The 128,868-nt window shown below is 37.3% G+C and overlaps 3 protein-coding genes across 3 annotated transcripts in view; 1 reads left to right on the top strand and 2 right to left on the bottom strand.

The window, feature by feature from the left end:
* Positions 1-11,758: 11,758 nt before the first annotated feature.
* LOC121382632 (tyrosine-protein kinase ABL1-like) lies at positions 11,759-55,646 on the bottom strand. Its single transcript, XM_041512161.1, has 12 exons — positions 55,343-55,646; positions 29,391-29,561; positions 27,771-28,072; positions 26,535-26,730; positions 24,799-24,875; positions 24,330-24,414; positions 23,684-23,861; positions 22,560-22,744; positions 21,312-21,464; positions 20,033-20,122; positions 18,963-19,082; positions 11,759-15,099 (listed from the first exon to the last, which is right to left on the bottom strand). The coding sequence occupies exons 1-12, from the start codon at positions 55,446-55,448 to the stop codon at positions 12,908-12,910; spliced, it is 3,855 nt and encodes a 1,284-aa protein (XP_041368095.1). The 5' UTR covers positions 55,449-55,646; the 3' UTR covers positions 11,759-12,907.
* Positions 55,647-65,720: 10,074 nt separating this feature from the next.
* On the top strand, positions 65,721-73,087 carry LOC121384067 (palmitoyltransferase ZDHHC12-A-like). The gene is made up of 5 exons (XM_041514289.1): positions 65,721-66,231; positions 68,024-68,178; positions 69,578-69,709; positions 70,551-70,717; positions 71,867-73,087. The coding sequence occupies exons 1-5, from the start codon at positions 66,135-66,137 to the stop codon at positions 72,198-72,200; spliced, it is 885 nt and encodes a 294-aa protein (XP_041370223.1). The 5' UTR covers positions 65,721-66,134; the 3' UTR covers positions 72,201-73,087.
* A 19,520-nt stretch (positions 73,088-92,607) lies between these two features.
* The window catches only part of LOC121384749 (signal transducer and activator of transcription 4-like), a 43,934-nt gene continuing 7,673 nt past the window's right edge, over positions 92,608-128,868 (bottom strand). Inside the window, exons 5-20 of the mRNA XM_041515289.1 lie at positions 127,680-127,769; positions 116,933-117,005; positions 113,248-113,357; positions 111,141-111,289; positions 108,720-108,914; positions 106,842-106,934; positions 105,997-106,282; positions 105,080-105,172; positions 104,341-104,476; positions 102,873-102,940; positions 100,030-100,139; positions 98,906-99,063; positions 98,215-98,379; positions 96,198-96,258; positions 94,717-94,955; positions 92,608-93,528 (exon numbers count right to left, since the gene is read on the bottom strand). Coding sequence (XP_041371223.1) covers positions 93,035-93,528; positions 94,717-94,955; positions 96,198-96,258; positions 98,215-98,379; positions 98,906-99,063; positions 100,030-100,139; positions 102,873-102,940; positions 104,341-104,476; positions 105,080-105,172; positions 105,997-106,282; positions 106,842-106,934; positions 108,720-108,914; positions 111,141-111,289; positions 113,248-113,357; positions 116,933-117,005; positions 127,680-127,769 — 2,520 coding nt within the window. The 3' untranslated portion in view covers positions 92,608-93,034. The remainder of the gene's footprint in view (positions 93,529-94,716; positions 94,956-96,197; positions 96,259-98,214; positions 98,380-98,905; positions 99,064-100,029; positions 100,140-102,872; positions 102,941-104,340; positions 104,477-105,079; positions 105,173-105,996; positions 106,283-106,841; positions 106,935-108,719; positions 108,915-111,140; positions 111,290-113,247; positions 113,358-116,932; positions 117,006-127,679; positions 127,770-128,868) is intronic.

The raw sequence follows: 128,868 nt of genomic DNA, 5'->3' as shown, positions 1-128,868 counted from the left end.
GATACTGAGATACACTATACCGGGCTGTCGGGTGTTAACACTACTGAGATACACTATACTGGGCTGTCGGGTGTTAACACTACTGAGATACACTACACGGAGATGCACTATGCTGGGTCATCCGGTTTTAACACTACTGAGATACACTACACCGAGATGCACTATGCTGGGTCATCTGGTGTTAACACTACTGAGATACACTACACCGAGATGCACTATGCTGGGTCATCTGGTGTTAACACTACTGAGATACACTACACCGAGATGCACTATGCTGGGTCATCTGGTGTTAACACTACTGAGATACACTATGCTGGGTCATCTGGTGTTAACACTACTGAGATACACTACACCGAGATGCACTATGCTGGGTCATCTGGTGTTATACACTATATTGAGATGCACTATGCTGGGTCATCTGGTGTAAACACTACTGAGATACACTATACTGGGCTGTCTGGTTTTAACACTACTGAGATACACTATACTGGGCTGTCAGGTTTTAACACTACTGAGATACACTATACTGGGCTGTCGGGTTTTAACACTACTGAGATACACTATACTGGGCTGTCGGGTGTTAACACTACTGAGATACACTACACGGAGATGCACTATGCTGGGTCATCCGGTTTTAACACTACTGAGATACACTACACCGAGATGCACTATGCTGGGTCATCTGGTGTTAACACTACTGAGATACACTACACCGAGATGCACTATGCTGGGTCATCTGGTGTTAACACTACTGAGATACACTACACCGAGATGCACTATGCTGGGTCATCTGGTGTTAACACTACTGAGATACACTACACCGAGATGCACTATGCTGGGTCATCTGGTGTTATACACTATATTGAGATGCACTATGCTGGGTCATCTGGTGTTAACACTACTGAGATATGAATGAAGGTCACTATAAACTCATACACAGATTTCTACAAGCTTTGTGGAAAGATCACTGGTTTTGTGTCAATAATAACTCTATCCACTGTGGGGGGAGGGGGGAATAGGGAGGGGAATGGAGGGCATACCAATACTTGTAACATAATACATAAAATAATGTTTAATATTTTGTAGACGTGACATATGGAAAAAAAATATGACAAGTGAGCGATATGATTTGAGTAATCTTGTATTAATAATCACATCACTAAGTAAATGTGTTAACATCTCTGTATAAATAGCAACTATTTACAACAAATACATAAAAAACCATAAACAGGCGCTCATGCTAGGACTAGATCTTGAGACATTTTCACTTCAGTCCAAGCTCATTTACGCGAGAACACATACCACTTACAAACCACAAACTATCACTTGCTGTCATACATTTTAAAACTACACTCAATTTAAAAACACAATGAGATTGAGGTTTTGTATAATCTAATGTAGAAATAAATATAAGCCGATGTGGCGAAATTTTTTATTTTAGTATTTATGTGTGTGTGTGTGTGTGTGTGTGTGTGTGTGTGTGTGTATTGTAATGTAGAAATATATTCACTTCAACAACACAAATTTACTGATGTACAATATAGTTAAATCTATACCAGATGGAACTTATGGCAAATATTACCTGCTACTAGTATTTATACAAATATATCTGTTCAGTCACACTAGACTAATATGTATACAGTTAGTTCATTACAAGGCTCTGAATTGACAGCAGACAGGAAGCTAATGCTGGCCAATAAAGTTAAAGTCTGTTTTGTTTAACGACACCACTAGAGCACATTGACTTATTAATCATTGGTTATTGGATATCAAACATATGATAATTTTGACACATAGTCATCAGAGGAAACCCGCTACATTTTTCAATCAGAAGCAAGGAATCTTTTATGTGCACTTTACCACAGACAGGAAAGCACATACCACGGTCTTTGACCAGTTGTAGTGCACCGGATGGAACAATAAAAAAAACAATCAATTGAATGAATCCACCGAGGTGGTTCCATCCTGTGACGCAAGCACCTCAGGTGAGCATAGCAGGAAACTAATGCTGGTCATAAAGTGCAATATGCTTTCTGATAATGAGTTTCACAAGTAGGTTTGCTTTCAATCTTATTTTTCACAGTATGCCAATATACAGAATTCCTCATTGTTAGGAGTGTTAATATATACCTGGAAATTAATTAAGCACCACTTGAATTGGATAGCAGCCAAAACCGCGCCTAGAAGTAGTTGTCTGTGCCAATGAGGTTTAAACCTCATATTAATAGTTTTACATATTCTGTATCTACTGGGCATCAGCGGTGTACCTAGGGTATAGCAGGTATGGCACATGCCTTGGCGCCACTAAGCAGTTTCTATTAAAAGTCAGACAAGCCATCCTCGGATAGTGAAAAGAGAATTTTCTTCAGCTGTATGATCTGTCTTTGATTATCATAATTATTAGTCTAAATAATAAATAATAATAAATAATTTTTTCAATCGTCAAATTTTTTTCTTCTAAAGATGGTTGTCAGATGTTTGGACAGGGGCGCAATTTCAGTGCTTGTCATAGATGCTATTTTCTGTAGATACACCACTGCTGGGCATTTACTGAGATGGCATGAATTAATTATTTTTGAGAAGCACATCAATGTGCTTCCAGCTCCATAGTTAATTACTATACATTTTCATGCATATTTACGATTTCTGTCTCTGTCCCTAGGATACATTAAATACTGATATAATGACAGTCTTACTCGCCGACGATCTTTTTCAATACCCTCTATACAAAGAACATTAATTTCAGTCATTGGTATCCATGAAATGGTCGCAATTACTTGCCAAGTAAAAATGACATGGACAAGGCTAGGTAGTGCTTAATTAATTTCCAGGTTTATATAAATCATAAGCTTTTATCTGTATTCATCTCAAGTTTTCACATTAAAAGAGTCACTCGATACATCTAATAACCTGTCTAATTTCCAGACTACTTTTCAGTTTCTAATCTTTGCTTCCAACTTAAAGGTTGACAAGCAAAGATTGTTTCCCACCACCCAAAATTAATTTTTAGCCTTGCATTAGTTGCTGTCTGATATTAATTTACCCCACTGCAAGATAATTTCTAAATAAAAAAAATTCTGATTAGTATCGAGAATCTAAAAAATGTATGTCCTTAATTTTACTTTAAAAAGGATCAAACATTATGTTGTAAAGTGAAACATTTCTGTTTTTCAATTAACTGCAATTATATGTTTAATGAAATGCACTGATGCAGTCAAGATTTATTGTAGTAAAAAGGATTTGAGAAGAAAGTCCAGAAAATTATATCAGAGACATGGATGGCCAGACAGACGGACAAAACCTACAGTCCACTCTGGTTGGTCAGGTAGGGGACTAATAACACATAGAACTAATTTTGTATAAGTGGGTGTATTCTAATAGTTAATAAATAACCAAAAAATTGCATACACGGGTTAAGGTTATTGTGTTTTGTAGCAACATGTAATAACAATAGCAAATGAAAATTGGGTGGTGCATTTTCAATGGAGGTCATTAAATTGGTTTTCTAATAAAAGTTCACTCATTTTTATTCTTATTTTTAAAACATAAATATGGCCACTATAAAATCGTAAAAGCTGTCAATGAGCATTTGACTTTTAGTATGACTGTGACCATTAAATATACATCATATTTTTGTTTTGAAATATATAACTGTATAAATTGTGTGTATTTCAACTGCTACTTTCTAATGAAAAGTCGATCATTATTTTCCCTTAAAACCCTTTTGGTCATGAAACACCTGCCCACCACCACCCCAAAAAATTAAACACACACACACACACACACACACACACACACATATACCCACCAATATATTTTCATCCATTTCAACATATTTTCGCACTTATATCCAATTAAGGTTCAAGCACACTGTCCTGGGCAAACATCTCATCTATCTGGGGTGTCTGTCCAGGACAGTGGATTAGGTATTAGTCGTTAGCGGTTAGTGAAAGAGGAGGGTGTAGTGGTCTTACACCTACCCATCGAGTCATTAAAACTTGCTCTGGTTGGGAGCCGGTACCGGGCTGCAAACCCAGTACCTTACCAGCTTTGTATCCGATGGCTTAACCACGACACCACCGAGGCCGGTTCCAATATATAAAACAGCTTCCACAAAAACATTCATAGCTCATATCAGTTATAAACATTATCTCCCATTATTTCAAGCAGCCTTACTAAAATCAAACTAAAAGTTTAAAAATGTATGAAGATAAAATGAGCATATTAGTTTATTCTATAAACTAAATCAACTGCATTGAAAATAGATTTCAAAACTGAACAAGTATATAATAAATATTTAAACACCATTTCATTATTGTAAGAAAAATATGCAGACAAAAACAAGTGTTTTAAAAAATGTAGAAAATTACCCAAGTATATCTTCCACATATATGTATTTATATAATTTCAATCTTTTGGCAAACTGTGTTGTCTTTAGGAATATTGTTCTAAATACACTACCAGAACCCTATTTTTGCCACTTTCTAAGTATGTTTGGGAGTACTATTTTCATGATATAAAAAACCTCAGAGCAACAGGTTGACCAATGAGCATATTCTAAAATTGTAATGAGCAATACAGACAAAACAATCATTTTTAAAAACAGTTGATACAAAATTTGAATTACAATACAATAGAATCTCATTGGGTTAAAATGATTGGGTCTCAATCATTTGTTTGAAACCGTGGCTAGTTTCAAACCAAGTATTCAGTCACCTTCGGGACTGTCCTTGACCTAATGCATTTTGAAAATATTGTACAACAATTTGAAACCAAAGTATATTTATTATACTTCAATATATACATAACCAATGATTGTTATAACTTGTTTTAATTTGATCAAGTTAACTGTAATTTGCACATGTCTAACATGAGGCAAAATTCTTGCCTTCCCTTGTCCAAACTTTACACCAGGTACTTTCATGTCAGCGTTATGCCAACATGAGGCGTTATAAATGGCTTTGCTGAAACAACATAAGGCGATCACTGTCATCTGCCTTTCAGTAAGTTGAATCAAGGTCCAAAGGTAATAATGATTGGTGAATGTTCATTGTTCAGGTGTGTATGTCATAAGAAAAGACCAAAATGGTGTATTAGATTACTGATTCAAGTGAAATATTGTTAATTACACTGACTTCCCATTAATGGGTCTGACGTAACTGTGTGAGAGAAAGCTAGTACTCTACCCAGGCTGTTTGACCCTTCAAGGCAAAATAAAAGGGTTTATGTAAACAAAAAATTATGGACTTTGTCTTTGGTTTGAAAATGGCAGTATACTTGATCATTCTGAGTACAAGACAATGAGAATCTACTGTAAATGTAATTACTGTTATTTTTTTTCAGTTCAATGGGGTATGAAAAAAACAAAACCCTACACAAATTGTGTGAATCGGTGAAGCCAATGACACAAAATACTGAAATGTTTGTTTTTTTGTTCATACCCAAATGAGCCTAAAACAAATAACAGACAATGCTTTTAAGTTAGTTTAAAACATACTTATTAATAAAACCACAAACAAAATCATATTTTGTTTGGAATTCATTTTTGGTTATAGAACAATGCTCAATAATACAAACTACCAATAAAAAATGATGTCACCTTATGTGACATTCCCTGACGATGATATTTTACATTCATCGACAAATAAACAAACTCTCCTTGCTACGACTGCATGGACTAACGAGATACCTTTAAACTGCAATTAATGTAACAGAAAATTAATTACAATGTTTATGCTTACAACCATTTCAAATTAAATGAGAGTATGTCATACTAAAAAGGTATGTACTACAATCCACTTCTGGTCTACATATCCATTACAGTTGCATACAGAGTCAAACTGAATATTAAATGTTTTAACATGAATACAAGCTAAAGTCTAGCTATTTTGTCACATATGTTGCTTATCTGGATATTTCACTGGGCAAAATGTTTCACTAATGTAACAATTTTCCTCATTCAAGCATTAAAAACTCATTTATCTTTGAAAGCATCTCAGTTTAGTTTATGTTGATACTCATAATGGAAATGGTTATGGGGAAAACAAAAACTGATTAAGGTTGGTGTGTAGACAAGATTTACCAGCAGCCAAGTGTTAACAGGAATGTTTATGTACTGATGGTGATGATACTAAGTTTTCAAAACCTCAACAGCTACATTGTAAATGTTTATCTATATTAAAATATATCTGACATCAGCTTTTCAAGACTATCTCCTTAAATACTGTTAATGTGTAGACGATTTAAACTGAGCTACATTTGTTAATGTCTGAAATTTAATAATCCAGATACTAAGAAAAAAACAGGGACAAAGTCATATCATACCATTAATGAATGGATATTTCAAAACTTGTAAATAAAAGAAAAATATAAGAGACATCTGCCAATAAAAGGGAGGCAATTCATAACCAATGTTATTTCCTTTGCAAAAATAAAATGAAATCCTGTACCAAATCTGTGGCAATATGTATTCTGAAAAAGAGTTGTAGCAATAACTATTCCTATTTATATTTAATTCATTTATATAAGATGAAAGTGAAACAAAAAGGTTACAGGTTGTGTGTGATTATACAAATGTTAAATTGAGCCGCCCATTATTAGTTAAACCTAGGAAGTACACTTGCAGAGAATGCTGGATGTAAAATTCAAACTTAGCAATGTATTTCAACACATACTCGTAGCACTGCACTGTATATACAAGGTCAGGTTGTTCATTAAAAATGCCCTTGATCGTATAAATATGTCTGAATACAAATAATGTATCACCCTTGAACTCAATTTTAGGATAGTCAGTCCCTTGCATAATACATAATTATCTGTATTTTTCACTTCAAAATAAGGCCACCTTGAAAACCTATTAATGTCCACCTTTTGAGCACCTGTCTTAAAGGACCACCTTATCATTATATTGAGTTGTTGCTCCAAACCGATTTTAATTATATTCCACTGTATGATTTTCTTCCAAGTCTAGATATGTAACTTAATGCAGATAACACAGCAATGAAAGTTGGGATGGGTTTTTTTTATAGCTAAAATCTCTAAAGATACCACTGCAGTAATTTTTATTCTTAATACTTTTACCATATAACAAAACTCAAAATAAATGAAAAATTACTGTACACAATATATTAAAACTGCTGACAGTCTTTCCAAAAAAGCATGAACACTTATAAAAACACTGGTTCAAACATACTAATGTCCTATTGAAAATTACATCCCATATTTTTGCTTATTCCTTATCATAGGCATACAGGCTCCCAATTTTATTGGTGGGGGAGTGGGGTGGTGATGGTGAGCACATTGATATTTACCTGAATTAAACGAAAAATGCCCGAATATGGTGTTTATTAATATTTGCATTATTACCAAACAGCTATATAGGGTTCCAAATAAATCACTATGCATTTTTAATTGATTAGCACCAATATTGTGAGTAGAATGATGGAAATACAAGGTGAAAATAATAGAGCAGCCCACCCCCACTTCCCCAACTCATATACTTATATTACATATGATTCACAAAAATACCTAGCATGAAAAGCCAAAAACTACATTAGCATTGTGATGGACTGTTGCTATAATATATAAATACAATGAAGGATAATAATTAAAAAGCGGCTTTTTAAAGATAAAAAATTATCTTTTTAACACAATCTGAAACGGGCAAGTTTGAATCAGAACTGTATTACACATGCTATTATTACACGTGTCAAATGTCATCACAACTTTCAGATACAACAATACAGTCAATTGCAATCAGTCGGGTTTTAAACTTCCAAGAGTTTTGATGCAAAAATATGGTTATCATTTTGAGGACTTTAGGTTATGTTTTATCGGCAGTATACAATTCAGACATCAAACATTTTACAATCAGGAGGCCAGATCCTTTAACTTTAGTGTGCTACAGGTTAAGTGATATTAAGTACAGATCTTTGTTAAGTACAAGCCATATTATACATAGCGGTGTCCAGCAATGCAAGTTTTACAGCAGTGTATATTAGTATTTAACAACAAACAGCACATTACCTGAAAATAAGGAAGATTTGTGAATTTTCATAGCATCTTGTATCTACCATAAAAACGAGACAGTACTTAAAATTTTCACACCAATACCAGTTTTTCTGTCATAAAAATGAGCTTGACACAAAAATCCGCATCCTAAAAAAAAAATGTTTAGACTTAATGTACAGCAGATCTAAAGCACATACTATGGCCATTACAAATAAAAGAATCAAGAGAGTAAAACTAAAGACAAACGGTGAAACAGTGCTGTACTGAATACAGAATACATTTGATAAATTAAACACAGGCAAAGACAAAGACAAAGGAAAAGCTGAAATGCTGGAGTAAGACGAAGATGAAGTGGAAAGCATGTTATGGGTGAGGGAGATTTTTAAAATCTACAATGAAATGAAATGTTTTAACACAGATCTGGATGATAAAAGTAAAATCAGCATATGAACAACGGAAACTGAATTGGACATGGACATCCCAGTCATTGCACGTAGGCCAGAGAATTACAGAACACACTCAGCCATCCTATTACACAAACAACACACAACAAACACACAGCACATTTCAATTACAACATATCCTAACATACTGTTAAACGCTTCATCTAAAAAGTCATTAAATCACTTTCCAGCAGTTTAATAACAAAAGTTTTATAATAAATTTGATTCAATTGGCTTTAGCATACAAATCTGACTTCTATTATATACTCGAGTGTTGAATATTAGTGGGGCTAAGCTTGTATATGATTCTTACTACCTGCCCTGACAAAAACAACAAAAGAAAGGTATCTGAACCTAAAGTGCGATCCTTTACCCTTCATTTGCACAATACACTGGGGAAAAAAAGAAGTTAGTCTAGTCAGTAAATATTTCACAACTATGTCATCCAAAAATTGTCCCAACAAAGTAAGAACTGTATTTTTGTGGGTTGCCCTGAACTAGAACAGGTAGCAAGTAAATGTTATTCTGTTTTGTTATTATTTTCAGCAGATAACTTGAATTCAGTATTGATCAAATGTTTACTTTTTTAACCGATAGCTTTTTTAAAAGCGGAATTTAGTGAAAACAGGTAAATGTTTAATTGTATAATCATTTATATCATATCTGAAATGCAAATTTAATATTTTCAACAATAATGAAATGACTTTTGGCTTTATTTTGACAACTTGAAATCTAGCAGTATTATCTTTCAAAACTGATTGTTTTAGAAATCGTTATTCCTGTGGCACTCACAAATATACAACACCCAGGAATATTAGATCTTAAACCATACATAATACTTATATATATTCATGTATTTAAGCAATTTTTTTTAATTAACCCTTCATTTTATATAAATATTTATCACTTGATATTAGAGATCTTAAAAGAGAAGTCAAACACTTCTGCATGGAATTGAAAATTAATTCATAAACCATGAAAAAAAGCATGTTTACACTGCAGCAATATACATTCAAAATAATACTGACACTCAATTTTTATGATTCTTTGAGTGATCACAAAGTTATGATTTAGTTAAGTTTCATAAGTGTTCAGTTTAGGACAATATTATGTTTATAATAGTAAGTACATGTATATGTAAATGTATGTATATGTACCAGTACATTGCAAATATTCAATTCACCGATTAAATGCTCAAGACTAATGTATTGCTAAAAGGTTGGGGTTTTTTAATGACGTATTTCAGATAAATGTCGATTACCTCATACATCTGCAAAGAAATACAAGTGCTATGACCTTTTCCTTTTGAAGATCAAATAAAATATGTGGATTTCGAGGTTTACACTATACTTATTTTATGTACATGAATCGCCATACTCCATTCTGAAATGGCAATTACTAGTATACATTTATATATTATTTTAGATTATACAAGCATTTCCATAATATCTAATAAGATTTTTAATGCAAGAGATAGCATTTGTCTCAACATTTTGATGATTTCATGAACAAAATAACTTTGGATTTGATAACAAAATCAATCTCAGTATATAGTCTAGCCCCTAACCTTAATCAAATTTGCACTACCAAACATAAATTTTATTTGCTAAAATAAAATTTCCAGTCTATTTTGAACTATGCACAAGGAACTTTTATTTAAAACTGCAGATGATAGATGTATGCTGGGCATGAAGACAATAAAACTACAGTGCCTCACAAAGATATCGGACCTAGAACATTCCACTAATTTTAAAACCAGGACCACCTGGCTGTCGACCTTCCAAAGTAGTACAACACAGTTTATGTGACTTCATATCTACTCTGGTGCATGTGCAGGGGAATGTTTGGGTGTTTTTTTAACGTGGTTACATATACTTTTTAAGGGAGCATGACTCTAGCCCCTACTAATCTCTTTATTGTCAAGTCCTGACCCATTCCCTTGGTTGTTCTTTGCTTTTTTACACATTAAACAACTAGTCAACAATATTAGTCAACAATAAACCATTTCTCCCCCCAGCAAGTTGGGATGTTGACTGTGTTGCTGGTTGAATGAAATATTAATCCACACACATTAGATGCAGACCTCAATGTGAAAAACATTGTGGGTAGTGATTAATTGCTCCCCATACTTAGATTATGGAAAGCCGTTGAAAATATTACCGTATTGATACCATATAAATTCACATACTAAGGGGAGCTAAATATTACTCTCGGTTGAGTGATGGGGGGCGACAGTGATAGCTCAACTTAAATGGTGAGGTCTGCAAATGTATGAATACTGATGCAATATTGTCAGGCCGTGTAGCAGATCAACAACTGTACAACTCGCCAGGATTAAAACTACATTTCACAATGCACCAATTCTCCAATATGTCCAGATTTGGCAAGCTTGAATTTTGATTATATTAGACTCACAATAGAAAATTACAGACAAGTGTTTTATATAACTCAATGATGCCAGAAATATGACATTTTTACCATCATAAATGTATATTTAAGGTAACCTTTCCAGAAGTTATTTTACTTTTTTTTTTTTTTTTATCCAAGAATATGAAATGTTTCATGTGTCAGATATCTTATATTTTCTAAGTTGTATCTGTATAACTTTGGATCAAACTGTTAAATAAAAAGCATGTCTATGATACATTTGAAACGCTCTAGTGTTTCACAGCCACAGATCTACATCTAGATGTTATATTCTAATCCTTGTCCAGAATGAAATTTCATTTTTGTATGCAATGAAAGAGCCAATATTTGTACGAGTTCATTTTGTTTAAACAAAAAATGGTAACCAAATGCGTTCTCAAACATAATGAAAATACATACCAATTTTTCACTTTGTTTGATTTTTAAACCTTTGAAATGATGAAGATGGAGCTTGATTATTGGATGGTACAGTGGAATACAAGGTCAGAATATCCATTGACCCCCTCCCCCCACTATTTCCACTTTCAGTGTTTCTGCCAGAAATAAATTTTTGGGTATGGCTCTATGGAATTGAATGCAACCACAATGGGGGATCTTCGCCAAAAAGAAAATGGGTTAAGTTTTGGATTAGGGTTAAGAAAATCATACAGTAATGATAAGAGTCATTAATTTTGTCAAAAGGTTAACTTAAAAAAATAAAATCTGCAAAATATTTGGGTATGGCGCCATACCCGTTATACCCCCTGGCAGAAACACCGACTTCGATTGTTAAAAAAATAATAAAAAACCTAAAAAAACCCATTCAACTCTGAATAAATTACATGTGATGAATGGATGGACTTTCACACCTACAAAGACCAAACAAAGTACACTGGACATAGATTTCACTTTTATAGTCACCATGATACAATTGCAAAAACATTATAAAATCCTTACACACCAATCTTTTTTTTAAATGTTCCATACCTAAAAAGTTTACTCATTGCAATTAAAAGACAAAAACAATCACACTTTCAATCCAAATTACAGAAATAATTATTTTGGGAAATGGTAAAGAAGAAATGTTATAGCTTCCAGAAACAAACCAAGTGAACAGTTATCTACAAATTACATTTACAGTGAATAGATATTTACTAAAAATTCAAAGCTGATTAAAAAGAAAATTAAATTAAAATTATGGTTGGCAGGCAATGAAAGTATAAATATAAAATAAAACATGAGAAACTCTATGTTAATGGTGTGGAAGTCTTCAAAGGTCAAATAAACTGTAAAATTAATTTGGAGTAAAATGCTACATGTCCTTTCTAACACAATTTTTGGTTTATTGGCATCATTTGGTTTGAAGTTTGTTGGTTTGGAATTGTGTGTCTAACTAGTCAATCTCGTGGTCAGAAATTAAAATCTATAAACAAACCAGCGTTAAATTTTAGTAATCTTTGTGTTATAATATTTACTTGTTCAAAGACTATTAAATTGTGACTGTTTTTATGTCGGACAGTCTTATGTACTGGTTCGGGAAAATCTGGCATGGTGTATCCACACCAAATGAAGATTTTTACTGTATTTTTAAAAAGAATCATTAATGAGGATGACGTTTGAAATAAACTTATTCAAAATCTTATTAAAAGAATTATGCATAAAAGCTGAATGTTTGTATTTCAGATCAAACGAAGATATATATCATCTCTTAAGATTAATTAAACATTTGCATTCAATGCATGGTTTTATTAAGGTATAATTATTAATGGATTCAATTTCCACACTAGATGATACACGTGAAGATACAAATGTTTTTATAAATAAAAAGAAAAGAAAAGAAGAACTAAGCATGGAAGCAATGACATTTTCCCTCACAATTCCTTGTAATAAAAATTTGAATCTAGCTGGCCATATTCACAAGCATACATGCTGATTCTATTATTTAAAAAAAAAAGTATTTCTTTTGTATAAAAGTGACACAATTTGGCCAAAAAGCCACCCAAAATGTTTGTATCAATACGTTTTCACACACAGGGCTGAATATAAACTTATCTATCGATTACGTGCATTATTTCCTTACTAGTACTCTGTATATCATCGAGCAGATGGCCACCACCAGATGGCGTGCTACTAGTGTATGTTTTCAGATTCTGACTATGCAACTGTAGCCTAGATAAGAGCTCCCGTGCGTGAAACTTGGCATGGGGCGGTAGTGAGTCTATGTATTGACAACACAGTGCATAGAAAGACTGAACTTCCTCCGACAAAAGCATAAAGTTTGTGCTCGACTTGTTCCCCGCCACAGCCAACTTATCAATACACGATTTCAACTTGGAAGAAGCCTGTAGAATTGAGTCTTTTGATACTGAAGCCGACTCTGAATCGGATGGCTGGTCACTGGGCTGCTCGGGTCCCAGCTCGACCAGTGACCTCTCCATCTGATCCAGACTGGCCTTAATGTTGCCCTGCATCAACCTCTGCAAAGGAATGACAGGTTTGTAAATACCATCGTCTATGTCATCAGTTTGTTTTTTAGACAAATCATTTATTCCGAGAATAGCATCGCTGTTCACCAGGTCAAGGTTGGTCTCCTTGACGCTGTTAACTTTACCAAATGTTTTAAACAACGACACAGCATTTGATGCGTCATCTTTAGCAGGCTTTTGTTGTGAACCTTGAAAGAACTTATTTTTACCGAAGCTACTACTATCATTTCCATCAGCATCCTTGGGACTGCCGTCAGCCTGCGAAGATTTGGATTTGACAGAGAAGGGCGGTCTTGGAGGAAGAGAGTTTTGATCGTGGACTCCATCAGAAGCCTGGCTGAGATCTGAGCCCTGTGGGTGATGGAAAGGCTTGTGAGGCACGCGAGGTCCCGGGCGGAGGTCATCTTGTGAGAAAGGCGCCATTGGCTGTTCAGTGTTTGCATCTCCGAAATTTCTCGAGAAACGCGGACTTGGTTTCGGTTTTTGTGTCACACTACTAATGTTATCCGTCTGCACATCGGAGGCTTTTGTCAGATCCGTCTCAGACTTATACGACGTCAGATCGGTCTTGCTACTACCCACACAGTTTGCTTTGCCAGATGTCAGGTCAGATTTATGCCTCTGCAGCACGCCTGCATAGTGGGCCTGGGGAGTTGTGTTTTCGGCTATAACGTGAGTAGACTGTGATTTCACGACAGCCGATGGTTTGACATTTGGTTCAGGCTTAATGCCTGGATCACTGTCGTCCTTCGTAGGCTTGCTGTTAGCACTGGAAAGTTGACCATTAAAGTTCATAGGTGGACATGAAATGACACTAGCCGTGTCGGTTCCTGAATCATGGTCTTCCACTGTGGGCAAGTCCCGATTATGATTGTTCTGTTCATGCTCCATCGATGCCAAATAGGCACCAATGCGGACACCTTTGGGAATTGTTCCATACCTATTGATTGCTTTTGCAACATTTGCTACATCTAATTTCCCTACTGCGACAGACCCCCCACTAGAATCGACACTGACAGAAGAATGTTTAAGCTCTGGCCTCGAAGAATCCAACACTTTTTTACGAACTGAGGGATTCTGCGGCAGTGGCAAGGCTTTTTTAGGGTATTGGCCCCCGATTTGAGGACTTGGTTCAACTGTTTGTGAAAATTGTTCTGGCTCTTCACCATCTTTAGTACGTTTGTCATACTTTTTGTCCAAATCAATACTTGCCAGTGAAGACTTCTTTCTACCACTACTTCTCTCAATATCAGCTTTATCAAATTTGCGAGCATTGGCCTCAGAAATTAAATACTTTGACTTATCAATTTGAGCCATTTTAAGTGTATCTTCACTTTTATTTTGAACGTCATCACCAACGAACTTGTCTTTAGCATCTGTTCTAGATATGAACTTAGGTGAGCCACTATTGTGTTTTGAGCGAGGGGCAAGGGCCGCAGTCCGAGAACTGGGATCAATTGTCAGCATTAAAGCACTGTTGTCCCATGGGCCATCATATGTGTTTTCGTTTTCAGCAATCGTTGAACTTTCAATTTTAGCTTTTTGTAGCTTCATTCGTGATTTGAGCTCAGTGTCGAGTTCGGACTTTTCCCCGCCCGCTTCTCGACACGAAGTAGTCCGGCGCGGGGGAGCTGGGGCTGGACCTCCTTTCTTACGAGATGATTTCCGGGAAAGAATTTCGGAAACTCTTCTTAACGTGATATCAGCATCATTCAATGGAGGTAACACTCGTCTTCCCGCTGGTGGAGTTGGACCTGAGGCAGAAAAAACTAAACATTTTAAACATGATTTTACGTTTGCATCAAGACAACTCGCACACATAAATATATATGCATGTAACTTTGGAACGTGCTACACCAAATACGATTCTCATGTAACAGGAGGGGTCTGCTGCTTTCATATGATGTCATTTACCTGTGTGTTGACATCATCCAGTTTTCCTTTACCTTTAAAGTACAATAGTAAACTGCAAAATGGAGGATGTGAATAGCCTGTATCACTTTTGTACGACGTTGACGTCATAAATAGAACCAAACTGAACTGGAATGGGTTCAAAGCACTTCGAAGCGCATTTGGTGTAGCAACAATAGAGTTTTTAATAAACATAAATAAGTATCATTTGTTATTATTCAACTTGTTTCATTTCACAAATGAAAAATTAACTGTTTAATTTGGAAAAAACCCTGAAGTAAACAATAAGATTTATTAATGTTCTTTCAGTTTTCACGAACACCTGTTAACATATTGCTATATTCAAAAGCTGTTATCTGTTTTGCATTTCAAATAACAAATTTTTTAAAAAATAAATGTTTTTTTAAATATCTTATACTTATAAAAGTTAATATTTTAAACCCCAAAAATTAAAAACAATTTGAATAAAAACCCTAATTAATAAATGAGGTTCATAAATGTTAGTCCAGGTTCCATAATAAATGATTAAAAACAAAGATTAATGTCAGGGAATTTCAAAACCAGATCCTTATATTACAGAATTTATTTTTTTACATTTTATTTATCTATTCAGAACCACAAAACAAAAAACATACTAAAAAATTAGTCTAAGTTAAAGGTGGGGACAATTAAGGCATTTGGCCTGGTATGCATATTCAACAATATATACTCTTCAAAAAAAGAAACGCAAAAGGGTACAAATGGGTTATAACTCCGATTTTATGTTTCCTACCGGTTCATGCTTTGTAAATATAAGGTCATTGCATGTCCCAAACACATTCCCACGGTTACATTCGATAAAACGCAGCTACTGTACAATAAAGTTCCAAAATGTGAATATTCGCAAAAACGCAGCCATGTGCAAACCATGTCACCACTGCACGTGCGTTGTCTGCACGTGCAACATGAACACCGACAGTATAAAAGTGCAGGGTGTTCGCTTGCCTGGCCTCTGTATCTGGCCGACAGTTGACAATCCAGGACATGCCACGTCTCAGTGAACCGCAGAGAAACAATGCCATCGGCCGACTAGACGCAGGCGAATCCAGAACGGCCGTTGCCAGGGCATTCCATGTGTCCCCAAGCACCATCTCCAGACTGTGGGACCGTTACCAGCAACATGGATCAACACGTGACCTCCCTAGATCCGGTCGACCACGGGTCACTACCCCCGGGCAGGACCGCTACATCCGGGTATGCCACCTTCGGGAACGATTGACTACTGCCACCTCCACAGCCGCAGCAATACCAGGTTTGCGCAGGATATCCGACCAGGCCGTACGGAACCGCCTACGTGAGGTAGGAATTCGTGCCAGACGTCCAGTTCGAGGTGTCATCTTAACACCACAACACCGTCGACTCCGACTGCAGTGGTGCCAGATTCATCGACAATGGCCTCAACTGCGATGGAGACAGGTGTGGTTCAGTGACGAGTCCCGATTTCTGCTCCGACGTCATGATGGAAGATGTCGCGTGTATAGGCGTCGTGGTGAATGTTATGCGGCAAACTGCGTGCAGTAAGTGGACAGATTCGGCGGGGGTAGTGTCATGGTGTGGGCAGCCATCTCACACACTGGCAGAACTGACCTGGTCCACGTGCAGGGCAACCTGAATGCACAGGGCTACATTGACCAGATCCTCCGGCCACACATCGTTCCAGTTATGGCCAACGCCAACGCAGTGTTCCAACATGACAACGCCAGGCCTCACACAGCACGTCTCACAACGGCTTTCCTACAGAACAACAACATTAATGTCCTTCCTTGCCATCGATATCACCAGATTTGAACCCAATTGAGCATCTATGGGACGAGTTGGACCGACGCCTCCGACAGCGACATCCACAGCCCCAGACCCTGCCCGAGCTGGCAGCAGCCTTGCAGGCCGAGTGGGCCACCATCCCCCGGGACGTCATCCGTACTCTGGTTGCTTCAATGGGCAGGCGGTGCCAGGCAGTTGTCAACAAACGCGGAGGCCATACCCGGTATTGACTCCAGATGACCTTGACCTTGGTGGTGTGTCCCTATCACTTACTCACAATGGACTAGAGTGAATTGTGAACAATCCTGCAACATTTGGTAATTATCGGACTCACCATTCAATAATTAAATCAATTCTCCAAATGTTACGACAATGTGGTTTTGCGTTTCTTCTTTTGAAGAGTATATAATGCACATTATTGCATAATATCAACAAGTATAATCGTATAGTTAATTAATAAAACGGTTAAATGTGACGGCTATTATATAGAATGGGCGCAGCCATTTTGTACTATCCCAGTGAATACGCCCTCTGGCGAGCTGGTGGTTACGTAATACCTAACGTGTCACATCAGGAATTAGTTATCGAACTGAAGAAACAAAACACCTGATTTTTGCAGATGCATCGCAATGTTCTATAACAATATCCATCCTAGTAAGCCAGCACCAATTTATATATTATTTTTCAATACAAAATAAACCACCATTGTCAAAGTGTTTAAATAACTGCATTATGTTTCGTACATAAATTAACCCACGTACTGAAACAATAATCGGAGCGTTTTCTTGGTTAATTGGGCTTTTCTTTCCGTGGCCTTTTTGTGGTTCCTGATTGGCAGGTGTATATTCAGATGGTCCCCAGACACTGTTTCTAGACACACTAAAAACACGTGCCTCTTTTATGAAGATCACAGGGTATTGTGTGATAACAGCACGGATACACCTCAAATCGTAATGGACATTACCAACCGCCCTGCTTTATTACTGTAAGTAATTCTGTAAAACCCTTGATTAAGTAGACTTTCCCATCTAAAATCACAAAACTGACCAATTACGTCGTCCCAAAGAAACGAAAAGTATCACTTGGGTATCGTAAGTGGTCGTTTTTGCTCGAACGTACCTTACCAATAGACCCAATAGTATTTTTTCTTTGGATTTAAAAAAAATAAATAAATACTATAACTCCATTACGTTCTATTGATGTAACCTGAAATATATTTAATTAAATAGTTTATTATACTATCAAGTCATTTATGTTGTTTTACAAGTCAGGTTGATGAAAGCGAAGCACCTTGTCGTAAATTAGAGCGTTTGGTTACACTGTGCATAAAGAAGATGGACGGAGCTGACATCACTTCGCCCCAAGCTATACCACCGGACGTCACAAAAATGAAACAAAATGGCTGCCCCCAGTTAGCAGAAATAATCATGGTTTTTCATTAACTCTAAAATTACGCGTTTTTCATTTGTTAAAGTGTCAGTATGTGTTGGTGGTCCGGGTATGCATCTTTCTAACACATAAGGCTCTTGTTTGAGTTTACCCTACCTTTAAACAAATTTCTGGATGTTCAATCATCAATCAATAGATGCTGGTTTATGAATCCACTGATTATTTACAAATGGTAATTCGTAAATACTTCACTATTTCCTTTTGTTTCCTGTTGACAAAATCTAGCCCCCTCCCCCATAAAAACCTTGAAAATTTAACCAAAATAATTAATAAAAGTAATAAACTTTCCCTTTAAATTTTAATTGAAGGATTGAGCAGTTTAATGCTAGAGGTAACCTCAATATATATCACAACACACATGGTTATCTGGCAAACTTTAATTAGAAAAATAACAGTTGCAGTTTATGAAGTTGAAGGTTAAACACCTTGAACAAATTACGTATGCAGGCAATATTACCTGCACTTGAACGTCCATCACCTAACATCTCAGAACTATCAAAATTTTGATTACGAGATTTCTTTGAAGGCAGACTTGGCACTTTTTTCTTCTCGCTCTTTTCCAATTCCTTTTCCACTTCTGCAAAAGCCATTGTTATTGGTTAATTATTAACACCATCTCCAAATTAACAATGGATAAATACTTTTAAAATATAAATGGATGTTAATGTATTATATATGGGATATACAAAAAAAAAATCAAAAAAATCAATCATACCTGGTTCTAGGAGTAGGAGGAGTTGCACATTTGTCGTCTATACGAATAGGGTAAAATATATTCAAACATAACATGTTAAAAAAGTAAAAAGCTGAAGCTGAAATCCAAGACATTTGCAATTTATAATTAAACACAAATACAAAACAAGCACACATTGGACGTCTTGCCTGTCATGTTATCTGTTATATAACGATAACTGATATACAAGTAATTGGTGATATTCTTTCATCCATAGCGTATGTGTATGTCCAAAACTAGAACTCAGTTTATAAGAATCAGACCTACATGAAAACGTTAATGATGACACATAAGTAACAAGTGCTTCACCTCTGTGACTTTCACAGTAGCTGAGAGATGATCAGAAAAATGTATAAATATTTTTCTTATACCTCTTAAAAGTAAAATCCAGAAACAAGAAGAGGCATAGACATCTGTTCACAGCTTGTATTAAAATTAACTCAATATAAATATTTTTAAGTGTCTTAATCTATTTTGGATGTTCATATTCATGAACATCTAGATAAACTAAACTGTAAATGACCGTGTGCTTAAGAAGCAGTTTTTTGTTGTTTTTGTTATTGAAATATTTCTGCTGTTACTCAACATTAAATGTTTTACTGTTTTCTATTTATAAACTCTTGCCAATATCTAAAGAAGTAGTGTAATAACTGGACTTGCTTATGTATGAACATGATGGTTAAAATCTTATTTGTTTAACAATCTGGTGTGACTGCAGACAAGGCATACAAATTAATGTTTAATAAACTGTTTTGAAACAGAAGTATTATTATTAAAAAGTAAAAGAAACTCACCTTCACTAATACTGGAAATATCAAACATATTTTCTAAACAGAAGTGGATGTCTTGGAACGTAGGTCGATCTTTTGGCTCCCACTGCCAGCCTGTTAAAATGCAGGACATTTTATTAGTGTATATATACTGAATTTATTGTCCGAACCAAATTGTTAACAACTACGAAAAATTACTCTCCTACCTTTAATTGCCTTTAGATTTCCTCCAAAGTTTGTCCAGACACAAATCGCAAAAAAACCACTACAAATATACAGATTCCCCACTCGAGACTGCACCAATGTCGCCGATATCGTCTTTTCTGAGATTGCATAGGGAAAAATACATGCAGTTTTCTGCCGTCTGCCATGTTGCTTTTTTATGGAATGCTCTTCAAGAGGGGTGAAAGCCTCCAAAGTATGTGACACAATTAATATGAAATCAATGATCTCTAGTGGTATCATTCAAAAAAAAAAATCAAAAAAAAAAAAATTAAAAATAATATGACGTCATCGCGTTTGCTTTTATATCATAACATGTTATGACGTTGTTAGATTAAGTCCTATCCTTTCACCCCTCTTGAAGAATATTCCATAAAAAGTCAAAATGGCAGCTGATACGAAATTACATGCGAAGTCGATATAGGTGACATAGTTATCATCTGGTATGTGGAATCTGTGTCATTGTAATGGTTTTTTCAAGATTTCTGTCTGGACAGACTTTGGAAGAAACCTAACGGCAATTAAAGGTAGGAGAGTAATTTTTCGTAGTTGTTAACAATTTGGTTCGGACAACAGATAGGCCACCATCCAGTTAATAACTTAAGTCTGATTATAAATGACAATACCACATGACAAGCAATTAACTTTACATATAGTCTACTGTGAAAAATACAAAAACAAATCTGATATTACCGAAACGACCTAACAATTAAGATATCCCTGAACTTATTTTTAATTAATTTTGAAATGACAAAAAAAAAAAAGAAAAAAAAAAGAAGAAGAAAAAACCCAGTAGTAGGCTCCACATCTAATGAAATATACTCATACAACAAGCCTAACATTTTTGTAACAACGTGCAACTGTTAACTGATATTGAAAACCACTTTGCCAGTAACCACAACCAGTACAACAAATGCAGTCATGTAAACTGATATCCCAGTCAACAAATGAAATACATGTAATACGACTATACCCCACAATCCGATTATGATGATTCTACTCTAAGATAACCGTTATCCAAGTTTGAAGCGATCTGAAGGTGACAGTTTTGTGATGTGTTTTCAGCATCATCATGACTTACACTTAAGCATGAGTTGATACACATTGGCAGGACAACCAGAAGGTCGCTCCATTCTGTAGCCTCGCTCCAACAGATGATACACGTCAGTCAGCTCCACACCGGGGTACGGGGACATTCCAAAAGTGGCCAGTTCCCATAGTAACACACCAAACGCTGAACAGAAGATAACACAGTGAATATTAGTAACATAAAAACAAAGTAAAATACATAATGTGTCCACAATAAAACCTCATAAATCCAGAGCTTATGGATTTAAAAAAATATCAGAATACTTTAAGGTTGTATTGGAGCGTCTGTGCAAAGTTGTCTCCCTTAAATAACCAGGCAAAAGAAATATAAAAAAAAAATATCAACACATAACACAAATTTTGTTGAATGAAAATAAAAATACAGGTCATCAGACTGAACAGTTCAATACAAATACAGGTCACCAGACTGAACAGTTCAATACAAATACAGGTCACCAGACTGAACAGGTCAATACAAATACAGGTCATCAGACTGAACAGTTCAATACAAATACAGGTCATCAGACTGAACAGTTCAATACAAATACAGGTCACCAGACTGAACAGTTCAATACAAATATGTTTAACTCTGCAGCAGGAAGTCGCCAATCTTTTATTTGACAACTTTATTATCAAAGCAGTTTCTAAAATAGTTGGCTTCTTCATTCTGTGTGGGGCTGGACGTAGCCCAGTGATAAAGCGTTCACTTGATGAGCGGTCGGTTTGGGATCGATCCCTGTCGGTGGACCCATTGGGCTATTTCTTGCTCCAGCCAGTGCACCACAACTGGTACATCAAAGGCCGTGGCATGTGCTATCCTGTCTGTGGTATGGTGTATATAAAAGATCCCTTGCTGCCAATCGAAAAAGAGTAGTGCATGAAGTGGCGACAGAGGGTTCCCCCTCTCAATATCTGTGTGGTCCTTAACCATATGTCCGATGCCATATAACCATAAATATAATGTGTTGAGTGTGTCGTTAAATAAAACATTTCCTTATTTCTTCATTCTGTAATTTGTACAGACATATTTCTCTCTTTTCCTTGACTGTAACTGCAGAACATGTTTGTGTTGTGGGTGATATTGATAGATATCCTTTGTCATATGTACACAAATATCATAAATGATAATTAAAAAAAACTGGTTTCAATTATTTGTTACTAAAAATTGGACACTGTTAAAAATATTTTTGGAAGCCACAACTGTCCAATCTTTGGAGATGTTTTTAAGAAACCAGCATACCCCAGACATCGGACTTGGTTGAGAATTTGTTGAAAGCTAATCCTTCTGGTGCCGTCCATTTAATAGGGAACTTGGCCCCAGCGTGGGCCGTGTAGGTATCGTCCTTCATCAGCCGCGCCAGACCAAAATCAGCGACCTTGACTAGATGGTTCTCACTCACAAGGCAGTTCCTAGCAGCTAGATCTCTGAAATACATGAAGCAGATCACACTGACTTTATGTCTGACATTTAAGAGTCGATCATTAATAACAGGGCTAGCTTTGGGTGATCACAATATTACACCAAATTATCTCAAAAATGCAAATCTATAGTTATTTTCCAACAAAATATCAATGATTACACCAATGTTTTTTTCCGTCAAATTAAAATAAATTTTACCAATTGTTTTTAAAATTCGCAATTGGTGAAGTTGACAAGTGGCAAAGCTAGCTCTGAATAAATCTATGTGCTGTGATAGTGTCACATGAACCCCCCCCCCCCCCCAAAAAAAAACCCTGTCACATAAAAATTTCTTCTTCTCTATTCTAACACTCAACAGAAGTGTGATTTTCTACTATTTGCAAAGATACATAGTATTAAAACACATGATAACAGACTGCTAATTTGCATTAAAACATTTGAATATAATCACTAATATTGATAATAAACAACTTTATTAAAACTGTAGGTGTTTGTCTTTGTGTTCATAAATGATGATATACTAAGGCGAGGCAAGATTGTAACGGTAATTAACACATCATGGGGGATGTTAAAAATAAATTGGACAGAATTATTTTATTAATTATATTTAATATTGGTCACTGATCTGAAAGTCTTATTTCTCTTTTGTCTTTTTAGTTATGATATAAATGTTCAGGTTTATGTAAATACAACATGGTAAATATACTTGGCCAAATAACATGTACACCTATTCACATTAAATCCAACCATTACAAACAAAATAAAGCATAATTGAAGATGCATCCATCACAATGAATAATACTAGACTGGTGAAACACCAGAAACGAATGGTGAAAATAAAAGAAATATTCAAATTTTAATACTCTCAGTAATAACTTAACTTTACCACAGCGATTTGTGAGTCTGATCTTTGAGTCTGATATGGCTAAAGTATTTTTTGTTACCTATGGATAAACATCCTGTCTTCTAGGTAGGCCATTGCTGATGCAATCTGCGTTGCCATGTACATGAGCACAGTGGGGCCAAGCTCATTTTTATTACTGCTCCGCAAGAAGTCCAGCAGGTTGCCCAGAGCCATGAACTCAGTTACGATATAAAATGGGGGTTCTCGTGTGCAGACACCTACAAAAAACATCATAAAATGTATTAAACTGTAAATAGCTAATGACATGAAACCAGTTCCTTGAAAACAGTTTTAGATTATGACTAATTGCCATCACAAAACATGTTAACAGTTATGGACAGAGAGACAGAATATGACAAAAACTAATATGTCAATTACCTCTGGGATTAATTGCAACTGGATATTAGTCAAAGTAGTTTTCATTCAATTCTGTTTATTTTTATAAGCCAAATTTGGTATTTGCTCATTAAACAAATATTTCAGTAAAATACTTGATGATTTTTTTTAATCTTCTACTAAAGTGATACTGAAGACACAGCTACTAAAAAAATTATCATTCAAGGAAGCAGGGTGTGTATAATAAAAAAATAAAAAACAAAAAAACAAGCCAAAAATAAAAATCAGGAAAAAAAAAACCCAAGCAAAAAAAACCCACTACATCATAAATAAACATTTCAAAATCTTACCCAGCAACTGAACAAGATTTGGATGTTTCATCTCTTTCATAATTGCAGCTTCTTCCAGAAAATCTTTCAGTGCCATAGTATCCTCCTAAAATTATTAGACAATTTGAGTATTAAGTATGTTGTTTGTAGGAACCACAGACAACACTATGACTTGGGCACAATCAATTGTAAATGTCTAGGTTCTTAAGATAAAATATTTCTTCTCCTAATACAAGAAAAGTAAGAAACAATTTTGCTCTCATATTTTATGCTATGTTTTATTGGTTCAATAACCATACAAGTATAATTTTGAAATTATTATAAACATTATTTGAACTCAACACATTATTTATTTAAACACAGCTACACTATAGAATGTTGTTAAACACCTGACTGTAAACAATTACATATATATACAATATCATTTTCTACACAACTTTTTTTTTAAATTTCATAAAAGATGGCACAACAGCAACGAGAGCCACATTACCTTGAGAGTCTTCACAGCCACGGTCTTGTTGTACCTCTTCCACACAGCCTCGTACACATCTCCATACTGGCCTCCTCCTACACCAGGCACAATGGAAAGTAATTAGAAAATCTAGCTGAAGACAGTTCGAAAAGCACAACTTACACTTAGCAAAAGCTTTGATATAGCTAATTTTTATAATGAAACATGTCATGACAGTTAATGTTTTAACAGTTTGAAAAGCACAACTTATACTTGGCAAAGGCTTTGATATAGCTAATTTTTATAATGAAACATGTCATGACAGTTAATGTTTTAACAGTTTGAAAAGCACAACTTATACTTAGCAAAAGCTTTGATATAGCTAATTTTTATAATGAAACATGTCATGACAGTTAATGTTTTAACAGTTTTAAAAGCACAACTTATACTTGGCAAAAGCTTTGATATAGCTAATTTTTATAATGAAACATGTCATGACAGTTAATGTTTTAACAGTTTGAAAAGCACAACTTATACTTAGCAAAAGCATTTTTATAATGAAACATGTCATGACAGTTCGGAAAGCACAACTTACACTTAGCAAAAGCTTTGATATAGCTAATTTTTATAATGAAACATGTCATGACAGTTCAAAAAGCTAAACTCACACTTAGCAAAAGCTTTGATGTAGCTAATTTTTATAATGAAACATGTCATGGCAGTTAAATGTTTAAACAGTTTGAAAAGCAGAACTTACACTTAGCAAAAGCTTTGATATAGCTAATTTTTATAGTGAAACGCGTCATGACAGTTCGAAAAGCACAACTTACACTTAGCAAAAGCTTTGATGTAGCTAATTTTATAATGAACCGTATCATGACAGTTAATGTTTTAACAGTCTGAAAAGCACAACTTATACTTAGCAAAAGCTTTGATATAGCTAATTTTTATAATGAAACGTGTCATGACAGTTAATGTTTTAACAGTTTGAAAAGCACAACTTATACTTGGCAAAAGCTTTGATATAGCTAATTTTTATAATGAAACGCGTCATGACAGTTCGAAAAGCACAACTTACACTTAGCAAAAGCTTTGATATAGCTAATTTTTATAATGAAACGTGTCATGACAGTTAATGTTTTAACAGTTTGAAAAGCACAACTTATACTTGGCAAAAGCTTTGATATAGCTAATTTTTATAATGAAACGCGTCATGACAGTTCGAAAAGCACAACTTACACTTAGCAAAAGCTTTGATATAGCTAATTTTTATAATGAAGTGTCATGACAGTTAATGTTTTAACAGTTTGAAAAGCACAACTTATACTTAGCAAAAGCTTTGATATAGCTAATTTTTATAATGAAACGTGTCATGACAGTTAATGTTTTTAAATATTATAGTTGACTCCTTCTAAATTGATATCCGTTTCATCTCAAAATCTGTCTGAAGCAGGTAAGTCTGCAATCTCCATCTGCAGTACATGCACAGTCTAAACCAATATAGTACAGTAATCAAACTCGGATTTGATTTAGAGAGGTCCCTGCAAAATGCACACAATTATTTCATTCATAAATGTAAAAAGATTAATCACACATCAGAACCAAAGTGAAACTTCTCCAAATAGAACATTTTATTGGGTTACCGAAGAGTTCAATTATGGAGACGTAACTCTTAAATAATCAAATGAACTGTTCAATTTGGAAGTTTTGAGTTTATAGGAATCAATATGTTTCACTTTGCTCCATGTAAAGAAAGGTAACTGTGGTCAGATTACCCAGCCTGTGCTTCATGGCGATCTCTGTCCGTTCTATTTCCCACTTGTCTGGCTCGGGGCTCACGCCAAACACGGTCGGTTTGTTTCTCTTTGGTGCAGGGTACAGAAGCGTTGTCACTAGCCCATCAGAATGGATGGAATGATGATGAACTAGCTCAGCCAGTGTGTTGAAGCGATGTTCTGATGTTACATAAACCTGCAAGAAAATTGAGAATTGAAGAAAAGGGGGAAAAAATTGTTTAACACTTTTAAAATATGGTAGCCTAACACCTGTTGCTAGTGTTTTTGGTGAATATCGCCCTATATTTTTTGAATTTGTATGCTTCTGAATAATGCTATAAAAGGCGAAGTGTAATTGGTCGATATTTAAATGGTTATTTATAGATGGAATGTCACCTGGACATGGGAGTCCACGCAATGCTGTTAGATCTACTGGTAGACCAGTAGAGCTAATTTTAATCAGATTGTCTTAGATTAGTATCTATCAACTGGTTTACCTTTATTAAAATTCAAGCTGAACAGACAAAAGTTATTCTTTCTAACAAATGCCACCATTTTTGTTAACACTGGTACCCAAAGATTCATTATTTATTACATAGTAGGTGTAATGTAAATGGTCACCAGCCAGTTTCATTACACCAAATCAATTTCCATCACCAATAAGTCCATAATAACATAAATGAAACAGAATCAAATGAATGGATATCATGTAATGCTTCAGTAATCAGCTGTTAAAGGCGCAGACCCTAATCTACAAACCTGCAACTCATTTGGATAAAAGTTACAACAGAGTGAAAGAAGAGTATGTGACGTTAAAAAGGGAAATAGCCTTAAAAATAGACTAGAACTCGAATCAATAAACTGCTACTTCTCAGACACACATGCATTTTTAAAAATATGAAACATTATTTTTTTGGTATTAGAAACACCAGGATGACCAGAAACACTTTGGTTCTACGGAAATGGATATCTAAAGAATAAAATATAAGTACTGTTTGATTTCAATGATCACAGACGGCTCTAATAGTGAAAAATATGCTGTAGTGTTTAAAAACTAGGGACTGTCCCTTTAAATCATTGACTGTTGTTTTGCTCATCCAGCTCTAAATATTCATGTGAAAATCTGTTCATAAAGGCAAGACAAAAGGTAACCCCCTCCAACCCACCCCCTAAAAAGAGAAAGAACAAGAAGCAAAAAACAAACCTGAATAAATGCCATCCAGTGACTTAACTCACCTTGCCACTATCCTGGTTTTCACTGATCCGATAGTGGTACACCCGACCTTCGAACCGTACAGAAATTGATCTTTGACCAGGACTACTTTCACTTTCACGCACAAGAAAACTCCCATTGATGCCACTGCTGAGTAAGTACTCCGAGGCATTCCTTGATATCTGTCCGTGGTACCAGGAGAACTTGTCGAGACTGTTCACGGGAGCGATGTAGTTGCTGGGGACCCAGCCGACCATGCCATTCCGGTTCTTCACTTCACACCACTCTCCGCCTTTGTTGTACCCCAGGATTGTCGTCTGCTCACCTGTGAACAAAAATTAATTAAAAAAAATATTAATACTTACAAGAAGTAACAAATTGTTTAACATATATGTTTTGTGTACCAGACCTCTATTTGACAGGTGAGCAATGGCTCGCGCCCGCTTATTTAACACAGTTCTGAAAAACGGAAATTGGTGAGTGTTTTTGTGCTGTCTGTCATTTTTTTCTAAGGCCATAAACAAAATAGATTCTATATTTCCATTCCCACCCACCTTGAGGATAGAGGCCCATGATTTTGTGAGAGGGGGGGAAAAAAAGAGAGAAAAAAAAGGTATAGGTGCCGTATTTCCAATGTGCTGAAGAAAAAAAAAATGAAAAAAAAATCATTTCACCTTTTTACTTTTATTTTGAAAAAAACATATTATTTATTATGGGCTAAAAGAAATTTACTTTGTTATATTTATAAGTTTGTGGAACTGCTTTCCATATTTAAAATTTCTTGCCTGGAATTATTATCATAGGAGCAACGCATTGTTTACAAATAGACAGGCCTGTAGGTTGTATAAAATGCTGTAAGTGCAAGGACAATGTTTTTGGTTGCCTGAAATGAAACTGCATTATAAATTTTTACTTGTTCACTGGACAACCATTGAGGTCCATTTTGCTTGTTGAAGCAGATTTTCCCTTGTCAGAACAAACGGACAAGTGCTTATTTTGAACACTGTCGGTTCGAAAGCATAAAATTATGAACTAGAATCCCAATATATCTAATTTAAACAATGTTTAGGATTCTGGCAAATCCTAAAAAGAATATCCCCAAATTTAATGCCTTCATATGTAAATATTGCTTGCTTTATTATAAGTTGATTATTTTACATACACCATACATTTGTCAAGTTTCAAGTAAACAATATGTAATGAAAACAAATTATTATAAATTACTGTCACTGCCAAACATTTAAAATACAACTGTATTTGTGTCAAAAAGAACCTTATTTATTTTTAACTTCAATAAATTAACGTGTTAAAAATTTCTAGAATACTTGTACCTAAACTCGAGCATGTATTCTTTGCAAGGACAGCATTTGTAAATATTTTGTTTTATTTTGAAGGGTTACCTTTAACAATACTGATTGGCTGTCTCCCCTAGCCTGAATGTCGTAAAGCCTAACAAACAAATTGGGTTTTGAAGGGTTACCTTTAAACAATGTTGATTTGGTTGTCTCCCCCAGCCTAAAAGTCGTAAAGCGCCACAAACAAATTGGGTTTTGAAGGGTTACCTTTAACAATGTTGATTTAATTGTCTCCCCCAGCCTGAAAGTCATAAAGTGCCACAAACAAATTGGGTTTTGAAGGATTACCTTTAATAATGTTGATTTGGTTGTCTCCCCCAGCCTGAAAGTCGTAAAGCGCCACAAACAAATTGGGGTCATCTTCATGTTGTCCTGTCAGCAGGTTTTCCTTTGACATCCACTTGGAGCCCAGGAGGTTGAGAGGTGCATCGGGGAGGGGGCGGTTTTGGAGGAGGGCTTCTGCAATAAAACATAATTAAATGTACTTTTACATTTTAACTCAAGTTCAAACTATGAATTTTTACCAATATCTAGGTTAATTTAGCCAAGTCATCTGTACTGAATATAAGATAATATGTGATTAACAAAAGAAGACAAAAACAAAAACAAAAAAATTAAAGAAAACAAGCCCTAATACAAAATACCAGTGTAAATTTATGTAACTGTACCATGCAACATTAAATATATATATTATCACTGATAACAATCTATAATGCTAAATACATGTATTGATCCAACGATAAATGACTGACATCCATCATTATATATGATGTTCGTATATGAACAAAGATGACAATATTCTTACTGGGTACAATGTACAGGGCCATAACTCTGCAAACCCATGATGCAACAGCACTGTAATAAACTATGTGTTTGACCTTCAAACTGCTCAAGAAGTCAACAGTGTAAGATAAGCTACTTTTACAACATTGTGCCGGACAGACACTAGGTGAACAAATATAAACTGGACAAAAGCTGCTGAGGGAGAATACAATGATCAGTACATTAACAGGTATACAGAAATAAATAAATAAGGGAACACTTGGTAAACTGTAGACACAAATTTCTGTTACTATTAGCGCCGCACTGTCTGTATAACGTACAAAGGTATAATGTCAGTAATCATTGTGCGAAATAAGTACTTGTCCATTTGTCATGACAACTGGAAATCTGCTCGGACAAACAAAATGTACCTCAATGCACTGAACAGTGGACAAGTAAAAATGTTCAATGCAGTTTCATTTTTTGAGCAATAAAAAACAGACAAGTGAAAATATTTGTAGGTTAGTAATATGTTAACTTCCAGACACTATGGATGAGGATTTTGGTTGCAGTCACTCTTTGCTGTTAGTATTCATGTGATTGATCCCTTATTTCTTTCACTCAGTATATTTACCACATGAAAAATAACAAGACAGGAAGTAGAAAAACAAAGTAAAGTACTGTCAGTCTGTCAAGCAGCTTTTCAAAACAAACATGGTCATCAGTCCCCTCCCCTCCCAGCAGTCAAGTAAAAATGAACTTTGTTGAAACTGTATGTAGGTTCATTAATTATGTCACCAGTCCCCTCCTCTCCCAGCAATCAAATAAAAATGAACTTTTTTGAAACTGTATGTAGATTCATTAATGTCATCAATCCCCTCCCCTCCCAGCTGTCAAATAAAACTTTTTTGAAACTGTATGTAGATTCATTAATGTCACCAATCCCCTCCCCTCCCAGCTGTCAAATAAAACTTTTCTGAAACTGTATGTAGATTCATTAATGTCATCAATCCCCTCCCCTCCCAGCTGTCAAATAAAACTTTTCTGAAACTGTATGTAGATTCATTAATGTCATCAATCCCCTCCCCTCCCAGCTGTCAAATAAAACTTTTCTGAAACTGTATGTAGATTCATTAATGTCATCAATCCCCTCCCCTCCCAGCTGTCAAATAAAACTTTTCTGAAACTGTATGTAGATTCATTAATGTCACCAATCCCCTCCCCTCCCAGCTGTCAAATAAAACTTTTCTGAAACTGTATGTAGATTCATTAATGTCACCAATCCCCTCCCCTCCCAGCTGTCAAATAAAACTTTTCTGAAACTGTATGTAGATTCATTAATGTCATCAATCCCCTCCCCTCCCAGCTGTCAAATAAAACTTTTCTGAAACTGTATGTAGATTTATTATGTCACCAATCCCCTCCCCTCCCAGCTGTCAAGTAAAACTTTTCTGAAACTGTATGTAGATTCATTAATGTCATCAATCCCCTCCCCTCCCAGCTGTCAAGTAAAACTTTTCTGAAACTGTATGTAGATTCATTAATGTCACCAATCCCCTCCCCTCCCAGCTGTCAAGTAAAACTTTTCTGAAACTGTATGTAGATTCATTAATGTCACCAATCCCCTCCCCTCCCAGCTGTCAAATAAAACTTTTCTGAAACTGTATGTAGATTCATTAATGTCACCAATCCCCTCCCCTCCCAGCTGTCAAATAAAACTTTTCTGAAACTGTATGTAGATTCATTAATGTCACCAATCCCCTCCCCTCCCAGCTGTCAAATAAAACTTTTCTGAAACTGTATGTAGATTTATTATGTCACCAATCCCCTCCCCTCCCAGCTGTCAAATAAAACTTTTCTGAAACTGTATGTAGATTCATTAATGTCATCAATCCCCTCCCCTCCCAGCTGTCAAATAAAACTTTTCTGAAACTGTATGTAGATTTATTATGTCACCAATCCCCTCCCCTCCCAGCTGTCAAATAAAACTTTTCTGAAACTGTATGTAGATTCATTAATGTCATCAATCCCCTCCCCTCCCAGCTGTCAAATAAAACTTTTCTGAAACTGTATGTAGATTCATTAATGTCATCAATCCCCTCCCCTCCCAGCTGTCAAATAAAACTTTTCTGAAACTGTATGTAGATTTATTATGTCACCAATCCCCTCCCCTCCCAGCTGTCAAATAAAACTTTTCTGAAACTGTATGTAGATTCATTAATGTCATCAATCCCCTCCCCTCCCAGCTGTCAAATAAAACTTTTCTGAAACTGTATGTAGATTCATTAATGTCACCAATCCCCTCCCCTCCCAGCTGTCAAATAAAACTTTTCTGAAACTGTATGTAGATTCATTAATGTCATCAATCCCCTCCCCTCCCAGCTGTCAAATAAAACTTTTCTGAAACTGTATGTAGATTCATTAATGTCATCAATCCCCTCCCCTCCCAGCTGTCAAATAAAACTTTTCTGAAACTGTATGTAGATTTATTATGTCATCAATCCCCTCCCCTCCCAGCTGTCAAATAAAACTTTTCTGAAACTGTATGTAGATTCATTAATCAATCCCCTCCCCTCCCAGCTGTCAAATAAAACTTTTCTGAAACTGTATGTAGATTCATTAATGTCATCAATCCCCTCCCCTCCCAGCTGTCAAATAAAACTTTTCTGAAACTGTATGTAGATTCATTAATGTCATCAATCCCCTCCCCTCCCAGCTGTCAAATAAAACTTTTCTGAAACTGTATGTAGATTCATTAATGTCATCAATCCCCTCCCCTCCCAGCTGTCAAATAAAACTTTTCTGAAACTGTATGTAGATTCATTAATGTCATCAATCCCCTCCCCTCCCAGCTGTCAAATAAAACTTTTTTGAAACTGTATGTAGATTCATTAATGTCATCAATCCCCTCCCCTCCCAGCTGTCAAATAAAACTTTTCTGAAACTGTATGTAGATTCATTAATGTCATCAATCCCCTCCCCTCCCAGCTGTCAAATAAAACTTTTCTGAAACTGTATGTAGATTTATTATGTCACCAATCCCCTCCCCTCCCAGCTGTCAAATAAAACTTTTCTGAAACTGTATGTAGATTCATTAATGTCACCAATCCCCTCCCCTCCCAGCTGTCAAATAAAACTTTTCTGAAACTGTATGTAGATTCATTAATGTCATCAATCCCCTCCCCTCCCAGCTGTCAAATAAAACTTTTCTGAAACTGTATGTAGATTTATTATGTCACCAATCCCCTCCCCTCCCAGCTGTCAAATAAAACTTTTCTGAAACTGTATGTAGATTCATTAATGTCATCAATCCCCTCCCCTCCCAGCTGTCAAATAAAACTTTTCTGAAACTGTATGTAGATTCATTAATGTCACCAATCCCCTCCCCTCCCAGCTGTCAAATAAAACTTTTCTGAAACTGTATGTAGATTCATTAATGTCATCAATCCCCTCCCCTCCCAGCTGTCAAATAAAACTTTTCTGAAACTTATTGTAGATTCATTAATGTCATCAATCCCCTCCCCTCCCAGCTGTCAAATAAAACTTTTCTGAAACTGTATGTAGATTTATTATGTCACCAATCCCCTCCCCTCCCAGCTGTCAAATAAAACTTTTCTGAAACTGTATGTAGATTCATTAATGTCATCAATCCCCTCCCCTCCCAGCTGTCAAATAAAACTTTTCTGAAACTGTATGTAGATTTATATGTCACCAATCCCCTCCCCTCCCAGCTGTCAAATAAAACTTTTCTGAAACTGTATGTAGATTCATTAATGTCATCAATCCCCTCCCCTCCCAGATGTCAAATAAAACTTTTCTGAAACTGTATGTAGATTCATTAATGTCATCAATCCCCTCCCCTCCCAGCTGTCAAATAAAACTTTTCTGAAACTGTATGTAGATTTATTATGTCATCAATCCCCTCCCCTCCCAGCTGTCAAATAAAACTTTTCTGAAACTGTATGTAGATTTATTATGTCACCAGTCCCTTCTCCTCCCACCAGTCAAGTAAAAATTAACTTTGTTGAAACTGTATATAGATTAATTAATTACCTATGCCATCAGTTCCCTCCCCTCCAAGCAATCAAATCAAAATGAACTTTGTTGAAACCGTATGTACCTAGATTCAATCATGATGTCAACATTAATATAAGTTATCCCTATTAATATCACAGAAAATTAAGTACCAAATTTAATACAGTGCATTATATCTATATATCACAACAAAGGGTGATCCAAATTTTAAAAGTTATTTTATTATTTAATTATTTTTTCTAATTCAAAGAATCTACCTCAAGAAGGGGCATGGTGATCCAAGTTAGTACTAACAGAGTCTATGTTTCAACATAGTATAGACATGGCACAACAACAAGTGAGTTTATGGTATGAGTGGGAAATACTCAATGTGCTACCTACATGTAACACTACTCCCTTTAGTGGCTACTTAACACGGGTTTAACTGTCTTAATATTCCTATGCATTCAGCAAGTCTTCAACACTCTATCATAAAGATATCAAATGTGAACTGACCCACACTTAAAAGCGAAACCTGCATAAACATAAGCACATTAATGAACACCACACTCTGGATATCCTGCACAAAGACAACACTCTGCATGTGCCGTGTACACAAAGATACATGTAGCATGCTGTACACAAAGTATGCAGCACAACAACACAGCACGTGGCAGGTGCTCTCTGTGGGGAAGTCTTCAGCATCACTCACCTGCATCCAGCGGATGGTAAGACATGAAGTAAGCCTGCTTCACAACTGTTACATACATGTAGCATGTATGTATGGAAATATCAATTCACTGAGATCGGCTAGCCATGTCGGGTCAACAATGACTAATTTGTTTCTAGTTTGGGATAATGATGCTAATTAATTCATGTTGTGCTGACCAGACCAATTATCATTATGCTCAGTTTCTGAAATCGTTCTGTTCTTACGCCTATAATTCATCATAAGTATGATTAGCCGCCATACATGTCATGTTTTAGCATTTACGGCTGGAGGCAAGAAGGAAATTAGTGTCACACCAAAGACTATACTGGGACTTGTTAACTAGTAAGTCAAGGGAGTACTGAAGAACTCATCCGGAACTTCATGTACAAGTCTGAAGCAGGAATTGAAATAATAACAAGAAGAATATCTGAAATTTTGTTTTAACAAAAACACCACCACCTAAATTTTAATCAACTGTTTGCTGTTTAAATATAAGTTACTACACACACAAGTATCACTATCAATAAAATGAAAATAGTTGTATGAATGAATAACAAAATTTCAATGTGTTTGATAATGGGAATTGTAAACTTCATAAAAGTGTGTGTACCGGCCTCAGTGGCGTCGTGGTTAGGCCATTGGTCTACAGGCTGGTAGGTACTGGGTTCGGATCCCAGTCGAGGCATGGAATTTTTAATCCAGATACCGACTCCAAACCCTGAGTGAGTGCTCCGCAAGGCTCAGTGGGTAGGTGTAAAACACTTGCACCGACCAGTGATCCATAACTGTTTCAACAAAGGCCATGGTTTGTGCTATCCTGCCTGTGGGAAGCGCAAATAAAAGATCCTTTGCTGCTAATCGGAAAGAGTAGCCCATGTAGTGACGACAGCGGGTTTCCTCTCAAAATCTTTGTGGTCCTTAACCATATGTCTGACGCCATATAACCGTAAATAAAATGTGTTGAGTGCATCGTTAAATAAGTCTTAACCTACAGGTTACCAGGCCTGCAATGTATGGTAACCTGCACATGGTTTACCAATACCAGACACTATGGTCACTACCGACTTCAATGCCTGCTGAAGCAACAAGTTTCTAATGAGAAATTCATTCAGAACCACACGTTACACAAAAATCAAAACTGAATATTATCCAGTATAATATTAATACTAATAGTTTATGTAGCTGGAATTATATAATGTTATTGTACATGTATGTATGAACCAACAATGTGGATTTCAGGCAGAACCATGGAAACTATCAAAACTGAAAGTTAAACAATCAAAACTAGGGAACATTTTTATTTCAAAATCTTGATTAGTGATATTTCTAGTCAAATGAAAATTGATTAGCAACTCCTGTTTAATCTTTTAAAATTGTATAGAGCTGCAACCTTTGAAACTTGTGAATTGTGATGCAATACTGAACAAAATGTTCCCTGAAAGGTAAATGTACATGTATGAAGCAACAATCTTCTCATGAAAAATTCATTTAGAACCATGAATTACTCAAGCATCAAAAGTGAATGTTATACAATCAGAACTAAATATGTACAATCGTCCACTGAAGATTTCATTCAGTACCATTGAATGCTACATAATCTTCAACTATAAAATGATGTAACTTTACTACACATGTACATAAATATGCATTTAAAATAAAATAAACTACCAAATATATCAAAATGTCTGCATGTGTGATGTTCAAAGATCAAGTATACATGTGCGTATACCTTCATATTATGTTATTTGTTATTATATTTTGTTTGTTTACATACATATACAATGTACCTACATTCTCTTTTGTCTATACATGTACTTAAACATTTTAATGTAGGTTTTGTGATCTGTCACATATAGTATATATGTATAGTAACATGTCAGTGTACGTGTAGGTTTTGTGATCTGTCCCATATAGTATATATGAAGAGTTTAGGCACAAAACACGATATATCCATTTTTCATTTTCAGTAAAAGTGACTTTTTTAATTGGCGTATATCGCGTTTTGATAAAAAAAAAAACGGAATTTACCCAATACAATTTCATAAGGATCAATCGCGTTTTGCAGCAAATCGGCGGGCCTACGATTAGCCCTTACTGACATACAATAATAGCTTTAACTATAAAAGAGAAAGAAAATGGTTTATATCGCGTTTTGCGCCTGAACTCTTCATATGTATAGTAACATTTCAGTGTACGTGTAGGTTTCGTGATCTGTCTCATATAGTATATATGTATAGTAACATTTCAGTATACATGTAGGTTTTGTGATCTGTCTAATATAGTATACATGTATAGTAACATTTTAGTATACGTGTAGGTTTTGTGATCTGTCCCATATAGTATATCAGACCTGTCAACCCTCCCGGATTCCGCGGGAGTCTCCCGGTATTTGATCAAATCTCCTTTCACCTGTGCGGGAGACAGTTTCTCCTGTTAAATGACATTTTTGTAAGCATAAAAAAAAAAATCGATACTCTCTTGTCAAAATAACATAAGGGCAGTAACTCTACCTTTTTTTTCTCATTCGGAAAATGTCGACTACTTTCGTTTTCTAAGAATGTAACAGGCCGAATTGTCCCGACTGTTTAACCTTTGCCGAAGTGAGAATTGTGGGATAGCCTATTTATATGGTTAAAAAAGCACATGGAGTTTATAAAATGACGTGTTATTATGTTTGTTGTCATCGTAATGTCTACGAAGCGTGTTGCCGCTAATTCAACAGGCTGTGTATTGACATTCAGTGTTGCATAAAAAAATTAAAAAAAACTATCCAATTTAGTTCTAATAACACCTCTGAATTGTAAAATGTCTTCCCACTGGATTACATAATGCAACTATGACGAATCTGAACTGCCAGACTCCGAGTTGACAGCGATACACACGATGCATGTTAAAATCACATGTTACAGCAAGACAACGAAAATACCAATTAGCTGTATAAACATACTTGTGTCAGTTAATTTTGTATGTTTGTGCAGTAAAATGTTGGTTATAAGGGTACTCTTCAAGAAATTATTTTTGTACAATTAAAAAATGTTGTGTTTGACATTGACATAAAGTTACTCACGGAAATGGGTATAATTCCGGTATATTTCACACGATGTCCGTAATGAGGTTTTACTTATGATTAATGAAAATACAATGTTTATTGCATCATTATAATGATTTTAAATAAGTACCACGCCACCGTTCCTCATTATAGTAAAAACTGAATATTAATTTATAAGATTTATATAAATTTGTCTTTGGTACACTAACCACAAATGATAATGTAACGCAACCTGTAACTTACAGTGTAAGGCTGTAAGTGTAATGCCGTAAATGTACTAATAAAAAATAAAAAATCTTGTTCATGTTCTTAACATTTTTGGATAAAATATTATTATTTTTTTAAATATGTATTAAATCATAATAATATTTAAACTAAAAAAAAACAAAAAAAAAAAAAACAAAAACAGTTTTTAATTTTTTTTTTATTTTTTTTTTAATGCCAAGATCTAAGGTTAAAAAGTATATATGACATTATATAGTATTCATATAACTTATTGTAATAATGTTTTTTTTAAATCTTGCGATTTTGGGTTAAATTGTGTGAATTTAAGAAATCTCCTGCTTTTTGACAAAATCTCCTGCTTTTTCAACACACACCTCCTGCTTTCTCTTGACTAAAGGTTGACAGGTCTGAGTATATATGTATAGTAACATTTCAGTGTACATGTAGGTTTTGTGATCCGTCTGATATACAATTATTTTAATGTATAGCTCCTAGAAAACGAAGGAAGGAAGGAAGGAATTGCTTTATTTAACGACGCACTCAACACATTTTATTTACGGTTATATGGCATTGAACATATGGTTAAGGACCACACATATTGAGAGAGGAAACCCGCTGTCGCCACTTCATGGGCTACTCTTTCCGATTAGCAGCAAGGGATCTTTTATATGCACCATCCCACAGACATGATAGTACATACCATGGCCTTTGTTACATCAGTTGTGGAGCACTGGCTGGAACGAGAAATAGCCCAATGGGCCCAACGACGGGAATCGATCCTAGATCGATCACGCATCAGGCGAGTGCTGTACCACTGAGCTACATCCCGCCCCCTCCTAAAAAATGAATGATTTTTGTTACACATGTGTACATCATACTTAAATGTTTACACAATGCGTCCACTTCATCATTTTTGTCAATGTTATTACAATGACACATAAATATCATGTTGTATGCACATAAATTAACATGTATGAATATATGTACCGGTAAGTATTTTTCATCACTAAACCATCAGAAGTTACAACTGACTAGGTGGTAATACAAAGCCTTGTTTACATTCACACAAAACTGGTCTAAAAACTATTTTATTAACTATGACTGGTGTAATCCAAGAGTGAAAAAATAAAAATAAACGTTTGACTTCCAATAGCCGATGAATAATAAATCAATGTGCTCTAGTGGTGTTATTAAACAAAACTAACTTTAAAAAAATAAATGATCATCATGATCATCATAATAATAATAATAATAATAAATCTATATATATATTTTTCATAAATCTTCTCAGGAATGTGACCACACCCAAAAGGCAGAAAAAAACAATGACTGCAAACTTTCAATAAACAACTTTAGGAAAGAGTTAAGTTGATTTTATTTGGAAACATCAACATGTTTAAAAGTGACCAGTTTCTGCCATTGCTCCATTGTTTGAAACCTCTGCTTTATAGTAACAGTTTCCTCAAAACTACCAAAGGACCCATCTTGGTATTATTTATGCCTGATTAAAAAGTGTAGCAAAGGTGGGGTTTTGCAGTGCCTCGTGAAAAACGCATTTCCCCAAAGAGGAAACTTATGTTTTTAACAGCACAACGCTGATGCAGTTTGACATTTGTTGCCAGCCTGTTATGAACACTAATTCCCCAGACTGCCGGTCTAAGCTACAGCTCTGATTGGTTTTATTGCATGAAAGGCCATAACTTGGCAACCATACTGCTTTTACTGTATTGCCCGTCTGCTTTCATAGTTTTAATAAAACACCAATCAGTTTAAAACTGAAACTTAATAGGATGACATCCTGTATCACAATGTATGATAATGTATGTATTGAATCTAGATTATTAAAAGATTTATAAGCACGAAGCCTGATTGATACTGATTTTAAGCCTCTCTTTTAGAACAAACTGTTTGTTGTCTTTGGTTATCTCTGATAATTTATGCAATCCATTAGAAGAAATTTACAATTAAAATGAATGAAAATGGCTACTACTGTTGAACAAGAGGAGAACTCCATATCCCCACCTCACAAACATATGATACCACCGAAGGTTTCTTTCCTCATAAAAACCTTAAAATTATCATTATTAGTAATATTACCTTTAAAAGAACTACTTTAACATGTTCTACAACTGATAAATTACTAACTGAACTTATATTTTTGTGTGGATTGGCACACTTTGTTACATATAAATATATTTATCTATACTGAATCTAAACTGTTAGATCTAAAAGAAGGAAGGAAATGTTTTATTTAACAATGCACTCGAACACATTTTATTTACAGTTATATGGCATCACACATATGGTTAAGGACCACACAGATATTGAGAGAGGAAACCCGCTGTCGCCACTTAATGGGCTACTCATTTTTATTAGCCTCAAGGGATCTTTTATATGCACCATCCCACAGACAGGATAGTACATACCACGGCCTTTGTTACACTAGTTGTGGAGCACTGGCTGGAACGAGAAATAGCCCAATGGGTTCACCAACGAGTATCGATCCTAGACCGACACAGCATCAAGCAAACACTTTACCACTGGGCTGCTTCCCGCCCCAGATCTAAAACAAGTGCTGGACTGCCTGAAATAAAATGTATTTTAAACATCAGAAGCTTATGAACCACCTCACCTAACAATGCCCAGCATGCAGACAAAACGAATCCAAATAATGTTTGAAATAAGAAAAGAAACAGCCATTCCTAGGAGCGCTCCAAAGGTGCTACATACCTGAAACTTGATTCAATCCAAACAACAACTTAAAGTAATACACATGTTCCCGTATTCTGCCCAGCATCCCAGTTGTGATTATTATGCTACAAGAAGAATGCTGATGATATGATTAGGTGGCAAAAGGGCTATTCTTTACTGAAGGAAGAACTTTACAGCAACTGTGAGTGGAGGTGCGGCTCAACAGCTGTGAGGTAAATGCACATGGATGAACCACATGCATCCCCAATATCACAAAGTTCCAATGTAACTCACTACATGTACAGTATGGCACAGCCTGTACAGTCGAGCTATATGTATTTAATGCATTCACACGGTGGGTTTGCAATGCTTTCAATGCTCTATTAAATTTGCGTTATAACAAATAATAAAAACAATAGCCCTTGTGGAAGTAGCAAACAACAAAAAGCCTTGTTGAAACAACAAGTTAAAAAATCAATAGTTCGTAGTTCAACATGTATTTAGTTTATCGTAAGAAATAATTAAAGAGAACTACTGAGATTTAGGAAAACAAGACATGTGCATGTGATTGCCATTTTGTGTAAAATCCACAATAAATTTACATAATAAAATGTTTGTACATGTATGTAAATGACCAATATTTACTACAAAAACCAAACAAGAGGTGTATTTTGATCCATTGTTTTAATGACTGAACACCTAGAATGTTCAGACTTTGTTATTAAACAGTGTCACCATAAATAACAATTGCTGACAGTTAAAACAGGTTTGGATTTTAAAATTATGCATGAGTAATAAACCACAGTGTATGTCCCACAGTGTATGTCAGGTCCTGACCAAGATATTGCTGTGACAGGAAGGTTTTATCTTTCAGACTACTGGGACTATTTTTTACATTTTAACATTTATTTCAACCACTATGTCTTTAGGACCACCTACATCAGGCCTAAACAACTCAAACCCTAATGATAATTAAGTACACAAATAACAATAATCAGTATTGTTAACAAGAAATGCCTACTAATAATAGTATGTGACTTAAAATCATGACAATTTATTGAGTTATTGCACTAACAAGTATATTAAGACAGAAAACAAAGAAAAATGAAGCCAGTGTACTATTTCTGTCAAGTAAATGACCTAGGTTACAGGAATTACCCTATTTCATGGTCAATCTCCAGGAATGGCATTATAGTAATAATACACTAACGTCATTGGCATATTTGCCTACTAAGAGAGATCAAGACATGACATCCATCTGAATACAGAACCATTCAGCATGTAGAGTTAAAGTGTTAACCAAGCTTCATATAAGTCAATCTAATTATATGTAGGTCTGCAGAAAAAGGAAAAAGAAAGGAATATTGTTTAACAACACCCCAGCACATTTTAAACTACAGCTACATGTATTTGGTGTCTAACAAATTGTTATTTCGACATTTGGTCTAGAAAGAAAGAGAAAAATCTGCTGGTGCCACAGACTACTCCTTCCAAAAAGATTCTTTTGTAAGAAAAAAAAAGAAAGAAAGAAATGTTTTATTTAATGATGAACTCAACACATTTTATTTAGTTATATGGCATCAGACATATGGTTAAGGACCACACAGATATTGAGAGAGGAAACCCACTGTTGCCACTTCATGGGCTATTCTTTTCGATTTGCAGCAAGGGATCTTTTATATGCACCATCCCACAGACAGGGTAGTTCATACCACGGCCTTTGATAAACCAGTCGTGGTGCACTGGCTGGAACGAGAAATAGCCCAATGGGCCCACTGACAGGGATCGATCCCACACCGACCATGCATTGAGCAAGCGCTGTACCACTGGGCTACGTCCCACCCCGAATCTTTTGTATGTACATTCTCAAAAAACAACACATTACATACAAGACGAATGTTCCATAAGGTCCCATTAAATTGGTTTTGGTGTTAACAATTACCCTAATTAGTAGAAAACAAGCCATAATTTTATTAAATGCTATTAAAATTAACTTGCAGATCTATATAGAAAAGCAATACCACTGAGAAATTTGTAAAGAAGAATAGCTTTTTGGTATTCAATATCTGTGTTCATTGTTAGACATTTAAAGAAGATTTAGGTATCTTACTGTGATTTATCCAAAATATTGTGTGCACTTTTACATATATTTTTGAGAATCTATCTAGATCTTGCTTGCAACAAAATTCCCCAAGTAGTGCTAATGCAGTTTTGAAGTGCATGCTGTATATTTATAAGCATTAAAGTAAAGTAATCTGGAAAGGGGCAAGTATTCATTCACATCTGTAAAAAGGATGAATATTATGCACTTAACGCTGTTTTATGGGCTCATGTAAATCTGGCATAAGATGAGATACAAATTACAATACAGGAAAGCTTATCGACAAGCCAACACTGATCAGACAATGGCTCAAGTGGAGAACCATCAGTCCATATAACTGGTCACAAACACCAAACTGGAAATACTGTACACAGCCTTATAACTGGCCACAAACACCAGACTGGAAATACTGTACACAGCCTTATTAATTATTCATCATGCCAATTAGACCACAATTACCAGTAAATACTACTGAACAAATTTGACGTCAATACCACTGAAATAGGATATCCATGTACACTACCGCAATTACCAATATTATGTTTACAACTGGATAACAAAAGATCACTGGTAAATTGTAAGTGCACTAAGTGACTGTAAAGAGGGACTGTGAACATACTGTCACCTGTTTGAACCAATTATTACAATTTCAGGGTTTTTGCCAGAGGGTAAAATGGTTATGGCGCCAAACCCAAATATTTTGGCAGATTTTATTTTTTAAAGTTAACTTTTTGATAAAATTAATTACTCTTATCATTACTATATCATTTTCTTAACCCTAACCATAAACTTAACATATTTGTTTCTAGGGGAGGCCCCCCATACCCCGTTGACTGTGGTTGCATTCAATTCCATAGCACCATACCCAAAATTTTCTTTTTGGCAGAAACACTGAATGTACGTGCATGAATTTATTAAAAAAACAAAACAAAAAAAAACACACCAAAAATAGAAGAAACTCTTGCTCAAATGAAAAGAAAATTTGACTATGTTAAACCTACTCGGGAAGATTATATTTGGTATAATCTTATATCCCACAAAGTATTACTTGAAAATATATATTCATGTATGTACTTTGATTTGTTCTTAACAGTGCTTACTGAGTTCCTGTATAGAGAAAGTCGTATTGACTGTTGACTGGCTGTACTGGCCCTTGATGTCGCCTCAAGCTAATACAGCCAGTGTTGGGTGCATGTGCGTTATACTTTAGCATGCTCATATACCACCATACCACTCAGTATGTAAAGCCAGGGGCTCAATCCAGGGCAGACCAGTGTTGGGTGGTGACTCAATTGGACCTATAACACAGCTGATATGAAAACACCCATTTAATAACATAATATTACAATAATAGTATTCTTTTTTTTCTATTCTAACCAGTAAATTCATGTCATATAATATGAATTATCATAAGTCACCGAGTGTAGCTGGTTCCATTTAAATGAAAAATGTGTTACTGTACTTGCCATTAAAATCAGCATGATTCTTATTGTGAGGAGCTAGTGTAGTAACAAATTTTTATCATATAATATCTTACATTTCCAGTGCAATCAAAGTATGTGATATTTTTCACATCACAGAGATTAAGAATTTGATAACTTTGCAAAATTAGATGTAAATTAATCGAGGTCATGACACTACGTTTATTGACATTTAAGTAAATGTACTAGGGTGACACTCCATAATTGACGACACTCCATAATTGACATATGTATTCATAGTCATAAACAAAACAAACAGTAACTGTACACTGAAAGTTCAGTGTTTAGAAAACAAAAAACATAAAGCACTAGTTTATTTTCATGTAACTTGTCAGGGTATCCATATCAACGTCATATCCATTCAAAAAGACCCTGCCATCTTACATCATTTGAATATTGCGTAATGGCTGACTGGAATTAAAGTTGCTCAAACAGTTTACAAAAACATTTTGTATACTGATGGAAAGAAATAAAGGATCACATAGATAGCAACAAGAAATAATGACTGCATCAAATATCAATTCATATTGTCAGAAATCGACTGGAAACATATAGGCAGCACATTCAACACTACAGACATTCAATCCCACATTACAACTTGGTATGAAATACAGCCATTACTACGCTAGTAGTGAATTAAATTTGGTCTACAAATTGATGTGTTCCCTTATTTCTTTTCATCAGTGTATTAAGCTTGAGATTATATGATAAAGAGATGACTACCCTCGTTTTTTCTCATATCATCAATATCATATATTAGGAATAACAATAATACAGTGACATTCAACCCACATTACTGACATTGTTTACAACTGTCGCAAATGAAAATAATGATAATGGATGATAAAAAGAATACCCCCCTCGTATCTTGTGATATAATTTATCAGCACTCAATGATAAAAGTATAAAAATCCTCGGCAAGCCTTGGATTTTATTCTTTTATCAACTTGTGCTAATAAATTATATCACAAGCCACTTGGGGAGTATCCTCTATGTCCTGTTTTGTCCAAATCAACCAATCAGCTGTCATTTTCCCCCCAATTTATTTTAAGTGTAAGGAGTTATTGTATTTACATGTACGTCTATAGTATACAAATACTGATTCAATGGTTGCTTGTAGCAACTTTAGCTATGGTAGTATATTTATATCATTGTTGTGTTCAAGGGTGATATGCACCATAAAGGTACACAGCCATTGTAAGATGTTTCCCACAAATAAAATATCTTAATGGCAAAAATTACATACTAAATAGTTCCGTTACATATTTAAATTCTTAATATAGTTTAGGATCTATCAGTGTCTATATATTCAATATGTTTCTGGTCATCCTAATGTAGTCCAAGCTGGATTTCGATCTTCCAATAATTTTGTATACATGTAAGAAAAAACAAAAACAATTAGGAAGTAAAATGAAGTAAGACCTATTGCAAACACTAGGATGATCAGAAACACATTTAATACACAGCTACTGATATTTTATGCAGAATTTTTTTTAGTCATTTAAATGTTTCTGAAAGATGGCAACCTCTTAACAAGAGCCATAAGCTCAGGACAGTCCCTTTAATCAGTGCCCATTTGGGGTCAGACAGACTTACAGTGATCCTGATATCTGGGCCCCCTTTTATGAAGCGATCTTCGCACTAAAATCATCTTTAGTGCCCATCTATCTTACACACTTCAGATGATTTTAGCACTTAGAAATACTTGCTTCGTAAAACAAAAGTGTGGTCTACATTAGTACCCAAATTACCATCAAACAAGTGATGAAAAACAACAAAATGTTACTTCTTGTTATCACTGGTTATGGTAATCAAATGCGATCAGATATTTTTCTAAAGCAGATTTAAAAAAAGAGTTAAAGTTTGTTTTGTTTAACGACACCACTGGAGCACATTGATTAATTAATCCTCGGCTATTGGATGTCAAACATTTGCTATTTGTGACTCGTATTCAACAGAGGAAACCCACAACATTTTTTTCTTACTGCAGCAAGGGATTTTTTTTAGATGCACTTTCCCACAAACAGGAAAGCACATACCATGGTTTTGACCAGTTGTGGTGCACTGGTTGGAATGGAGGTGGTTTAATCCTGCGACACATGCACCTCAAGTGAGCTCTCAACTGACTGAGCTAAATCTTGCCCCCTAAAGCAGACCAATTAAGACCATAAAGGGTTTTTTGTGGGGGGAAAAGTAGAATTTGGCTGACTACATGTATACATGTACAAGTCCTGGTGCAAGTACATCCATCATCCCCCATCAACTAACACCTTCGGGTCGTGTCATAACAGCTAGTATGTGTACACGTAACTCAAGTCAGCAGATCACCACCAACTGAACACATATACTAGTATTACAGGGCTTTTACAACCAACATGTACACACAGTGTATCACTGTATGTAACCAGAGGCAAACACACCACATGCTTAATCCATACCAGCTGCAATAACCAATAGGACTGCCTGGATAATTATCAACTCAAACAATTATCATAAAGCAACTCATTATTCTGTACTTCACATACATGTACATTCTTTTGTTGTCTAAACGTGCAGTCTGTTGATGGTACTTTTAATATAGGAAAAGAAAGAAGTGTTTTATTTAATGACGCACTCAACACATTTTATTTACGGTTATATGGCGTCAGACATATGGTTAAGGACCACACAGATTTTGAGAGGAAACCGGCTGTCGCCACTACATGGGCTACTCTTCCGATTAGCAGCAAGGGATCTTTTATTTGCGCTTCCCACAGGCAGGATAGCACAAACCATGGCCTTTGTTGAACCAGTTATGGATCACTGGTCGGTGCAAGTGGTTTACACCTACCCATTGAGCCTTGCGGAGCACTCACTCAGGGTTTGGAGTCGGTATCTGGATTAAAAATCCCATGCCTCGACTGGGATACGAACCCAGTACCTACCAGCTTATAGACCGATGGCCTGCCACGACGCCACCGAGGTGGGTCTTTTAATATAGGAATATACAAAGAAGAAAAACACATTGCGTTGTTTATACCATACAAATTGGTGATTTATGCAAATTGGCTGCTAAATGGTAAAACATTCAAACTAACTCATTGGAATTATGAAAAACAATGCTTCAGTGTTTCATGCATTCAGCAAAGGTTGTCATGAACATTGTCATCATTGAAAAACATAATTACATCAACATTTAACAAATTTAAGAAACTTAAGGAATTCCATGTTACAGTATCTCCATTCCCATTAAGTTATAATAGGATTTCAGATCATGATCCCATACAATATTTTTTTACAGCAATTTAAAACATTCTGAATACAGTTCTAAATATAGTTATTATAATTTTATATATGGTGACTGAGGTACACATCTATTATAATACACTGTTATGTATTTCACATAAATTGGTTCATTCAAAAGATAATGAAAATATTTAATTTTACCTGTCTTCTGTCAACATGTGAACATTAACTGCTTGAAAGCTTTATGATTCTGTGTATATTTCTCATGGATCTACATGTATATAAATATATATGTGAAATTGTAAACTCCACGATGAAGTAATAAAATATTAACACTACATGTATTTTATTCTGTAACATGCTACAACCATGTTGGAACGGCATTTATTTTAATATAATTACAAACTTTCCACCGTTATAAGACTTACCCTATTCTGATTGGGCAACATGACCAAAAAACTGAATCCTTTGACAAACCTCATTACATAAAATAGAACGTCATTACATAAAACAGGTTATGGAAAGAACGTTAGAAACTGATTTATCAGCGTTTCTGCCACAGGGTAAAACCCGTATGGCGCCATACCCAATTTTTTTTTTTTTTCAAGTTAACTTTTTCACAAAATTAATTACTCTTATCAGTACTGTATGATTTTCTTAACCCTAATCCTAAACTTAACCCATTTTCATTCTGGGGGAGGCCCTCCATACCCCCTATTGACTGTGGTTACATTCAGTTTCATAGCGACATACCCAAAACATTTCTTTCTGGCAGAAACACTGTTTATAACTAAATAAGTTGTGTTGTTTATAATTACATGTATAAAATGTTTTGATGGTTTTTTGTGAATTTATCGAAGTATAACAGACACAAATTTAGTATAAAATCACTTACCTATGCCATGTAATGTTATACAATTTATGACATCTATAAATTCACCAAAAAAATTACAAACAATTTTTATATAATATATATACATACACACACACACACAGAGAGAGAGAGAGAGAGAGAGAGAGAGAGAGAGAGAGAGAGAGAGAGAGAGAGAGAGAGAGAGAGAGAGAGAGAGAGAGAGAGAGAGAGAGAGAGAGAGAGAGAGAGAGAGAGAGAGAGAGAGAGAGAGAGCGAGAGAGAGAGAGAGAGAGAGAGAGAGAGAGAGAGAGAGAGAGAGAGAGAGAGAGAGAGAGAGAGAGGGAGAGAGAGAGAGATGATGGGAGAGAGAGAGAGAGAGAGAGCCGGGAGCGAGGAGAGGAGAGAGAGAGAGAGAGAGAGAGAGCGAGAGCGAGAGGAGCGAGAGAGAGAGAGAGCGAGAGCGAGAGCGAGAGCGAGAGAGAGAGAGAGAGAGAGAACTTTTACATGAGATTTTTATCAAATTAATAATTAGGAAGGAAGGAAATGTTTTATTTAACGACGCACTCAACACATTTTATTTACGGTTATATGGCGTCGGGCGTATGATTAAGGACCACACAGATATTGAGGGAGAAAACCCACTGTCGCCGCTTCATGGGCTACTCTTTTCGATTAGTAGCGAGGGATCTTTTATATGCACCATCCCATAGACAGGATAGCACATACAACGGCCTTTGTTACACCAGTTGTGGAGCACTGGCTGGAGCGAGAAATAGTCCAATGGGCCCACTGACGGGGATCGATCCCAAAACGACCGTGCATCAAGCGAGCGCTTTACCACTGGGCTCTGTCTCGCCCCTAATAATTAGGAATAAAAAGACATAGCCTTTGGGGACATCTAGACAGGATGATACATATAGCCTTTGATATACATGTTCCAGCCACAGGGTACTGTTTGGGACAGAGAAAACAAAAAGTTCTAGAATCCAGGGAGGGCAATTGATCCAGTGACCCATCACACCCCAGGCTCTACCAAATATCAGTCTAAACAAGGATTCAATTGCTTCTTGGAGAAACTGTGTAGTAGATGATTTACAAAATGTTTTTTATAATAATTATTATAATAACAAATTTAAAATAAATAAATTTTAAAATAAATAAAACAACTATGCATGGTTCTGTAAATCAGTAAACAAGCTTTTCATGTTAGGACATGAAGGTAAAACCAATTTGTATACACACTGGACACCCACCAACATAAAGTTCAGTACATATTGTTTTGTAACAAGGCTATGAATAAATGACAGTGATTGACTGTTGATTTTTTCCTAGTTCACCTCACCTAGTTTTGGGCACATACAATTACTTGTATTGTTATTGTTTGTAGTAACTAGTTAACCCCCTGCAGTTGATAGAAGGAAAAACTGTTTTATCACCCAGTACTTGTCCATTTGCTTAAAGGTTAACTCCAAAATAAAACACGTCAATTTTTTATTTTATATGTTTTGTTTTCTCAATAACACTAGCAAATGTTATTCATGTTTGTTTTCACCTAAGCACTGCAAAGTATTTTACAAAATATTATACCAATGAAAAACCTTTTGAATTTTCCCCACAAAGACGAATGGCTTATCATTCTTGATTGTGTCATCATTTCAGTCCTATTAATAATCTTGTATCTAGACTCTTACAAAAATTAATTCTAGATTTTCATCTCCACCCAAAGTTGAAACCAAGGATAAATGCCTCCTTCCCAGGGTTTTTTTCTGACAAACGAAAATTATAGAAACGATATAAACCACTTTATAAATATTGTTTTGAGAAGTGTTGTTTCTTTGTATTTTATTAACTTTCAGAGATAATTAAAAACAAAAAGTTCTATTTATTCTTTTCAAAAACACCATTGCTCTGCTGGGGTAATATTATTAATAAATATACATATATACATAATAATAATAATAATAAAATCTTTATTTATAGATAATAGAAGGTAGCTCAGTTAGTTCTACACACCAGTGTATGTATTCAACTATTTTTGCCATTTTAAACTAATTCATTGTAGTATAAAAGCTATCAGAGGCATTAAAAAAAAAAAACCTTAAGACTAACTGTTTCCATGTCATCAACTAACAGTACTTACCAATTATTCAATGGAGATATGACAAGTTCATAAATTATTAGACACCAGGTGTTGATTGTTAAATAGTAAAAAAAAACAATCATGGAAGAATGTTATTTAAGATCAAAGTGGTGAACAAATAGGTTGTCTGAAAGATATGACTACTGACCAAATAATGGACTTTATGAATGACCCTCATATAATACAACTTACATCTATGTAGAAATGTAAAGTTTGAAACAAAAAAACAGACAAAAAACCACTACAACAGGGGACGATATTTCAAAATCTTAAGTAATCGAAGTCAGTTCACGCAAGTTTTACTTAGGTAACCGATTGTTCGGTTACGTGAATATAGTTCTCATAACTGATGAGTTAGGCCTACCTAATCCTAAAACTACTTGAAATATAAACTGATTTTCACTTTCATTACTGATACTTTTGATATCATACTTTTAATTTTAGAATGTAATTGTTCACCGTGTAACCGATTGGCCGTTCTTGTGATTTTAAAGTTGCGTAACTGAGACGCGAACAGAACGGTTCCCGTGAAATATTGTGCATCATTCAATTTTCCATTAGCAGCCTTAGGGATTGAGCGATTTCTCATTCCAGCCAGTGCACTGCAACTGATATATCAAAGGCCATGGTATGTGCTATCCTGTCTGTGGGATGGTGCATATAAAAGATCTCTTGCTACTAATGGAAAAATATTGCAGGTTTCCTCTCTGAAACTTTATGTCAAAAATTACCATACATTTGACATCCAATAGTCGGTGATTAATAAATCAATGTACTCTAGTGGTGTCATTACACAAAACAAACACTTTGTTTTAAAGATCAAGATACATGTACTTTCTGCCAGACACAGAATAGCAAAGTGCAGCACAAGTCAACACAGAGACAAACACAAATGGGCCAAATCCAGCCTCAGTGCAGCAATGTAAGCAATAACATACTATGTTGTAGAACCTCCCTACTTTTTAGTATAGTATGACTATGAGTCAGCCAGTCTCACATTAAATACATTGATAACTATAATTAGTAGAACCCTGCTGGGCATAATGTATAGAGATTATTATATAACAACCATATTTCAAAACTTAATCAGTGTAAAATTACTTATCAGGGTTTTTTCCAGCTCTAACCAGTACTTCTATTACTGGAAAGTCAAAGAAAAAAATGTTTTATTTAACGATGCACTAAACACATTTTATTTACCCATGCCTTTGGCGTCAGACATATGGTTAAGGACCACACAGATTTTGAGAGGAAACCCGCTGTCGCCATTTCATGGGCTACTCTTTCCGATTAGCAGCAAGGGATCTTTTATTTGCGCTTCCCACAACAGGATAGCACAAACCATGGCCTTTGCTGAACCAGTTATGGATCACTGGTCGGTGCAAGTGGTTTACACCTACCCATTGAGCCTTGCGGAGCATTCACTCAGGGTTTGGAGTTGGTATCTGGATTTAAAATCCCATGCCTCAACTGGGATCCGAACCCAGTACCTACCAGCCTGTTGACTGATGGCCTAACCACGACGCCATCGAGGCCGGTCTACTGGAATGTCAAAGACAGTAAGTGGTATATATTGGCCTTCTTGTAAAAAAAAAAATACAGTGTGTCTCTACCCACTAACCCATAAAAACTGCCTATGAGAACATCAGCTAACTTTATCAAATTAACAGGGCTCACCTTGTCCATGGCCAAAATAGCCATTTGTTAATTTTCATACAAAGTGGCTGCAACATTCTAGCATTTGGCTGATAAAATGTAAAAAGTATTGACTTGAAACAAAATTGTTGCCAGTGTGCAGTTTCTGCCAGAGGGTAAAACGGATATGGTACCATACCCCCATTTTTTGGCACATTATTTTTTAAACTTATTGCTTAATTTTCAAAGGACATGAAATGCAGTCCAAATTTAAAGATTTCAAACCCAAACCACCTAGTAGGGGTTTTAATGATCAGGGCTCGAAACGGCATGTGGCCACGTCACCAAATTTGGCACGAATGATTTTGTTGTTTGTCTGTCAGTTATGCAAAACCAATATCAACATAAACAACGGATCGTTTGTGCAAAAGCTGTAATCGTTCATCAGAAAATATTTACAAAAAATTATCAGGTTTTTTGGAAGAAAATAAGCCTACATTGCCGGTGTTAGAAAGATACAATATATCTGTGTTACTGTACTACTACTTTTATTATAAAATGCTACCTGCGTTAGCATGCCACTGATATTATTTACAATTTACAGTAGTTTTCTGAAATACTCAGTCCTGATGTAATGATAATCGGTGCTTGAAGCATATCACAGAATCTTTATGGGTAGTTTCTTAGAATATTACATTATATACCGATGCAATTTAATGATACTGATGAAAACAAAATATCGCTCACTGCTATTCCAAAGTAATCGGAATAAGTCGGCCGATTACTGATTCTACGCGGAGTGCGACATTTGTATAGCTTCTTTTGGACTGAATCAGATCTATTAATAGCAAAATCAATGTCATTCTAGCGACAGTATCTAGTGATGGACAAAATCAATGTCATTCTAGCGACAGTACCTAGTGATGGACAAAATCAATGTCATTCTAGCGACAGTACCTAGTGATGGACAAAATGACCGCTAATATTAACTTTGTGATTGTCAAAGCATATCCGTACATAGCCTCATCTGGCTCACACGAAGGTACCTGTGCAGTTACCGTTAGATTGATTTAGTTTAACACCCATTTTGCCTGTCACAAGAGCATGTACCAAGTATTACAAATGTGCACCGCAGTGGCGAGATCGCGTACCACCATTGAGGGAAAATTGTGTTCTCTTTACTATGAATAGCATTTTACAGAATTTCTAATCTCTAACGATCGAAACTGACGTTAATAAAATTTGGTTAAATTATATCGAGGTTTCAAAATGTTAGACAAATATCATCTACAGATCAATATTGTACTTGTTTAAGCTTAAACTGAAATTGGTTAAAAAAAAAAATTAAATCTTTCCCAAAAGAGGTCAAAAAAGATTTTGACACCAGTCGATTTCCGTGGGTCAGTCGGGTTAGGACAAACAAACCAATGTTTTCGCGGCTCCATTTAAGAAGGGTGGCCTGCCCCGCTACTGAACCTCTGATTGGTTCAGCAAAACCAGAACTGCCCGTGACTGTCAGATCAACAACATATTCAGTTCAATTAAAAGACGAGACAGCTTGTATTTCATATAAACTTTTTTGTAGGCAAAATAAGGAGTATGTCTTTCCACAAACTCGACCAACAACAATATGGTTAATAAGCTGCCCCCGCCCCCACTCCTCTTTTTTTTTTTTTTCAGTGGGTTTTTTTGTTTTTGTTTTTGAAGGGTATGGTGCCGTGCAAACACCCTTCTTTAATTTTCACCCAGCGAGAACACTGATTACCAATAGTTAAGACAGACTCGGATAATAAAATATACTATAAAACTGTACAAACCAATAATCATTATCAATAATAATATAATATGATTATTGTTAATCAGTCAGTTTACCAGTAATATTAATATATTTATAAATGACACACCAAAGTTGTTGATCAATTGAGTTGACCAGACACTGGGGTGAGTTAGTAATTATTTTTTTCGGGGGGGGGGGGGGGGGGGGGGGGGGGGGGCGGCGGGCGGCAAGTTGATTAAACAGTTTGGAGTGAGTTGACCAACTGCTAAAGTGAGTTAGTTTTGGGGCCAATTGACCAACATTCATTCTAAGCTGTATGGCCAATCTGGCATCTTGCTTCATAATTAATATGACCACATTAATTGCTCCTTTTTTAAAAATATATGTACACATGCATGCATACATATAAACATGTATATGAATGCATACATGTGTATGCTAAAACCACTATCAAATGATATGTGGCAAGTCACTGTAGCACTAAACATATAACTAAATTGTTTTATTTTGTTTAAAGTATATATATTTAGTTGTTCATTATTCTTATCATTAGCTTTATTACTGTGTTTATATGTATAATTAAATGTATATACACCATATGTAAGTACAGAAATTAAGCATTTTGTATTGTATTATATTAAATTATATTGTATTGAATACATATGCATGGATACTTAATTTGACAATATGACTACATCTCAACTACCATTACTGCACACAAATCAAAAGAAAAAAAAGAATGAAATGTTTTATTTAAAAATACACTCACCACATTTTATTTACGGTTATATGCCGTCAGACATGTCACATATGGTTAAGAACCACACAGATATTGAGAGGAAACATGTTGTCGCCACTTCATGAGCTACTCTTTTCGATTAGCAGCAAGGATCTTTTATATGCACCATCCCACAGACAGGATAGTGCATACCACGGCCTTTGATATACCAGTCATGGTGCACTGGCTGGAACGAGAAATAGCCCAATGGGCCCACCAATGGGGGTTGATCCCAGACCGACCGTGCATTGAGGGAGTGCTTTACCACTGGGCTATGTCCCGCCCCCAAATCTAGAACCGTTTTACTGTTGCCTTTAAACCAAGCAGTTAAGTTATGGGTTTTTTTTTTTTTTAAATCTGTTATTATCAAATAAATATGATTAAAGTTATTATAACATTAATCTAAATTGGGGAGCAAGGCCAATCTCACAAATGTTTGGGGTAAAGTGATCAATCATCAATATAAATTGGATTTGGGGCAAGATGACCTAATCCAAATCATACCAATTACTCATAGCATGATTTACATTGTATGGAAAATTAATGTACATCCAAAATTTCATCAACAATAAATCTTTATACTGTAAAAAAAAATTAAAAAGAAAGAAAAGTGTTCAGATGACTGTATTACATACTCGTTCAATGACAGCTTCCTCGATTCCTTCACTATCAAATCAATCCACCTGTCTTCAGCTTGGTGTTGACAGCAGACTTGGGTACAACTGTCATTAAACACCGATCATCAGCAATATCTTCACACGAAAAAATCATTTACACAAAAACTACAAAGCACTTACCATTATGTTCTGCAAATATATTTCCAGAAGAAATTCGAGGATCTTTTGTCTTTGCCTTCAATTTCCCGGAACTAGGTTTGCTTTCTTTCCCCTGCGCACCCCCCATTCTTTTTCAAAGCGGACGAAGCCGCAGGTTTAGCCTTCCGTAGAGCACCTGCAGACATTAATCCACATATTTAGTATTGACTCTTACATGAACATGTGTTATACTTATAACATACACTACATGTATCATATTAATCAAGCCGTTTGACACCAAAATCAGTATTTTACATTGTACTTCCTCCCTTATTCGGTGGCAGCCATCTTGTTGAGTTCAGTTTATGAAACCGAGGCTGGTACCAACTGACCTTTGACCTGACTCGTCTAATCCTAAAACAATACATATTTTTGGTATGACACTTTTATTCCACTACACGAGCTCGATTAAGATCGCAATAAAATTTATGCATAGCATAACTGGCCGATTAATTAATTAAGTAGGCGTATTACAATTATTATGCTGATTTGTTGAATTATTGATATATAATGTTTATTTATTAATTTAGTGCTGCCACATCGACTAAACCATATTTATAAACTCCAAAAAAGTCGCCCACCTCTCTATTTGACAAGTCATATTTACTATTATTTATATAACCTACATTTCATGTGTGAATTTTTTTTTTGACTTTATAAATGTAGCCTAATATTTAACAATACGAATTAAATTAAAACTTTAAATGAAGACACTGACAAAGCTAAATAATACGAAGCCATCTTTTATTTCCGCCATAAACGAATTCTGGTAGCATTATTTAAAAATGGGAATAATCCGTCATTCAATTTATTATTATTATTTTTTAAAATAATTAATTAATTAATTCTTTTAATGTAAATTGTAAGGGAAGTAACTCTTACATAAATATGCACCGCAAGTCACAACCGATTATTCCCCTTAAAACATTGACCAGATTGCTATGGGGAAAAAAAAAAAACGAGGGGAAAAAAATGCCTGCATTTTTGTTGGTACATTTAGACCTGTTACATATTGGTTTGGGCCGAGACGTAGAACAGTGGGAAAACACCCATCGCCTGATGCGTTCAGTCTAGGATCAATCCCCGTCAGTACGCCCATTGGGCTATTTTTCGTCCCAGCCAGTACTCTACAACTGGTGCAACAAAGACTGTGGTGTGTACTATCCTGGCTGTGAGATGGAAATATCCCTTATGTAGCTGCTAATCGAAAAGAGTAGCCTATGGAGAGGCGGCAGCGGAATTCATCTCTAATTATTTCTATGGTCCTTAAACGTATGTCCGACATAACCATAAATGAAATGTGTTGAGTGCGTTGTTATAAACATTTCTTTCTTTTTTTAATATTGGTTTTGTAATGTGTTGTATGTATGTATGGATGAATGGATGGATGGATGGATAGATGGATGGATGGATGGATGGGTGGATGGATCATGGATGGATGAATGAATGAATGAATGAATGAATGAAGAGATGAATGGATAGATGGATGGGTGGATTGGTGGATGGAAAGAAAAAAGATTTTTATTTATTTATTTAACGACGCACTCAACACATTGTATTTACGGTTATATGGCGTCAGACATATGGTTAAGGACCACACAGATATTGAAGGAGGAAATCCGCTGTCGCCACTTCATGGGCTACTCTTTTCGATTAGCAGCAAGGGATCTTTTATATGCGCCATCCCACAGACAGGGTAGTACATACCACGGCCTTTGATGTACCAGTCGTGGTGGGACTGGTGGATGGATGCACGAATGAATGAATATATGGATGGATGGATGGATGGATGGATGGATGGATGGATGCCATATTCACCTTCTACTCTGCGGAAACAGAAACGTGAACAGTGTGAGCTGGCACATTGTCAAGCAGTGGGGTGTAGGAGGCAGAGCACTCGCGAACAATTTGACTGGTACCACTGTTTTCTATCACATCACATTCATGTAATATTCGGCACAAAACACAGTCTAGCTAGCACCAGCGATCGCTCGTCCTGAGAATGCTTCTGGTGTATGACGTCTGTCTATACACAACCACCAGCAAACAAAACAAACCCTAACAACAACAAAAAACAAAAAACAATAAATAAATAAAATGAAAAAGTCATAATCTTGCCCACAAACGAAACCCTTTGACGAGGTGAGCAAGAATTCTTCAAAATCACATTTAAAAATTAGTGGAAATGTCCAATATTATCCTCTTTTGATGTAATCTTCTTTCTAGAGACCCATCGTCCTGGGGGAAAATGTTTCATGCTTAAGATGTTGATATTAATTGAATGCACTTATTTTCATTGTATTTGCAATGTGTCGGCAGTAATTTACCAATAAAAAAGTAAAATGTTTTCATAATACCCAGTAACCGTGAGGTATCGTCAATATTCGCCCACCTTATCTTAAATCTGCAAGATATCATTCAAATATTACATAACGCTATTCCTTGTTGTTAAAATTAGATAGCCCTACCCCCTGTAGCGTCCCGTAATGCTAGAACATACACCGCCAAACATTACGTTGAAATACTACTCAAAAGAATTTAAGGGTCAAAAATGTATAACCAAATAAGTTTCAGAGTGTATTAGATTGATGATGTAAACTACACCAAATTTTTTATTTATTGTTCCATATTTACAAAAAAACACAAATAAACGTCACTGTATACAAGAAAGTCACATGACATGCTGTCAAAGTTGAAGGTTGTCAAACATGGATTTTACACATTAGAACATTCGTTTAATAGTGTGTGAATCCACCCCTGGCGCGAATACACTCGACACATCGTTGCCTCATGCTGTTGATCAGACGTCTGAAGAACTCTTGGGGAATGGCCTGCCACTCTGCCATAAGAAGTTGACCCAGATCATGAAGGTTGGCCGGAGGGGCATGGTTATCCCGAACTCTCCTGCCTAATTCGTCCCAGTTTCTCTATTGGGGCCAAGTCAGGCGAATATGCTGGCCAATCCATCCTGGCGATACCTTGTTGTCTGAGAAAGTCCGTTACCACCCTGGCGCGGTGGGGTCTGGCATTGTCATCCTGCAGAACTGCCCCGCCGCCAATCTGCTGAAGGCCTGGGAGAACCAACGGCCGGATAATCTCATTCAGATAAAGGATTCCATTCAGATTGCCATCCACCACATAGAGGGGGGTCCTGTGGTGGATAGAGATGCCGCCCCACACCATGACGCTGCCACCACCGAACCGGTGACGTTGTCTAACGTTAACGTCAGCGAAGCGCTCCCCAGGACGTCTGTAGACACGAACCCGACCGTCGTTGAACTGGAGACTAAACCTGGACTCATCAGTGAACATCACTCGACCCTACTGAACACGTTGCCACCGCAGATGAAGCGTGCACCAGTGACGTCTGGCCGTTCTGTGACGTGGTAGGAGTGGTGGTCGAACAGCCTGGCGACGGCAGCGTAGATTATTGGCTCTCAGATGATTGCGTATGGTTTGATCAGACACTCGAGTTCCAGTCGCAGTCCGCAGATTGTCACGTAATCGGCGTGCAGTGGTTGTGCGTTGACGTAGAGCCTTATTGGTGATGTAGCGGTCCTCTCTATTTGTAGTGTTTCGGGGTCTTCCCGAACGTGGACGATTTCGAACAGAATTCGTTGCTTGGTATCGTTGCCACAGTCGGCCAACGACACTCTGACTGACACCAAGTCTCAGAGCAACATTTCTTTGCGTGTTGCCATCCTGAAGCCAAGCAATAGCCCTTCCTCGATCTTCGATAGTCAGTTGAAGTCGTACCATTGTCGAATTTGGAGTGTGCACCGTACACGAACGCAAGCTCCAATTATACGGAAATTCAGCATTGGGAACATGGAATACACGTGCAAAGCGTGCAAATGAAGCGCTTTGTGAAAAAGCAAGTTATGGGCACTTAGCAGACCTTTCGCTTTCGCCCTAATTTACGTGCAAATGTAAGCATGTTTTCGCCATTAGAACTAGTCGACAGTGTCAATGACAGTGGATTTTAATTCATTTATGGGTTGCTTAGACCCACTTTCGTCAAAATGGAACAATACCATGCGTGACATTATGGTCTAGCTAATATAATTGACATTCAGAAAATAATGTCGAAAATATCATCTGACCCTTAAATTCTTTTGAGTAGTATATATATAAAAGCCTTTTTCCCCTTCACAAACAAGCCACGTGATAAATACGTCAATCAGGCGCGTTTGCATAAAACTGAACAAAAGTGGGCCTAGACGGTGGCAAGCTCCCCCGATTTATTTATTTTTTGTAATCGCTTGGACCCCAGAAATCCCATCTGCACACACAATGTCCCTAGTGTATGGGTGGGCGTGTGGGGTGGGGGGGGGGTGCGCGCGCGTGCCAAGTATTGTTATGTATTATAGCCTATCTTTAAAAAAAATCTCTGTAATTCCATTTTATTACCGTTTAGTTTATTTGCACCCATCATAAGCAGCGTACAACATAATATGCTGGTGGACAATAGAAACGCCACATGTCTAAAATACTACATAGAGATTAGTTAAAATTACATGGTAAATAAAAAATGCACACACTAGTTAAATGCAAGGTGATTTCATGATCGTTATATATCCAAATGAGTTCACTTGGGAGGCACAGTCGAAATAATTAAAGTTAAAAGTTTGTTTTGTTTAACGAAACCACAAGAGCACATTGATTTAGTAATCAGGACCATCGTATGGGGCGGCAAAGAAGAAACCAGGCAATCAGAGGTATTGGTCTGAAAAACACAGCGGCATCGACAAAATATCCTGAGTAACTGATTCTTCACATGTTACCTTTCATGACAACCATCAGTGAAACATTTCCACATGATAACGATCACCCCAACGTCGCACATATCTATGTGGACTTTCTCCATCAAAAATGTGGATGTGTTACAAGGCAAGGCAACAATAGCTGTTCATTAACTAGATATATGAGTGTGTGAGCTTGCATTTGTGATATAATTATTTATATTATGTCACTGCATCAGCGTCAAATTCTGCAAAAAAAGAGAGCCTCTCCTTACATGATATATATATATATATATATATATATATATATATATATATATATATATATATATATGTTATAGTTACATAATCCTTTTTCGAGAGCTTCATCTAGTTAGATTTCATTTCAACTTATTTTCGTGCTTATACCCAATTAAGGTTCCAGCACGCTGTCCTGGGCACACACCTCAGCTATCTGGGCTGTCTGTCCAGGACAGTGGGTTAGTTGTTAGTTGGTTAGTGATTAGTGAGAGAAGAGGGTGTAGTGGCCTTACACCTACCCATTGAGCCCTTAAGAACTCGCTCTGGGTGGGAGCCGGTACCGGCCTGCGAATCCTGTACCTACCAGCATGTAGTCCGATGGCTTAACCACTGCGCCACCGAGGCTGGTGTCTAGTTAGACCACGGTTATTGCGGCCGTTGAGTGACAGGTGTAATGATCGAGGGCGTAGCCCGAGATCTATTACACCCGTCACTCAACGGCCGCAATAATCGTGGTCTAACTAGACGAAGCTCGAGTGATGGATGAGGTAACTAGCTTTTATTATCCATTAAAGGCTTTTGTAGGAGATATCGTTGGCACTATAAATTGCGATATCTCCTGCGATATCTCCGCATCGGACGTAGCAAATGTATGGGTTTTTGCAATTTATTGGGTCCCCCTTGGACTACTTGCTTAGATTAGCCTATACGGGGAAACATGTCAGAAATACTGATTCATCTGACATTACAGGCGCGGATAGGCCCACAAGGAGAGAGCGCTGCGTAACCCCTCCTAGAAATTTGAAGTGCCCCGGAAATGTTTAGCAGATGAATACAATGCATTTATTGTTTTTTTCATGGAGAACGTAATATCGCGCTCATCTTGATAATTACCATGTAAATAATATATATGTTAGTGAATTTTGGCACGGGGTTGGCCATGATTTTATATTGAGGGGTACCCATACGTGGGCAGGGCACCCACACTTCTTTGAGTCATGTATATAATTATAACAGACGAATATATATTTAACAAGTAATTGGGGGTGTGGGGTACTTTTCAACACTTAGGGGCCATTCAAATATTACGTAACGCTTAGGGGGTGGGGGTGTAAGTCCAAGCGTTATGTGGCGTTACAAGGGGTGGGGGTGTATTGAACAGCGTTACGTAACACAATTTTGTTTTCTCTTAAACGTGCCATGTCATGACAACAATATATAATACAATATTTGAACGGCCCCTTACACAGGGCCCGCGGAGTGTATTTGAAAATGGGGTCGGGGGTGGGGCGAATGTCTGTGGGTGAAAATACATGTATTTGTGGGCCCGGGCATGCTTTCCCGAGAAAATTTTGTATTTTAGGTGTTCAAATACATTTAAAGCCTTCTGAACAGTATAACATGGAAAAGTGGATGGTGTGCCATGACCTCTTGCTATAGGCGCCCTTTTTAACGCTGCTAACTCCCTCAGTACAGGTGTCCCTTTTGAATGTTGCAGCTGTTCAGTAATGTAATGGGAAATGAAGCTAAACTGTTTAATAATATTTAATTTTAGTTGTTTTTTGTTTTTGTTTTTTTAATAAAATAATTATTTAGTTTTTACATATTTATATTGAAACTTTATTGCTAATGTTAATGAAAGTTACTTTTTAAAACAATGTTCTAATTTAATTCTTGCTGATTTATATGTGACCTGTAGGCGTAACTTTCTTCAGCCATTCAGCAATCGCTAAAATGTTGGTTAGACACGCCCGTGGTCTAACTATGGGATACACCACAGGTAAAATCGAAGGGACCGACACCAAAGCGTGGTACAAATATATATACTCTTCAAAAGAAGAAACGCAAAACCACATTGTCGTAACATTTGGAGAATTGATTTAATTATTGAATGGTGAGTCCGATAATTACCAAATGTTGCAGGATTGTTCACAATTCACTCTAGTCCATTGTGAGTAAGTGATAGGACACACCACCAAGGTCAAGGTCATCTGGAGTCAATACCGGGTGTGGCCTCCGCGTGTGTTGACAACTACCTGGCACCGCCTGCCCATTGAAGCAACCAGAGTACGGATGACGTCCCGGTGGATGGTGGCCCACTCGGCCTGCAAGGCTGCTGCCAGCTCGGGCAGGGTCTGGGGCTGTGGTTGTCGCTGTCGGAGGCGTCGGTCCAACTCGTCCCATAGATGCTCAATTGGGTTCAAATCCGGTGATATCGATGGCCAAGGAAGGACATTAATGTTGTTGTTCTGTAGGAAAGCCGTTGTGAGACGTGCTGTGTGAGGCCTGGCGTTGTCATGTTGGAACACTGCGTTGGCGTTGGCCATAACTGGAACGATGTGTGGCCGGAGGATCTGGTCAATGTAGCCCTGTGCATTCAGGTTGCCCTGCACGTGGACCAGGTCAGTTCTGCCAGTGTGTGAGATGGCTGCCCACACCATGACACTACCCCCGCCGAATCTGTCCACTTCCTGCACGCAGTTTGCCGCATAACGTTCACCACGACGCCTATACACGCGACATCTTCCATCATGACGTCGGAGCAGAAATCGGGACTCGTCACTGAACCACACCTGTCTCCATCGCAGTTGAGGCCATTGTCGATGACTCTGGCACCACTGCAGTCGGAGTCGACGGTGTTGTGGTGTTAAGATGACACCTCGAACTGGACGTCTGGCACGAATTCCTACCTCACGTAGGCGGTTCCGTACGGTCTGGTCGGATATCCTGCGCAAACCTGGTATTGCTGCGGCTGTGGAGGTGGCAGTAGTCAATCGTTCCCGAAGGTGGCGTACCCGGATGTAGCGGTCCTGCCCGGGGGTAGTGACCCGTGGTCGACCGGATCTAGGGAGGTCACGTGTTGATCCATGTTGCTGGTAACGGTCCCACAGTCTGGAGATGGTGCTTGGGGACACATGGAATGCCCTGGCAACGGCCGTTCTGGATTCGCCTGCGTCTAGTCGGCCGATGGCATTGTTTCTCTGCGGTTCACTGAGACGTGGCATGTCCAGAATTGTCAACTGTCGGCCAGATACAGAGGCCAGGCAAGCGAACACCCTGCACTTTTATACTGTCGGTGTTCATGTTGCACGTGCAGACAACGCACGTGCAGTGGTGACATGGTTTGCACGTGGCTGCGTTTTTGCGAATATTCACATTTTGGAACTTTATTGTACAGTAGCTGCGTTTTATCGAATGTAACCGTGGGAATGTGTTTGGGACATGCAATGACCTTATATTCACAAAGCATGAACCGGTAGGAAACATAAACTCGGAGTTATAACCCATTTGTACCCTTTTGCGTTTCTTTTTTTGAAGAGTATATATACTGAACAAAAAAAAGAAACTTCCGATTTGTACATATAGTATTTGTTGTATTAAAGAATTCATTGTGTAAAGAAATTGTATAGGTAGTATTAGCCTTGAGCTGTATTATCAGGATTCATGAATTTTATCGATTATTTTTGCACTGTTAATTGTCGACAACGTGAAATCCAATTTGCACGTGCATGCATGGTTCGACATGTCCCGTGTAGTATTCGGTCAATTTGTTTTACTTGTCTTACTGACATTGTCGTCAAGTGAACGAAAACGCTTCAAAATTTGTAAACAAAATTAACGTTTTTTACATTGTAGCATTTTTAGTATGCCAAGAATACCCAATAATTTACACGAACGGGCGATTGGCATGCTTGATGCTGGCATGTCGACAGAAGGCGTTGCAAGGCATGTTGGGAGTTCTAGTCGAGCGATACGAAATCTTCGCGTAAGATTTCGAACGACAGGAAGCACAAACGACTTGCCACGTCGTGGACGTCCGCGTGTTATAACGCGTGGTCAAGACCGCTATATCATGAACACGCATTTGCGCAATCGATTCCAAACTGCCAATGCTACTGCTGCTAACACACCTGGGCTTCATAATAACCGAATCAGTGGGCAAACTGTTCGTAATCGTCTGCGGGAGAACGGTTTACATGCGTTACGTCCTTACGTCGGATGCGTTTTAGCGCAACGTCATCGTTTAAATCGTCTTAATTGGGCACATGTACACACTCGTTGGATACGGCGATGCTGGAATACCGTTGGGTTTTTTTCGGATGAATCCAGATTTTCTTTACAATGTGGTGATGGCAGGGTGCGCGTCTACCGTAGGAGAAATGAATGCTATGCTGACTGTTGTGTTCTTGAACGAGATCGTTTCGGGGGTGGGGGTTCTGTCATGGTCTGGGCAGCCATTGCCCATGGTTATCGTTCACCACTAGTCGTCACTGATGGCAATTTAAATGCTCAACGTTACCGCGATGACATTCTCGCTCATCGCGTCATTCCTCTGTTCCATAACAACGCCAACATCTCGATTTTTCAGCATGGTAATGCCACCTCTCATACAGCTAGAGACACTGTAAATTTTCTTAGGACAAATAACATTGATTTCATTGATGACTGGCCCGCTAAAAGTCCTGATCTCAACCCCATCGAGCATGTCTGGCATAGTCTGGACAGACGATTGAGGCGTCGTCCCAGCCCATCTGCTAACCTCAACGAACTTCGTCAAGCGCTCATTCAGGAATGGAACAATATTCCACAGGCAGAAATCAACACTTTAGTCAATTCTATGCGCCTGCGGTGCACTGCAGTGGTCAATTCAACAGGTGGTCGTACCCGTTATTAAGTGGGTGTTTTTATTTGTAACCCCTACCACACTTGGTAAAACTTTCTCCCAGTTTCTGTTAACCTATGGCCATGATTTTTGCACCAAACGATGCATCATGGAACACTCTTTAAACGCATATATAACAATTATTCCCCCGGTTTGTTTTCATCAAGTTATGTTCAAGCAAAGTTAGCGGAAGTTTCTTATTTTGTTCAGTATATATATATATATGAAGAGTTCAGGCGCAAAACGCGATATAAACCATTTTCTTTCTTGTTTTTAGTTAAAGCCATTATTGTATGTCAGTAAGGGCTAATCGTAGGCCCGCTAATTTGGCGCAAAACGCGATTTATCCTTATGAAATTGTATTGCGTAAATCCCGTGTTTTCTTATCAAAACGCGATATACGCCAATTAAAAAAATCACTTTTACTAAAAATGAAAAATGGATATATCGCGTTTTGCGCATAAACTCTTCATATATATCTTACTTCAGACATACGACTTTTGTTTTGTCCATCAGTATATATAAAAAATATGCAATATAACATTGAAAAAATATATACAGAATAAGATTGATTGAAATAGATAGGCCTATACATGTTACATGTTACTGTTAACTCGTTACTGTAATAGAAAAAGGGTCTCTAATTATGTGGGAGGGCAATACATACAACCAGTATAAAAGTCCACCAATATTTATTGCTTTGCTACGATGGAAATCGAGTCACCAATCTATTAAAATGGTGGCATGTTAAGATTTTTATTATTATTAAAATTCATGAATTAACAATATATGTTATATAACATGGAGTCATGTGACATTTATGTTTTTGTATCGTAGCAAATTATATAATTCTCTTTAAGATAATGTGCTTCACAGTCATTTTATTTTGGAATGTTAAATATATAGTTTACCGTTAAAAATGCGGAAGTGTTCATTTCAAAATTAAAAATATTTTTATATTTTTAGTTTTAAAATCTTGTAATGATTCAGTGAGTAGGCTGCAGAATTTTGACATCGACGGTGCTTTTCAACAAATTGTAATATTAACTGATTATGCATATCGCAGCATAGTATTTAAACTAACTTTTAATCTTGTCTTGGCCGGAATCTCAGAGTGAGAATCATCATCATGTGTCCAAATTGTGGATACGCAAAGTTTTTTGTCAGAACTATACACACAGTTTTGTGTTTGGGTGTGCCAGTTACACTACTGGTGAAGGATTCAGGTAATTTGATTGAGACATTTGGGTAATTGCAGACATATTTAGATTTAGAGGTTGGTTAAGTAACCCCAATTTGTTAAAAATACAACATTAAAATATTAATATTTATGTTCTTATTATTGTTGGTTCAGTAATATGGCTTGCGGTGAACTCGTATGGAAAACTTGCTCGTATGGGGGAAATGTTGTGAACTCGTATGGAAATCCACAAGTGAACTCGTATTGAAATTACAAACTGATATATCCAATACTGTATAGCAACTTGTGTGTAGTTTTTATGCAGAGGTTAACAAACCCTCTAGCTCGACGTATGTGGCTAGTGTTTTTTAAGTTCGGGCTAGCGAGAAACGCAAAACATGCATGCATTGTTTACGGTTTGGCCTCAGATTACAGTTATCTTCTCATTTGGTTGTCGAAAATCCGGGAATTTGACCGCGCAAGTAGTCTGCTGTTTTGACTGAAGTGACGGGGGATAGCATGTAGTTTGTAAACATGTGTAACTTGTTGACATTGAAGACTTGTTTGTGGTAATTCCGGCCCATGCAAAAGTAGTGCTTTTTGTATAAAATGGGTGTACTCCGGCCTGGTTTAGAGGGTGTGTCTGTTTAAACCAGTATGCTGGGAGAAAGAGCTGGACAACAGGGGTTGTCCTTTTCAGGGTATGTGTCCCCTATGCAGGCAAAGGTACATACAAAACCTCTCGGGCCTGCTGATATTAATAAAAATGTTATAGCCACTAAGGCTATATAGAAACATATAGCGAAATTAATTGTGGTCTGAGGCCTTTTCTGTCGCAGGAAATAAGTCTAATGACATGCATGATTTGATTGGTTGGGCAAGTCACGTGGTAGTTAATCTCGCACAATGTTTTAGGCTAAGAAACTCTAATTATATTTTTATTTTCTACATCAAATTATACATTTATTCAAAGTATATCTGCATATCCATACATCCCCATATGAGTTGACCGTCATTTCTTACATACGAGTTCGTTTTCCATACGATTTCACCGCACCCCAATAATATCATGTGACATTTATTATAATTATCTTGTCCTTGTTCTTTGATGAAAAGTTCACTATAACATGGCTTTCTTTTCAAGACTGCAAACCATTTTAGATTTTTGGTCCAGTATCATTTCATCCTTGTTATTCCTGATTTGTGATATATATAGTGGGCAAGATCAAGCGATAACGGATGGACATTTTAACTATTTTTACACATAAAATTGTTCATACTGAATTAAGTTTTTGTCATAAGAACTTACCTTTGGATTGGTTTTGTAGGTGATAGGTTCTTTTACACTGCTGCATAAAAATATTTAATGCAACTCTATTTTAAATGTCACTAATTTCAAGTACCTTGTCAATGTTGAATGTGTGAAGATCACTAATTTCTAGCATCTTGTCATTGTTGAATGTGTGAAGATCACTGATTTCCAATACCTTGTCATTGTTCAATATGTGAAGACCACTCATTTTCAACACCATGTCATTATTGCATGTAATAAATGTGTAAAACTAGACTTTCAAATTAGTTGTTAATACAGGTATTTTAGTGATTTGGAATCCAGATTAAGTGACCACTGGTCGTGTTTTTTTATTTAGGAAGTAGACAAGTGACAACCTAAGACAGTTTTAATTGTGTGAGTGTGTATGTTTGAGTATATCTACTGTAATTTAATTTTAACTAATTAATATATAATAATGATGTGCAGAATTTAACATTTATAATTGTTGGTGTTTGTATTAAAAAATGTTTATGCACTTTACACATAAAATCATGTTATTTTTCAGCTCTGCGAAGGTCTCTGCTGCCTGATAAAATGTTCGACCTAAAGCACTTGGTGTATGGATTCTGTTACATTTGTTTACTACTGTTCTCCCTCAGCACCTACTTCACAGCTTGCTGTATAAACCCAGGCTATCTACCTCTTCAGACACACAAAAAGGTATACATGTAATTATAGTCTAAAATATGTTTATGGCGGCTCAAAAAGTTTTTCCCCCCACATTCTGTATTGAAATGAAATGTCATTGTGAAACATATACAGTTAAAAACCTAGTTCAAAAAGTTGTATGTCAAGTGATACTCTGCTGGTAGCAGTTTATCATGTTTTTTCAATCAGTTGTCATACTTTTAGAATAATTTAAAAAATGGGATCACATGTACTTATATTTAAAGCTGTTTTGTGTATTAATATTTTTATTAAATGTTTTTACATGTATACTATTACTATGTAATAAATTTGAAGACACGCTATATAGTTCCTTCTTGATATTAATATTTACCAGTAAATTATATTAAAACCTTACCCACATTAGAGAAGACATGGTGCTTAACTACATACATGTATAGTGTGTATTCTTTTTAAAAAACCCAACTATTTCTTTTATAAACAAATACATGTAGCGTCATCCAAGAATGCTGACATATTATATCCATGCGATATTTTGAATATGATTTTTTCCTAGACCCATTGGTGTTTGACAGTTCTGTTGAATTATCTCCATTTATTAACAAACTGAAATGTTTTGCTGCCTCTATTTTGTTTTCATGTGATAACTAGTTTTCTTGGATTGCACCAAAATGGGAATATTATTTTAGTCTAAACCCATTAAAGAACTATAGATGTTTGGTTTATATTTTTTCATAATTTTTATATAAAGTTAGCAATCAGGTGATATAATTCCTGGGCAATCATTAACAGAGGTGTAGTGAATAGGATGATGAATAGTATACAAATCACAAATTTATCTAAGCTAAATATGAATATTTATGAAACAAGAAAAACACCTAACCCATTTGTAACAGGTAAATGAAAAAACTGAACACTTTTTCACAGGGGTGGAATTTAGCTCAAGTTGGTTGAGTACTTGCATGAGGTGCTTGCGCCACAGGGTCAAATCACCTTTGTTGATCCTTTTAACTGATTGGGTTTTTTTTTGTTCCAGCCAGTGCACCTCAACTGGTCAAAGGCCGGGGTATGTGTTTTTCTGTCTGTGGGAAAGTGTATATAAAAGATCCCTTTCTGCATTAGAAAAAATGTAGCGGGTTTCCTCTGATGATTACTTGTCAGAATTACCAAATGTTTTACATCCAATAGCTGATGATTAGTACTCTTGTGGTGTCTGTAAACAAAACAAACTTTAACTTTTTAACATCACTAAGTGTTTTATTCAGAACTTTGGGATTTTATCTTGTTTTTTACCCGTTATTAGTTTGCAAGATACATATTTTTAACTTCAATACATTTTAATTACAAACATATACCAGTATTTATTTGTGTATAAATGCAGATTTTAAAAATCTTGTAATAAAGTTTGCATGAATGTTTCATTTTTATTTAGCGTAAAGCTGGCATGAACAGTAGTGACTCGAGTGATGAAATGGAAGACAGTGATGATGGTGAAAACAGCAACATGATAAAATCAATGAAGAAGGCAACAAGATACCACACATGTGACATCTGTGAAACAGAGGTGAGTATGGTTTTAGTTTTCTGAGTTATCAGGCTGGGGAAATGCATTTCCTTGCAACAAGGGCGGGACATATGCTAATGGTAAAGCACTTGCCTGATGCACAGTTGGACTATAGGATCGATCCCCATCGGTGGGCCCATTAGGTTATTTCTCACTCTAGCCATTGAACCATGACTGGTATATCATAGGCTGTGGTATGTGCTGTCCTGTCTGTGGGATGGTGCATATAAAAGATCCCTTGCTACTAATGAAAAAATGTAGCAGGTTTCTTCTCTAAGAATATGTGTCAAAATTACCAGATGTTTGACATCCAGCAGCTGTTAGATAAAACAAACTAGTTTTCCTCACCACATTCTTGAACCTTCATGTAGTCTAAGACAGACAGGTTGGATAACAGTGTGTTAATATACTACTCAGGTTCAAGCATGCTGTCCTGGGCATATAGTTTGATATAGAATAACAGGATATATTGGCACATGTGCAGGAAATTGTACAGGGGCATTCTAGATTCTGGCAAAAAGGTGTTTTGGGGGGAGGGTCAGTCATGCTTCCCCGGAAAATACACTGAAAGAAATTTTGCTTGGAGTGGGGGTTGGGGTATTCAACCCCCTAACCGTCTTCCTTTGCACACACACCTGGGATATAACTTAGTGGTAGAGCAGTTGCCTTAGGTGCGATGGGTCACTGTCAGTCATTCCTTTTGTTAAGATAGTTTGTTGCTAATATGATGTACGAGGATGTCAATATTATCCATTTTCCCATCTAAGTTATATTAACAAAGCAAATTCTATCTTCATGCATTATCATCATGTTTTGACTTAAGATAAAACACTGATTGCAGCAACCAATGAGGTCAAAGCACTGTGAAGACTGTGGGCGGTGTGTTCGGAAGTATGACCACCACTGTCCCTGGCTGGAGACGTGCGTGGGCGAACGCAATCACAGGTTCTTCTGGCTCTTCCTTCTCTCAACAACAGCACTCGTTGTGTGGACTACTCTCATTGCATGGTGAGATTCGTATTGTAAAAATCACTTTAGCTGTGTAATTTAAATATCAGTCTTACTGTCAGAGTATTAACAAAATCCGATAATTCCTAGAAGATGGAAGTAAAACAACAGATATCAACATTTCCAAATAATATCAAAATAAACTAACATTGAATTAATATAGGTTTTAAAATCTGTTTGTAAATTGGAGGGTAGGTAGGAATAATAATGTGCAACAGTTTTAACGTAAGTGAGATAATAGAATATGACATTTGAATGCCATGCCAAAAATATCATCAAGGTGTTCGTGAAAGTGGGTCAGTTACATACTATTACTGATGGTTGCATTAAAATGTAAAAAGTTTACTTTACGTGTCTACAAAACAAAATGTACAATCAGGGTCATTCCCTATGTCAAAAATAGTCCAATCTAACCATATCAGTTAACACAAGAATCAAAACAAGGCAAAGAAAAAAGGTTTGTTTTGTTTAATGACACCACTAGAGCACATTGATTTATTAATCATTGGCTATTGGATGTAAAACATTTGGTAATTTTGACATACAACCTGCTACATTTTTCCATTAGTAGCAAGTGATCTTTTATATGCACCATCTCATAGACAGGATAGCAAATACCACAGCCTTTGATATACCAGTCGTGGTGCACTGGTTAGAACAAGAAATAGCCCTATGGGCCCACCAACGGAGATCGATCGCAAACTGGCCGTGCATCAGGCAGGCACTTTACCAATGGGCTATGTCCCGCCCCAGTATTAACTGAGAAGTGAATGTAAACAATTCCTTACTGCTAATCATAGAATGTACCGATCTGTATGTAGTCGGTGCTCCACAGCTGGTGTAACAAAGGCCATCACATGTACTATACTGTCTGTGGGATGCTGCGTATAAAATATCCCTTTCTGCTAATTGAAAAGAGTAGCCCGTTGTGTGGCGACAGTGGGGTTTTTCTCTCACTATCAGTGTGGTCCTTAACCATATGTCCAAATCCATATAACCTTAATTAAAATGTACCGAGTGTCTTGTTAAATAAAATATTCCTACCAACAGTGAATTTTATCTCTTACCATAGTTGGTGATTAATCATTGTGCCAAGGTGTCATTAAAACAGTTCTGTTTGCTAATTTTGAGGAAATTTTCTCTTTACAGGAATGCAATCGTTAACAAGGTTGGATGGGAGGAATGGATAAAGGTGAACGTCGTGATCTTCATTGACCTGGTCATTCTGATAATGGGTGGGATCATAGTGTTCGGTCTCTTTTGCTTCCACTCCTACCTGATGGTGAAGGGCATGACCACCTGGGAAGCCGTGTCGCGCGATCGCATCAGTCACCTCCGATACCTCGATGAGGAGTACAACCCATTTGACGAGGGCTGCTGTAGAAATATGTTCTACTTCTTGTGTGTCTGCGGTGTGAGAAACTGGGAGATGATATACTCAAGGAACGCCAATGTGAATCAAAATGCGGCTGGCGTTGTGTGACTGTTGAAGAGACCGTAACGGGTTGAGACCGACGATGGAAGTGTGAATTTGCTCAAAATTATAGAAAATGGACGAGAGCACCATAGCAGCATTAAGACATTTACTTTTATAAAAAGACTAATTTTGTAGAAAAAATATAGAATATTGGTATATTTTTAAAATAACATAATTAAATAAAATCCCTTTTCCCCGCCAAAAGCTACCTATAAACAATTTTCAAGCCTATGTTTTTGATTATATTATGACTTTTTATCTCTTATATCAATTTCTTTCATTTAATTTTACAGGGTTGCATAAAATAAGCAGTGAAAAAGAATCAGGGCTCAATAATTTAGTGTGTATTTGAAACTGTGTTTGCAAATGGCTGTGAGAACCTGTTCTCGTCACACCACCCAGGCCCTGTTTTACAATGCGATCTTGACGATTAGCTGTGAGGAGGTCAGAACTCCGACGCACAGGGAGAAATACTAGAAGAATTTATTAACGTACATAACCTAGTATGTCTCAATGAAGGTAGCACTATGTTCATTCATGATAACTTAGTGGGCTCCTCTACCATCGATCTAACCATAACATCAAACTGTATAGGTGCAAATACCCAATGGGAGGTGTTAGACGCTCTCAATAGCGACAACCTCCCTATTTTAACTAGCTACAAACTCACCTTAAGTGCGTACAGTAGCTAGGCACTTAAGGTGACTTCAGCGCCAAGATCCCATTGTATAATGAGGGGCAAGACATAACCCAGTAGTACAGTGCTCGTTTGATGCACAGTCGGTGTGGGATCGATCCTCGTCACAGGGTCCATTGGGCTATTTCTCATTCCAGCCAGTGCACCACGACTGGTATATCAAAGGCTGTGGTATGTACTACCCTGTCTGTGGGATGGTGCATATAAAACATCCCTTGCTGCTAATCGAAAAGAGTAGCCCATGAAGTGGTGACAGCGGGTACCCTGTCTCAATATCTGTGTGGTTCTTAACCATATGTCTGACTCCATATAACCGTAAATTCAATGTGTTGAGTGCGTCGTTAAATCAAACATTTCTTTCTTTCTTTGTTTACATTGTATAACAGGGACCTGTGAGGTAGTGTGGGATTTGAAAGCAGGAACAGGTTCACACACACACACATACTCATTCTGTTCGAAGTACAGTCACGGCAAAAGGACCGTTTCAAATACACCAATATGGTCTTCACCAGCTACATGAAATGGGAACATTTCCTCTTTATTTAGTTTTGTCTCTAGCTACATGTATGTATGGCCCTGATTTGTCTTCCAAATTGTGGGGTGGGGATTTTTTTAAAATATGAACTCTTATCAGTAACTGAAGTAACATTAGTGTGTAGGTGTTTTCAGAAAAGTATTGTTTGTGAAAGAACCAATATAATGTTTCAAAAAGCAGACGAATAACCAATATTTCTGTTGTTTAACACCATGTGTGAACTGAAAATTGTTATATTTTATATTTCAGAAGGAAATGAAGGATAGAACATCTTGTGATAAATATTAAATGATTTTGCTTTCTTTTTTGGAATAGAGATGATATTTTGTTGCATTTTTCTGTGTTTACTGGTCAGTCAACAGACAATCTTGTGATAAATATTTTTTGATTTGCAGAATAGAGATGATATTTTGTTGCATTTCTCTGTGTTTACTGGTCAGTTAACAGACAATCATTGAATCTGAATAGCACATGTGTAAGTTATATCTTGTAAAGTCAGCTTTTGTATTTGTTTATGTTAGTAGAAGATGATAAGATATTTTATTCAATACTTTAGATGGTTCATTCCCATTATACATTTTGTCATAAAGGAATGCTTAAGCAAGGCTTTTGGACTGGTAGGCATATTGAACGATATGTAATGCACATTATTGCTTAATATCAAATATATTGGTATATTTAATTAATAACATGGTTAAATGTGATGCCTATTATATACAACGGGCGCAGCCATTTTGTTAGATCCCAGTGAATATGCCCTCTGGCGAGCAGGTGGTAATACAGGAATTAATCTTTGAACTGAAGAAACAAACGTACCTGATTTTTGCGGGATAATGAAACGGGCATGCATCGCAATGTTCTGTAATAATATGCATCCCAGTAAGCCAGCAATAAGTATATATTATTTTTCAATACAAAATAAACCACCATTGTCAAAGTCGAAATAACTGTATCATGTTTTGTCCATGCAGTAACCTACATACTGAAATGATAAACAAGAGTGTTTTCTTAGTTAATTAATCTGTTCTTTTTAATTGTTTCCACCTGTGATTCCTGATTGGCAGGTGTTTATTTGGTAGGTAACCAGACATGGCAATTAATTACCACTGTCTAGACACAAAAATACATACCGGTGTTAACTCTTGATTAAGTAGACTTTCCAATCTGCAATCACAGTTCTGATCAATTACATAGTGTCTCTCCCCCTCCCTCCCCCCCCCCCCCCCCCCAAAAAAAAATTCACTTTCGTATATCGTGGGTAGTTGTTTTTGCTCCTATGTAGCCTACCAATAGGCCCAAAAGTATGCATTTTTTCTTTGGATTTTTTAAGAAAGAAAAATACTATAACCCCATTTTGTTCTGTTAATGCAAATTGAAATATGTGTATTCAGTGGCGTAGTGTGGGTTGGCAGCGCCCGGGGCAAGGCAAGTATTGCGCTCTCTAACCAGTGGACCGTTAGCACTCCCCGAGTCCCACCAGTCCAGAATTTTGCGCCCAGGACAACCGCCCTGGTGGCCCCACCCATGCTACGCCACTATTTAGTTAAATAGTTTATTATATTATCAAGTCATTTATGTTGTTTTACAAGTCAAGTTAATCAAAGCGATGCGCCTTGTCGTAAATTACTGCGTTTGTTTACACTGTGCATACAGGAGTTGGTAGGAGCTGACGTCACTTCGCCCCAAGCTAGAGTACCGGACACGATGAAAAAGAACAAAATGGCTGCCTCCAGTTAGCAGGAATAATCACGTTTTTTGTTTTTTTTTAATTCTGAAATTACGCTTCAGTATGTGTTGGTGGTCGAGTATGCATCTTTGCAACACATACGGCTCATATTTGACTGGTCCTCCCCTTTAAATAATATCTTTATTTCACTATTTGTACTTGTGATAACATTGACAATATTTAGAGTTATCATTGACAAGACGTAGTGTTTTTATTTATGTTTTCAGTACACCTTAATTTCCATGACAAAGTTTTAAAAAGGTTTTATTTTTTAACGACACTACTAGAGCACATTTATTTATTAATCATCGACTATTGGATGTCAGACATTAGATTTTTTTTTTTCACCTGTAGTCTTGGAGGAAACCCGATACATTTTTCCATTAACAGCAAGGTAATCTTTTATATGCACTTGCCCACAGATAGAACCTCACAAGAATGGGTCCACTGAGGTGATTCATTCCTATGACCGAGCTAGATCACCACTTCATTCCCAAGGCATGCTTCATGCAATAGAATGTTAGATCTGATCCGAAAAACTTTTACATGCTCATGTACCACGAAGGTTTCGAGCATGTCCACCCAGGGCCAGGGTCCCAACCCGGGGTAGAAATATTTGGGACAACTTTGACTTTATCCAAAATAAGGGAGGGGGCTTTAGAATTTATTTGCGTCTTTGCCAAACTAAATAAGTTTATTTGTAATTTATTTTATGTAATTTTTGGACGCATTTTAAGTCGGGCGGTTCTAAAAATAAAAAAGTTAAACAGAGCTCTCTAGTATTTAGCCCTAGGAGTTGGTAAGAAGGTTCTTCACTAGGATACTGGGGCACCCGCCACAGGAAGTTTATTTAGTAGGTGGGGAAGGGATATATAAGGGGTATCCGTCATATTGGGAACTTCAGTGTGACCGAAGCATGGGGGGGGGGGGCCCGAGGGGGAGAGGGGCAGGCCCTCGGACAGACCTAACTCCCCCAGAATGTTAGAGAAGTGGAATAAGGTACTAAGTTTTAAGCTTGTTTTTTTTTGCCATATACGAATTGAAGTTGAAGTTGGTGAGATTTGTTTATTTGCTTCTTTGGCTAAATGAAACTTTATAGTGTCAAAGTGCTGGTACTTCAGGGTCCAATTAAAACCCTAAAATGTTGCATATTTAGTACATAATTTTACTGTGGATGTTAATTTAAAGCATTATGTAAATCTGTGGTTAATGTTAGTGCATATATGTAAATGTATAACACAAATACAGTAAATATTTAGTACAGACACTTCTTGAAATTCTGTGTACTGTATACATGTATTATTACATAATTAGTCTTATTTTAGTAACATTAAAAACTAAATTCTCCTGCCAGGCAAGAGTCTGTATGTATGCTACACTATGAATCTCATCCTAGTGACAGCATAATTATAGCCCAGCCATACACATTCCTTATTACCACGATAGATGTTATTGGCTTAACACTACAGTATAATGAGGCTATATTTTAGGATGGGACAACACATGCATTATGATGCGAGTTTGTTAAATCAGGATGCATGTACTACCTGACACTGACATGCTACTATTGCCCGTGATGTAAGCTTTGGATGTTTTTGACTGAGCTTCAGTTCAGTACTTCATAAGATTCCACTATATAAATGTGATCTCATTTTCACTTTTTTGCTTATATTTTAAATGTACATATATAAAACATATTTTTTGTATGCACTTTTTTATTTAACATTTAGAAAATATATTGGTCTCTCATTTGATAATGGTCTCATGTTCAGTTTGCACATTTTGTTCCGGTGCAAGCCCCAACCCCACCCCCATCCTCCCCTCCCCTCCCCCAATTATAGTGTTTGTTTTGTTTAACAACACCACTAGAGCACATTGATTTGTTAATGATCGGCTATTGGATGTCAAACATTTGGTCATTTAAACATTTTATAAGCACAGTAACTGGTTTATACATGTGTCTACAGTTTCGATATTGTAACTTATTAATATATGACAAGTCACTTTATTTAAAATGCTTTTGATGTGATGGCACAAGTAGAGAGTAATGGAGATTTCCCTCAAGTTTTTGTTGTACTGAGTTTTGTAAATATATTTATTTAACTAGAATTCACTGTAAAGGCTGGCTGTAAACTTATTTATTCGTCTGTAATTCACAGCTTAGTGCCTGTGTTGTTGATTATAATAATATTATGTTTCTGTGACTTAAAATGTCAAACCTAAATGCTCATCATTGTGAAATGACAATACATGGTTTTAAAGAGTTTGTTGGTGGTTCATTTGTTCTTTGCTATATTATATTTCAACTTATTTTTGTGATTATATCCAATTAAGGTTCAAGCACATTGTCCTGGGCACACACCTCAGCTATCTGGTCTATCTGTCTAGAACAGTGGGTTAGTTGTTAGTGAGAGAAAAGAGGGTGTAGTGGTCTTACATGGAGTTGTTAAAACTTGCTCTGGGTGGGAGCCGGTACCAGGAGCTGCGAATCCTGTACCTTATGTCCGATGGCTTAATCGTGACACCACCGAGGCTGGTGCTATATTCTAAATATCCAGACATGTGAAGTCAACCAAGTTGAGGCTTTTATATGTCAATATTGTTTTACCCTTGCCACCTATTAAATACATTTAATCCATACCTCTGACATCACACTATTGTTCTAGGTGTAGATTATTTTTCAAGAATCAACACCTGTGAAACAATGCCTTTTGAACTTTTTATGCATGTAGGTAAGGGATTCGAACCCACTACTGACAGAACTTATTCATTGTAAACGAGTACAGTGCTTTAGCCCATGAGGCCAAACATCTGCATCATCAAATAGACACCGAATTTAAGCCTTACAAACCTGATACTAGTTACAGTAATATATTCTGGCAGAATACAGCAATGGTCATCGGAAACTAAATTGAAAATCAGAAATTACACATTTAGCATGTGCATCACGCTCAATGCAAGCCAGCCACTGCTGAGGATTTCCTGACTGAATCATTCGGGTTAGGTCTGAAAGCATCGTATCGTTTTGGGTTATTAGTTTTTTAAATATTCTTTGTCATTTTGATTTAAAAAGATAAAATAGAAGTTAATTTAGCAATCACGTAATTTGTTTTAATAAATAATGGACTACGTTGGAGAATGCACTCGGAAGTGTAGATTCATGAAACTTTAGAAAATTTGTTTCTAATTTTCAGTATTATTCATACTTACCTAGTACTAGCACAACAACAATGCTATACGACCCTGAGTTATAACCTCCACTGCAGAATTATCTCCCCTTGCCGGATGTATAACCTAGACCCGCGCATGGGTAGACCGTATATCCTCGTTATCGATTCAAAGTCCGGAATGACTGAATAAAAAAAGACCTCCCTCGGGGCGGGTGGGAGGTAACGGTTGTTGTTGTGCTAGTACTAGGTAAGTATGAATAATAATGAAAATTAGAAACAAATTTTCTAATAGTCTTATTCAACTTACCGTACTAGCACAACAACAATGCTATAACAGACGTGATATAACACCGTTAAAGCACGAGAATTTAACATTAAAGGGAGGAGGTAAGAAAACAAGGAGGTCTTACCCATTCAAGCAGTAGTGTTCGTCTCAAGTAATGATACAGTGAAAAAGCAACCCACATCATACCAGGTATAAAATGTCAAAGTGACTTTTAAATTGAAGAACTACCACCCCAATTAAAAATAAACCAAGTTAACAAGGTGAGGAAACCCGCACACCAAGTAATGGTAAAAGACACTCGACTGCCCCAGATAGTCAACCATCCACCCCCCCCCCCCCCACCCCCCACTCTCCAAACAGGAGGTGGAGAACTATCTCCCAGAAAGACTGCCGCTAGCGACCGGCCGAAATAAGGGTCGCCCCCTACTCGTGGCCCTGCGCACCGAAATGAGTTGCTGCCCTGCAATGACTGACTGAATCCGCCGAGTTCCGTCCGGACCAACAGCCATATCACGGAGATAAAACCGGTCAAACGTGTGTCGACCTTTCCAAAATCCCGCACTCGTGGCCTTGAAAATGTCTAAAGAATCATGGAAATTAAGGGAAGCAGAATTCGCCCGAATCTCATGAGGTCGAACGGAGAAATTCCGCAGAACATGATCACCCGCCTTCTCATATGCCAGTTTGATGGTTGCAGCAATCCATCTCGACAAAGCATTCTTCGTAATGTCTCCTGGTTGGCGTGTGAAAGAGATAAACAGTCTTCTAGTGTTTTGCCGGAGATTTCTAGTACGCTCCAAATAGAATTTCAAAGCCCGCACCGGACAAAGAAGTCTATCAGAATTATCCGCAGAAAGCGTACGAGATAAACACTGAATGATGGCCGGAGGAAACTTCCCCTGGCACCTGGTTCTTAGCCACGAAAACAGGATCAGTACGTAATGTAACTGACCCGTCCGTATTGTAATCCACCAAATCATGCAAAAAAGCATGAATCTTACTAATACGACGGCAAGCCGCTAGTGAGACCAGAAACAAAGTTTTCCACGTCAAATGACGAGAACTGGCGAATTTCAAAGGCTCGTAGGGCTTGCCTTTGAGTGCATGCAGAACCAGCAAAACATTCCATTTAGGCAAAATGGAAGGCTTCTCAACCGTGTTTTGCAACGACTTAAGCAAGTCATGCAACACGAGATTCGTTGAGAAGTCTTGACGTCCACACTGCCTCAGAGTAGTGAAAATGGACGACCGATGACTTCTCACTGTTTGAACCTTCAGCTGTCTTTCTTGGACAAGAGCCAGAAAGTACTCAGCTAAATCATTAACAGTAGGCGACAAGGGATCCACGTCCCTCTCAGTCGCCCAACGAACCCAAGCGCGCCAGTGACACTGGTAGACCCTCTTCGTAGACTGGCGCTTCGACGAGGAGACGAGCTCAGCAACCCGTTTAGAAAAGCCTCGGTTTCGGAGGGAAACCCCGACAACCGCCATGCGTGAAGTCGGAAAACCTCCGGTTTCGGATGCCACTCTGTCCGACGCAGTCTCTGACTGAGCAGATCGGGTATCAACGGCAACCGCACCGGTTCCTGCACTAAAAGTGACAGGAGCGGAGGAAACCAGGCTTGAGCTGCCCAACTCGGAGCTACGAGCGTGACACGACAAGGTTGCTGTCTGATCTTTGCCAGAACCTTGCCAAGCAGAACCGGAGGGGGAAAGGCGTAAAAATCCAGTCCCGTCCAGTCCATGCTCAACGCATCGTACTCCAGTGCCAGTGGGTCTGGTACCGGCGATACAAACACTGGCAACTGACTGTTCAGGCGAGTGGCAAACATATCGAGTTGAGGACTCCCCCACAACTGAAGAACTCGATAAGCCACCGTCCGGTGCAACATCCATTCCGTCTGAACCGAGGAACGACGACTCAAAGCGTCCACCAAGACGTTCACGGACGAAGGAATGTGTTTGGCCGATAACACCACTCTCCAATCGTCGCACCATTCCAGAATCTCCAAAGCCGCAAGACTCAATGACAGGGATTTGGTGCCTCCCCACCAATTGAGGTACGCAACAACCGACGTGTTGTCCGGCCTCAACAAAATTCGACGATGTCGAATAACAGTCCTGAAATGGAGACAAGCGCGACGCACTGCTTCCATCTCCAACAGGTTGATGTGACGACTCCTCTCTGAAGGAGTCCACACCCCTGACAGATGTTGATCCAAAAGGTGTGCACCGAACCCCTCGAGGGAAGCATCGGTAAACAGGACCAACTCTGGAGAAAGTGGGTGTAAAGGAACGGCCTGGGACATACACTTGTCCACTAGACACTCTTGGATCGGAAGAATGAACCAAGGCCCCAATGGTATCACCAAATCCCAGCTGAGACCATCCCACACTCGGGACAAATGCCATTGAAGCGGTCTCTTGAACCGGCATTCAGCGCCGCCAGCGATTCGAGATGGCCTATCAACACATGGAGCGTGCGCACCGACGCACTTTGCTCCACCAGAAGACGTTGCGCCAACGTCCTGAAATTGTGAAGTTGCAAATCCGTCGGAAGAACGGACGCCTCCACAAGGTTGAAAACCACCCCGAGATAAGTGAAAACCTGCGTTGGCACTAATTCCGACTTGACCCAATTGGGAATAAACCCCAGTCGGAGAATCATGTCGATCACGAACTCCACGCCCACGAGACATGCTGTCTGTGACGCCGCCGGAATTAACCAATGGTCCAGGTAATTGTGCATCCGTATACCCAACAGATGTACACGCCCCACCACTGCCGTAAGCAGATGTCGATTGTCCACGCACCCTCATCCCGGCCGCTTCCCACCCCTGGGCGCCTTGCCCCGAGCGGAACCACGAAAACGTGCCGGCTTCCCCCGAAAACGTGCCGGCTTCCCCCGAAAACGTCCCTGTTTCGATGAACCACGGGCATTACCAGACTGCATGCCCGAATCAGACACCACAGGGATCTGATAACTGTCAAGAAAAGTCGATTTCTTAACAGGTGGAGGCTTAAAAGTAGACGCCGCCTGGCGCAATCTAATTAAAATTAGCTCCACTATTACATGTGGATCTAAAGGCAGCCAGTTGGAGCTCATGTCCACCAATCAAAACCTTACTTGCAGAATCCTGCCAGCGATTTAAAAATAATTTGAAAACATTCCGAATTATCCTGAGGGTATACGACATGTTTCGTGTGAATTACGAATGCATTAAAACATGTTTTATTTTATAAAATAAATAATTTGTAATGTAAAACTGAAGACTGATTTAGTTTTTTTAAATGTTATAAATAAATAAATAATTTTTAATGTAAAATTGAAGACTGATAACCCACCCCGTACGTATTGGTATGGTTCGCTGTACTGCGGCCACTAAAATAGACTCGCCCGATATTTTTAGAATTTGTATGCTCCCAAATAACGTTATAAAAGGCGAAGTGTGATTGGTCAGTATTTAAATTATTATTTACAGACGAAATGTTACCTGGACATTGGGGACTACGCAGTGTTGTTAGTTTTAAGTCACTGGCAGGATTCTGCAAGTAAGGTTTTGATTGGTGGACATGAGCTCCAACTGGCTGTCTTTAGATCCACATGTAATAGTGGAGCTAATTTTAATTAGATTGCGCCTGGCGCTTACGAGCAGTTCGGGACGGAGCAGCAGGGACGAATTTCGCCGCTTCTTGGTCCATGACCAAGTTAAAATTGGTCCCAAAAAGTAAGGTTTCCCATACTGAGCGACTACGAAAGTAGGTTTTAACCACACCCGTCGCTCTCAGTCCCGCCAGGTAGTGATCCCGACGCAGAAGTAGACTGTTGGCAAAAACACGCCCAGCAAGCTGAGCGACGTGATGAGAGGCTTTAGAAGCCGCCAACAAACAACCCTTAGCCATCGGCGGAAGACCCGTGACTGCTTTATCTAACCAAAATAGGAACGTACCTAAATGGTTATTGACTTGAAAAAGAAATTTAGATAACCTCTCCAAAGTCTCTAAATCCGTGAGTGGCACACTGACATTAGAATATGGGTGGCAGTCTGCCTTCACCCTAGCGGAAACGACCGCTGGATGTGAAAGGAAGGAAGCTCCCAATATTGTCTTATACGAAGACGTGGACAAAACCTTCGCCGCAGACAAGAGTTTCCCGGTAACTAACGTTGCCGGAAACTCTTCCACCACCGCCCCCAAAATACGATCGCTACTTGCAATCAAAGCATCAATCTCCGCAAGAGATTCATGCGCCTTGTGCGCTAACGGCAAGCCGAAATCCTGCCGCGGAGCGTCCGTCGCTAAAGGCCAGTTTCCAAACGAAACACCCTTGTAAGACTGAACAGCCTCCTCCGACGGAATTGCATCCGCGCACACCAGTCGGACCTGTTCCCGTACAAAACCAAGAACCGCCTGGTAATCATAATCGCCGTCTGGCGTACCATCGGCCAAATTGGGAATCTCGTCAAGCACCGAACCTGGTGCCGACCCTTCCCCCGAACCACACACTGATTCGGAGGGAAAATCGTCTTTCGAAGAAGACATTTTTTCAAACGACGCGCCATGCGCTGACCGTGACGGAAACGAAACTGCATGGGCAGGACGATGCGGACCGGCCGAATCTGCAAACTGGTCCAAACCCGGTCTCGCTGGAAACCCCGGCGGTGGAGGGACCGGTGGAGGCGATTCCCCTAGCCAGGCCATGAAATTCTCAAAAAGAGAAACATAGTCCCCCCGAGTCCGCCCCTGAGGGCGACCCGAAACCATCGGACCCTGAACGAAAGGTTCCGCCCACGCAGTCGAGGGATAACGCCTGGAACCTTTACCCCGATCTGACAGGTCCGGGTTGACCATCGGTGTAGACACAGGCGCACCCAAGAAAGCTGCAGTTTCCCTGATCCCTGCCGAAACAGACAACGGGACTGGTGGTGTCGGTTGAACCGGACCGTCAAGAAATTCGTACACGTACGAATCCTGCGCCGAATTCTGAACCCAACCCAGTTGACGTAGCCACACGCGAACGATCTAAAAGTTGATGACGCTGTACAGGCGCCCCAACAGAAGGGACGCCCACTGGCGTCGCACCCGAAACAACGCCACCCGGCTCCGTGACCGAGACAACGTTGTAAGACTTCGCGATTTCGCCAAGTGGCTCGATCACCGAAGTAGCGCCGAAAGACGCGTTGGCCGAAACGGCTCCCTCGGACGCCACGACCAACCCTGCACCAGAAATCTGGTGAGCCAAACGGCGCCGCGAAGCGGACTTCATCCTAGAGCTAATCGACCCCTCCACAGAAGGACCGATAACCCTGCCCCCATTAGCAAGATGGGAGTCGGAACTGAGAGACACAGTCGTTCCTGCCCCGACTGCACTCCCTCCGACTGACGCCCCCGTTACAACCGTAACCGGCGCCGCCTCCACCGACGGAGGCAAAAGCAAATCCCCAGGTCGAACGGAGCCCGACCTGGAAGAAACCTTCCCTGCTTCAGCCCAAACAGGGAGCAACAGCGCCCCCTCCGCGCCAAGCGGCGCTTCGGGTTTACTGGTATCACCATGAGGATGGCGAACAGACGAGGAGGCGCCCTTGCGCCTACCACTTGTCCGCGAGCTCTTTGAACTGGACACCGACTTGCCGACCGCCGGCAAATCGGTATGGAGCACGACCCCGGAGGTTGCCACTGTGCTCCGCCCGTCCCGTTCACGTCTAATCATCCTCTTTCGCTCGGCGTTTTTTGACAGCTTCTTAGCCTTCCCCCACGTGGAGGGGGACCAATTTACACAGATATGACACTGGCGTTCAAAACAACAAGAACGACATGCCCGACATAACAAATGCTGATCAAACTGGGGCAGTCGTTTAAGACACCCCCCCCCCCCCCCCCCCCCCCTCGGCACACACAACCAACAGGTTGGAGCCCGAGGAAGCCGTGTCAGACATTAACCCCCTGTGTAAATTACCCAAAAGACCTCGCATGACAGAGTAAAACAAAATTACAAATTAATAAACAATTTGACAAAAATTTTACTACAGAACTCGAACACGACTGCAATGGAGGGTCAAAAAACGAGGATATACGGTCTACCCATGCGCGGGTGTAGGTTATACATCCGGCAAGGGGAGATAATTCTGCAGTGGAGGTTATAACTCAGGGTCGTATAGCATTGTTGTTGTGCTAGTACGGTAAGTTGAATAAGACTAATGGTTAACTCTTCCCTACGGGGCTTGTGAATTATTTTTCACGAATCTACACCCACTTGTACATTCTCCATTACTAAAAACCTCGTGTGATCTTTCATGGAATGGGACCCTGGATTATAAAATAATTATTGTGCTAGCTTTCAATGCTAGAATTTTTATGAAAGGTTTCATAATTTTGTTAAATAACATACTTTAAAGAAAAGGTTTGTCATCACATATTATTTCAAATTCATAACATAGTTTTAGTTAATCTCAATATGTAGACCAGTTAAAATATGACATTTTTACATTTATGTTTTTGGACAGATATGGATTAATATCTCACCGAGTGAACACCTATCATAAGCTAGCTAATAATGTGATGGGGGGAAAATGGAGTCCGGCGATTTCGCCACCGGTCGATCTCGCCCGGGTGATCTCGCCATGGGCGAGAAAGCCGTAAATTCCATATACTGCTGGGCGAAATCGTCGTACTCTATATACATATAAGCAGACGGGAATGTCACTGTTTATTACAATAAATTGGTTATTATAATAATATTTAATTAATGTTTTGGGTTTGATACTGTTCTTTATTCCCAAGCTTTTGTTTTTTCTGTCATTGCTTTTGTTCAGTTTACTCCATATCAGCAAGGTTAGGCGAGATCGCCGACGTTTTGTGTACCATTTCATTGTACACTTACTTATTGTTTGAGAACATATTAATGTAACAAATTAATAAAATTCAAACTGAAACTCCATCTGTCTGTTTTCTGTCTTCCATACTGTTTACAACAAAGTTGGCTCGACTGACAGTACTTTAAGCTTATTATTATTATTCAGTGCATGTTTTGGGTTTGATATTGGTTTCTCAAAAAGTTGTGTGTTCCATTTCATAGTACACTTATATATTACAAATTAATAAAATGTCAAACTAAAAGCTTGTGTATGTTTTCTTTTTTCTATATGTTCTTTACATCTACGGTTTTATAGAACTGATCACATTAAATTACCAGTAACAGAAAACTAACGAGATAAGATACAAGGACAGATATAAAGATATATTGCTTATTAGCATTTCACGATTTCAGTTTCATTACAGGGAAATTATAATTCATTATAACAGTTTATGTCTATATGTTGATTAGAGTTCACTATTATTAGTGTTAATCGTCTTTAAAACGGTATGCACAGTGGTCACTGCGAGAAAACTATACTCGCAAGAAACATTTTAACAGGCAAAGACAGAAAAAAAGGACACATCACATTTGATTTGAACATTGTTCGTATCATTTCATGCAGTAAATGATAGTAATATAAACATTTTAAATAATAAAATTCCTCTTTAGTTAGATACATATAGTACGGCGATTTCGCCCAGCAGTATATGGAATTTACGGTGGCGAGATCGCCCTACTTCGGAAAAATAACATAGTTAACAATTCGGGTTAATTTAGCTAGATTGAAACCTCTGGGGGCTATAATGTTTTAACATGTCACATTTTGGCCCCTAGAAGGAGACATATTATGGCCCACTTAGTAGGTATAGGTTACTAAAACTCTCTCTCCCCCCCCCCCCCCCCCCAGTCACCTACTTATAAATGTGGTTGCCACTGACGACTGGATGTCTATTATTTCAACCTCTGACGTGAATGATAAAATACTAAGAAATCTGTGAAATATTAGTTTATTTGCATTAACTAAACATGTTAATCAATCAACAAAAATAAAATGTGTAGAAATAGCAAGAGTAAGCAACATTTAACGTAAAGTAATTATTCAATAACACATTTAAAGATGCAATCTCAAGGTTGAATTATGGCAGCTTCCCATGAAAATTACTTATTGACTTATAATTTCAGATGTAAACATTATATACCTTTAACTATATGCCTGTAAAAAAAATTACAACCAAATTTTGTAGATTATTATTATTAAAGAAACTTTGGGCAAACGCTATAATGAGGAATGTTTCCAACAAATATGCTGTCTTTGTGTAACCGATCTGTTTCTGACAAATCTATTTAGATGCCAACAGTCAACTTGCCGGACAATGTGCATTTGCTGCGATTTTAGTAAAATTTGTTACATGACAAGACAGGAATATTGTTGCACTGAACTTTTTTTACACACAGCCATTACAATTTCAATATTTATGGAACGATTTTGTGTGGAACTGACTAAATTTGTAGTTATTTATCACAAATACATGTAAATGTAAAAAATAGCAAAATATAACACTTGTAACTCTGAAATTGCACCTTTAAGTTACACTTGTATGATACTACATTCATTTCCAACTATTGTCTGATATAGTTTGAGCAACATAACAATGCTAAATTATACTTGGCCAAAAAAGGAAACTCGTGTCTTACAAAATAAAATCAGACACTGGATTTAATTGAGGCATCATTTGTCAGTATAAGTAACAGGATATTTACAATACTAAATGTAATACTGGTAGTTCATAAAATAGAAGTAGTACTTTAAATCAGAAAATGTATAAAATATTAGCGAATTTAGCGATGCCATATAAAATGCTAATGTGTCGTGACGCTACATTTAAAGAGATATACAACAGACTGGGTTTTTTTTTACCAATGTCTCATTTCTACACACAAATTAATAAGAAACAAAAACAAAATGTAATACATGAATATTAATAATACCATCAAAACCAAAATCTGCATGTTAAAAAGTCCAGCTTTGCTGAACAGAAAGAAAGAAAACTAAAACATACAACATAAAGCAGTATAAAATCCAGCTTGGACCGATCCCATCTAATAACAATATGGAACACACTTAAAATACAAAATGACTACTTGGGACTGAATTTGTAAATAAATGTTTTTAAAAACTAGTTTTGGTTGCATCAAAATCTGTATTAAAAGAAATGTATTACTGGATGCCAACATTTAACAAATAAATTTCAAAGAACAACAAAGGCAGAACAGAAAAAACAGAATCCAAAGTAGTCAAAAGACTTTAGAAACATTTACTGTCACCGGGTAGCTCAAATTCAATATTACTACCCTACTGTACTGGTATGTTTTTAAAAATTTACAATTGACTGGGTACCTGTACCTCAAATTTAATATTACTACGGTACTGATATATTTTATACAATATTTGCTATAGAAGAATTTACAATAAATCAGCAGGTAGTTCAATTTCAATATTACTGCCGTACTGGTATTTTTAAAACAATATTTGCTTTAGAAGCATTGACAACAAATCACCAAGTACCGGTAGCTAAAATTTGAAAATACACTTCTATATTTTAAACAAAGAAGCATTTACAATGCAAAATATCACTGGGTATGTTTCAAACAATAATTATTTGCTATAGAAGCATTATATATAAAAATTGATGAAAAGAAATAAGGGATCACACACCAACATTAACAGCAAAGAGTGACTGCAGCCAAAAGCCTCATCCATAGTGTCAGGAAGTTAACCGTGTAACTGACATCCAATCTAACATTACTGTCGTTCAATGCCACATCACATCTGTGTACTTCATACAGACATTATCATACTATAATAGTGACTGGTCCCTTATTTCTTGTTCTCAGTATAATCTATATATTCCATGAAATAGGGGTGTAATAAAGGAAGGAAGGAAGGAATGTTTTATTTAACGACGCACTCAACACATTTTATTTACGGTTATATGGCGTCGGACATATGGTTAAGGACAACACAGATATTGAGAGAGGAAACCCGCTTTCACCACTTCATGAGCTACTCTTTTCGATTAGCAGCAAGGGATCTTTTATATGCACCATCCCACAGACAGGATAGCACATACCACAGCCTTTGATATACCAGTCGTGGTGCACTGGCTGGAGCGAGAAATACCCCAATGGGTCCACCGACGGGGATCGATCCCAGACCGACCGCGCATCAAGCGAGCACTTTATCACTGGGATATGTCCTGCCCCAGGGGTGTAATGATAACTTAACATGTCACAATATTTCTTCAGAGTTATAAAATGGCATGTGCTTTAAGTTCTCCAAATCCATCACAAATAAATCTGAAATTTTTCACAAGAATTGTGATTTTAAATCTAAACTGTAAGATAAGTATTTTTAATCCAAATATTAAAGAAAGATATGCAATATAAATTTACAAGGGTAAGGCTTTGAACTGATATTGAAAATCCTAGTCAGCCTTCCACTATATGTAGTCAAATGTCTTTATCTCAACCTCTTATTTGCTGAGCCAAAGATATTTTGAAATTGAGACATTGTCCCATTGCATAATGTTCACACAAAACTATTATGTCTATCTTGAACCATCAATATTTTGATTTTATTGGTTCAGTCCCTTCTGCTTCAAGCAGAGTCATGTACAGGAATTTTAGCAGGAAGCTGTGGCAAGAAAAGTTTAGGGGGTGAGGGGGGGGGGGGACGAGTTGTGATTTCCCCCACCCAAAATATATTAAACAAGCATTCTGAGAATACTGCTAAAGCAATACATGTCCCCTACCAAGCCCAATGTTTTTTTGTATCTCCTTATCATGAGGCATTCTGAAGCAGATGTGTGGAAAACTAATTTTTGTATCTCCTAAGTTCAAGGGCTATAACTCTGTCAAAAATAGGTAAATTGCAATGGAAGTCAATTGGCCTTGGTGGTATCGTGGTTAAGCCATCGGACATAAGGCTGGTAGGTACAGGGTTCGCAGCCCGGTACCAGCTCCAACCCAGAGCGAGTTTTAACAAATCAATGGGTAGGTGTAAGGCCACTACACCCTATTCTCTCTCACTAACCACTAACAATTAACAACTAACCAAGTGTCCTGGGCAGACAACCCAGTTAGCGGAGGTGTGTGCCCAGGACAGCATGCTTGAACCGTAATTGGATATAATTTGTAACAGTACTTGATAAAGATATACACAAAATTTGTTTTGAGCAAAGGGGGGGGGGGGGGGGGGGTTCGACTCCCAAAACCCTCACCCTCAAGATAACAAAGTTTATATGTGTTCATTTCAAAAACACTATATATCCCATTTACATCATTTTGAGAAAACCCCATTGTTTTACTGAAACATGATGTAGCGTACATCACACGAAGGGATCCCGTTCAGTGCACACAGATCGCATTTTGGCAGAAACTTTATCATCTGTTTGTATTACAGCAGTAGACCTAAACTTTCACTGCTAAATCCAAAATCTAGGAATTATCATGTTTTTGAAATGAACTCTTCATATATTATACACATTTCATCAGCATATTCAATTTTAAAATAAATGAAATCAGACTAAGTAGGCCCTACTATATAAATTGAATAAGAAGGCATTTTTTGTTTTGCTACTTCATAGAAGTAAAATGAATAATCAAGTATATTACAAGTATATGAGACAATGCTTTTTTCTGTCAAATTTTAAAATTGGTAATGTTGAATATATTAAAAACATTTTTTATGTAGCTATATACACACAACTTTATACCTGAACATGCATCCAATATTTCAAAATAAAACTAAAATTAAGCCAAAGCATTATCTTTTTAGATTTACATACTTTACTTAGTGCAAGCCTGTCCAGGGCACAGGTAAGTACACAGGAGCACCAGCAGCCTGATCAGAATCGGTAGTGGGCGGGGGCAATTTATTAGTTTTTGTGCAGGACAGGCGTGCGCTACAACAGCTTGTTCTGAATGTGCACATAAAACCCTATGACCTGACCTGACCTAACTATATTTTCCAATTACTTAAATATTGCAAATTTGCAAAATTATCACACAGAAAAAATTAAATCTGATATATACACATGTACCTTATAAGAAGGCCCCGTAAGTTGTATAACTTGTGCCCAATCTTTTTATATACATTGTGCATACATTATATGCAGTAAAATAGGTTTTCTAAAAAACAAAAACAAAACTCAAACCCAAGGCCCATAACTCTGCCACAGTACAAATGATATACGGTAATGTATTAAAATGCAATCATTGAAAGATGATGACAGTTCACTATAATTACAAACTGTCCTTTGTGATATATAGAGGATATTATATGACTGTCCATGACAGATGATGTTTACGACACGAGTGCCTAAATTATCATATTTCCCGAGCGAGTCGGTCATGGACACGAATTTAATATTCTGTTTATTACCGTAGAACTGTCTTGCTAAATGAACATTCCAGTCATTGTTTACAAACTAACGTTTTCTTAACGGCGGAGTAATGTTTGTTCATTGATGTCTTGAAAACCAAATCACAACCTGTTCTAAAGTTACGTGATATTTATACGCCCATAAGTAAAGAGTACACATGTATCAACAGCTGTAAATTGTAAAGCATGTGCATACTAAAAAGCAAACAATTACACAGTAATTGAAATAATTAGTCTTGAATTTGAATGTCGTCAGTATTCCAATGACGTCACTTTTGCATCTCCTTACAATAACTATAAATTGGGTACATGACGTTTCCGTTTTAAGAATGCTGGAAAAATTCCAGTGCAAAATTGCTATTATTAAACATTATTAACGCACCTGAATGTGTTTGAAGAAAATCTTGTGATTAAAACATTGTACCTTTTACTAAATATGACTTTCAAGTGAAATTACGGTAAGATATGCTACATTTATTATGTACGAAGCCAAAACAAGGGTGCGAAAAGTGACTCGTCGACCTTAGTATAGATTTATAACAGTTGTGAACGTTATATTCATAATTAAGTCTTTGATGTGTCACAACTACATCGTAATATAATACAAGTTATCATAAATTATCAATTAATGTTTTATTAAATTAATTAAAAACATGTATTTGTCATTACGGCATGTGATCAGCTTACACTCGAAATAAAAATGTATTAATGAAGAAAGTAGTATCTGTGGAATGTTGTGTCAGCCAATCAGAAAGAAATGTACTCTTACAACAGCCAATCATTAAACGACAATGTCAGGAGGACATACAATTTAATTATGACAAACGAGGGAAATCGTACGATAAATATGACCCTTGTTATGCTGTACCGTGTAGGTAATAAGATTATTTATTCTGATTGGACAATGTTGGTAAGAAGTGAATGTTATCCTTCGATAAAGTTCAAGAAATGATGTCATATGGGACATCATTATGTAAAACGCGTCACGAAAAAGACATTAGAAAGTGATTTACGGATACTTTGAACTAAATACATTATGTTGTTTGTAATTAAAACACTTTTTTTGTAATGTGTTGGGTTTAGTAATAAATAACAGTCACAAGGTTGGTATAAAATAATATAAAGGAAGCCAAGACAAATCTGTCAATATGTATCTTCTACTGGATATGTGAGTAATTAAACTAAATGCTATTAAATGTAAACAACATACATAACTATGACAATGAAGATAAACAAATATTTGTAATGTAGTGTGCATCAATATATGGGTTGTATTATACATGTAATAGGTAATGCTTGAAATAATGAAGCTGGGACTTCACATACTAGATTCTCAATACACAATAAGTAAGGATTCTTGTATGCTATGTAAATAAGTGTATCACTTGTAGTACATAGCACTATGCACCTTGGTCAATAAAAGTATTAACAAAAACAAACGGTAATTTCTCAAAATAATATTAAATAAAAAGTTTAACAACACCCGAGCATGAAAATATATGTTATTAGGTGTGAAAAAAACAGAAGAAAGTTTACAAATATATATATTCACAAACTAGGTTTCTTTTACATTGGGATCTTTCACATTGGATTTTTTTATTTTATTCTTTTTGTTGTTGTTTTTTTAGGGGGAGGGGGGAGGTGGTGGCAATACTGAACATTACTAAAAGAATTTAATGTATATACAACAATCAGTCTTGTTTCGCTCTAACTTTATTTTATATGCTGTCAATGTGTTGCTCAATTTGCAATTCTGACACCATGTCCAGCATTTAAATGTCGACCAAGATCAGTAGTAATTCTGTCGTAATTTCAGTTCAGGCATCCATATAGGGATCATTGTTTTGTGACAGACACAATTGAGTCACAGATGGATTAATTGTGTTCCATTCCCAGTTTTCATGCACCGGTTCTACAATCAGCTGTTGGGGAGATCCTTTCTCGGTGGTAAACACAGAGGACGTGTCACACAGAGAGCTGTTGGTTGAGGGGTTGCTCTCCATGGAAACCTGGTGCTGAATCTGTCGGCTTTGCAGCTGTGGTGGCGACATCGATTCTGTGCCATCGGATTGTGAGGAAACCTGGGATCTTGGCGAAACAGAATATTGGTTTGAGTCAGCAAAATTATCAGTGCCGGACAGTTGATTCTGCGTAAAGTAACAGGTCGGTGAAGGTCGTCGTGTGCTGGTTGTCTCCAACAATAGTAATGATCTCAGTGGTGACAGGCCACTGCTGCCCACTGCCACTTAACAGGCTAGACTGTGTTGTATTAGTGGGATCAAATGACAGACTCCCATAATCCCGATTTTGGGCAAACCGATTTGTTTCCGGACAAGAGGTATTGATTCCTGCAACTTGTGACTCTGGCAAGCTTTTTAGGATGTCTGATGAGATGGTAACTTTTGGCAGCTCTAACTTGGGAATAGACTGTGTGTTGAAGTTAGAACACACTCCAGGATTTTCTGAGACGATGCCGCCACTTGTTGAGCCATGTGATAACCGTGTTCTTTTCAGACTAGCTTTGGTTGGAACTCGCTGAAGATTAGACTGTCTAGCAATTAAAGCTGCATCAGATTTCATAATTTTTGTCAAATGTTGTCCATTTGTGTCAACACTGCACCCTGCAAGACAAATATAATGTATCAGTTGCACATTCTTGCTGTAGTAAAAAAAATTAAAAATTTAACTTTAAAAACCTCCACCTACAACTGAAATGTTTTTAAAAACATGTTGAAAATCTATTTTCATCAACCCTCGACAAGAACAAATTATAACAAGGCATTGGAAATGTTACAAATGCCTTTGAGATTACGCGATCCTATTCCTGTACGTAAAGTTTCATGAAAAATTCAGTCAGAAGAGTGGTGACGTTATAATCTCTATTTTTATTAACAGTGACCTTGACCTTTGACACAAAGAGGTGAAACATGAACGTGTTCATGATGTCCTGATCCTACTCCCTATATATGAAGTTTCATGAAAATTTACTAAGAAATGAAGTTGCTAGAGTAGTGGTGTCATAACTTCTATTTTTATTAACACTGACCTTGACTTTTGAAAATTTTCAAGATATCATGATCCTATTTCTGTGTGTGAAATTTCATGAAAATCGGATGTGAAATGAAGTGACATACTTGTATTTTTAGTAAGTGACAATGACATACTTGTATTTTTAGTAAGTGACCTTGACCTTTGACACACGAGCCGAAATAAAAATTCATTCAACATATCATGTTCCTCTTCCTGCATGTGAAGTTTTATGAAAATTGGATGAGAAATTAAGTCGTTAGAGCAATGATATATTTCTATCTTTAGTAAAAGTGTCCATGACCTTTGTTGCAGAGATGTGAAATGCAAACTCGTTCAATATATCATTATCCTATTCCTATGTGAAGTTACATGAAAACAAGAGCAATGATATCATACAGGCAAAACACCATATCCCCTCTTTGCAAGGAGATAACAATGTATCATTTTAATATTAATTGATGATGTAGGGTACTAAAATAATCATTCCAACTATAGTGTTCAAAATAAACACTTGTCCATTTGTCTTGGTAAGTCAAATTCTACTCAGACAAGCAAATTGTCCGGTGGACTAGAGAAAAATTCTGCTTATTTCTATCGCTGTACTATTTTAATGTTTAATCACATTAACTACCATTTTAATAGGATCATTTTAATATAATATTCAGTTATGATGTTGTATACCATTCCAGTGTCAATCATGACAAAGGCTACTGCAATAAGCATTCGGATGATTAATTGTCCCCAACTTATTTTCCAGTTTCAGTTAAAACAGGACCAACCCATTATTTCAAATCTTGGCAGAGTAGTGTTGTCGTCGTCTTGTAAAAAATTGGGGATAGTTGCAGTGGAAGGATCTCTCTGGGTAACGGCTGTTTTGTCCTTGACTCTTGAGACTCTGTTGGTCTGCTTCATTCTAGGATTGTTGGGGGTAACTAAAGTTGTTTCACTGTTGGCCAACATTTTAACAATGTCTGTTTCATGCTTAACTTCGGTACTGTGGTCCACCAACTGAAGTTTGCTGCAAAACAGGAAAGTTAATTTTAAACAACTGATACTTAAAGGATATAAAATGAGCTTCCATTTCGTATCATGTTTATGTCCGAAGTGAAATCAGAGTTCAACAAATCCGCTAGCCCAACGCCCGTGGCTAGTGGTTTTTAAGTTCGGGCTAGTAAGATTGTGTGGGTTTTTTCTTCTTTTTCTCTCGGCTGAAATTTTGTTTAATAAACTTAATTGTGACGTTTGTCATCGAATAATAACAACAACGCAATCAGTATATAATAATAATCCACTTGAACTAGGTCTGCAAACTGCAGCAACATGCTATCTCTACATCGTCACAGTTACAGCATGCATTGTTTACTTTTCCCTTTCAAGTTTCTGGCACAGAAAATAAATTTAATGACATGCGTGTTTTGATTGGTTGGACACGTCACATGGTAGTTAATCTCGCACATATGTTTTAGGCTAAGAACTTGAAAATCACCAATCGCGACGACAGGTTAATCTCAATCAAGTAAACCCCAGTCATGCTTTGAATTTCAGTGTTTGTTTTATTTACCTATTGTTTTCTAATTTAACACTTCGCTTACATATGGTTATCGGCAACCAGGAAAACAATATGTGGAACAATTTGAGGGGAAAAAGACATATATTCAGAACCATATACTAAAAGAATCCTTCATATGTGTCCATATGGGACATTGCTATTCCACCCAAAGCTACATAATTTGTTGTTAGGGATGAGGCTCGCCGAGTCCCTGACATCATATTATGTACCCAAGGGTGGAATAGCCCTGTCCCACATGGATACATAATGGAGGATTATTTTTCTCCCATCCAGTAGATGAAAAACAAGCATTTTGGGAAAACGTGAAAAACCTACTTTTTTTTTTTTTTTATCTTACAATAAAATAATCATTGAAAAGATCGTACCCAAAAATGGTTTATACTAAAAGTATAAACCCAAAATGATAATATAATTTCATTATGACAGCAGGTTTCCTTGTTTTTATGAAATATAAAAAGCATTTCTTGCATTACTTTGCCGTTTACGTGATGTCATCCAATGTTAATATCAGCTCAAACTATATAAGTCACGTGGTAATGCAAGACAAATTTATTCCGCATGGGCTGACGTCATGGAATATGCCTGTCTTGCATGGCTAGGGATGAGAGAAATATAATTATGTGAAAATGCTTCAGCAGTACTCTCAGAATGCTTGTTATTAACAGAAATATTAATGAATTAAAGCCATACCTTAAACTGAGACCCAAAAATTGCTCCCAGCCAGGATATTGAGAGGTTGTGCTTTTGTTATCTAAAAGAGAAAACATATTTATAAAATGTGAAGGCAAAATATTAAATTTGCGGGAAATTTGTCAACATCTGAAAACATACATCCTCCAAGTTTTCATTTCTATTGAATTTGTATTGCTGTCCAATGAAATACACAGCAAATGCTCTTTTCTAACCCTGTATAAACATTCGAAATAATATTTGAGTTTGATACCACTGTAAGATGTAGACTAGTGGAGCCTTTTCACATCTAAAATTACATACAAAAGACCCCAGAGTTTGCAACTGGTTACAATCAACACCTGTCAACACCTATGTACGGAGCTTTGTCGGGGTCGACTCTTCGAGTGTCCCAGTCCGAAGCAAGAGACTTTTGTGCAATACAAACTGCTTAAAATAGCATAAAATATACTGAAATAATCTATAAATGTATTTATTGTTGACTGTTCAATGTAGTCTATCCAATAATATAAAAGGATTTTAAATTAACAAAAGGTTTCCCACTTTTTTGTTAGCAAGTGGGAGTAAGCAGAACAGCTACATGTACTGGTTATCGCAAGAGCCAATAGAGGTCAAATTTCGTCCAATTTGATTACCACTGTAACATGATGTAGAAACGCTAACGTGCGATCTTTTATTATTTCAGGACCTTTTTCACATCTAAAATTATTCATAATACCATTTTCAAATTGTTTAAAATTTTTTCACTGATGTTATGTTTTTTTTATTCCTTTCTTTTTCTTTTTTCCCCCTCTCCCCCCCCCCTCCGTTAATGTCAAGCGGACCGTATTTTTCCCACCCCTGATATATATATATATATATATATATATATATATATATATATATATATATATATATATATATTACAGTGGACTCTGTCTAATCCGGATTCTGTGTAATCCGGATCTCTGCGTAAACCGGTCCATTTCTAAAGCCCTGTCCAGCTACCATTTATCTCTTAGGTATAAATCTCTGCCTAATCCATACTCTGTCTATTCCGGACTGCGGATCAAAAAACAAGAAGGAAAGAACCTTTCATGCATTAATTACCTCAGTCTACACCGGACTGAACGACGGGCTGCTTAATTAGTTGAACAATGATCATCAATTGCCAAGTAATCAGGATGCCGTCGCAATATCAAATACAAAATGTAATCACACTCGTGTGAAGTTTACTCTTTTCAAATAATTTCGTACATACGAATAAATAATGTTTTAGGAAATAAAATGAAATTTAATCTAGTACAAATATTAGAACGACCAGAAACACGTTTAATATGCAGCCACTAATATTTTATGCAGAAAAATATATTTGATATGTAATTACAATCGTTAAAAAGTCTCTGTTAGTGGATAACATCTTAAAAATTGCAGCAAACTCAGGAATGTCCCTTTAGGTATATTTTTTTTTATGTCTGTGAAATAATCGATTGCAAGTCTGGCTTATATGACTGTGTTTCCCAACCATCCATGGGTTCAAATGTCATTGTTGATTGCGAGTTGTCGAACCACAACTCAAGATGAACTCTGTTTAAACCGGTCCTCTATGTAAACCGGACTATTTCGACGGTACGAAGTGAGACCGGTTTAGACAGAGTCCACTGTGTATGTATATATGTATGTATGTATGTATGTATGTATCTATGTATCTATATATATATCTATATCTATCTATCTATATATATATATCTATCTATCTATCTATCTATCTATCTATATATATATATATATATAGACAATAACTTACGAGTTATGATGAATTATGGATTATCTGTCCCGAGTGAAATTAATGTTGTCAGTCACAAGCTTTAGCAAGTGACTGACAACATTAATTTCACTTGGGACAGATAATCCGTAATTCCGAGTATCAAGTGGGTTAAAAAACCCACACATATATTAATGGCAAAGTAACAGCCAAATAAAACAAAATTGTAGCTTTGAGTATGGAAGCAATCTGAGTATGTCAACATACACATACCTGGAACAGTGTCATACTTTTGAAACACATCTTCAAATGGTTTGTAAGTTGGATAGATCCATTTCATCATCTTTTCCCTCGTCTCATGACCAATGTACTGTCGCAGGTTTTCATACAGACTCCTTGTAGCAAACCTACTGGTTGATTCAGGTGGCGTCATACTGACTGGAAATATTCAATGATCAGAACATATAAACAAACCTTAAACTTCTTTTTAAATTTAATAATTTGATCCACCATTTTAGTAGTGGGCAGTCTTGTTGGTATTTAATTTTTTTTTTTTTTTTATTATTAATATTACTGTGCAAGAGTAAAAAGGCGAAAAGAATGCAATGAAGCATTTATTGATTACAGTATAACAATGTTTTCAAGGTAGATTTTTAACAGATTTTAAAATTAAATAAGCTGAAAACCTATGATGTCAATCTGATTGTTTACTAAGGGCAGATCAACTTTCACCACAAAATCCATCTACATTCCCATCCCAATTTGGAATTCTATGTACATGCGTGGTTTTGATTACTAAATTTAAAACCATAGAATGAAGTTAGTGAAATTATTTATTACTGTTGAACGGCTTAAAAATTTGAAGTAATGTGGAAATTTGTATGTTTTAAAGGCATCAGCTTTATTGCATATATAGTCACTGGGAAAAAAAGCCTGATTTGAAAAGGAAGAGAAGTGTAAACACCTTCATCTTGTAACTTGATCACTGCAACAATGCCACCAGTTACTCCTTGGTAGTCACCTTGGACATAGCTTTCGGAGAAGCGAAGGAAGAATGTTCCAGGTTTTTCATCTTTAAGAAGCATCTTCGCAGTGCTTCCACTGATAAAGCCTTCGATCACTCTGCAACGAATTGTAAAAGTTGGAAAGTTAACCACATTGACACATGCAGGGAAGGAAGGAAGGAAATGTTTTATTTAACGACGCATTTTATTTACAGTTATATAGCGTCAGACATATGGTTAAGGACCACACAGATATTGAGAGGAAACCCGCTGTCGTCACTTCATGGGCTACTCTTTTTGATTAGCAGCAAGGGATCTTTTATATGCACCATCCCACAGACAGGACAGTATATACCACAGCCTTATTACACCAGTTGTGGAGCACTGGCTGAAATGAGAAATCACATGCAGGGATGTAGCTCAGTGGTACAGTGATCACCTGAGGTACAATGTTAAAGTTTGTTTTGTTGAACACCACCACTAGTGCATAATGATTTATTAATCATTGGCTATTGGATGTCAAACATTTGGTAAATTTGACATTTAGTTTTAGACAGAAAACCCGCTACATTTTTCCAATAGGTCAGGTCAGGTCAGGTCAGGTCATAGGGTTTTATGTGTACATTCAGAACAAGCTATTGTAGCACATGCCTGTCATGGGCACAGGAGCCGGCCTTGGCTAGCTCCTTTGTACAGGACAGGGAAAAGGTAGGGGCAGGTGGGAGAGGGGACCGTCTGCACTGGCAAGTGAAAGGAAGCACCAGCAGTCCAACCGAGGTCGGTAGCAGGCGGGGGCAATTTTAGTGCTAGTAAATTTTGAATTTCCAATAGGACTAAGTCCAAAAAATATATATTGTGCAATTTCTTGAAGGAATTTTAGCACATTTATGAACAGTTCACCAAAAGGTAAAAGTGGTTTTCCAGTAGTAGCAAGGTATTTTGTATTTGCACCATAATATATCCCTACTTGCATGGCTTCACACCTGCAGCATGCACCCACCTGTCTACTCCCGCCCCCCACATAACTTCCTACACACATGGCTGTTTTGTCAGAGTTATAGTGTCCATGCTAAACCAAACTTACCCATCTTTCCAAGGTTGTAGCAGATATTTGAGCAGCAGGTTTCGAATGGCATGGAACCACTTGAAGAATGAAAACTCACTGCTTTTGTCTTTGCTGGTTTTCTCCTTTGACTGATTCGAAAAAATATATATAACATTTTAACAAATGATTGTAGAAACAAAGTTTAAACCTACAATATGAAGGTGGTGCTCTTAATTCTTTGAGATATGACATCTATGCTATTACAAAATGAAAGAAAGGAAAGGAATGTTTGTAATGACAGCCCAGCACATTTTAAACTAGGGCTATTGGCTGTGTGAGATACAAGATTAATAGACTCCATCATATGTGGTCATGTGGGATAAAAAAACAGAAGAGTACACCCAAGGTTGTGAAAAGTTCAATCTGCTTGCCGAGTCCCAGGGTCGTAATTTCCACCACCGAGGATGTATTTTTTCTATCCCACATGACCGCATATGATGGAGTCTTTTTCTCCCATCCATTCGATAAATAAATCATTTTTTTACACAAACAAAGATATCTGAAAAAGTAACTTCTTTATTTGACTACATCATCATATTTGTCATGTCTGTTTCATGTGTTAAATATAATTTAACACTACAAATTAACAAGATAGCTTTTATAATGAAGGTTTTAATAACAAAATATCAGTCTAAAACTAACCAACTTGCAGTGATATGATGTCATATATTACCAACGCCATAATACTCTCCATGTTAAATTCAATGACGTCATAGCCCATGCAAGACAGATTTATTCTGCATAGCTGACATCATGGAATGGGTCTGTCTTGCATGGCTAGGGATGGGAGATTATAAGACTAGGCCTACTTCATATGCGGTTATGTGGAACCGAAAACGTTCACCTGAGGAGGTGGTAATTTCCACGTGAGATGGAATTCCCATCACAATAGGTGTACTATTATGATGCCGTAAGTTTGAGGTCCGGTTAAATTGAAAAACAAATTTATATAAAATTTCCTGCTGCTATTTGGTGGCAACACAGAGTTTACTCTTTAAATCAAAATATTCACAACTGTACACCACAGTTTAAGATATGATCAGATGTCATTAAATAAATATTCCTCTTCTTTCCTCAAACACTCACTGTACGACTAACACAAACAACGTACAGCTATTTTAGATTAACTTAAACATATCTTGCAAATAAACATATAACATTACATAGCATTAACGGAAACCAGATCCAAGAAAAGGCAAAACAGCATAACTTGATGTGATGATGGTCTGCATTTTTGCTCACCACGGATCACAATAAACATGTAGGTTATGATGACATATAATGGCACCGCACCCAGAGAGAGACAGAATGTGATATCAATGTGATTACGATACTTGCTCAACACGGTAATTTACATGCATTTACGATCATGCCTGATGCTTAGTAATAACGGTGCTGTTACTGTTTTAATATTTATTTTTAACCTGTTTTCAGTTCACAAAGTATATTTTATTTTTAACAATAAGGAAAAAGTCCATCTTGAAAAAAAATCCAATATAGTCCACGGCAAAAGAAATGCTGCAGAGAATGAAAAACTGGGCAATAAATCTCCACAGCATTTGCAGGGGTTGTAGATATTCTTGAGACATCTTGCTACAGTGAAGTATGTCATCCATGCAATGGGTGGGTATTGCCGCGCAAGCTCTGTTCAGATCTACAACACAATGTTGTGAAACAGCCGCACTTCGGAACATGAGGTCGAGTCGGCTGCAGTTGGTCAGTCGACATTCCAACCAGATATTGAGAATCCAAACAATTTCCACCTTGTGTGGGGGATTCGGTGTTTGCCATGTATGGCAATGATTGATACATTGGTTAGGTTCTACAGACTGATCTAAATGATATGGATACACACATACCCATCACATCAAATCACAAAGTTTGGCGTCAGATCATCTTAAAATTGTCATCAAAGTCAGGTGAAATATGGATTGCATTTAAAGAGTTAATTATACCACTTTTAGGTAGATCATTCAGTTAAAATAATTTTGACAATTGGTTAAATTTTAGTTTGAATACAGATTTATTACCATGTGACAGCAGCTATGCAATCAACCACTGTTTGTCACTTGCAGAGAACATGTTACAGAAACATAGAAATGAGTTTGGACTAACGTTTGATAGAAAATGTTGGTCTTTTTTCCTTCTTTTTTTTTTACAATGAAATTATATTACAGTCATCACAATGTATCCCCAGAGCTTGTTATTGAGGGGTGTGTCTTGTGTTCAAACTTTCTGATGGTTCTCTTCCAGGTGTGGGCAGTTTTGTAGGATGTAATGTGTCACTGATATTATGGAAAATTTATCCAGATTAAGGTGGAAGAATTATCATTTCTCATATTAAACTCGTAATTAAGTTGATCTGTTTCAAATATGTATATTTATGTCCTAATTAGACGTATCTTTCAACAAAACAAACGCCTGTTTTGTACTGAAGGCATGAACCATGAATACTTCTTTATGTTACTGAAAAACAGTAGGTAATGTATATGTTGTTTACCGTAATGGGTGCTATCATATATAGTAAGATATTTACAAAATGTGGCTTCTAAGATGCAACCCTGTCAGATTCCATTCACTAAGACATGTATCTATCAAAATAACAAACAATGATCTACATTCTACAAACTTCTTTTTTACTCTTTTTTTTCTATTTTTGAAATGCACATTTAGTAAAGATTGGGCATATAGTAGCCACCAAAAAAATGGCCACCTATACCACCTGATAAAAAACACTGAAGGCTGAGGTCAGATTAATGGATGTACATGTAGATGACTTAGCCTATACAATCATGATTTGGACAGGCATACAAAAAACTTACTGCCATGTTCACTTCACAAAACTGGTTAAATGAAACTTTAACATCAGAATAGTTCTTTGTCCTTTGTCCTGTAAGAAATGAAAAAAAAACCATATCGTGAATATTAATGGAGGCATGACAGACTCCTTGGAAACTAATTGCTTGCTGCTAATCTGAAAGAGTAGCCCATGAAGTGTCGACAGTGGGTTTCCTCCTTCATTATCTGTGTGCTCCTTAACCATATGTCGGACATCATATAACCGTAAATAACAATGTGTTGAGTGCATTGTTAAATAAAACATTACTTCCTTCCTCGGAAACTATTTTTGGCAGAATTACAAGTTTATATAATAATGGACATCCCATGAAATGGTAAGGGGCGGTATTTAGCTTGGTGGTGGAAAGAAATGTTTTATTTAAAGACACACTCAACACATTTTATTTACAATTATATGGCATCAGACATATGGTTAAGGACCACACATATTGAGAGGAAACCCACTGTCACCACTTCAATGAATACTCTTTTTGATTAGCAGCAAGGGATGTTTTATATGCACCATTCGACAGACAGGGTAGTACATTTGATATACCAGTCGTGGTGCATTGGCCTGAACGAGAAATAGCCCAATGGGCCCACCGACGGAGATCGATTCCACACCGACCGTGCATCGAGCGAGCGCTGTACCACTGGGCTCTAGTGTTTCAGACTAGATTTTCAATAAACATATTCTTTAAATCATTTGTTTAAGTACAGTAAATACAAATAACTTTTAGTTTTGCAATAATAATACAAAACTTGAATATTTATTATGAATTAGAGTTTAGAAACACTTTTTTAATGTGACAGAATTAGCTAGCGTCTTACAAAAATGACGTCATGTATCTTGTATGACGTCATACGGCAAAAAGCCTTGCTAGGTTGATGATACTCTATTTGCTTACACAAAAATGGAATAAATAATGATTTTCCGACTATTCCCGTATGATTGCAGGATAAAAGAAATAACCAGTTACTGTCTTAAGATATCAGCTTTATTCTGCTCAGGTTGAATGGCAGAACATCGCTGCATTCACAATTCTAACCTTCACAGGATAAAGCCGATATCTTTAGACAGTAACCAGTTATTCCCTATATAATCTATAATGTAATACACAAGACCTTTTTAACAGTTTCCAATCATTCAAACTGCTTCACAACTTCTTTGTCACATTTTGCAAGGATCTTTTTGTGCTCAGGTCCAGTCGACTACTACACCCACACATCCGTACAAAGATGAATTCCATAAATACAACTGTAATGGATGCTGCCATCTTTGATACTTACCACAGAAGTGTACACAGCTAATGATGGCTGGCTATCTACATGATGGTCATATTTTGAAGGGAAAGGCCAGATCAAGACCACCACACACCATCTGATCTTTCCCGTGTGTAGCATAGGTTACATCTAGTTAATAAATAAAAAAACAGAGAGCTAAAAACAAACCGGTCATTTTATGTGCCAAGTATTCCTTTTCTTTGTCTTTCAGCTGCCTTCCTCCAAGACTTTTAATGCAGGAATTGAGCATCTCTAGGGCAGTGCTGCATGGAATCTCCAATGGAAAGTCTTTTGACAGATCATACTGCATAAGAAAGGATAAAAAAAAAAATTCCTTTAACAACCATGATGGTCACATTGACTTTCTCGGGTAGAACGAAATCCTTTTCTAAGCCACTTTTTGGAATCTGCCTCTAAAATATACGGCCTATTCAGAGTTATAATCATGCTTATGAGTGTAAACATCATACAGGTTGTTGTTGGGTGTTTTTTTTGGGGGGGGGGGGGGGGGGGGGTTTGGTACATGCCTAAAACATTGATTTTATAAGGAATATTTGACGAGTTCATTTCCAAAACGCAATATATGCCAATTTCCAAATTTTGGAGTTGGCGGTGAACGTATTCATATGTTAGTACTACAACTCAGCTATGTGACAAAATTTTCTGTCTAAGCCCATTGAACGGGATCTTAAATTTGTAGTTCCTGTGATATACGGTAGGATAAACTGTATCAGAGTCACATTTTTCTCAAAATGACAAAAATGGATACAATTTGTTTTTGGAAACACACTGTGACAATGATAGTGATAATTAACTTCAATCAGCAAAATTGTGACTGAGGTTTCAGTTAACCCTTGAAGAATGGACTACTACTGATTTTTATCTACAAACTATTATGAGTACTTACCGCATTATGGTTATAACAGTACCACGTCAAATGTCCAAGTGCAGAACATTCTTGATTGCTTCCAGTGTTCAGTATAACTGGCAAGGACATAGTCTTAAAAAGCAAATCATGAAATCAGTTCAATAGTATTAAAAAGCAAATCATGAAATCAGTTCAATAGTCTTAAAAAGCAAATCATGAAATCAGTTCAACACTGTTCAGGAAAAATAGCATCAAGGGTTCTTATCTGAACTTAGTACATAATTTTTGCTTTTTAAATACGGTATATAAAAACTAACTGTTTATAGAAGATTAATTTCTCATATATAATATATTACAGTATTTTGTCTGGATACATGAAGATTTTGTAAGGAAACGTTGTAAATTAGCTTCCACCTTCAAAAATTCTTCCTATGGGTTGGAGTGTAGACACTCTATATGCCTGTCATAATTAACATTTTCATGAACATTTTAATACAAATATAGTTAAAGCATCATCTTGAACTAGTATTTTAGTCATACCACTAAGCTACATCATCCCACCACATCCAAAGAAGATAACTACAGTAAAAAAAAAACCTATTTAAATTCGTCTCGGTGGCACAGTGGTTAAGCCATCAGACTACAGGCTGGTAGGTACAGGGTTCGCAACCCGGTACCAGCTCCAACCCAGAGCAAGTTCTTAAGGGCTCAGTGGGTAGGTGTAAGACCACTACACCTTCTTCTCTATCACTAACCATTAACCAACTAACAACTAACCCACTGTCCTGGACAGACAGCCCAGATAGCTGAGGTGTGTGCCCAGGCCAGCGTGCTTGAACCTTAATTGGATATAAGCACGGAAATAAGTTGAAATTAATTAATTAATTAATTAATTCAATTTAAAAAACTTCAAGTGTTTCACTTATGTCTCAGCCAAAGAAGACAAAGAGATTTACCTCCAGCTCAAAAACAAATTCTGTCCGAAAGGTAATTTTAACTCTGAAAACCAGTCGGTATCTCTGTTGCCACACCCGAGTTTCCTTCGACTTGCTGTCGTCGCGAGAGAATTCCTTCACTTTCAGCTCTCTGAACTCGGCCTCAGCTTCCGTTTGAAAATTAACAGAACTGCCCTTCAACTCATACTTTGTTTTTGTTCCTTTAGATATATCCGATTCCAGGCAGAAAGAGGCTTGAACCGTTGATGAAAACTGTTCAATGTTCTGATTCCTGGCTGCAAGGATACTGAAAATAATGGATCAAAGTTAATGAATAATAAAATGGTTCACCTCCACACCCATCGCCATTCTGACTAACGTTTAACAAAATACTGTTTGCTGTAAGCAGAAAAACATATCAATCAGTATAATTCAACCTTTTGTTCTATAATCTTCTGTTTTTATAATTACTATTATATTTATAAAAAAGTATATCAATGATTTAAAAAGTATTTAAACAAATAAAAGTTTGAACTAACTCACTACTGAAAAAGTTGATTAGATTATAGTATACGAGTTATTGAGTGTACAATTACTTATTGTTCAAACTATGAAATATATTTAACAAATATAAATGTACCAGTGAGCACAATTAAACTCAGGTAATTCTGTTTTTTAAAGAAAAATAATCAAACACCACTGTCTGCTAGAGGCTGGGAAATCCGAACCTTCGAAATACAATTTTTTTTTTTATTGCTCATTGCAGACAAACAGAACTTTGTATCTCTCAGGTGGGGACTTCTCCACCTCTAACAGCTACTCTTTTTATGAACTGAAAACTACTTTATTTTTTATGACATAATTACCAAACAGAAGCTTCAAATTCACGACTGCTCCCAGATTTTTTGGTACCTGACATCTTTATTAATTCTGGAGGCTGCTTGACAACAACAAATGTCCTGAAAAGTACAATGCAGATAGTGATTTCCCTAGAAATTAGGCAAGACATGGTAGACCAAACACTTTTGGGGCATTATCACCATTTTCAGGGCACTTGTTTTTCATTAAAAATACCATTTTTTTTTTTTTAAATAAACATTAATGTAATTTATGTGCTTGCTTTAATAAATGAATGGCAAAAGATATAAAAGGCATATTTTATTAATTAATAATACCGTTTTGGGTGTTTTATAAAGGCAATTTTAGAATTAATTACTGAAAAAGGCTTGTTTAATCTCAGGGCAGCATGGCACTGATTGAGGCAATATGGTGCTAGACTACTGAGGCATGGTGCTGAACCATGCTAAAACAAGCTAGGGAAAACACTAGCAGAAGATAAAAACTCCAGTACATATGTGACAGTACAGGGGGAGGAGGGATGGGGGAGGCAGTAAAAAAAATAGAAGAACCAGAGAACAGTAATACAGTAATTTCCATAAAGACACTTATGTTTATGGGGGACTGCCCCCACCCCCTACCCACCCACTGGGTATTCCCTTCAGTACATAAAAAAGCCTAGCTATGTTTCAAATTTCACTAACATTTGATACACCATATCCACTGGACAGCGTTTTCATATTATATATTTACCAACATGTTCAAGACTGCAAATGCTCACAGTGCCTAAGATGTGGTTTATATTTATTTGGTTAGTGACTGTCGGTCACCTTACAATCCCTGCAATTAAGAAAATGTCCACATCAAAAAACATGCAGTGAAAATGTTTTCTAATATAGTCCACTGCAAGAAAAGTGCTGTGGAGAATGAAAAACTCCACACCATTGCCGACTGCCACGGCAATTGCAGGGGTTGCCTTATGTCAGTGGATACACATGATATGTTGGTAATTTATTATGTAATTACTAAGATACATGACATTTAGATGTACATACCAAAGTTTCACTGGCCAGTTAGTGTGGCATACTGGTTATATGTCACATTCATTAATGCATTTATATAAGGAGCTCAATCCATACAGTGCTCGCTCGAGGTACTTGCATCACAGATTGCACTTTTCCCATCCCAACCAGTACACCACGACTGGTAAATCAAAGGTCATGGTATGTGCTGTCCTGTCTTCAGGAAAGTGCATATAAAAGATCCCTTGTTGCTAATGGAAAAATGTAGCTGGTTTCCTGTAAGACTGTGTTAGAAATTACCAAATATCAGCATATCTGGTGTCGTTAAACAAAAACAAACAAACAATCATAAAACATAGGGTTCTCACCTTTTAAGACCAGCCTCAGTGATTTAGTGGTTAAGCCACAAACTTATGGCTGGTAGGTACTGAGTTCACATCCCGGTACTGGCTCCCAACCAGAGTCAAGTGTATAAGACCACTACACCAACTTCTCTCTCACTAAACAACTAGCAAACTAATCACTAACCCACTGTTCTGGACAGACAGCCCACATAGCTGAGGTGTGTGCCCAGGAGAGTGGGCTTGAATCGTAATTGAATATAAGCATGGATATGAATATAAAAGGAACCAACCTATTAACAGTTAGAGTTACAGTTTGTTTTGTTACCGACACCACTAGAGCACATCAATTAATTAATCATCGGCTACTGGATGTCAAACATTTGGTAATTCTGACACGTAGTCATCAGAGGAAACCTGCTACATTTTTTTTCTAATGCAGCAAGGGATCTTTTATGTGCACTTTCCCACAGACAGGAAAACACATACCACGGCCTTTGTCCAGTTGTGGTGTACTGGTTGGAACAAGAAAAAAGAAACCAACCTTTTAAGACACTGTTCCAGCATATTCTTCACCTTCATTCCAATCTCCTTCACTGGTCCCTCGTTCACTGGCAGCGGGACTGCAGTGAAACCAGCTGGGTTAATTGATGCATGTGTTTTGGTGAGAATTTCATAAAAATCGGTATGTGTCACGAAGAAAAACACTCGGTCCATCAGACTTCCCAACCTGGCACAACTGAAAATCAAAATGTAAATGGTGATCAAAATGTAAAATAATTTGTCGGAAGCAAATACTGTAGATCCTGAAATTAACACGTCCCTAAAATAATGTGACGATGGGCAGATTAAAATGCGACATGAAATTAATGCGAGTGGCCTCCATATGAAATACTGTATTACTTTCCTAATAACACACGTCTGTATTTTTCGGTTAAATCAGAGCTGCAGGCGTCTTCAATGAGATCAACTCACTAACGTGTATGTACAGATCAATTAACCTGTTTAGTCCCTAGTGTTTTTCGTGAGATCAACTCAAAGCATATTTTTGCAGAAATCATTTAACTAACGTGTACAGTTAAATCTGGTTTAACATTAGCATACACGTACCATTACAACTGTATCTTCCTAAGATATGCAAAAAAGTTACAGCGAACTTGAACAGTAAACATAAAGAAATGGTCGACCTCAGGATTAGCGTGCTAAAACCCATTTATGCACGATGAATCGTATTTGCTTTTTGTGGACTATTGAACAATTAGTCTGTCTTGCCTATGATGAATTGTCCTCCAGTTGTCTTATAAATGTATTAAAATGTTAATCTTTGTTTGTTTTAATAGTGTGTGACACACAGCTTGCTGGACAAAACATAAATAAACGAAAAAGAAATAAATGAGTCATATTATTAATTATGAATAGGCTAACACAAACTCGCATTTTTCGCATTAATATTATGATTGAATAATTTCAGGATCTACAGTACACAGCGTCCAAAAGCATTTATTTTTACAGTAATAAAAATATGCTTAAACCATATGTATACATGGATAATATTAATAAAGAGGGTTTACGAAAGAAGTTTGTTATCAACTGTCAAAAGTCAAAGCAAAATACCACAAGATGACATTACTTATGTTTTCATTTCCAATAAAAGCTATTTCAATTTTATACAAATTATTGAAAATCAAATTATTTAAACTCCTGCATTAAAATTGCTTTTTGGCTGGAAGGAAAAAGGACCAATAGTTAACTCATCGGCTATTGGATGTCAAACATTTGGTAATTTTGACATATAATCTTAGAGAGAAAACCCGTTACATTTTTTTCCATTAGTAGCAAGGGATCTTTTATATGCACTATCCCACAGGCAGGATAGCACATATTACGACCTCTGATATATCAGGTAGTTATGGTACATTGGCTGGAACAAGAAATAGCCCAATGGACCCACCAACAGGAATCGATCCCAACAGCGTATGAAGCGAGCATTTTACCACTGAGCTACGTCCCACCCAAAACTCAGAGAGATGAAAGCAATTATTACCACTTCTATCGGCCTCAGTGGTGTCGTGGTTAAACCATCGGACATAAGGCTGTTAGGTACTGGGTTCGCATCCCGGTACCGGCTCCCACCAAGAACACGTTTTAACGACTCAAGACCAGTACACCCTCTTCTTTCTCACTAACCACTAATAACTAACCTGTACTGGGTTCTGGTTTAAGAAGCAGTATTAGCGCTAAGATCTTCTTCTTCTTCTTCTTCTTCTTCTGTGTTCAAGCTATAGTTGATCATGCTTTAGATTTGGAGTCCGGTTGTGGTGATAAAAAACGCTGTCTCTGTCAAGTCTTCTTTGGAACCCCAAAGCTTGACGGGCAGTGTTGCTCCGTTCGGCCAGTGCTTTATCCTGACTTCATCATAGAGGGGGCAGAATTGCAGGATGTCCTCTGGGGACTGTGGTCCCGTTTGACATGGACATTCATCCTTGTCTGCCAGTTTTAGGTGGAACATATGGGATCTGAGATGGCAGTGACCGGTTCATAGCCTGAAAATGGTTATCTCTTGATATTCTGTCTATCCCTGGCTTTAAAGCTGACAGAGCCGCCAGTTGCTTGAGTGGGCCCATTCGAGGTTGGAGGCCTGACACCGTACCCACCTGGCTTTGGTCCTCCATGGGGACAACACCACTTCGATATATCAATCTGTTTCATGATCATAGAGCTTGGTGCATGTACAGACATTTACTTTCAGTTTCCACGCTATTGCTTATGCATAGCTTCTGTACTCTGACTTCAACTTAAGTGTATACGATAACTATGCATTTTAGGTGATCTTAGCGCTAAGATCGCTTTGTAAAACGGGGCCCTGGACAGACAGCCCAGATAGCTGAGGTGTGTGCCCCGGATAGTGTCCTTCAACCTTAATTGGATATAAGCACGGAAATATGTTGAAATGAAATGAAATTACCACTTCCTCAACTGACTTATGTCAGGCTCCGTGGCTGCCTTTACATATGCCAGTTTCTGCTGGTGTCTCCACTCATCCACCATGTTCAGGACTGACACTGTCAACTTCTCCAGGTCCAAGATGTACTTGTTAGTCTCCTGCAGGATGCCCTACAACAAAAACGATATTCTAAATCAATCTGCATATAACATGATATAATATGCTCTACAACAAAACGATATTCTAAATCAATCTGCATATAACATGATATAATATGCTCTACAACAAAACGATATTCTAAATCAATCTGCATATAACATGATATCATATGCTCTACAACAAAACGATATTCTAAATCAATCTGCATATAACATGATATAATATGCTCTACAACAAAACGATATTCTAAATCAATCTGCATATAACATGATATCATATGCTCTACAACAAAACGATATTCTAAATCAATCTGCATATAACATGATATAATATGCTCTACAACAAACATATAGTCTAAATCAATCTGCATATAACATGTTATAATATGCTCTACAACAAAACATATAGTCTAAATCAATCTGCATATAACATGATATAATATGCTCTACAACAAACATATAGTCTAAATCAATCTGCATATAACATGTAATTTGGCCAATCACAGGCCTCTGAGAATTGAATATTTGCATAAACCATTTATCAGTTACGGAAAAATAAATTCAGGTAACCCATTTTCTTTTTGCGTAACACGCTGTTCATGTAAATAATGTCCTAAATTTAATGCACAAACGGAAAATAGGTTATGCTAACTTAGAATTGTGTGAACGACGCACGAATGAAACAATCGTTCTCGCAATTTTCAGAGAACTGCAATCAAATCCATTCGAGCATTAAAACAAGTATTTATGTGTGAAAAATTATAGGGATTCCCCAAGAACCTATTTACATATTCATATGCTACCTCTCGTTGTTTACCTGAAAATAATATAGATATATAATAAATAACAAAATATGCACTGAAACCTTTATAACCTAAATGGTCTTTATTAAAGCTGACAGCAATACAGAAATAAACAAGAATTACGAGAGTACTGCTAAAACAGTGTATGTCCCCTACTGGGCCCCAACACATTTTCACATCTCCAAAGTTCAAGGGCCATAAAAGAAACAAATGGGTAAATTTATCATCATGAAAGTTAAACTTGATCTGTAACAGAACATGATAAAGCTACACACAAAATGTCAGCTCAATATCTTGGGGCATTGTGTTTCCTAAGTTCAAGGATCATAACATGTTAAAGCTACACACAAAATGTCAGCTCAATATCTTGGGGCATTGTGTTTCCTAAGTTCAAGGATCATAACATGTTAAAGCTATATGCAAAGTTTTATCTCATTATCTTCAAGCATTGAAAAAAAAAAAAGTGTGGAAAACAAATATTCATAATTCCTAAGTTCAAGGGCCATAACTCTGCGAAAAATGGCCATGAAAGTCCAACCTGATTTCTAACAGAACATGATAAAGCTATACACAAAATATCAGCTCAATATTTTGAGGCATTGCAAAAAAAAAAAATTGAAATAATTTTTTTTGTATCTCCTAAATTCAAAGGCCATAACTCTGTCAAAAATGAGTAAATCTTCATGAAAGCCACACATGATCTGTCATAGTCCATGATAAAGCTATACACAAAATGTTAGCTCAATATCTCAAGGAAATGGGTAAATGAATTACAGAAAACAAATTTCTGTATCTCCTAAGTACAAGGGCCATGACTCTGTCAAAATTTGATAAATCATTATGAAAGTCAAACTTGATCTGTACTAGTACATAACCAAGCTAAGCACAAAATTGCAGCTCAATATCGTTAGGCACTGTGAAAAAAGTTCGGAAGAAACATTTCTGTATCTCCTATGTTCAAGAGCCATAACTTGTCAAAAATGGGTAAATCGCCACGAAAGGTAAACTTGATCTGTAACAGAACATAAAGCTATATAAAACATTTCAGCTCAGTATCTGTGAAAAAAACCCATCGGGAAAACTATATGTGGGACAGATAGATGGAGAGACAAACAGACAGACAGACAGAAGGATGGAGATGAAACCTATAATCCCCAATAATCTCACCTCTTTAATATCAGAACAGGATTTTACATCTCTGTTGTGATCTAGCAAGCATTCTTCAAAGAAAGTTCTGCTGCCATTTTGCACAGGTGCAGGATCACGCTGCAAGAAATCTGTGGGAAAAAAAGAAGCAAAATTTCTATTTCAGCAAAAGTAGGAGGCTATTACTTTATTTTAAAATGTCAGATCAATATTAAATTGCTCCCCTTGGAACAAGGACGTATCATGCACTGTGAATGGATGGGAATCAAGTATTGTGACTAGACAGGGATCAAGTAGGCCTACTGTGGCTGAATGGGGATCAAGTACTCTGAATGGACAGGGATCAAGTACTGACTGGACGGGGATCAAGCCCTGTGACTGGACTGGGATCAAGCACTATGACTGGACTGGGATCAAGTACTGTGAATGGATGGGGATCAAGTACTGTGACTGGACTGGGATCAAGCACTGTGACTGGATGAGGATCAAGTACTGTGATTGGACTGGAATCAAGCACTGTGACTGGGTGAGGATCAAGTACTGTGAATGGACAGGGATCAAGCACTGTGACTGGATGGGGATTATGTACTGTGAGTGGATGGGGATTATGCACTGTGACTGGACGGGGATCAAGTACTGTGACTGGACGGGGATCAATCACTGTGACTGGACGGGGATCAAGTACTGTGACTGGACGGAGATCAAGTACTGTGACTGGATGGGGATTATGTACTGTTACTGGATGGGGATCATGAATTGTGACTGAATGGGGATCATGTACTGTGACTGGATGGGGATCAAGTACTGTGACTGGACGGGGATCAAGTACTGTGACTGGACGGGGATCAAGTACTGTGACTGGACAGGGATCAAGCACTGTGACTGACTGGGATCAAGCACTGCGACTGGACGGGGATCAAGCACTGTGACTGGATGGGGATTATGAACTGTGACTGGACGGGGGTCATGTACTATGACTGGACGGGGATCAAACACTGTGACTGGACGGTGATCAAGCACTGTGACTGGACAGGGATCAAGCACTGTGACTGGACAGGGATTATGAGCTGACTGGACAGGGATTATGAACTGTGACTGGACGGGGATCAAGCACCGTGACTGGACGGGGATCAAGCACTGTGACTGGACTGGGATCAAGCACTGTGACTGGATGGTAATCAAGCACTGTGACTGGACGGTGATCAAGCACTGTGACTGGACTGGGATCAAGCACTGTGACTGGACAGGGATCAAGTTCTGTGACTGGACTGGGATCAAGCACTGTGACTGGATGGGGATCATGAACTGAGACTGGATGGGGATCAAGCACTGTGACTGGATGGGGATCAAGCACTGTGACTGGATGGGGATCAAGTACTGTGACTGGACGGGGATCAAGTACTGTGACTGGACGGGGATCAAGTACTGTGACTGGACTGGGATCAAGTACTGTGACTGTATGGGGATCAAGTACTGTGACTGTATGGGGATCAAGCACTGACTGGACAGGGATCAAGCACTGTGACTGGACGGGGATCAAGTACTGTAACTGGACGGGGATCAAGTACTGTGACTGAATGGGGGTCATGTACTGTGACTGGATGGGGATCAAGTACTGTGACTGGATGGGGATCAAGTACTGTGAATGGATAGGGATCAAGTACTGTGAATGGACTGGGATCATGTACTGTGAATGGATAGGGATCAAGTACTGTGACTGGACGGGGATTTAGTACTGTGATTGGATGGGGATCAAGTACTGTGACTGGATGGGGATCATGTACTGTGACTGGACGGGGATCATGAACTGTGATTGGATGGGGGTCAAGTACTGTCACTTGATGGGGATCAAGTACTGTGACTGGACGGGGATCAAGTACTGTGACTGGATGGGGATTAAGTACTGTGATCATGAACTGTGACTGAATGGGGATCAACTACTGTGACTGGATGGGGATCAAGTACTGTGACTGGATGGGGATCAAGTACTGTGACTGGACAGGGATCAAGTACTGTGACTTAAATGGGGATCATGTTCTGTGACTGGATGGGGATCAAGTACTGTGACTGGATGGGGATCAAGCACTGTGACTGGACGGGGATCAAGTTCTGTGACTGGACTGGGATGAAACACTGTGACTGGATGGGGATCATGAACTGTGACTGTACGGGGATCAAGTACTCTGAATGGACAGGGATCAAGTACTGTGACTGGATGGGGATCATGAACTGTGACTGGATGGGGATCAAGTACTGTGACTGGATGGGGATCAAGTACTGTGAATGGATAGGGATCAAGTACTGTGACTGGACAGGGATCAAGTACTGTGACTGGACGGGGATCAAGTACTGTGACTGGACAGGGATCATGTACTGTGACTGGACAGGGATCATGAACTGTGACTGGACGGGGATCATGAACTGTGATTGGATGGGGGTCAAGTACTGTCACTTGACGGGGATCAAGTACTGTGACTGGACGGTGATCATGAACTGTGACTGAATGGGGATCATGTACTGTGACTGGATGGTGATCAAGTACTGTGACTGAATGGGGATCATGTACTGTGACTGGATGGGGATCAAGTACTGTGACTGGATGGGGATCAAGTACTGTGACTGGATGGGGATCATGAACTGTGACTGGATGGGGATCAAGTACTGTGACTGAACGGGGATTAAGTACTGTGTATTGGTGGTGGAACACAATGTGGATTAATATACATTGTTCTGCATTGATACACATTGGACGAAGTTGTATGTATCAAGTGTTTCATGGGTATGCATTGGTGGTGGAACACAATGTGGATTAATATACATTGTTCTGCACTGATACACATTGGACGAAGTTGTATGTATCAAGTGTTTCATGGGTATGCATTGGTGGTGGAACACAATGTGGATTAATATACATTGTTCTGCATTGATACACATTGGACGAAGTTGTATGTATCAAGTGTTTCAAGGGTATGCATTGGTGGTGGAACACAATGTGGATTAATATACATTGTTCTGCATTGATACACATTGGACGAAGTTGTATGTATCAAGTGTTTCAAGGTGGAACACAATGTGGATTAATATACATTGTTCTGCATTGATACACATTGGACGAAGTTGTATGTATCAAGTGTTTCAAGGTGGAACACAATGTGGATTAATATACATTGTTCTGCATTGATACACATTGGACGAAGTTGTATATATTAAATGTTTCAAGGCTATTTAACATGTGTCAAACTTCCCTAACATTTACCCCCAACTATGCTGCACAAGCTACTTATTTCAGTTAAAGGGACAGACCCAACGTTTTAAACACTACAGAATATTTTTCACTATTATAGAGCCGTTTATGATCACTGAAATTAAACATTACTTATATTTTATTGTTTAGATTATCCATTTCCATACAAACGAAGTGTTTCTGGTCATCCTGATGTTTCTAATACCAAAAAAAATGCATTTTTCATATTTATTAAAACGCACATGCGTCTGAGAAGTAGCGGTTTGTTGATTCGAGATCTAGTCTATTTTTAAGGATATTTCCCGTTTTAATATTACAGACTCTTCTTTCACTCTAGTGTAACTTTATTCAAATGAGTTACATGCAGGTTTGTAAATTAACTAAACTTAGTGTCCATTTTGTATGGGTTAAAAGTAACGTCTGCGCCTTTAAGCACAACACAGAATCAGAAAAGAAACTCACCCTTTAACTCTTGATGCTTCTCACTGAAAACACTCAGCTTTACTTTAGCTTGTGAGCAAAACTTTTCTATCTCCTAAAATACAGAAAGAATATATGTATTATACAGACACATACGCTTACAACACATAAAATATTTTCTTTCTTTTGTTTAACAACACCACTAGAGTACATTGATTTATTAATCATCAGCTATTGGATGTCAAACATTTGGTAATTTTTACAGAAAGTCTTAGAGAGGAAACCCGCTACAGTTTTCCATTAGTAGCAAGGGATCTTTTATATGCACCACCCCACAGATAGAAAAGCACATACCACAGCCTTTGATATACCAGTTGTGGTGCACTGTCTGGAATGAGAAATTGCCCAATGGGCTCACTGATGGGGATCGATCTCAAACCGTCCACTCACACGGCAAGCACTTTACCAGGATCGATCTCAAACCGACCACGCATCAAGCAAGCACTTTACCAGGATCGATCTCAAACCGACCACGCATCAAGCAAGCACTTTACCAGGATCGATCTCAAACCGACCACACATCAAGCAAGCACTTTACCACTGAGCTATGTCTCACCCCTATCATAAAATCTAACTCCTAAATATAATTTACAAAATATACAGTTACTGGGTTGACAACATATTCAATTTTCATAGGCGAACAGGCTCTTAATTCTGTAGGGGACAGGCTAATTTTGCTCAAATTAAATGAAAATGTCAGAATCTGGATACCAACATTTATTCATGTCACTACAAATCACTACTGTACACATTTTTATGGTACATTTATTACCACTAATATTGGGAGTAGAATGAAAGAAAGAAATGTTTTATTTAACGACACACTCAACACATTTTATTTACGGATATATGGCATCAGACATATGGTTAAGGACCACACAGATACTGAGAGAGGAAACCCGCTGTCGCCACTTCATGAGCTACTCTTTTTGATTAGCAGCAAGGAATCTTTTATATGCACCATCCCACAAACAGGGTAGTACATACCACAGCCTTTGATATACCAGTCGTGGTTCACTGGCTGGAACGAGAAATAGCCCAATGGGCACACCAACGGGGATCGATACCAGACCAACCGCGCATCGAGCGAGCGCTGTACCACTGGGCTACGTCCCGCCCCGGGAGTAGAATGAGGTGAAAACATTTCAGGCCAGTTCATTAACCAAAAGTGGAGATTTGTTCCAGCTCTAGGGGGAGGGGCAGTTGCCCACTTAGCCCTCTCACAATCTCACACACTGTTATGTATAATGAAACTAAATATATAGTCACTGCAAGGTATTCACAACAATTTATTAGCATGTAAATTAACTTTTAAATACAATTACAAAATGTATTGTACAGTTTGTGTTGTACTTACCGTTATGCAAATTAAATCAAACAGAATAGTCAGTTGGCAGAGATTAGGACAGACAAATAATAAAACTGCTTGCCAAATTCAATTGATGTTAGCCAAACAAAAGTTTATACTATTCATCAGGGTGCAAAGCAGCACTTTTATATTTATAGTTAATTGGCTATTAAATGAAAAGTAATTACTAGTCAATCCTGGATAGTTTTTTGCCAGGCAATATATCAGATATTTGGACATTTGTGCTGAATGAAATAATTTTAAACACCAACCTCTGTTGTTTTATTTTACTCATGAGTACTTTGAAGATGCGGTCATCAGTAATGAAGATATGTTTAATGTTTAATATATAGTACATATAGCAAAATCCACAACATTGCAAAATAAAAATGCATTACATCAACAGTAATATGATCACTATGAAAACAGTTACGGTAACCACATTTTCCAAGCAATTAAATTTAAAGTTAAAATTTTAATAAGTGAATATGATCATCGTAAAATATATACTCTTCAAAAAAAGTAGGGTAATTTGAAATATTAATGTTAATCAATTATTATTTTGACCACAGGCATCCTAGTAAAGAATGTTCAGGTCTGGTTATCAATACACCAAAGCACATTCCATAGTTTGCACATGCATCACAGTTGCCCCATACACGTGCGTGGGGTGTCATTCTCGATTTTGACAATTTCCAGGAAGGTCCATTAATCACTGTGGAACATGATTTCTGTTAATCTTTTTCATTCTGTTGATAATACAGTTGTTATTGTTTTGTTTTTAGTCATTTTTATTGTTTGAATTTGCGATTTACTGATAAAAAAACGTCAACTTTCAAATTTCACTTCTGACCTCAATTGTCCTTCAAGATCTTTGGTGGTCATAAAACCTACTGTAATACTGAACTACCAGTTGTAATATTTGCCCCATTAATTCACTAATATCATATATCCATTCCCCACAGCTAATATACCTTACAATTTTGGCAATTGTAAATTCTTCTTAGAGTTCCCCTACTTTTTTTGAAGAGTATATAGAAATTGCTACATGTACATGTTTTTTCATTGTCCACCAAACCAATAATTGTGCTTGACAAAACAGTACGATAGTCAAGAAATTAAAAGATGAACACACGATTTAAACAGAGCACGATCTCTGTCTTTTTTTCTTCTTCTTTTTAAAACTGTTATTAAATTATTTATTATTATAATGCAGCATGCAAGCCCATGATCAGCATGAAGTAGAAAATCTGGGATTGGTTTAAAGTGTTTTGAGAATTCATTTAAAATCAGAACATTTCAGTGTGTGACAAGATTCACTGATTGTGGTTAAGAAAATATTCAAACAACTCAATCATCAAACTGACCAAAATTCTGAGTTTTGTATATCAATCGGGCGACTTCAGTTATGTGACATCTGAACTTTTAATTATCATAGCAGAATTTCACTCCCGTGAGCGAGTGTTTTATTCGTTATATTGTGTCCCATTCATTATAACAAAAGGTCTAACTAATGTATGTCTTTGTTTTAATCTGTATTCTACATGGGAAACTATGTCTTTCATTTCATTTTAACTTACTTTCGTGCTTATATCCAATTAAGGTTCAAGCATGCTGTCCTGGGCACATGCCTCAACTATAATGTCTATCTGTCCAGGACAGTGGGTTAATTGTTAGTGAGAGACAGGAGGGTGTAGTGGTCTTACACCTACCCACTGAGTCGTTAAAACTTGCTCTGGGTGGGAGCCGGTACTGGGCTCTGAACCCTGTACCTACCAGCCTTATCTCTGATGGCTTAACTATGACATCACCATGTCAATTTTAAAACCTCACCAGCCATGTGCTCTCATGTAGAGTAACGCAAACTAGCTCTTAAATCAACATGTCCCGGGGGTGAACCATTAAAAAAAAAAACTAATCATCCAATACTTGAAGAGGAGTACCCCCCACTCCCACCCAAACCCCCTGGTCCCAATCCACTAACCAAGGGTACTCAACTACCCAATGCTTTCTATAAAGGGGTAGAACCTGCTAAGGGCGGTTCTGGGATCGCCCCCCTTCACAGTGTGGGACCAACCGCACCACCCCAGTTTACTGTGGTCAGTAATAAAACAAATAAAGAAAATCAAAAAACCTCTGTAAACAATAGCTCTACTATACAAGATTTCACTTGCAGACGGCTGGTCAGGATGCCACCCGGACCGCTGTCTGCAGTGCAACTTCAAAACATTTTAATAAAAGAAAATCCAGATCTTGATATCAAAAATTTAACAATATGGAGAAATGGCTATTGGGACATCCTTCTAAAAAACAAAAACAACTGTGTGGACCTGATATTCTTCAGGTCCCAATCATACCCACTCTTATTGTTCAGACCAAAACCAATTAAATGTGCACAATGCCAGAGATGGGGACACAGCATTAAAAAATGTCGCTCTAGGGGGGACCCGGTTTGCTTTAGGTGTGGGGACAAGCACCCAAAACGGGGGACGGACAACCCATGTAACAACACATTAAAATGTGCCAACTGCAAGGGTCAGCACTATACACATAGTCAGGAGTGCCACCACCACCAGGAAGCCATACGGGTATTAAACTCTAAGCCAAGGGAGGAGTCCGTCCACCCGCCAAGGGGGGCTTATAACCCAGTCATGCATCATAGACACACACCGGCAGCCGCCCCCCCCCCCCCCCTCTTAGAACAAATAACTTTAATGCTGGGAACGCCCACCCAAAACCCCCCCCTCTAATGAGGAATAGAAATAACAACGGTCCAGACCAGCCCATAACAGCTTCTGCGTGTTTTAACTGGGCTGTTTCTGGACGGTTCCCTGGGGGCTCCTGTCAAGGGGAACATAGATGAGGTAAACATTAAATCGGCTACACACGCAGCCTGTTCAGCCTTTGCACACCATCTCGGGATTACGATTAAAGATCTTAAAGTCCTATCAAATAGCTTTAATTGGTACGCACCGAGAATGACCAAACCAACTCTTGCCTCCACACCTAGTCATCATAATGTAGACTAGATTAAATAATTTAATAGAGTTAATAAACAGTATTGCTACAAACCAATTATGGGAGACAAGAGAACTAAAGTAACACCTAACTACTTAATCAAACTTAACAATAACAGTAACAATAATAAGAGTGTAAATAACAGTAATAATAATAATAACAATAACAACAACAGCACTAATAAACAAACTAAAATTAAAATAGATAAATATAAAGGTTTGGCCATTCTCCAGTGGAATGCTAAAGGTATTAAATCACTGAACCATGGAGACGAATTAAAAAATTATGTTAAAGATGCCAAACTGGCCCTAGATGTCATCTGCATACAGGAAACCTGGCTAACTACTGGTAATCAAGATAAAGTTAAAAAAAAAAAATATTTTACTAATTTTAATATTCCAGGGTATTTCGGGTTTTTCTATAATAATAATTTTTCCACTAGAGGAGGTATAGCTACCTTCGTCAGGAATGACCTGTCCTACTCCGCATCCCGCTCAAAGAGACCAACAATAATATTGAGGTCTTGGGCACTACAGTGTATGGCGGAGTCGAGAACATAGATATTTATAATTTTTATGTCCACCCAGGCAGTCATCATAACAAACTCACTATTAATAACTACCTGGATTCCATTTCTAAAACACAAACTAATAACTTAATTATTTTAGGAGATTTTAATTGTCGTAATTCTTTATGGGGATCAACTACTAATGATAAACAAGGGCTTATCGTGGAACAATTTATGGAAACTGTTAAAACTGTCTGTTTAAATGATGGGTCGCCCACCTTTTATTCTGACTCCTACCATTCCTGGACCTGGCTAGACCTCACTATGGTCTCAGAGGGGATGGCGTCTAAATGTGAGTGGCAGGTCATTAATGATTTCAATAGTGACCACCTCCCTATTATTACATACTATAACTTAAATGGGACATGGAGGGAAATACCTAAAGTTAAAGAAAAGTGGAATTTTAATAAAGCAGATTGGCCAGGTTTCTATCAAATGTGTTTGAATCTTAGGCCGGAGAATATTAGAAATAATGACATAGATATTTTTAATAAGAACTTGATAGATAATATTACAATAATAGCAAATAAAACTATCCCAATATCAAATGCTAAAGTTAAATACAACTCAGTACCCTGGTGGAATGACAATCTTGCTAAAATTATTAAACATAGAAATAAAATGCGTAAAAACTACCAGAAAGACAAAACTCAAGATAATTTAGGTAAATTTAAAGAAAGTAAATTTAAAGTCACTCAAGAATTGTTTAAACTTAAAAAAGAATCATGGAGCAAATTTTGCTCATCATTAAACAGCAAATCTAAGGTTACAGAAGTATGGTCAAAAATAAAACGCATCCAGGGAAAACCAGTTCCAAAATCATCTTTATTAAAAGCTAATAAACTTTACACTACTAATCAACAAAAAGCTACAGTATTTGGACAAACTTTCCAAAAAAATTCAAGTAATGGTAATTTCCCACTAAAGTTCTCTAATAAAAAAGAAATGATAGAAAAAAATCATAAAATACCCCTGGATGCAAAATTTCCCAACTATATTACAGATTATAATATTCCTTTTACCCTCCAGGAAATGATTGACGCTTTTGCTCACAGGAAGGGTACCGCTCCTGGTCCGGATAAATTTAACTATCTTTTTTTCCAAAACATGCCTGAAGCTACCCTCAAACTTTTCCTGGAACTTTATAATAAAGCCTGGAAACAGGGTTATCTCCCCCTTGCATGGAAGCATGCTGAGGTTGTTAGCCTCCCCAAGAAAGGGAAAGATTTAACTAACCCTTCTAACTACCGTCCCATTTCTTTAACATCCAGTGTCTGCAAAACCATGGAGGCCATGGTTAATTCCAGACTCAGCTATTATCTAGAAAGTAACCACCTTTTGACCATATACCAGAGTGGCTTTAGAAAAACCCACTCTACTTCCGACCACCTTTTTCGATTACAATCTGAAATTGCAAATGCTTTTAGTCATGGTGACAAAGTGGTCGGAATATTTGTTGATCTGGAAAAGGCCTATGATATGGTTTGGCGACATGGGCTACTAATCAAGGTGTATAACATGGGCATTAGAGGGCCTATGTTTGCATTTATTGAACGTTTTATTAATAATAGATCTTTCGCTGTTAATGTTACAGAAACTTTTTCTGACATTCTTAACCTTGAGAATGGCATACCCCAGGGATCTGTAATAGCCCCAACACTTTTCAGTATTTTTATTAATGACCTAGCTACTGCCCTAACTAGCTCATCTAGAAAGGACACTAAGCTTAGTATTGGTTTATTTGCTGACGACACAGCTTTTTGGCGATCTGGAAAGTGTATTGAAAAGATTAAAATAGATATTCAAAAAGATATAGATAAACTACAAAATTGGGCTGAAACATGGGGGGTTACCATCTCAAGATCTAAAACCTCTGCTATTCTTTTTACAAATAACCATTTTAAGAGACGGTATAAACGTAACCTCACACTAGATAATTCACCCATAGCTCAAGTATTGTCAGTTAAATTTTTGGGAGTTATTTTTGACCCAGCATTATCTTTTAATGAACATATAAAAGAAGTAGTTAAAAATTGTAATAATTATATTAATTTACTCAGAGTTATATCTGCAACAAACTGGGGGGCTGACAGACATACTCTTTTAATGATTTTTGAAGCTTTTATCGTCTCCAGGTTACAGTACGGGGCCCAAGCCTTCTGCTGTGCCTCAGCAACCCAATTAGATAAGCTAGAATCAATCTATAATAAAGGGCTTAGAATAATAACTAAAATTACCCCGGGCACACCAAATGACAGTCTGCGTGTGGAGCCGAATATTCTCCCTCTCAATGTTAGGCGCACCCAGCTTTGTCTTAAACACTGGTTTAAAGCTAAAAATTTAGTACCACTAAATCCGGTAGCAACTATGAAACCTAATAATGATGAATATTTACATATTGATATTAACTCCGCAGTTAACCTTAATAATAGAATGGCATCTAACTTAGAACTCTTGGACTATAATCTGGATAAATACTCTCCCCCCTTGGTGCCACCCTGGCTAATTAAACCACCGAATGTCCCTTTGCTCTTAAGAAAGGAAATTTTAAAAACAGAATTTGAACCATTTAAAAATATAATTTTTAGAGCAGCCTTAAATGATCATTATTCTGATCATATTCATATATATACAGATGGCTCCAAGGACCCTCTTTCTGGTAAAGCAGGCATGGCCTTTTGTGCCATGCCTAGCCTGCCTAACATATCCAGCTCCCGCCAGGCCAGAGTGACAGCCCACGTTTCTGTATTTACTACAGAGTTGGTGGCCATTTACTCTGCACTCAAGTGGATTCTTACTAATGCTATCAACTACCCGGCTCCCCAAAAATTTCTTATACTATCTGATTCCTTGAGCTCTCTTCAGGCTCTCCAGAATCTTAAATTCAAGAGTTCTTATTTAATTAAACGAATTATAAACATGATTGACTATAATAACAGTAAAGGGTTATTTATAACTTTGGAATGGGTTCCTGCGCATGTCGGCATCTCTGGCAACGAAAACGCTGATCTATTAGCTAAAAAAGCTCTACTAATGGATAAAATTGAAATCAACATTAATATTAATTTTAATGAAGTTATGGCCATAGCGCATAAAAACTTTTTGAAATTTTGGCAAACCGAATGGAATACAAAAAAAAGACTATGGCATTATCTAATTAAACCTAAAATTAATTCGAAAAGACCCACTTATTCTAATGTTAAAGCTGAAAAAATTATTACTAAATTGCACCTTGGCGTTGTTTTTGGTCTGAACGATACCCAATTTAAAATTAAAAAAAGTAACACAGCGCTCTGTGTTACTTGTAAAAAACTAGACAATATAAGACATTATCTCTTCTATTGTAATAAATATATCAACGAAAGAAACATTCTTAAAAAAGTATTTGATAACATAAATATTAAATTTAACCCTGTTAAAATATTCACAAACAGGAGGTGGAGTGGGCTATTTTAACGTTTGTAACTGATACTAAAATAATTATATAATAAGTAGCTGGCACATAAAATTAAAGATTATTTAAATAGCTAAGTACGGTCCGAGGACTCTGGTAGTTTACTCAATCAGGAGCCTGCTAATTTTTAACACTCACCTTACAGTGGTGGACAGTTGGCTGGTGGCAATTCTTGTCCATGGTGGTAATTGCTCTGGCTTTACCCTCCCGTGGACAAACCGAAAAACCACTTTTATACTATTTTAACTCTTTTTAATGAAAAACTTCCTTTTTTAATTAATTTATATTAATCAAACTTTTTTCCCTTTTTTAATCCATTTTAGAATCACCGAACAGCCTATACACATTATTCCTTCATTCACTTATTAGCGCATTGACTGGAGAATTGTAACATCCACATTCCTCTCTTTCTTTTTTTTCCAGAGAAGGAACTGAAATCCAGCCAATCGCAGCTTCTTATTCAAGTCGCCTGTTGTTTTTTAACACTGGCTTCTTCTTAATCCAGAACGGCTCCAGCTAGGGATTGAGATTCAGCCAATCGCAACGCACCTCTTCATACTGAGTGTCGACTATCGATCCGCTCCACTTCTAACACACACTGTGTATTCTTTCTTCTGTCTTAATTGACGACGGCCGCTCACGGGCACTTCCGAGGAGCCATTCGGTGATATCCGGAGAGCCGGGTCTTGCCGTGTGTTGCCTTGGGACGTCGCCTTGTGCGGCTTTTCTTATTCATTTCTTCTATCTAAAGTTAATATTGAATTTTTTCCACCCCATTTATACTTCTTTTCTCTTGTTTCTGGTAGTACGTCTATCCTTTTCTGTTCTTTTTACCTAAATGATTATCTATTGGGTGTTGGGGCTATTGGCTGAGGGGGATCGAGTTCTGACCAATCGGAACTCGGTCTCCAAATAATTGTCTCCTATTCGGTCCGTGTTTCTAGCCGGCCAAAACTTCTTTTCTGAACCTAGTGTGAGAGCGTTTGCGTGAATGTTAGTTTTTTCGCCGTGGCTTGGAGGCGCATACACCTGGCAGTGTCTGTGCCGCCCGCCACAGGCGGAATATATGGCTGGGGTGTGAATGTGTTTTAGTTTTTAATTATATATGGTATATTGATTATATTTTTAATTAATTGTTATAATAAATGTATTAATTAGTAGTTAAATCTTCCTTTTGGCATTTTAAATTAGTATTATTTTAATTTACATGCTCTTATTTTTTAATCAAACAGGTTTTAAACGGTATTAATTTGATCGGTCACTATTGTATATATACAAACAAAAAAAACCTTGACTGGTACTCGGCGCCACCCACTTAACGATTGAGTGGTTTCTTGGGTGACACCGAGGTTTATATAGCAATGACGTTTGTCATCCGTATAAGTGACGCACCCCTTCGGGTGTAGAGCTCACGAATGCTTGAGGAGAACAGCGAGGACACCTCACAATTATCGGATCAACCTCTACACGAAGTACTACAACAACAACGACAACATATACGTTTCACCACCACCCCGGACGGCGACTCGCGGGCTTTTCATAGCATCATCATATATCATTCATTTCATTTTAAGTACGGCCCACCTGTGTTGTATGGATAACCTGGGGGGGGGGGGGGGGGGGGTGTGTGGTGGTGGGGGTGTGTGGAGGGGGGGGATGACGCCGTGGTAGGGTGCTTTCGGGTGCGTTAGGGCGTTGGCGGTTTGGACCGATAGGGATGCCTGTTAGGAGGCCCCCCCCCCCCCCGGAACGCCCCCCCCCCCCCCCCCCATGGAAATCCGGACTGACAGGAATGGGCCACCCGCCTGTTGGAGCGCCGGATTGACAGTGGCGCTGGGTTCCCCCCTTTGCGAATCCTTTTATCCTCCAGGGCTAACTTGAATAATTAATAAATTAAAATATTTGATTAAATTAACTGTATAATATATTTTTTTTGAACTGCCCGATCGGAAAATTATTTATTATGCACCTACTAATCACATAGTAAAAGAATAGAATGATTTAGGTTTTTTGGTGCTACTATTATTAATATATAATATAAGATACAAGGTAATGGTAGATCCCAAATTGTTTTACCTTCTTTTTTTAAGTGGTCATACCACACGGTTAAAAATTATCCCCTACATTTCTCCTCCATACCACCCCCCCCCCCTCCCGCCCCGGAGGTGGTCACTGGCGAAGTTAGAGGCTAGATCCGGGGTGGGCGTGCCTGAACCCTTGTGGATAGGGGCACGTTAATTGAGTTGCCCATTGCCCATTGTAGAGTAACTGTTGATCTGTAACACAGAAACTGGAAACATAATAAAATGTTTACTCATACCATCTCAATTTTAAAACTCACCAGCCATGTGCTCTCCAGTTGAGCTAACTGTTGATCCGTAACACAGGAACTGAAAACAAGTGAACATCTCTCTTCCTGCTGAACTCGAATCTACAAAATTAAAAAAAGTTTGCAGGTTTTAGGTGACAACCAGATACCAATTTATTATTTATGTGATGTCATAAAAAACAAATGCTCCCACCCACACTCGAGGACAAAAATGTATGGGGGTTTTCTGTCCTAATCTATATAAATAAAGATAAAAACATGACTTGTGGTTACTCACAAGAGGCTGTGACGCCCCATTACAGATTATTCATATGTCATAAAAAAATATATATCACATCCACCACAAGGACAAAAATGGGGTTTTTTTTTATCCTAATCTACTGTATATGAATAAAGGTAAAGACACAACTTGTGCCCTCTCATTAGAGATTGTGTCCCCACCAATCCAGATGTTGTTCCTACAGGTCTGCAAGTTTGAGTAAAACATGAAAATAGTAAAATATAATCAAAAGAATTGTTTTCCTATTTGATCACAGGCAGCATAGGTGAACAGAGGCAGATCAATATGTCCTGACCCATTTCACCAATGTAATGTTAATGGTAAATTATCTGTTCATCGTCCTTATAATAATGTACCAATACACTTACAATATCTGACATGTGTTACTTTATATAGTTATGATGGCGTTAACTGTGGCATTCAGTGATTAGATGTTTACAATTAAAGACGAACCATACCTTTAACAGACTAGAACGTGTACACAGCTTTAAGTAAATGATGTCACAACCTTTGCACACGTCACTTTGTATGAAGCGTGCCTTTTGCACTCGTTACATAATTGACTCTGGACACGCCATCTTGTTTGTGTGTACCGGCCTTGGTGGTATCGTGGTTAAGCCATCGGACATAAGCTTGGTAGGTACAGGGTTCGCAGCCCGGTACCGGCTCCCACCTAGAGTGAGATTTAACGACTCAATGGCTAAGTGTAAGGCCACTACCACAAGACCTTCTTCTATCTCACTAACTGCTAACAATTAACAACTAAGCCACTGTCCTGGACAGACAGCCCAGACAGCTGACATGTGTGTGTGCCCCAGAACAGCATGCTTGAACCTTGATTGGTTATAAGCAAGAAAATAAGTTGAGATGAAGATGATGATGATGATGATGTTGTGTGTTTCTGTATTACATCAACCACAC

Source organism: Gigantopelta aegis, chromosome 10 (genome assembly GCF_016097555.1).
Source record: "Gigantopelta aegis isolate Gae_Host chromosome 10, Gae_host_genome, whole genome shotgun sequence".
Lineage (NCBI taxonomy): Eukaryota > Metazoa > Mollusca > Gastropoda > Neomphalida > Peltospiridae > Gigantopelta > Gigantopelta aegis.
Note: the sequence above shows the minus strand (reverse complement) of the source record. Positions and strands in the feature narration are given on the sequence as shown.

Excerpts from the sequence above, each read along its gene's own strand:
- LOC121382632 (XM_041512161.1), bottom strand. The coding sequence starts at position 55,448 with ATGGGGGGTGCGCAGGGGAAAGAAAGCAAACCTAGTTCCGGGAAATTG. Across the intron at positions 29,562-55,342 it reads TATATTTGCAGAACATAATG|AAGCCCTCCTCCAAAACCGC; the intron begins GTAAGTGCTTTG and ends GTTTTATTGCAG. Across the intron at positions 26,731-27,770 it reads AAAACCAGGATAGTGGCAAG|GTTTATGTAACATCAGAACA; the intron begins GTGAGTTAAGTC and ends ATTTTCTTGCAG.
- LOC121384067 (XM_041514289.1), top strand. The coding sequence starts at position 66,135 with ATGTGTCCAAATTGTGGATACGCAAAGTTTTTTGTCAGAACTATACAC. Across the intron at positions 66,232-68,023 it reads ACTACTGGTGAAGGATTCAG|CTCTGCGAAGGTCTCTGCTG; the intron begins GTAATTTGATTG and ends GTTATTTTTCAG. Across the intron at positions 70,718-71,866 it reads TGGACTACTCTCATTGCATG|GAATGCAATCGTTAACAAGG; the intron begins GTGAGATTCGTA and ends TTCTCTTTACAG.